At 39.5% G+C, this 141,398-nt stretch overlaps 4 protein-coding genes across 18 annotated transcripts; 2 read left to right on the top strand and 2 right to left on the bottom strand.

The window, feature by feature from the left end:
- Positions 1–12,467: 12,467 nt before the first annotated feature.
- On the bottom strand, positions 12,468–18,444 carry TUBD1 (tubulin delta 1). Of its 5 annotated transcripts, none has more exons than XM_009485054.2 (8): positions 18,242–18,444; positions 17,515–17,662; positions 16,837–17,053; positions 16,073–16,304; positions 15,085–15,249; positions 14,243–14,383; positions 13,522–13,705; positions 12,468–12,570 (listed from the first exon to the last, which is right to left on the bottom strand). In XM_009485054.2, exons 1-8 carry the CDS (start codon positions 18,426–18,428, stop codon positions 12,468–12,470), a joined length of 1,377 nt encoding a protein of 458 aa, XP_009483329.1. In that variant the 5' UTR covers positions 18,429–18,444. The 5 variants fall into 5 exon arrangements, with proteins under 5 accessions (XP_009483329.1, XP_009483331.1, XP_075575959.1 ...); XM_009485056.2 differs by having other exon boundaries at positions 18,257–18,444; XM_075719844.1 differs by lacking the exon at positions 13,522–13,705 and having other exon boundaries at positions 12,468–12,568; positions 14,225–14,383; positions 18,257–18,444.
- Positions 18,445–20,285: 1,841 nt separating this feature from the next.
- Positions 20,286–47,846, top strand: RPS6KB1 (ribosomal protein S6 kinase B1). 11 transcript variants are annotated; one of them, XR_012831547.1, is made up of 22 exons: positions 20,286–20,357; positions 23,795–23,844; positions 24,922–25,042; positions 25,405–25,473; positions 25,947–26,094; positions 26,770–26,827; positions 27,810–27,910; positions 28,855–28,945; positions 29,144–29,234; positions 29,540–29,647; positions 29,936–29,998; positions 30,828–30,905; positions 32,529–32,636; positions 33,235–33,347; positions 33,927–35,147; positions 37,692–37,753; positions 38,138–38,281; positions 38,721–38,806; positions 40,114–40,206; positions 44,647–44,712; positions 45,269–45,299; positions 47,808–47,846. XR_012831547.1 is itself a non-coding variant. In XM_075719949.1 (15 exons), the coding sequence occupies exons 1-15, from the start codon at positions 20,286–20,288 to the stop codon at positions 34,162–34,164; spliced, it is 1,509 nt and encodes a 502-aa protein (XP_075576064.1). In that variant the 3' UTR covers positions 34,165–37,503. The 11 variants fall into 11 exon arrangements, 5 of the variants coding, with proteins under 5 accessions (XP_075576064.1, XP_075576065.1, XP_075576066.1 ...); XR_012831548.1 differs by lacking the exon at positions 47,808–47,846 and adding an exon at positions 45,855–45,890; XR_012831545.1 differs by lacking the exon at positions 47,808–47,846 and having other exon boundaries at positions 45,269–45,882.
- Positions 41,663–50,249, bottom strand: RNFT1 (ring finger protein, transmembrane 1). Its single transcript, XM_075719959.1, has 9 exons — positions 50,209–50,249; positions 47,774–48,192; positions 47,372–47,448; positions 46,645–46,745; positions 45,842–45,995; positions 43,965–44,123; positions 43,053–43,118; positions 42,084–42,185; positions 41,663–41,890 (listed from the first exon to the last, which is right to left on the bottom strand). The coding sequence occupies exons 1-9, from the start codon at positions 50,211–50,213 to the stop codon at positions 41,756–41,758; spliced, it is 1,218 nt and encodes a 405-aa protein (XP_075576074.1). The 5' UTR covers positions 50,214–50,249; the 3' UTR covers positions 41,663–41,755.
- A 34,428-nt stretch (positions 50,250–84,677) lies between these two features.
- On the top strand, positions 84,678–140,017 carry MED13 (mediator complex subunit 13). Its single transcript, XM_075719746.1, has 30 exons — positions 84,678–84,762; positions 86,764–86,998; positions 96,745–96,913; positions 111,456–111,601; positions 112,702–112,899; positions 113,833–114,027; positions 115,047–115,209; positions 115,512–115,622; positions 117,664–118,347; positions 122,341–122,557; positions 123,453–123,537; positions 123,912–124,033; positions 125,287–125,377; positions 125,550–125,764; positions 126,207–126,403; positions 127,624–128,540; positions 130,004–130,171; positions 131,292–131,515; positions 132,091–132,280; positions 132,814–133,279; positions 133,950–134,169; positions 134,818–135,009; positions 135,156–135,379; positions 135,845–135,987; positions 136,211–136,369; positions 136,460–136,645; positions 136,850–136,998; positions 137,245–137,418; positions 138,617–138,717; positions 139,412–140,017. The coding sequence occupies exons 1-30, from the start codon at positions 84,697–84,699 to the stop codon at positions 139,542–139,544; spliced, it is 6,540 nt and encodes a 2,179-aa protein (XP_075575861.1). The 5' UTR covers positions 84,678–84,696; the 3' UTR covers positions 139,545–140,017.
- Positions 140,018–141,398: the final 1,381 nt, after the last annotated feature.

Genomic DNA, 141,398 nt, shown 5'->3' with positions numbered 1-141,398 from the left:
TCCCCGCTTTAGTAAGTAGATACCCATTCCACTGCTACTGGACATGTATTACTACTCTAGTCATTTTTGAACTATTGGGTTTTTAATTTTTATCCGAGGGGTAAGTAACGAGAATTAATGTGACTTTGCCAGTGCTATCAGAAGGTGGCGTATGAGCACAAAGTAGGTTAGATCTCGCTCTCGCTCAGGTTAGGTTTACCCCTGCGCTAGGTTAGGGCAGGTCTGGAGCAAGGTGTGAGGATATGTATTTCGTTCAATCCCGCCTGAATGTCCTCTTGTGTTGCCAACCGTCGTGACATCTCCATGGCTGTACCATCCTGTCGGATAGCTTATCAGACTGATGTTGACTGTTGGATCTCATGGCAACAACAGTCGGTAGGCTGTCTGACATTTTGGTATCTCTCATCTGACCGTTCGCTCATCCATCTCCAGCTGTTTTCATTGAACATCAATAGCATATAAATGTTTTTAAGTTTAGATGGCAACGAGCTCAGAAGTCATGCAGTGCAGCCAGCTACATAAGAAACAGCTTTTAAAGTTTCATCTTGGTTGTGTGTGGGGTTTGTAACATTTCTCTTGTACGCTTCATATATAACTTTAAAGAATGTTACTGAATGAATGGGGAGGCTTTTAATAGGGACTTTGCTCAGCAGAGCTGCTGACTAGATTAAATTCAAATATCTAGAAGTCCGAGTGCTGGGAGGTAGTACAAGATAGTTAAAAGCACAAAGGCCATTCATTTGCCCCTGTGGATTTTTAAAAGATGAACAGTATTTCTTAAATCTTGGCCCTGGCAGCTTTTTTCACTTTTTGGCCTAAATATTGTCTTTGAAAATAACATAGCAAAGAACTTGTTCTAATGCAATACACGTCCAGAAAAATCATAGCCCTATTTGATACTTCACTTTTTTCAGTCTACTAAAACTTTAATTTTACACTGTTGTAAGAGATGAGGTCAGCAGTTCGTAGCTGTTTGTTTCCTTTTTCCTCAGGACACTTGGATTAGGGAAACAACTGTTCACTCCTTACCCCAGTTTTAGTGGCAGCTTTTTTCCCCTCAAATCTGCCATTCACCTCAGGGACACAGGTATTTTACTTCACACAGTTCTGGTAGTGTCTTAAGGCCTTTTGTGAGAGTAAATGAAATTTATGCCATGTCGAGGGCCCTGTATGCTGTCAGATTGAAATGAGGAGACTGCGTAACAGTAAAAAAGTAAAAAAAAAAACCCTCTTCCTAGAGCTTGAGCCAATAAACGGTACCATTCCAAATGCTTTAGCAGGCTCCTCACAATTATGCCTCCTGCCTACTGAAAAATCACTAGACAAATTGAAAGCTTCCCCCCACTTTTATTTCAATCTATGTTTACAATGCCTATAGTGAGAAATATATCTATCTATTGTTCTGCAACTCTTGTTTGTATGTGTCCATTCCAATAAGCTCTGCTGCTGTTTTGAAGCTTTCTGACATTATTTAAAGAAGGGAACGGTCATTCTACTTGCTTCTACCTGCTCGGCCGCTGGGAGGTAATAAGACGTGGTAAAAGGTAACAAATAATAGAAATGAAAGTCGTGCAAACCTAATGAGATTTGCAAATGGATAGTTTTTATGTTTGCTTAAATAAACAAACAAATAACTGTTTCCCGGTGTTTATTTCAGCTGGATTGTTTCCATTTCTCTATATTGAGCTCAGTTGTTAACGCTGTGAAACTTGTTGTCCCAAGCATTCTACAGTAAGTTTCAACCTAGAAGATACACCTGCAATTGCATTTGGGGGCTTCAAAGAACGACCCAGAGCCTTTTGCGTTTCATTTGAAAACGTGTATTTTGCTCCCTTAATCCAAAGTTTCCTTTTCTTGGACATATTTTCAGTTACACATTGGAAGCAGTCAATCATCTAGTTTAAAGCGTGTTAGAGAGAAATCCAAAGTGAGCTCTGTTGCAAGAGAAACGATCCTAGCACGGATCGCTGTATTTTTAGCTGATTCTTCTTGCGGTTTAGACACTGAATAAAGTATCTTGCTTTTTTTTCTTGGAATTACTGAAAATCACACGGAAGTAACAGCCCTCATAGCAACAACTAGGGTTTGGTTAAACATCAGAGATGACTTTGAGGCGATAAAGATTGGTTTAGTCTCATTGTCTGTGGAGCAGGGCCACATCCCTGCTTTCACGAGTGCCCTGTAAATAGGGAGCAAAGCAGCAAGCCGGCCGTAGGTGCCAGCCTAATGATTCGGAGAAGCGCATCAGCGCTGCGGGCGGGCAGGACTGCAGCTGGTCCCCTCCTAATTCTCTACTTGCTTACTGCCCAGCCTGCGGATTGTGCCTCCCCAGCGCTGTCCTTTGAAGGCCGTGTGAGCTGCAGGCACGCTGGCGTGCCCCTCTCCCTGGCAGCCACGCTGCACCCCATCAGGGCAGGAATTGTGTCGATGTAAGCACAGCTCAAAAGGTCACGCTGCTCTGTGCCAGGCCCAGCCAAGAGACCGGCACGGGCCGTGTCGGATCGAATCATCCAGTTCCACGCTTCCCTCAGCTCCATCAAAACCAACAGGAAACCTCCTGCGCCCCGTCTCTGCTTGTAGTTCCTTACCTCCATCCCAATGTCACGCTGCGTTGCTTGTTAAAGCAGCTCCCTCTGAAATCACCCGGCTGCCTGCTCATGCTAAAAGATACTTGTCATTAATGCTGGAAGATGGCTTAATGCTGTTCCAGAAAGTCCTTCCCTGCTGTGCTTTTGGGTTGCATTATTTAATTTGTTAGAATCAGCCTCCCTCTCACTGCAGGCAGTGCTAATTGCAAGCACAAATACTGTGGATGTTTCCCTGATTATCAAGCACAAATATAAATATTCGTGAACAAAATTGATTGCAGATGTAAAAATGAGTGGTGATTGGGTGTGTTCCTTGGAGGTAATTCAGTTATCTTTGAAACACATGGTTAAAAAAGGCTTTGTAATCAGCAGGTAAAAGGTTGAATGTAATTATATAGAAGGTAATTGAAATTGCTTCTCTGAGATTTAAAATTCTAGGGTTTTTTCTGTAAATTTGTTTGGGGTGGGGTTTGGTTTTTTTTGGAGGAGGAGGAGGTGAAGAAGAACAAACAGTAAGTACTTTGCCCAGCCTTCTCCAGATTGCAGCACTAAGTGGAGTGCGAAAGTGGGGGAGCAGTAGCCAGGGAGGGCTTCCCGCGGGGCTGCGGCCCCTCGCGGAGCGCAGGCTGGCCCAGGTGAGGGTTTCGTTGCTGGAACCTCTTCAGGAAGCAGGGAGCGAAGCGATCGCCTTCCCTGTGAAGCACCCTGCTAGTGCGTTCAGAACTAGAGCGAGGGTAAATATTTGCATACGCTCTTACAAGCTTATTTTTAAAAGGATTATACTGAAAAACTCCTTGAGCCTGCTGTGACTTTCCTAATTCAAGTGCCTAATTGAGGGCATGAAATGCCAGCATGCATTTCTTTATCCGTTTCACTTGCTTATCGATGCATCCGCTCGGCTTTCATAAAAGGCAGCAAAACACCGTTTCGGTAGTGGCGTGAATGGGAGAGGCTGTAACAACCTGGGTCAGTTGTCACAAGAGGGCAAGGGGCTCAAATGCAGAAACCGTCATCAGAAGTCCAAAGGATGTCTGGCTGTATCGCCTTCCAGGGAAAAGCAAACGGGAGGAGGCCAGCAATCTGCGACCGGCTTCTTGGCTTGCGTCGGGAATTCAGCAAAATGGTGTTTTGGTCAAAAAAGGTTTGACTTACTGCTCTGTGCTGAATTTGAAGCGAAGAGACTGTTGAGCTGTGAAGTCATTCAGGCTATTCACTGCTAGCGATGTTCAGTTGTGGTAAAACAAATGTGCAGATGTGAACCTGTTAAATGGGCCAAGCTTTGTTTTACTTTGCCTTTGACGGTGCCCCTTATTGTGCTAGAGGGGTTTTTTTTTAATTATTATTATTCACTCATGGGATGATTCAAAGAGCATTGCCTACATTAGCATTAAATCAAAGGTCATCTTTCTTTAAACCTCATTTGACGAGCTGTTCAGATAGGGATAAGTAAGCGTGCTGCATCTTCCGTGTTTCAAGGGAGTTACTCCCAGCTTAATTGTTCTTCTGGTTTCCCAAGAAGCGCAAACGAGTTGCCCGGGCAGTGGTAATAAGGAAACTAGCTGCTGTTTCCTGATGAAAGGCAAGAGATAGGACTTGTCAGCTCAGCGTATTGTTCCCTGCACCGATAACTTCCCTGCAAACCGCGCCCTTCTCCCCACGGCCTCAGAAACTGCTTTTCTGTCCTTGTAAAAAGCGCGACTTGGCGTCTTTTCTGTGGTGGCTGCTGCGCTGTTCCTGCTCGAGGGGTCCTGCGAGGGAAGGGCTGTGTGTTTAGTACAGGTGATTTAAGGCATAATCCACCATTTGGGGGTTTTGGTGGTGGGTTTCTTTTTTAAATGCTAAAGCGACAGAGCCACGCAGGTCTGGTTCTGCCTCCTCATGAGAAGTGGTTGGAACTTCTTGTTTCCTCGTGGCCCGGGTAGTGTGTCACTTAGCAGCTTTTTGCTGTACGGAGTATTGCGCTTCTCTCAGATACCTCCGCTCTAGGCAGATTCTGTGAACTACACGGGAGTGTTCGTTAGCCTGGTTTTACACAAGATTGCGATCACAGTTGAGATTGACGACATCGATCTGCAGGGAGTCACCTCTTGCCTTACCTGGGTACCGGCTGCTCTGCGTGCCAAAAGTCCAAAGCCTTTCCACTTTGGCGGAAGGGGTCAGCCAGAGCTCCGAGCTACTTGAGCACAGGCACCGGCAGTGCCGGGTGTGCCCGGGGAGGTTAAACTCTGCCTCAAACCGTTCAACAAAGTATAAGAAATTCTTTAAGATGCGTTTCCCAAAGTTTGTTCTAGCTGCGAGCAGTGACCCTGTGGTACCTCTCTTTTCCTTCCATATTGTCAGGAAAGAAGCTGGCGGTTCTCTTGCAGAAGCTGCTGCTAACTAAACCACATAAATACTTTGAGGATGACACTTACGTGTAGAAACCATGTGAGTTTTAAGGGACTGTGTGTCTTTCCTGAGGCTGCGTCTTTCTTAGGCTCTTTCCATCTGCTGAAAAAAGCAGGTTTGTGCGCTCAGCGTTTCTTTTTCTGTCTCTGAAAGAAACTGGACCTGCATAAAGAGAAAATACACATTTAGATTTACAACATCGTACAAATCTAAGCCATGTTCACAGAATCTCTTTGTTTAGAAACCATGCTTCTCTCGGTGCCTCTGGTTTCCTGCAGCTGTTTTCTTGAGAGCTGTAATATTTAGGATATTTTCATAACAACAGGTTTCGTTTCTCTGATTCCTTGATTTTTATGTCTCACCTCAGTCCAGCTGACCTCTCGTCACGTAGTCTTATGCATCCACGTGTGTTAGGAAGACTCTAGGTGGGAAGCAGCAAGGAAGAGAGAAACTTTGAAGATGCGTGAAGCTGGTATTTAGTTATGTTCAAAGTAACGGATGCCAAAAAAGAAAAGTTTCAAAGCAGTGTTTCTACTAGATCTGCTAATGCAATGGGTGATTTTAATTCTGTTGCCTCCCTTAATTTCTATATAAATCTGTCTTAAACACTGCGGCACGCACGCAACCACCCCGTGGCAAGTGGCACCGCAGCGTTTGCGCATGAACTCCCGTTGTGATGGAGGAGCCGGTGTTTGGAAGTGAAGTGTGGAAATCTCCTGTGCTATCCTTTGGCAATGGATTTCAGCTGTGACAGAGAGGATCATTCCGATTAAGTGGATAAGGAAAATGTTTAAGTGAGTCCCAGCTTAAAACTGTCACTGACGTCTCTCCTCCCAGTCCTTGTAGCCCCGTCTGTCCCTGGTGCTTAGCGACTTTCGGACAAGTTCAGGCTGGTTGACTGGAGTTTTGTTCGGCTTGAACAGGATCCCACGTGTACTAAAGCAAGTTCAGGTTTCCTTTGTAACGTCATTGAAGAATAATCTCCCCTTTCACAGCACACATTAGGTTTGTATCTATTTTTTTATATAAGAATACTTCACTGTGAAAATACTGGTTTTGTGGAGAAGCCTGACTAAATCTTTATAGAGGAAGATAATGTGAAAACCTGAGTTAATGTCTGGGAGGGAGGGAATGGAAGCTTTTTTCTTGGGAGAAGAGTATTTAACTTTTGTTCACCAGTTGCCAAATTTATGTTTTTAACTGTTTTATCAGTTGCGTTAGGTTTCTTCACCAAAATTTGTCCTAGGAAGGAGAATGTTTACAACATCAAATAACCACAGAACTACAAGTGCTGACTAGATGACCCGGAGTCAGGTAGTACTACAGGCTGAGGTTGCCCGCCGTGGCGTAGGGAGGAAATTTCCCAGTGTTTTCTTTGCAAGTGGCAGAAATGCATGACAGCCAGCAGTCTTACATGGAAATATGTATTCTTGACTCGGTATTGTTCTGAGCCATCTGGAGAGCAGTAGCGCTGAACTATTGCCCAGCTCTCACCATACTTATTGAAGATATTATAACGAACAGCTACAGCCACCCTTGCCAACCAAGTACAGAGTCAGTATTTTATTACACCTTCAGCGTGTGGGATAAGGCTGCTTTCCATTTGGCTCCTTTGGCGGTGTTCTGCTTACACGCTCCTGTAAATGATCTATTACATATTGGAGACTGCTGGGCAAAAGTTCAAATTAAATCATGCCATCTGACCACAATTACACCATTCTCAGGCAACTGAAGTGTATTTTTGTGAGCCTTTAAATAAACATTACATTGTCCATGTAACCAAATATGTACAATAATAATTTTTGCAGAACACACCCATTTAAATGCAAATATACCATATGACATGGTATTTATTTCTCGTCACATATAACTAGTGAGACAAAAGCTCACAGCTCACTGAGGCTCAAGCAATGTTTATTCTTTTTTTATATTAACCAGTGGCTTATTTTAGTTAGTTTCTCTACTTATTGCTCTTACTTTTAAAATAGGAATCTTGGCCTAGAGAGAGTCCTCATTTTACTTATTTTTCTATCTTACGGTGTAAAACACCATACTTTTAAAAATTTGCTTTTAAGACTAGCAGAGGAGAAGGTTTCTGCAACCCAATTCAGACAGATAAGTACAGAGGCCTGTGCCTTTGGTTTATGACTCTCTTAGAAGCCCCTGTTCCGAATCTCGCAGGCTTGTATGAACCATGGGGTTAAGGTTTAGCCCTCTTCCATGATCTTTATCATGGAAGACATTTATACCTCTAAAAATTGCCTTTAAATTTCCTAAGGAGCAGAAGCAGCCTGTCCAATCTCTTATCTCGGGCTGTCTTCACCGTTTCCAGTGTGCTGCCCGTGGTTGGCAGTGACATCTGTCTGAAACAGCACCCGATTTGCAGCTGTTTGCGCGCCTGGGAAAGGGTTAAGCAGGTTCTGCTGATTCACGGAGGTAGGTGACTCATTACCCCACCCGGACAGAGGGGAAGTGGCTGGCTGGACCGAGAGGATTCATACAATGTGAAATCAGAAGGGACCATTGTGAACTTCGAGTTTGACTGAAAGAGCCGGAAAGGCTCTATAGTTAAAAATTCAGGATTATCAGCTCTACATCCAGGCGAGTTAAAGGCTGGCTGAGTGTCCAGGCTGTGCTTCTGGAGCGTGGGCAGAGGTGGGGTCGGAAGCCCAGGAGGCTTGAGGAGGAAGCCTACGCTGGAATTCGCTGCCTCGGGAAGGCTTTGTCTGGGTTGCCCTTGAAAGCAGGGGAGGAAAGGCAGCAGCTCAATTCCTTTTGGAAGTTTTTTTTTGTACCGTATCAGACCCATGAATCACATTCCCGATGACTCTCGCGCGGTTTTTAAAGTGGTGTCCAGCAAAATGCAGACTTCTCTAAAGTACACTTTGACATCTGAGAATATTTCCTTTTGGATGCTTGGTCCCTCATTTCATAATATTTATCTCTACTTAATTTATTAACAAATGCAGAAGGACATGAAGTATTCATTCAATATCCTCTTGTACTTTAATGTTCCCAGTAGTGTATAGCTGGTAGTTTGAGCGTAACTTCCTTCTTTCTTATTGCTAAAATCCTAGTTGTTGTGGAAACCACAGATTTTTTTTGCCCTTAATCTTGAGCTGTTTCAGTTTGGTAAATCCTCTGAAAAGTCCCTTAAATATTTACACTAAGATTCTATCCTTTCTGTACTGGTAGTCAGTCTAACCGTAGAAGCACCAACGTATACTTAAGTCCAAATAAATTTTATCTTTAACGATATTAGTGGCCTGTTACTATGTTTAAAGTATTTGTAACAGGTTAATTTGTGTTCCTGTTTTGTTTTTTGTGGCCAAAGAAGTTATCCCATTCATTAAATATATCTGCTATAGTTAGAGTCCTTGACTCAACTTCCAAGTGAGCTGCACCTGTCCATTACAAAAAAACAATAGCGAGATTCGACGCATTGTTCCTCGGTTTATGGACATCCTGTGGGTAGCTCGCCGAGCGCGAGCTGGGTCAAGGCCACTGATTCTGTTGTCCCTGCCTCAGTGAGCCAGTGGCTTGTGCTGACTTTGATCTGCCTCATTAATTTTAACTTCTAATGAGCTAAAGGCCCTCTTCCAGGCTCCGACTATTCTTTACATAATTAATTTTCTCAATAAAATAGAAAATGACTACTCCGCCTTCTAATGTAATTGTAGAGCATGAAAATTTGGTAATAGCTATTCACTTCCTGTCACTTACTTTGACCCTCTCCTCTCCACATCCTGGGGAAAAAAAAATAGAGGAATCCAGCCATAGATCAAAAAATGAAGGCTTAGTTTGGGAAAGGGTGTGAGAATTTCAGAACTGAGGTCAGCAGTGAAAAACACTAGCAGGAAGGTGGCTAGAGATGCCTAAAACAATTCCTGTCAATCTTTTTTCCAGAGCAATGAAAGAGATTATAACAGCTAATACAACAGTTACACTTTTGTTTTCACCTCCATACTTTTTTTTGTTTTTAGTTTCGAGGAATCTGTGTTGTCAAAATTTGGCTGATGGTTGTGATCCTCTGTTGCTGCTTTGAAAAACTTTGTTCTCCATGGAAGTAGGAGTATTTTGTGAATGAGTTCTTACAGAAGTATCCTTGTTAAGCATAACAAACCTGTTGGCCTAGCTCTGTCTTTGAGCTGCAGAATCTTTCCTTTATGCTTTCATATTTTATAACTATAAGGAAATTTTTATTTTTGCTTTGGGGGTTATACATGTTAGCTGTGTGCTGTGTTTCCTGACGTGGCCCAAATTCTGCCATCAAATATAAACAAACAAAACCCCCAAATATCCTGCTCCATTAACTAAAAGTGAAGGTCCCTTCCAACCCAAAGCATTCTATGATTCTATGACATGAGCCATAAATAATAAATGTCCTTATAAAGAATGGATAAATGGGTCTGTGTCATTTATAGGTGCAATAAGCCCCTGCTGTATTTGCTTCATGCTCAGAATTGCAAATGCATAGAGATAACGTGAGGTTATTTCTGCAATAAAGATACTTACTGATGTAGCAGTACAATAACCCATTGCTCTCTTCCTTGTTTCTGAGAGGACTTATCTGTCCTTAGCTTTTTAAAAATCTCTTTCACCTGTCCTGTGGAGCAATGAGGAAGAGTATGCATTCCTGGGACGTGGTCATTTTTTCAGACATGGAGTTACCTATTCTCATTTCTGACACTGGAAGAAGTTCTCAGTCTGCTATCTGTTGAAAACACTAGGGAAAATTATTTCTCTCTTGCTAAACATCCTGTGCCTTTTGGAGGAGGGAGGAGGGAGAACCTCACCGTACTGTCTCCTTTCCTGACCCTTTGTTCCTTGCAAATTTGAATTGCCTGTGCTGTTTATCTTAACTTATTGTGCAATCTTTCCTCCAGTTTCTTCTGTGAAAATACCCAACTTAAAGACAGTGGTTGAAAGTGACAAAAACACAACGCTAGAAAAGCCCTTTTGATCAGAACAGTTGCCCAGCTCTGAGCTGCCAGGAAGTGATTTAGTGGAAAAAAAAAAAAACAACTAAATATCACAAATAATATTTTATAACAAAAGTTATATGTAGTTTTGAACTCCCAAGCAACTCAAATCTTACTAAGCAGTTAGGGCCTGAAGTATGACTGGGTAGTTGAACTATGATTATCGTGTCTCCCCCTTTTGAGAGGGAGCTCCTAAAACAGGAATTAGAGCAGCTGAGGGAAAACAGAAAGCAAACCAGCCTGAGTTTATGGATTATGTACTGTGAGCTGCAAAAAGAATATTGGCAAAATGTTTTGTCATAAATGTCAAGTGTCTTTTTAGATGAAAAGTTATTTGGTATATTTACCTTATCTGCTTTCTCCTCTTGCCTTCCCTCTTGTGTTCCCCCGCCCATGAACGATTCTCATTCCCCTGTATATTTAATGATTTAGCTATTGCATCGAAGCACCAATATAGCTCTTAAATTACATGGGTAATTTTTCTGCATAAAGTAGGACTAGGCTCAACTCTAACGTGTGCTGACAGTTGCTCTACTACTAACAGGCAGTTGAAGCTTTCTTTTCGGGGGAGGGGAAGAAGGCATGAGAGATTAACATTGCTTGTCTATAAGCTCCCGTGACATTTATCGGAATCCTTTGTGGCTTGCACTGACACAACCATGCCAGTGCTCAGCTATTACTATGGGCGTATTTGAGCAATTGTGAACTTAGCCCCAGTACTTACTTATTTTCGGCAGATTCAGTTGTACAGTTACTTGAACCTTGTCAAGAAGTCTGTTTGCCATGCCGGGTGTCGTGTGCCAGAGTTGGTTTGAGAACAGGTGCTCTGAGGGGGGATTTTAGTGCTTCTGTACCAGGCCTGAACAAAAGTGAAGAGGTAAATGAGGCCAGGAAAGGAAATAAAGATAAGAGTAATACAGAGTATCTGCTGTGCTCTAACTGAAGCCGAGCAGAATTACAAGGTCACTTCTGCATCTACCACAGTGTTAATTTTTTAAAGATTTAAAATGTAAATCAGAATTGCTAACGGGGCACGATTTCTTTGTGGGTATCATTAGCCGTATTGTGAACATCTTTTAACATATTTAGCATCACACTATGTGTGTGCTCATCCTTTAGTTAAAAGCCCAGAGGCCTGGCATGAAACAGCGCTAAAACCTAAAGGTAAACTATGAGATTTGTCCACTTGCCAAGGGAAAAGTCCTTGAGACTGATTTTAAAATTTTTTATTCTTGGCATACCTATTTAATTATTTCCATGAGAGACCAGTGTGAGATGGGGGGAGGAACGGCAAGAATTCCTAAAGGTCTCCCTACCATTGAGTGACAAGCTAACAGAGGCAGAAGAAACCTCGGTGTCGCAACATAATCCTTAAATCTCGCGTAGTTTTTTCTAAGCGTGGGGTTTGTGCCCCCACATGCTATTGCAATCCCTCCCGCCCCGGGAGGGATTGGTGCAGCTGGGTGGCTGCAGGCTGCAGCTTCACAGGGGCTCCACCTTGTGGGCGTGGTAAAATTTGTGCAAAAAAGAGCAAATTCTACAGTCTATTATATTTATTATATTCTGTTACAGGCCCTTGCATCTGAAATCGCCCGGCAATTCTCCTCCCAAATCTGTTTAAATGAATACCAAATTAATTTAAAAAAAAACCTACTTGCTTCTAACTTCTAGGAAGAAGAGCAGGAGTTACAGTTTTGCCTAAACCTATGGTTCAGCCTGTAACAAATAGCCAAGACCTCTGATGTGCTATAGGGATTTTTTTTTTTTCCCCAGTTGGTAGGTAACACCACTTGAAAACATGGCACCATGAAATGGCCAGAAAAGGATGTAATTCATTATAATCTCTAATATAACTTGAGGATGACAGGAAAAATGAAGAACCCTTCATACCTTTTTTAAAACATGGTTCAAAACTTCTGCTTTGTCAAGGTTAAGGTCCTCAAAATAATAGAACTGAGGTCTTACTTCATTTTAAGGGCATACGTGGCAGTCTCTTGAATGAAATCAAAATGGAGTTTGGGTTAATAATTCCGATACTGTGCATTTTTATCAATATTGAAGCATTCTAGGGCAAAGTGTTATCATGAAAAATTGAAACTGGAGGATCAGGAATGCCTTACTACTGCAGTCAAGCACACAATTTTTATCACACGTTAGTTCTTGATAGTTTAGATGCTGAGAGTTTAGCCTGGAGAAAAATCCTTCTGTATAGACATTCCTTATGAAAAACACCGAAGTGCCAAAAATAATGTTCAAAGACTTAGCTACAGTACAATACAGCGAATGTATTGAAAAATAGCTATTTATTAGATATATTAAATATGAGTAATACCTGCCCATATGAATATATTCAGTTCTGATGCAGTTCTTGCTATTCTAACACACACACTGCTTACAAGACTGAAAAATAGCTACAGTCCAGCAATTTATATACTTCAGGAAGTTGATGGAAGATTTTCCAGCGCTGGGTTCTTTCAGGAAAGCTCTATTTCAGGCCATTTCAAAAAAATCAAAGGATGGTGTAACTGGAGATAACTTGTTCCAGAGCTGTGAAGCTGTCCAGGAAATCTTCCTCTTCAATTCCGAATTTAGTGTACTGGTGAATATAGGCTCTGTGTGTTGAAGTCAGAGTAGGAAAATGGATTAGACATTAGATACCAGTGAAGAATCTGACGCATGAAATCGCATTGTATAGTTGTTGTAGCAAGTTCAAATGAAGCTTGGTTGCCACCCAATAACCGTGCTGGTTAGTTTCTACTGTGCTCGCTTAAACATATTTTGTAATTCATACTCATTGATAAGTCATGACTTGTTTCTAATAGCTTTTATAACTTTGTGTATTGCTTAAGGAAACAAGATTGCAGCTAACAAAGTGATTATTAAATAAGGAAAGTAATTTATAGATTTGAGACGCAAAGCCTAAACCTGCGTGTGCAGGATAGTTTGCTTCTCATCACTGGTGTTTTTGTAACAGGTGGTTAAAACTAGGAGCTAAGCTAGTGGAAGCAGTTTTCCTCATTTGGCTTTTAACTGCAGAATTCCTGTGCTAGAAACTCATGTTTAGCAGATATCTGCTGTGACACGCAGTAACCTTGGTTTCATGACGATAGAAGTAGAATGGCAGTTATTTTCTAGATTTCTTGTTTCTACTGACAAATCAAACTAATAGCATGGGAGCCTTAGTAAACACACAAATCCCATAAATGCTTTTGAACTGACTCAGGAATTTGTTTCCTGGACTGTGCAGTATTGTCTGTACACCGTTTAGAAACTATATGATCAGTGAAAAAGTCTCTATGTGTTATTTTTAGAATGGTCACATTGGAATGCACTAAATATGTGGTCTCACTTATGCACAGAACATAAGCACTGTTCTGTGTTCCTCACCCTGCCGTCATGTTTCAAGCACAAAAATGTTTCCACTAAAGCATGGGAACCGTCTTCCTGCTTATTCACCATTACTTTACTTTGCTGAAAGAGCGAGCTGTATTTACAATGATTTTGCTAACACTGAAGATGTTGGCAGTTTTAAATGAGGTATCAGCATAATTATTTTCACTTACTTGGAAGCAAACATATTCCAAGCTTTTCGTACAACATTGTCAAGAGGTTTCAGCAGGAACTGGCTATTGCTGACCAAAGAAGCAGATTTTTCGTACTTGTTAAATGCTCTTGGTGTTTTCCACACATTAAAAGCGTCCTGGGGGTTTAGCCATGATGTATATAACGAGGGATCTCTGAAACTTCCTGTAGCAGAAATAAGACAGCCCGTTTGACAAATGTAAAGCTACAGGCTCCTACATGTTGATCTCAGTAGTCCTGTGTGACCTAATCAATGCTCAGCAGATCAATTCAGGCCTTGAAAAAAATCTGCAGTGGTCAGCCTGTTGAAAATATAACCGTTTGAAACAGATTTATCATATTATCTAGAAGCATACTCTTGTATTGCTACTTCATCTGCAAGCTATGCTCATCACTCCAGAAGCGGCTAAAGATACTTGCAGACAATATAGCCAAGAATCCTATCATATATACGGACTTCAGTCTCTTCCTCCTTCCCTGAAATGCTTCAGGAAGCACAGAAGTCTCGGATGTAAATACAACAGCCCTAAGCAATTAGACAACGTGGCCTTGGACATTAAAATGCTTCTAGAGGGAATAGTGACCTTAGTAGTCAAATAGGCGGCCTTGGGGTTTTTTTTTCACTTGCATGAGATACGGTTGCAAAGAAAACAGCGTGCAGTGAAACAAGAATCACTGAGGTACCGTGTTTTTCCTTCTTACCCAAGTCTACGCTGTGCATATCTTTTCCTCGCAGGATAACCAGGTTGGCAACGGAAGTATTGAAATGCGGCGGCTTGTTCGTGGAATGACTGGAGGGGACAGAGGAGCCTAGACACGGTGGTCGTACTTGCCAATCGATACCTATAAGATTTTGGCAAAAAAGATACAGAAGAAAGCTAATGTTTCATGAAATATGGATTCAGACTAGCTGAGGAGTCAGATAGTAACTAATGCTGTGCCCCAAGCTGAGATCATGTTAAGAGTTTGTAGCTTCTGCACATTAGTTAAGCAGTAATTACACAATTCTTAGAGAAAACCAGTGCTAACCCAGCAGTATTTGCCTGGTAGTCACTAGCCTTACCAGAGAAAACGGATACTTGTTTCTATACTTAGCAATCTGCCAGCCCATTCTTTGCATAACTGGAAGTGATGCTGGATTCCCCATGTAAATGATATGGGAGAGCTAAGCAGGATTTTTATTAGGAGAAGGTGCAGAAAGAAAAAGCATAGCGGAACTAACTATGCAAGGAATGTTCCAAATGAATCATGTCAATTAAGCGCACGGCCAAAAACTGTTTGTTTTGCGTATTTTCAGCAGTTATAATTAACCGAGATGTCTGGGAGCAAAAACGGGAGCAAGCCAGGAGCTGCTGTGGCAGCTGAGTGAATAAAGGAGCAGCTGGTTATGTAGAGGCAAATTCCTGCTGTCTGAGGGCAGCAGCTCGTTTCTGAACTGACTAAAGCTAGTCAGTGAGCTCCACAGAACAATAAGCTTCATTTCATCTGTAAAAATAAATGCTTAGAGAGTGATGGATACTGAAGATGAGTGAATGCTTTTTTACCTTCTTCCATTTTAGCATTAGCAATGAGCATCTGCCTTAAATGTTTGATGAGTCCAGGCCAACTGAACGTGCTATAAGCGAGGGAGTTTTCAGGCATCTGAGGTATGTTACGAAGACCCAACATCTTGAATTCGGGATGTGGAACTAACGTCTCCATTAAGTCTCCTGAAAGAAGAAATTAACAGCTGCTCATGTTTGACAAAAATATTGCATAGGCTAGCTAAAATAGGAGAAGAGAGTGAGGAATTTTACAAAGATCTAGCAGTTTAAGGTACGAAACAAAGGAGCACATATAAAGTTTTAATTTGACAAATATATGGACACACATCAGGCAAAGTAATGCAAACCTGCTACGTACTACCAAGTTCTACACAAGCATAGTAGTAGTTCTTATTTTACAACTTAGACTCGTCTTGCTTTATACTCTGGCTCAAAATCTCAAAGACCCTACGCACTGTGAAAGAGATTGACAGACAGATGTGAAAGTTTAATTTTACAAGCAAAATTCTGGGCAACATGGGTAACTTTCTCTAATCCCTTAAAGATACAAATGTCAGCCTGTTGCTTGTTTCTACTATGTCGTATGCTAACCTGTCTTCAGCCTAAGCAAAACACAAAACTTTCATTTTGTTTCAGTTTATACAAACTTCTAACCCAATGTGAAATGTAAAACTCGGTCCCAAATTACTGTCCGGCGCAAATTTCCTCTGAAATGTAAATAGGTACAAGGGTGTCTGTAATCACTTGAAAAAGGAGAAACAGGGTTCTTTTAGTAAAGAATGAAACCAGAAGCTGGGGTTCTGTTTTTGACTCTGCTACAAAATTGGGATCGAACTTCTAATTTAGTCTTTTGCTTCACTTTTCCTATCTTAAAACTTGGGATGTATCCGAATACTTGAGTAAGATCGAAGAACTTAAATTCATAACATGAAATGATTACAGAAATATGTGTGAGAATGCGTTAAGCAGCTATATTAGAGTTAGATACCTAACAGGTTTCTGCTATAGTGTAAGCCACTTTCTGCTGTGTAAGTGGGCTGGAAAACACTCCCCAGCTGATGTGCAATGACTTGATTTACATCCCTGAAGGATATCTGTTTAATATTCATCAGCTGAGCACAGATCTTGTGGATGACATCATTTTCATGAACAAGAAGGGCATCTGATGACTGGTACAGATGTGACAGAGTCAAAACAGAGTTGTAGTTTTGAACAATGACCTGGAAACAAACAAAAAATACAGACAAATGAAAGTCAAACAGCTTAATCTCTTTCTCCTTTATAATCCTCTGGCTACTGTCATTTCCTTGGTTATGATTTAGGAAGTGATTCACTTTCTTTGCCAAAGTGCAGAATGAGGTCAGGAACTAGCAGAGCTTTTTCACGGTAAGAGAGGAAGAAAAATCATGTTATCCCTCTCAGTTCGTACAAACATGCTAGAATAAAATCTGTCTGGGAACTGAGTATAATGCTGAGATACTATCATAACAGGAGATTTCTAGTTGGCTAATAGAGCTTCTCATGAAACTGTATTATACTTTAGCACTTACGTTATCAAGATTTTTTTTTTGTGAAATGACATGTACCAAATATTAAGCAAACACTTCATTAGATGCATTACTTTCTGTCATGTCGAACTTTTAAAAAGTAAAATGTGTCTCTTCTAGTTTATTTCAGCTGCAGGTATTTTATGTTTAAAAGTAAACAGCGATTATAAACTTGTAGAATATCTCCAGGAAATATGACATTCACCTCACCGGTGCCGTAGGGCCAGATAACATGGTTTAGTATAAATGAGGTTGGGAAAGTATCTCTTAAGCACTGGGTTACAAATGCTCCCAAGCCAGATCCTGTACCACCAGCCATGCTCATTATTGTGAAAAATCCACCAAGTCGATCACATTTCTCTGCTTCTTTTTGTACCAGATTCATTATTATTTCTTTGTGTCTAGGCCCATGAACAGAGTAACTGTTGAATAAAAGACAAAACAGCGAGACATGGCAGGTTATATCAAAATAAAAGCAGTAATGTGAAGCTATTCGTAAAGGATACTATTATTATTAGTAGTAGTAGTATTTGCATAACCTAGCACTATGTCACCCATTCTATCTGCAGTAAACAATCCTCGGCTGAGACATTTTGCAAAGCAGCTGTTTATAAATTTTGTTTATTGTTTCCTATTCTTAAATCAAATATATTCATGCTATTCTGAAGTGTTACATTTTCACCGTAAATACCAATTTCACCTTGCAAAAAGCAGTTTAGAAATTTCACTGCTATATAGATCGCTATTCTAACTTAAAAATAAATCAGGTTAATGTTACATACTCTGTACCTCGCAGAGCTGCGATAGTACTGCTCCCAGAGAGTCTAGACAGCTCATTAGCCTCTACAGTTCCCATAGTGAATCCCGAAACAATTGTTCATACCCATTTGCCCAGTTGTTCCCAGACCCTTGCTTCTGACAGAAGTGCGACCGATCATCGTATTTCCAGTAGCCAGACCTGGCAGCTATTGATAAGGTTTGGCTGATTACTTTAGGTTCCATGTCAACAAGCACAGCCCGGGCAACAGGTACTGGATAGGAAGAAAAACCAAAACTAAGAATAATGTGCCATAAGAATTTGTTTATGTAAGATGGACAGACTTGCAGCATGGCCCAAATTGTATTCCTCCCACCCACATAAGCTGAACTATTAACGGGACAGTACAGGCAGGTACAGAAAGGAGGACTCGGCAATGCCCCGGATTGCTGGAGAACCATCTATTGTTCCAAAGACAAATCTGAACTCCAGAGACCATAGATCTTTCAGGAAAGAAACCACTTAATGTGTTTGATAACACCAAATTCAGATACTCCAGGCCCTACTCCACAGTAGAATCTATTTTTATAATCAGAAAATGCAGATGTTTGGAAGGAAAGATTATGCTCAGTTTCCAGCTGTGTTACCAGCAGACTTGCTCTGTGGTCTCAGGCGCGTTACTGCGCTCATTTTGCTTCCCTGGTTGTTAGCAATGTTGTGAAGGCAGAGGGTTGTGACAGTTCTTCAAGACTGAAGGTAAAACTCGTTCTTCAACAGAAGGTAAAAGACTTTTATTACTTCTGTACTCTTATCTGTATTAGGCTGGAAACCAGACCCTCTATGGGAAACAAACACTTAAACGCTGTACCTTCCGATTCCTCCTCACTGAAAAAACGTTCTTTGCAAGCATCACGGTAGGATTCATTCTCCTTCTTGGAACACAACCCGTGTGTGCCACGGACATCACTGCAGATAGCGTTAAACACCTCATGGCCGATCTGATTACCACACTGACCAAGCTGGACTGTGACTATTGACATCCTTACTCACTTTGAATTTAAGCCTAAAAAAGAAAAGTATGCCTTTAGTTACTGTGGAAAAGAGATGGGGCAGGAAAGCTCTGACAAGTAGATTTCTGATCAGTTTTGCAATTTTTTGAGACACTCTAGTGAAAAGGCTACGCTACAACTACTGGCTATTTTTGGGGAAAAGCAGACTGTTGGCTCTTTCTCCTGAATGTCAGAGGAATGCAGATGGCAGTTTACAGGAAATCAGTCTGTTTACTGTTGCTATACATCTCAAGGGTCTGAAACCAACCACACAGCAAGCCAAGTCTTTGTTTGCTTACTTTTGCTTAGTAAGGCGGGATATAAACAAATAATTATAACTCCAACAAAGTTATTAGGCTGTAAAAGCAGAACAGGCATAAGAAAGGACCGTATGTCTTTAGAAACGTGAAGCCTGTTCAAAAATCTGATTTCCAGTCCTGTACTGCGATGGGCCTGATGCCAAAACCTGCTGAGGTGACAAAAGGATTCCCTAGAGCATTCCCCTTGCTTCCACCACAGAAAGCAAAGTTTTTGATTCAGTACCAGTATGTTTTGACATTTTTTTTTTCCCCCCACTCAGCATTTTGCAGTAGCTCTGGCTTCTCACTTTTATATGGTCTCCTTTCACAGAAACAAGGTCTTTTTTTGTTTTTATTTTTAAACTCACTTGCTTATTCTGGGCTGCTATTTTTCATTATCATCCCAGCTGTGCCGGAGCACTTCTGTAACAGCATTCTTTGGGAAACGGCCAGCGCCTGTAACGTGACCCTGCTGCATTTTGCAGGCAGGTATGTGCTATTTTTGATTCCTGTGCTTGATTTCAGCACTGCTGCCAGCCTGCACCTCACAGCCTAAGGCCAGCAACCTGTGTGTGTTACAGCAAGGCCGAGTTGTTTCTCCCAGCAGACAATAAATAAATCTGTAAATGACTTTAAGAAAAGGCTCGTCTCCAGCCCACGCGTGTGATACCGGCCCTCCCGTGCCCGCTATCGCTGTGCTCCCCGCATGTGGCTCGGAGCAGGCAGCCGTCCCTTGCGCCCTCCTCTGCAGTCACCCGTCTGCGTGGGGAGACCCACTCGGGCTCCGCCGTGCAGACGGGACGGGGCCTGGCCGACGGCCGCCCGCCCTCCGGGGCCGCCATGTTCCCGCTGCCGCCCGCCACCCTCCCCTCACGTCGCTCGGCCGCCTCGCCCCCCTTCCGGAGCCCTTCTCTTCGCCAGGCCCCTCCCGCCCGGGCCTCCCCGCCGGCACAGCCGCCCTCCCGGGGTGCCGGCCCCCGCCGGGGCAGCGCCGGCCGCCCCCAGCCCCGCTCCCCGCCGACGCCAGCCCCGCTGAGGCGCCCGGGCGCCGACGGCGCATGCGCAGCCACCTGGCGCCGCGGCCCCTTCCCCGCCGGTCCGGACCCAGACGCGCCTTCGAACCGCCCGCTTCGCGCATGCTCAGAGGGCACTCCGGGCGGGTCGGGAACAGGAGGTCGGTCCTCTGGGCTTCACGAGGGGTTCTGCGCATGCTTCTTCCCAGCGACTTCGCTGCGCTCTCTACGCACGCTCAGTGCCAGGAGCAGGGCGGGCGGGCGCGCATTGCGCATGCTCAGCTCCAGCACCGCGCCCGTCCGCCCGGCGGCGTCCCCCGCCGCGCATGCTCAGCGCGGCCCCGGCCGGCGCCGGAAGGGGTTGCGCGCCTGCGCGGCGCCCGGAGTCGGGGCGGGGGCGCAGGCGCGCTGAGGCCGGGCAGCCGGTGATGGCGGCCGTGGCGGAGTTGGGGGGTGCGGGCCCATGAGGCGGCCCAGGCCCCGGGCACCCAGCGCAGCCAGGGAGGGGCGGCGGCGCCGCGGCCTGCAGCCGCGCCATGGCGGGCGTGTTCGACATCGACCTGGACCAGCCCGAGGATGCGGGTTCGGACGAGGAGCTGGAGGAGGGGGTGAGAGGGGGGAGCCCGAGCCGGCGCGGCGCGGGGAGGGAGCGGGAGGCCGCTGCGGGGAGCGGCGCCGGGGGCAGGCCTGAGGGGAGGGAGCGGCCGGGGGGCATCCCGCCGGCGGCCGAGCGGCGCGGCCCGGCGGGGCCGCCGCGGAGGCGGGCGGGGGCCGCGCTGCGGCGGGGCGGGAGCCGGGCGAGGCGGAGCGCGGCGCCGGCCGCCGCCCTGGCCCCGCCGCAGGTGAGGCGGCCGCGACCGCGCCCTGCCCGCCCGGAGCCGGCCGCGCTGCCCCGGCAGCGGCGCCGGAGGGGGCCTCCGCGCCCGGCCCGGCCTCGGAGCGCCCGGGAGGCGGCCGGGGAGTTGCCATCGGGGCGAAGGAAGCGGCGCCGCGCCCGCAGCGGGGAGCAGGTTTTAGGCAGCCGGCGAGCCCGGCTTCCCCGCCGAGGGCGGCCGGCCAACGCTGGCTGCGGGCGGCTGCGCCAGGCTTGCGGGAGCTTTTTTCCCTTGGAAGTTTTGCCTTGGATTTCCTAGCAGAAGTGCCGCAGCGTGGTCTTTTTTTTTTTTTTCCTTTTTTTTTTTTTTTTTTTTCCCCCTCTTGTCACATGTTTTAACGTCAGTGCAGAAATGCTAATCTTTCTGGAACTGTATAAAAAGTCGTTGCTCTAGCGGCAAAATTAAAAGCAAAGCTTTAAAATGCTGCGTTAGACGTCTGTATGGATCGACGTGCATCTCCATCTCATGCTTTCATAAACGGTTCACCTTGTAATTTGTAGTTTGTCGTTTTGTAATGTTCATCTAGATGCTGTTAAGGCTTTGGGGGAATTTTATTACAAGATCTCTGTTTATATTTTTCTAGTGCTGCTGTTGCTTTTTTATATTCTTTTGTATATTAAACATTTGCTGTTGCTTAAACTGCTACTGCATTTATTTTTTGCTGTTTAAATACTAATGGCAGTCTTGGAGTCTTTGAGATAACCGGGTGCTCTGTATCACAGTTGGAATACCCACACTGCATATAAACTGTAGAGACGCTGTTTGACAGCTGAAGGCTTGAACGCTTCTCAACCTGCAGGAAAAAGCACTGTCTGTCACTTCAATAATCAATAAAGTACTTGGCTTAAAAAAAAAATGTCGCTTGCATCACACTGTTAATGTTGCCAGGAACAGGTTGTAAGGGGGATGGCAAGAAAGTTGAATTTGTTCTCACTCACGTTCAAATAATTCAGTCTCAGGGAACAATTAAAAAAACTCATTAGTGTGGATTTTAAAAAATTGCTATGACTGAAATTTTTGTGGCAGAACTGTGGACTTGAATGGACGTTGGCAACCAAATTCGTTTCTCAGGTGCCTTTTGGCAAACAGATAAAGGAGGATGAGAACTGACTTGAAATTAAAACAGAACTGAAGAGCAGGGAATAGAAGAGCAGGAAAGAAGGGGAAGTGTCAGGGAAGTGTAAGGAGAAAAATGTTTAACTGAAAGTTCTCTCTAGGCGTTGTGCATGTCTTACAGGGATCAGAAAGACGTTGCAACCGGTGCAGTTAAGATCATTAAACTGGAAGTGAGCAAGGTGTAAAGTCTGGACTGTCTTGTTTAACCTCTGTGGTGCTGGTCCCTGGTACCTCCTGAAAGGCGTAAGCCTAGTAGTAGCAAGAACAGATCGGTTGTAGTTTTGAATAGGTACAGCCATTCTAGAAAATCCGAAGAATTGTTTAAATGGAGGGTTTACTCATAAGCCACACGGTTGCTTGCATTAATTATTATGGTGAAAAAACCAGCCTTAATTTTTGTGTTTGTAATAAATGAAACAATAAGTATAGACTGAAGGACTGCTAGCCTTCCAGCCAGAATACCATTGCATTTCATGGTTTTGTGAAATGAGAAGAAATCCTGAAAACAGTGGAACGGTATCTAAAGTGAATTTTGTTGAAGTTAATACTGAGAATGAAAACCATAGTTCACAGGGGCAAGAATAGCACGTCTGAACGTTGCCAGAACCATTGGGTAACTTGAGAAGTTGTTGTAGGAACGTGATGGGTGTTTATTCTCCGTGTTTGTTGAATTTTTTAAAATTTCGTTTGTTGGCATCTAACGGTAGGGTCAAGGGCCGCTTTAGTGGGTTTTATTGTGAAACAGATGTCAGTGAGCTGGATTTCTCTAATAAATGTTATCAAGAGGACATGAGCTAGCAACTCACTGACCTGGAAGCAAACTCGAACTTTTGGACTCCGTAATGGCTTGTGGTGCTAGTAGGTGGAACCAGGAGTTAAATTCCCCTCTAGATCACCCACCAAAATAAACCAGACTCTGTAAACTTTACTGTTTAAATGGTTTGGAAGCTATTGAAAGTTTCTAATTTTCTTTGGTTAGTGTTTGCACTTATGTAATACTTAAAAATGCACTCCTTGGCTTGAGCTGCTTTTTGCAGATCTCGGTGGTTTGGTTTTTTTCCCCATTCTGATTCTCTGAATTTCACACATCACTCAATATATCGATATTCAGTCTGTAGATTCCAGGCTGTTCCCACTAACTCGCAGTTGTTATTTTACATACATATTTTTAAAAATAAAAATGCCACGGTATAGTATAAAGCTTATTAGAAGCTTGCCCATTAAATTCTATTTGCATTCACTCCAGCTGTCTGCTTGGTTTGCACTTCTTTTGCCATGTAGAGGCACAGTTATAGGGAAGTATTATCTTGCAGAAGGGATCAAGTTGAAAATTCTTTGAAGAAAATATATCTCTTCAAAATTGAGCCACATTCTTTAATGGTGACTAGTTCTGATGTTGACGTTCCGACTGTTGAAGTGATGAAGTGCATGAGCCTTCTTTAGTAATATTTGCATGCATTAATCCCTCTGAATGATTATTGGTCAGAAAAGCTATTTAACACCAGAGTAAAGCTTAATTCTTTTATTACTGTTGGGGTTTGATTATTGTCGATATAGAATAATAAAACCTTCTGAATAGATTATTTGTTCCTAGGGCGTATGAATCCCAGTTCATCTATTCACATAATCTTTACTGTTGTTCTAATTTGCATAATGCTGTAATAGGATTTAAAAATTCATATGTAAGAGCAACTGTAAAAAAAAATAAAAAAAGCAGTACCTTAACATTTTCCAAATTCACTTGGGGGGTGTGGGTGAAATTGTTACCTCTAATATTTATTGAGTAACGATGCAGTCAGGTAAAACAGTGGATCCGTGTGTCACCGTTTGAGATATGTGGAAGTATTGCAAATCTTGCACAGAATTTTGTAGCTTTCTTATCTTCTGCTGATCATTTATTATTCCTGACCTTTAGGCTTATTTAATTATATAACATAAATTATAATTATAGATGTAATTTAGGAAGTTGTAAAACACATCAGCGCATTTATCTTTAACACTGCTTTTTCTTCTTTTATTATAATTAATCTTCCTTCTACCCCTCCCATCCCCAGGGTCAATTAAGTGAGAGCATGGACCATGGAGGAGTTGGCCAATATGACCTGTAAGTTGCTGCTAGAAAATGTTCTGTACCATTCATGCCAACTACATAAAACTTCTAATTTTGTTACATTGTTAAGTTAAATAGAAAATTTTGTCATTCTTGTTCAACTTTGAGCTGTTTCTAGTTGCTTCGCTATTTCTTCACATTAAAATTTGTGAATTGTATCTTGAAATATAATAATAATAATAAAAAAAAATTCTGGCAAAACTTGCTGTTGTCTTTTAATCCTTGTTTCTCCTAACATTATCTATTGTACTTGAATAATATTTATAAGAGCAATGTAATGCATTGTGCGCAGAGCATTGTATGTTCTGTTCATTTTATAAAGGCTCCAGTTGCAGATTTGCATAGCAGCCTGAAGCAGATGAGAATTCAGAAGTTCTGATTTGAAGTTCAGGAGGCAGCTACCTTTAGCATTACTTCATTTACAGATTTCCAGATTGTTTCAGCATACCATGTTGTGAGAAGAAAGCAGCGACAGTTAAAACAGTTCAGTTACATTTACTTTCGCAGGATCAATCTGTTAGTCTTTTGCAGAACTGTAGCATAATTTGGAAGCATCATTAAATTACGGTTCAGTCGTCTTTTGTGGCATGTTCAGAGTTGTGAGACTTTTTGTTACATCTTTTTCTGCAAGGTATTTGTGTTATAGAAGTCTTACCATGACTGTTGGGGCTGCTGAATGTGATTTGAAACTTAAACACACCTTATAGCCTTGCTTTTACTTGAGGTCTTCTAGGAGTACCTAAGTCAGTTTGTGGCTTCGGTCTTTTAAATTTAATTCTGGTGTAATACAGAGATTTATTATGCATAAAAATGAAGGAATCTGAAGGAAATCTTGATGCTGTAAATCCCCAAAATTTGCAGGTGATCTTTTCTGTGCAAGTTGCAACTTACTGCTTTGCACACACCTAAATAAAATTTCCGATGCTGAGAATTCTCCAGATCTCCAAAGCAGTCAGTCAGTTATGTCAGATAGATACTGTGTGCTTTTCAGAAAGTAGTTTGCTTGCTTACTTTCATTTGATCATTTTTGAGTATCAGGTAGTCTTATATTCTTGTTTCGGTTTTATCCAGTGGCTTGGAACATTGTGAAAAATTTGAGATTTCAGAAACTAGTGTAAACAGAGGTCCAGAAAAGATCCGACCAGAGTGCTTTGAGTTACTACGCGTACTTGGCAAAGGTGGCTATGGAAAGGTAAGGAACTCTTTTCTACGGAAGTAAATGCATTACGCTGAAGGCGGTTAAAGTGCTTGCGTGCTGCCTTTGGCCAGGTCTAATCTTCCCATCCTGTTTTCTGAAAAGTTCGTTCTACCAGAAGGGAACCTCAGGGCCACCAAGGTTGGTGTCGTGGGACCGAGGTCGCTGGCAGAGCCTCACCAGCTGGCGGCAGTAGAAAATGTCCCAAACTTGTTCTGGTTCCAATCCCTAACTCTGCCCCTTCAGGCAGCGCTGCAGTTTGTAGGTGATCTCATCTCTCTTTCGCAGAACTTTGGTTTTAACTCAGGACGTCTAATGCGGTCATAATACGTGATTGCTTTTGTGTTGGTGTTGCATAGGTGTTTCAAGTACGAAAAGTAACTGGAGCAAACACCGGGAAGATATTTGCCATGAAAGTTCTTAAAAAGGTAACCCGAATGTTCACGTTTCACTGCTGTCTGGATCTAAAAAAATCTATCCCTCCCTTTAGCTGTTACAATTATCTAATTATATATCTATCTAGATATATTTATATATCTAATTATATAATATACCTAAAATTAAACTTTGTCTGCAATATATACAGTTGTTATCCCTGTACAGTTGGAATTATAATTAGTCTTTAATAAAATTGTTCTGTCTGTGTAGTTCTTAGCAGCTAATTTAAATAGCTCAGGAGGTTCCTTCCAACCTACCTTATTGTATGATTCTATGAAATAAAGAATTAAACTTCTGCAAGGAAACCTGTCATGTTATGTATATATCATGGTGAAGTTTTCTTTTTTATTATGTTGTTGAATCATACGTACTGTTGTGATTCAGTAAACTCGGAAGGGAATGAAATACAAAAGTCTGCCTCGTTTAGCATGTTGCTGTGCTCACATCTCTCTGCTTTTTGTAGGCAATGATTGTAAGGAATGCAAAGGATACAGCTCATACAAAAGCAGAGCGGAATATACTGGAGGAAGTGAAACATCCCTTCATCGTAGACTTAATTTATGCCTTTCAGACTGGTGGAAAACTCTACCTCATCCTTGAGTATCTCAGTGGTCAGTATATGAAATGCTGTTACCTGCTTCTTGCTATCTTACGTAATGGAGAATTTGGATTTCTTCCTCTGCTCATAAAAAGCCAGCTAACTATTGGCATGGTGTCTTAAAAATGTAAAAGAAGTTAGCATTAAGAATACATAGAGTAACATAAATAAACCTTCTAATGCAATAAAATAAAGATGAATGAAACATAAAATAGTTGCTTTTCATGACAGTACAGGAGAGGAAGATTTTTAATAATACCTTTTCTTCCATCAGGCTTGTAATTCCTTTATGTTACACTTAGATCCTATGTGGTCATACGGAGTACCTGAGATTTTAGTCCTTGCAGGTTCTTTGTGAAACAAGAAAGTGTTACCTTTATTTCACAGATAGAAACAGACACAGATTAGAAGCAATTTGCTCAAGTTATAACAGTAGGAAAAAACAGGGACAGAAACGCTGTTATTTTTTTTCAGCGTGCTGTTTTGATTTCTTTTGGCATTTTTTTAATTGATAGAATTCTGAGAATAACAGAATAGCAAATTGTCAGTTGTTTTTTGTGAAACAGCTTTCTGTGGAGCAGGACGGAACACCTGTTGCTTGCAGGTTTTTCTAGAAAATAGACTTTTGACTGACTCAAAATGATAGAATGCACTTTAATAGAGTATAATCTCATTTTTCTCTTGACAGGAGGAGAACTATTTATGCAGTTAGAGAGAGAAGGGATATTTATGGAAGACACAGCTTGGTAAGTGAAATGATTTTGGTAAATTAATAGGTTTGGGGTTTTTTTTCCCCAGGTGCTGAAATGGTATATTCTGACTTGAAAAACTGTAACCACTCATTCATTCCTTAGTCTAGTGAAAAGAGCAGTTAACTGGGTTTTGGGAAGACGTATGCGTTCTGTACTTACCTGTTCATGCCAGTCTTACTGCAGTGGAGGGTCCATTGCTGGTTGCTGAGTGAGGCTGTATTACACAGGGTTGTGGTAAAGGAGGTGTTTGGGGTGTTGGAGGAAAGACTCTGAAAGACTTGCTGGAAATGCAATTTTTTTTTTTTTTTTTTTTTTTTTGTTCTTGATCCACGCACAATTTTACCAGTCAGTTACAGAATTTCCAAGTCACTGTAATGGCTGTATTCTAAGGATCAGATGTGTGAAGTGATAATTATGCTAATGAAGGAGAAAAAGCCTTTTGAGTAGTGGTATTTTACATATTAACAAGCTGAAATTATCCCTTATTGATTAGGCTTCATACATCTGAATACAGTTGTATCTTCCTGCAGTGCATGCCACTAAAGCCAAAAAGCTTTGATGTATATATGGGGCTGTACTGCTATTCCGCAGATAGCGCTTTGGGTGCTGCCAGTTACGTCTTAGCTTCATTTTTTTTTTTTTTCCCTTCAACTTTGCCATTTAGATGTGGTAATACAGATTGAAGCACATTTTAACCACTAACTGCTAAATTCCGATTCCTCCAAATATATCCATGATAAGATAGCTACCGAACAGGTAAACCTAATGCTAATGGCATAATTTTGTAGTTCATCTTGCAGCCTGTATGCCTTCTGGCAAACCAACCTCAAAGGCATCATTGTTTTCTCTCATTTATTCTCTCATACGCTTCTAAGGATACTTTCAAGGAACCGTTGCTATGTACTAATAGTCTTGGTGCTTAAGATGCTTTGCATGATTGAGTATGTCTAATTTTGTGACATATGTTTCCTTTCAGCTTTTACTTGGCAGAAATCTCAATGGCACTGGGGCACTTGCATCAAAAAGGAATCATCTACCGTGATTTGAAGCCCGAAAATATCATGCTTAATCATCAAGGTAGAAATACAGTAACAGTTACGTTGCCAGTCATTTGAAAACAATCCTTTAAAGGTCACAACAATTCACTCTTACGAGAATGTCCTTAGAACAATGGCATGTTCGTTATCACTCTTGGTATAATTGAAGAATTGCCAAAGTTAATTGCTTGGCCTTAAACACAGCTTCTTTGGCTTTAAGAGGCCACAGCAAGCTCCATGTTCCATGTGTATAGGCACGGGCATTTTTTTGAATGGTTGACTTGCTATTTCTGCAGCTTTGAAATTTTTCTTCTACTGGGTCACTGTAAAGTACATCAAGATCTGTGTCTTCAGTGTAGCATCAGTGACATTTTAGTAATGGGGACAGCTGAAGATGTTAGTTAGGAAAGGCAGTTTAGGTAGGATGCCAAATCATCTGTAGCTGAAATGACTTATCTAGCGGTTGACACTTTGCGTGACAGTAGTAGCAATTCCCGAATGCACTATTACATGGACTATGTGACACCGATTAGTCTGGCAACCTGTACCATCCGGTATTTCATGTTATCTTAAACAACTTATTTACTTAGTCTAAGTCCTTGTACTGAATTCAGGGCACTTTACAATTTGTTGAAGGTTGTTCTCTGAACTTTGAAGGAAGCGGTAAAATTCGACAGCCTACTTTCTTATCTGAATAACACTCTGCAACCTTTAAATACGTTTGTCTATATGTGAATTAGTTTATCATGTTTCTCTTCACCAAGTGGCAACACTTTCTTCTGCAGGTATAATGCAGAGGTTTTATCTGTAAGTGTGATTACCTCATTCGGTTTTATAGCTGTATTGCTTTGTCAGACCATTGAAGGTATCTGGAAGTAGTTCAGAGTTATTACATATCCGTGTTAAAAATTCCTATTTTTTTAACGTTACTTATACAAATGTCAGAATTCTGGCAAGTCTTAATTTTTATGTATTTAATTTCAGGTCACGTAAAATTGACTGACTTCGGATTATGTAAAGAATCTATTCACGATGGAACAGTCACACACACGTTCTGTGGAACAATTGAATACATGTGAGCTGCATGATGAAATAGAAAAGTATTACTCTAGTCTGGGGGTAATGGCTAAATTTTGCCTTTTTTAACGGATGGTTCATATGTTCAGTCATGGAAATTTTACTTGATAAACGTGGTTTTGTTTGAAAACTAGTAGTCAGAATTAGTATTACGCTTGTTAAAATACTTTCATATTTTCGATTTTTCTGATTATAGGGCCCCTGAAATCTTGATGAGGAGTGGGCATAATCGTGCTGTGGACTGGTGGAGTTTGGGGGCATTAATGTATGACATGCTGACTGGAGCAGTAGGTGCACAGTTATAATTGCATGTATTTCTCCTCGTAGCTTTTGTAGTTACCTGTATTCTAATTCAGATGCATGTATAAATACGTATACATTTGTATATATACAAACTGCAAGTAAGAAATGTAACTAAAATACGGCTACACTTATGTTGACTACAGTCGTGAGCTGCTCTCATCCAGTTATTTGGAAGTCCCATTTGCAGTAATTTTATCTGCTTTATAAATGACTGAAGTGAGTTCTGTGTACACAAATAAGAGACCTGAACAAGTCCTGTTTTTCCTCCCATTACAATGGTGCTTTCTAGCCTCCTTTCACTGGGGAGAACAGAAAGAAAACAATTGACAAGATTCTCAAGTGTAAACTCAACTTGCCTCCCTACCTCACACAAGAAGCCAGAGATCTGCTTAAAAAGGTAGAATTTTAATGAATGTCAGTACTACGTGTGTATGTAGAAAATAGAAATACAATGATACCGCTATGGCTATTCAGTCCATGGTTGTGCTACTACTAAGAAGTCAGTCTTGTTTTTGCGTGGTGCAGAAAGCGATTTTCCTTGAAAATACAATTCTTTTCTAATGAATGCAGATTTCCTGATTGTTCTGTATCCGTTCTGCATGGTATTCGTTCAAGTGATGATTCATGTCAGAACTAGTCTAGTCATAACGGCATAACTAATTTTTCGATGTTATTTCTCCTTAAGCTGCTAAAAAGAAACGCTGCCTCACGTCTAGGAGCTGGTCCTGGAGATGCTGGAGAAGTTCAGGTAACTTTCGCTTAACTCAAGAATTCTTAAATTACCTCATTGAAAACAGCTTTGGGGGTACATCAGGGAAGGGAGAGTATGTCTGCCTTGAAGTGTAATGAGCAAAAAGGCAGCCACACGTGACAACTGAGCAAAATTTGAATGCTTTAAAGCTTAATGAAAGCAGCTGTGTACCTATTTGATAATTTGAGATTTGGCAAATAACTTTTATTCTTTAGCTCTGTCTCCAGTAGATCTTTTCTACTAGTTGCATAATGCTAATTGTACAGTCAACAATGTAAGAGCAATGATACTCTAGCAGTCTGATGAAAAACCTGCTATCCCTTGCATTTCGTGCAGCTCTTTCAAGGGAAAAGTGTCGTTAGTTTGCATTTAGTGTTGCATAGTTAAAAGGTAAGGCAGAGGCCTAGTTCTTATTGCTTCCAGCCTGACTTTTTTGTGGTGAGATTAACAATATACTGGAGAGTCCTCTTAGTTCATAGTTCTGATCATTTGTCATTAATAGTTTTGTCATTATTTTGAGATATCTAACTTTTAAAGTTGTAAAATGTAGAGGTACTTTGCACGTCAACTGACTTTTTCTAATACTTTCAAGGAAAACATGATAGGGCCATATGTTGTCTAACTTGAGGGTATGGTATCTATTTTCAGCTCTTCCAACTACTCTGATGTAGTGCTGCAGAATATATTACACTAGACACATATGGGATTTTGGAAAGACAGACAGCACAGAGAGGGTCTGAAAAGAACATGCTTATTAATTCTTAAATTTCTGTGATGTATACCCAGAAGATGGATTATGACTGTGTGCTATTGCTAACTCTTGTAGGCTCACCCGTTCTTCAGACACATTAACTGGGATGAGCTGTTGGCACGAAAGGTGGAACCTCCTTTTAAACCCTTATTGGTATGTACTCAGAATGCGTCGATATTCCTTGTATGCCTTTAGGAAAGGTCTTAATGTGGAATCTAAAACTTAGAAACGCTCACTCTTGCAAACTGGAGTGCCGTTGATTTCTGGTACTTTAAATAGTTAAATGCATCAACTTAGGTTACTGGTTCTCAGATTCATTGTTGTCAAATTAAAGAGACACTACCTGATGCGGATTTTTTTTTTTCCCCCTGAGAACTGATGCTATATCAATGTTTAAAAAAACCTCTTTCATTTAAGTCTCCACACAGTATGACGTACGGGCTGTCATGAGCATGCTGTTCTGTCTTATTACTCTGTAGTCATGGTATTTATCTGTCACTGGAGTAGGATCTTGCTTTTTTATGTGAGAAGGTGGCAAAAATCGGCTAAGAGCTAATTTATCCTGTTCAGTCTCCTGGAGGAAGAAGGTTCTGCTTCAGTTTTAATTCCTCCTGCTTCTAAGCTGTAGGTTAAACAGACTTGCAAGTGCCATTATCTCTGAATTTCTGCTTCTAAACGTTATACAGTAAGTCAGCACTTAGTCAAAACTAAGATGATAAATAGTTGCTAAACAAAAGTAAATTAAGTCACCTCATTAAGAATTTTGTATGTTTGCTTATTAATATTTACAACGCATCTTGTGCATTATAGGCAGTAATTAAAGTTTACTTCAAACCAGTGATGCGATGAATTAGCCTCTATTATCCTATCTTATATTTTGATGGTGTAGGGTGTCTGTCTTTTTTTTCCCCTTTGGGTACAATTAGCTACAGCAGCAGTGGATATTGCCACCCCGAAAGTTCCCAACTACTCAAAATCTCACTTTAAACTGACTTAGGCATCACTGATGCTGAGCATACCACAGCGTGGGGACTCCAGACCTTTTTTCCCCTCACCATTTTGAATGAAATTCAGAATGACACAAGGCTGATAATTCCAAACAAATTAACTGAAGATAGTTTGGGGTTTTTCTGTTATTAGCAAAGTTTATGAAAGTTACTTGTACAAACCAGGTGGCTTTTGAAAATGGGCTTCCATGGTTGCATGAAGGCCTGCACAAATGAATACGTGCTGCCTTTTCAGTGGCACTTATGAATGAGAGCAGGGATCCTGGAATTATGTCTGCTGTTCTTTGGCTGAATTAAACAATGTTCTTAGTCACTCATTCCAGAGCTGTCATCTGTCCCTCACATATAAACACTTCTGTATCTGCAAAAACGGGATGAAATGATGTGGCGAGCCTTCCAAAAACTAATAGTTGCAACTGTTCTATGCTGGTTGTGACGAGGGCTAAACTTGCAAGAAACTGGCATTGTATTTCTAAAAGTTTTTGTTTGTAATTTGAGATTTTTTTTTTTAAAGGCATCTTTTTAATTTGTGTTCCTTTTTGATCCATAATTTTTGCCCCTCCCCCTTGCCTTTATTTCTCAGTGTCAGTGCCCATAGTGACCTCCCACTGGCAGCGACAGGATTCCGACACCACTCCAGGGTTTTACTACAGCAGAGCTCTGCCAAAAACCTATGGAATGAACTCCACCCAGAGGCTACACTGATCACCGCTAAGCCATTTGGTTGATATCTGTAATGTAAACCCTTAACCATTTTGTTTTTGCAAAGCAATCTGAAGAGGATGTGAGCCAGTTTGATTCAAAGTTTACACGTCAGACACCTGTTGATAGCCCAGATGACTCTACTCTCAGTGAAAGTGCCAACCAGGTCTTTCTGGTAAGTGAGCTAGGGACGAGCGGGTAACTGGAGAGGTATGTTGTGTTACTTGGAAACAGTAGGGCATTTCAGGTAAATTAGTTCTATTGAATCTTACCCCCCGATACTTGGAGCAAACTATCATCATTTTAAACACACATCCTGCAACAGGTTCAAAATGTTTAAGGGCTTTGAAAATACTTGGTTTGATTAGTGCTGACGTTTTCTTTATATAGATAGAACAGCCAACAAACGTTGCTTACTTTCTGAAATGTCAGCGTTCTCATTCATAGCTGCATTATGAACCCTGGACATGGGATTGCTTTCACAGTCATGCAGAGAGAACAATGTCCATTCTGTAGACCAAAATTAATTAAATTGAGCATGCCTGTGGGAATCTGCGACCTGAGCAGAAATATCTGGGGTGTGCAGGCACACGGGTGAGGAACTCCCTGAAGTCCCGCTGTTCGCTTCAGGAAGTGAGTAGAAGTTCATATGTCTACATTTACTGTCCTTTTAATAATCTTCATTTACTATTTCATGCCAATCATAACTGCACAAGTGATGATAAATGTAAATCTTGCCTGTAAGTTACAGTGCATTCATTCCTGTTTTGCAGGGTTTTACGTACGTGGCTCCATCTGTACTTGAAAGCGTAAAAGAGAAATTTTCTTTCGAACCAAAAATTCGATCACCTCGCAGATTCATAGGTAGCCCTAGGACACCAGTCAGGTATCTTTTTTTTGTTTTTTTTTTTTTCTTTCTTTTTTTTTTTTTTTGTAATACACTTTTTGGCAAGTAGTTGAAATAGATCTGCACTAGAAATAAAAAATTGTGGTCTTTCTTCTCAGTAAGCCCATCACTTCCATTAGAAGTGCAGCATCGATCCTGTCTTACAAACCACGTTATGAGAGGCAAATCTATGGTGTTTGGCAGCACAAGAAGTACTAATTTGCTTGCTGTTCAACACTGATACAGCCTCACAGTCTGGTGACTTTGGTACACCATTCCTCTAGAACTGTTTCAGAACATCCTAAGTACTTATGTGCCGCTAAAGAATCATGTTAGTACAGAAAATGCCTTCTGCAATCATCTAGAAATATATCCTCACTACTCAAATGAGAGAATTTTACTTTACAAGAGACCGTGGTAGAAGCTAGACATGGAAACTTTGTCAAACTTCTGGAAGCGGAAGGAAGAATGATAAACGCTTCTCAATAGGCATTTGAGTTCAGCTTCCTGCAGAGTAAAGGACATACCTTGGTGCTGTGTGTATCTTCATCTCTGATTTTTATATTTCTTGTTTTAAAGCCCTGTAAAGTTTTCCCCTGGGGAATTCTGGGGAAGAGGTGCTTCTGCCAGCGCATCAAATACTCAGACACCTGTGGAATATCCAATGGAGACAAGTGGAATAGAACAAATGGATGTGACAGTCTGTGGAGAGGCCTCAGCACCACTTCCAATCCGGCAACCAAACTCTGGGCCGTATAAAAAACAAGCTTTTCCCATGATTTCCAAACGACCAGAGCACTTGCGCATGAATCTATGACAACACAATTTTTTTAAGCCTTTGAAGGTGGAAAACGAAGAACGGACATAAGCCCCCTTGAAGTTGAAATATGAGGGCTTGTATGGTTTACTTTTAAAAAGTGACAGTATCAAAGAGTCAGTCATTGCACAGAGCGACTTGGAAAGCAAAGAAAAACGGATTTTTTTTCTGTCAATCAATGGTGCATAAAAAACTTTAGAAAATGGTATTGCAGAACTCTAGGCACATCATCTAACTGATTCGCGGTGACATCTTCTCACCTTATCAAGGATTTTTCAGCTTGATAGCTTGAAACTGACAGTATTAAGGGTCAGGATGTTGCTTCAGAATCACTGGTCTAGTCGTGAATGTGTCAAGGAGGGTTAGCCCTTTCACTAGGCAAAGTATGAAATGCCTATATGCTTGCGTCTGAGGAATAATTAGCATGCAAGCTTGGTTAAGCTGTATCCTACAATGGGGTGGAATCAAAGATGAAAGATAAAATTAATTGGTGTTTCACATTCAAAACATAATGAGTTTTTTATATATATAAAAATATATATTTTTCAAATAGATTTTTTGATTCAGCTCATTATGGAAAGTATCCCAAAATTAAAAATGCAAAATAATTGGTTGCTGTGAAGAAAGTAAAGGCTCTAGTTCTGATTCTTCTCCTCGTGAAACAACAAATCAATAAGCAAATCACTCGATTACCAGCTTGGCAATGTGGGGTGGGAGAGAACTGTTTCACTTGCTTACCCAGCTGAAATACCTGTTCCTGCAAAGACAAACGGATCTAATCAAATGGCAATGCTGCTATGTTCTAGGCTTAACTGGAAGCCATGGGCTCACATACATGTCCTGCTTATTTCATCCTTGTCCTCAGCAGACATTTCACTGGGAAACATCACTTTTGTATACGCTAGTCCTTAGATGGAGACAGCTGAATACGTTCAGATTCTTACCCATATAAATGATCAGGAAAAAGTGCATCGGAATACAAGGTCAGTAGAAACATAGGAAGTACCACAGGAAACATATACAAATTCTACATAGTATAAGGAAATAAACCTTTTTGTAACCAGTGGGTAAGAATTTGAGGGTTGGGTTTGTTTTTTTTTTTTAATAAAATTTTGCTTATGGGAGTTCCCTGCCACTATACATTTCTAAATTATCAACATTTTTTTCTATGCTGGGGCAATAAATTTGCTGATTGTATGGGAAAAGTGTTAAATGGCCTTTCAGTGAATGTCTTCCACAGTGGGTCAGAACTTTAGCAACTTAATTTAGGAAACATGTTCTAAGGACACTATTTATGTTTTTGAAACTGTCACAATCTGTACAAATGACTTACAGGTACAAAGAATAAAATAAAGGTAACTTTACCTTACTTAAATACTTCCTGCCTTAAAGAAAGCATTTCCATGAACATAGCTGGTGAAAGGGTTAATATCTGCAGAGCTTTACACTAGTTAGAGTGTGTATGGTGTGTGCGTGTGTGTGTATATGATCATGCAACTGCATACAAGTCCTGTCACTTTTTGCCTGCCACACGTTGCATTATCTTTAGTCAAACTGTGCAAAGTCTACTTCTAGTGTTTCACAACAGTAGGGATTTTTTTATAGATTCTGCTTACTCTGTGTATACTGAATCTTTTTGAGCCATAGGATCCAAGCCATAAAACTCTCTAAGCATGCTGAATCCAATCAGAGTGCTGTTTTCTAAAATTTGCAAGTCAGAAGGGTTCATCAATATCTTGTTGCTATTATCAAAGAACCAACAAAAAAGATGGTTATGATTGAGCAAAAATTAGTGGTTTTTTTTTTCTTCCTGATAAGCCTTTTGTTGGAAAATTTCCTTTTTTAGTTTTATAAGGAAAATCAAGTTACCTTACAGTGGCATAAATTGTACTGGAAGGTTGCCATTTTTCATTTGGTAATACGGCCACTGGTGACTTGTTGTGAAACCGAAATCAAAGTGCTCATGTGTGTTCGTATTATGCATACTTGCAAATACGCAACACTTCAAGCAGTGCCTCTCTGTGCCACTTGTTAACATAGGTTTCCCAACATGTTTACTGGGTATAAAGGAACTTAGTTTAAAAAAAAACAAAACAAAACACTTTTTTTGAGGCAGATCTCTCTTGGTCCTAGTTAGAGCTAACAGTTGCTTTTTGGTTGGCTGGATATAATTGTCCAGTAGAATTGGTTTAATATGGCTGGCAAGAATGGCAAGAGTTGTTTGTCTGAGTTCACTGATTAATTACAGATACAATTCATCGGGTTTAAAATTAAATTTCATGGACTGTCAATGTTTCATCCCATAGATTATAAGTTTAATTCCCTACCATAACTGTGAAACTTTTGGAGTGCGACTCAGACAGCAAGCACACACTATGCAATATGGTTTATCCTGTATTTATTTGTAAAAATATCAGACATAGATCCTCTATATATATATAATAGTGTCAAAATTACTAGTCATGAACTAAGGGGAGTGGAGTTCTAGCTCCTGCCTGGCTGTTTCAGATAAGTGCAGAATGCATTGAATATTGGAGAGCTTAACAAGTGCTTTCTTTTGTTCATTTAAAAATGTCTTAAATTTTTCATTAGAGTATAGAATCTTATTTTTTTTATTTTGTACAAGCTGCGCTTTTTTAATTATAATCACTGAAAAATTCACTATAATTTGATTTTATAGAATTTTTGTAGCATTACAAAAATATAGTAAAACTGAGGTTAATACCTGTTGTGGCTAACCATATAAAAGTATTAAATCTTAAACTTGAACAAAAGTCATATTTTTTTTTTTTACTAGATGTTAAATAGGGGAATATTTTGTTCTGCAGGTCATTATCACAAAAGGTTTCTAGGTCAGCTGTGTTACCAGCAGTTTTTCTTTTCCCATTTGATGCAGAAACTATTCTGGTATATGATATTCAGAATTTCATCATTTTTCTCTGTGGGAGTGATGCATACATTTGATGCCATTCGTGTACTAAATTGTAATTTTGGGAATGCTGGAATAATTCCTACCAAGACTGTCTTAATTGTGCCATCTGACATTTGAATGTCATCCTGGTATTAGCTCATAATAAAAGATAAAAATAAATGAGTCAATTGTTCTTTTGAATATCCCTTTTTTTTTGGTCTTGCTATCTAAAAGCTGAACTGCTGGAGAACATTAATATTTGAGTCCACTCCTACTAGACGGTGGATGTTTACTTTGGGTCTATTCTCTTTTTAATATTAACTCCCAACCTGCTCTCACTGTTAATGAAAAAGTGCATCAAACATTGAGGGAGACTACTGTTGTTCTCAGGACAGATGCTTGGGGTTTGGTTGGTTTTTTTTACAATTCTGTTTCTACAGCAGGGGAGCTGCTGTTTCATTTTCCCAGCTTAGAGGGAAATCCTTTACTCTAAGGGGTAAAGGAGGAGAAGTAATTAAGAACAAGGCAAATTACTTAAATATTCTTCCTGCAGATCCTTGATGACATACTTTATGCAGTTCCTATATATGAACTTCTACAGATTGTTCTCTTCTAGATTAACTTGGCTTTGTAGCTGTCTTCAAGAAACAAACTTGAGCTGCCTTAGCAGAAATAAAGGTAATCCCTATTCTATTTTTCATCTTTCACAGTTTACTGGAACTAAATATACTCAACTGCTGAATAAGATGGATGTGAATAGCAATTAAATGCAAATTTAAACATATGCTAATCCAAGTGACCTTTTTTTTTTTTTTTTTTTTTTTTTAAGGAAGTAGGTAGGCCGTAAGTATAACTGTTGATCTTAATCACTGTCTTTTATGACAGCTTTGAAGGGAAAGGGAGGGAGGAGGAATTCCGCATAGAACTTAAAGGACCTGACAGATGCTAGTTCCGATCAGTCTGTCTTGCTGAGGGCTGGTACCTTCACCTAGGTTCTTGGGCTCTTAGTAAGTAGCTATTGATTGCCATTTGTCATCCTTTTCTCTGTTCTGTTTCCAGCAGAGTCAGACACGTGCTGGATGTCTGTGCGTCTGTGTGTGTGGAAAGCAGGGCAGCTACCCTGGCCTGACTGGGCTTGATAAGGAAGAGTTGCATCTTAATAGCATGATGCTGACAAGCGGATCAGAGAGGATGTCGTTCATGGATGTAAGTTACCCACTTTTTTCCCTCTCTCTGTAACTAAGATAAGAATGACTTGTTTGATTTATGAAGTGTAAATCTCAACTGGCTGATCAGAATATCTTTTTAGTTCTTTGTTTTTTAATAAACCGTGTTTGATAATATTACTGGGTTTGGATAATTTTCACTGGATCATAAAAGAAAAAGTCATCACAGGAAGAGGTCCTATCTCTGACCAGTATTCACCCTTATTCTAGTAAGGCATTGTTACTACTGTGTGGTAGATAATGACCAAAGGATCAGCAACAATCCAGGGTTGACTTAAAGCACTGCCACCGTGTTTTGCTGTGCTCCATAAAATGGTCTTTGTGAGTTTTACAGGCCAGATGATGCTGTCAGGTTCTTGTGTTGATTTTTTTTCTTAACCGCAAGTGTAATACTTCTAAATTAGCTTCATATTTTTTAGTAATAATGCTGGCCTTGCATACAGTACATTGAGGAATTAAGGCATCAATGACAGTATCTGTCTCAGATACTGAACTACTTGTTGAGGTAAGTAGTTTATAAATGCCTTTTGTTCTACAGCAAAAGAATATTTAGTTCAGGTTAATTTCTTTCAAATTTCCCTGCATACTTTGAATGTATATTTGTAAAGTAGCATGTTTCTTGATCTGTAACTACCTTCCTAGTTCATCTTAGGTCTGCCAGTCCAAGCTATTGGTCCTGACGGACCACTTCAGCTTCATGCTGTCACAGAATCAGAGTCTATGATTTTATGATAGAATGGCAAGCTTCCCTCTCACTGTTCCCTGCTGCATAAGCAATGGGGGCTGCTATTCACTCATCTTGGGGATAAGGCAGTAAGAAAGCATACTTGTTTGTCAGATCTTTTCCCTCGGTCTGCAGGGTGGTGGCTCTGTTTTCAGGACAACTGTTTGTACTAAGCAGCTGGTACATCTCAGAATCTGTACCTTCCCAGCTAATATTCCAGGAATGGACTAGGTGATTTAGACCTACTGTTCTAAAAAGATTTTTGAAAGTCTGTCACAGAGTATTGGAATTCTGGTGAATGGCTACCCATTACTGGTAGGCAATGAATTTAATCAATAGTCAAGTATTAGGAAGTACATTTCCTTGCTCTAACATCACGTCCAAGTCTAATGAATTTTAGTTTGTATTTTCTCTGAGAGGATTTTTTAATTAAAAAGTGACTAAGCTGTTGGCATTAGCATTTCAGGAAAAGCTAATCCCAGGTAAGTTAAACAATTTTTATGTTGCCCAGTATTTTAGAAAGGGTTGGTTATTACATCTACCCTTACAAAGCATGTATTGGGCTTAGTCACACATTTTACTCACACAAGCAAAGCTTTTTTCAAAGGTGCCATTTGTTGACTAAATTAAATACAGCACTCAGATTGTTTACACAGTACTCACACAATACTTGTATGAAGAAAAAACCTTAAAACACTCTTTAGCTAAACTCTATGTTCATGATTAAGTTTAGGAAAGTCTGAATATGACTGTGTAGCCAAGTGAGCTGCCGAAGTCTCTGTGGGCCCATCAGAGATTCAGAATCCAACCTTAAGTTCCCCCTACTCTTTTTTTGTTCCTTAACTGATTCAGTTCTTGTCCATCTCTCAAGGGAAGTTCAGCAGCAGCCTGAGTATCAGCACTGATGAAATGTAAATAACAAACAGTTCTCATCTTCTATGAACTTCAAATGCAAGCTAAGGCGTAGCTAGATCTCTCCGAGGAAACAAAGAGCAGTTTGTTCCGACTATAGCGGAGATAGAGGCACAAGCCCATTAGAGCACAGCTCTGGCTGTGGCCAAGCTCTAATTCTTCCCTGCCACCCTCAGGACTGCTCTAACACCATTCATCTGCAGATTCTCCAAACTAAGTACCTCACCTGCTGGGAAAGGCTTCCATGAGAACCAGTCTCTTCTACTGCCGTAAGTTTCCAATTACAGACTTAGAAGCTTTTGCCTCTTTTCTTTAAGCTGGAGTCTTTTTTTCCCCAGTCACTCAGATACCATGGTGGAACAATCATAGGGCACATTTACTCTGAACTGCAGTAAACTTGAAACAAAAATACAATTAGCATGCTATAGCAAAACCCAGGCTGAACATAAAATGATACCTCTTAGCTCAAATCTTCCATCTCATTAGATTTTTATTCAGAATACTGAATTCTACTAATAATACACTTTTAGCTGTACCTTTAAGGGCCCGCTCCCATCATGCCCTGTCAGCCCTATAAATCTGGCTGTGTCAGCTGCAACTTTATAGTACTAGTCACTGCCTGGCAATTTGAGTTGCTACATCATTCATCAAGTAAGTGTTTAACTTTTTAATTCTGTGTTTTCCCTAATTTAGAAGTTTCCTAATGGTATTCAGTTAAGACAAGCTCAAGTTAGCTTTGCTGTAACAGAGTAATTTGAGTGCTTTTTTTAGTCTTATCTGAATAGCAAGGTGAAAAAAGACAAGCAAGTTAAAAAAAAAAAAAAAAGGTGAGACTGTATGTAAGTTAGCTCTGTAATTAGCATAAAGACTAGTCACGAATAAGGTGGAACATTTGGAGGTTTTTTGTTTTTCGGAGACATTAGTTTAACAGGAAAAGTATACCTAGCAGTGAGCTGTTGTTATGTGCTTTCATGTAAGTTAATACTGAAACAATAATGATTCTTGTTTCTTTATTCAACATGCACCAAACAAATAGATTTAAATGCATTTATTCTCTCTGATTTTTATGCATACTACAAATTGCAAATATAGTATAAAATAGATTCTCCCCTGTAAGAAAATCTGGTTCCTGTTATGACAAAAATATAGCTTAAAGATTTGTTTTAAAAATACCAACTTTATAAAATGCTAAGTAAAAAACTAACATCAGTGGTTGGTTTATATGTTAAGCCAAAAATCCATTAGAAGTCTACAAGAACCTAAAGGGGAAATGTCTTATTCTTGTGGCTTACCTCCAGATACAGTGAGAAATAGTTGCTGTTACAGGTGCATGAATAAGCAGCTGACTTCTGTGATCTATTGGGCTAACATTAAAGGACCTTTAATGCCAAGTGTGACAAGTAGCTCTAATTCTCACTGTAGTCCAGAGTATAAAATTTGCTCATAATCTTAATAAAACTGGTAGGTTGACCTTTTGGGTTGAGTCATGTTAGAAGGATAAATACAATTTAGTACAGTCTGGAACTCTACTTAAAGTTTTAAATAAAATGTTGAATTAAGAAGCTGCTGCAAGAAGTAATGCAGCATTTTTCAAGGACTTGATTGTTTCCTACAAGAATCACAAGAGAAGCAATGCTGGCTTTTCTGCATTAATTCTGAAAACTTACTTTTCTATACTTAAGAAGGTCAAGTTAACATTTTCTGCGCTGTTTTAAATACTGGAAACTCGTTTCTTGTGCCATCTACAATTTAATCTGCAGTAAACTGAAAAACCTCAGCTTGAACAAACAAACTGTAAAACAAGTTGTTTGACATGCTTTAGAAAATCTGTAGATGCATAGATGTAGCTCCATCCTTCCACTTGTTAACATGGTCTGAAATAACAGTTCTGCAGAGTGGACACGTTTTTTCTCTATTAAACCATAAAGAGATGCATTCTTCACAAAATGTGTGCTGTAATGAAAAGAATGAGAACTTAGAGCTTCTAAGCTCTTCCATTTATAAGACGGTATATTATTTGCATAGCCTGATTTCTAAAAATAATCAGAAGACATACACTTGCTAATCTAACTTTATGTAGTTTTGTTTACCAGTTGTTTAAAATATTCTGAGGTTTGCAAAAAATAATTCTGATTGTGTGTATTACCTGACAGATAAGTAGAACAGGCTTCTGAAATTCAGCTTGGCAGATTGAACAAATATCATCCGATTCAGAACACTGTCTCTTGCTAGCTGTCACCCCATAGTGCTGTAAACGAGATATTTTCAGCAGATAATAGTTTCGGGGGGTAGGGGAGGGGCAAAACAAAACACAAAAATACCAGGACAGAAAGGAATTAGGAATAAGGGCTGCTATGTTAGGAAAACTATTAAATCCCTAATCCAACAAAATGTTGTTAAGTTTTTTAATAGTTGTCTTGGGGCCTAAAGCTTATGTGCTCCCACTTACCATGCTGTCTAGTTAGTATCTTCCCCTGATCACAATTACTGGAAAAATCTGTATCAGTTTTATTTTAACAGTGACCTCTGAGCAAAACACTGTGTCAAGTTCCAATTTGACCAAGACAGCACTTAGGAAATGAGAAGTGCTTTGTTACTCTTTTAGTTCAATGACACTGTGCTCCAAAATCTCCTATACGTTTTACTGCATGAATAGCAGACTCCAAACAATACCTCTTACTACAGAGAAAGATTATCTAGAAACTTACAATTGTAACAGAAGTTACTTGCATGTCAATTATTTTGGTAAGCTTCAATTCTCACTTATTTCAGCATAAAGCTCTGCCTGCATCCAACCAATATTTATTACAGTTAAAAAGTAGGAAGCAGGACAAAAAAGGTGTGTTATTTCACATACATTTATCTGAAGGGACATGCAGAATAGACTTTTTGGTTTTCTTTTCTGTTTTTTTTTTCCCCAGATGACAACGTAATCGCTAGTCAAGGAATTCAGACTGTGAAATGGGAGAACAAGTATACAGGGTTTACTTTAAAAAATGCAGTTGTCTATTGCTAGAACAATACCAAGTAATATAGGAATGAGGTATTTAAAAAAAAGAAGTATTTTCAGGTAAATTGGGTTTATTGTTTTGTCATAAGAGAATTCAGTACTCACTGGTCGTGTACAAAATATCCGTAAGACCTGCCTGAAGTTTCTCAATTGTCCAAAAAAGCTCAAAAGCTGAAATGGGAAAGAAAACCTGAGTTATGCTTAGTATTTTTCTCTGTGAATTAAAAAGCTTCCAAGCTTTTGTGCAGATTCCAACGCTAGAAGTCTCACTGCTAGTCTGATGTTGGCAGGAACATAAGGAAAGCTATAGCTCAGACTGACCCTATTTTAGTTGCTTAATATATAACCAAACTAAGAATTTAGCCTGAAGTTTTTTTCCCCAGTAGGTGTCTGTTCTTTAAAACAAAAATAGTGTTGAGGTTCTCAAATGAAGCACTACAGTGCAAATACACCAGCATTGTTATCATATATGCAAGTCTTTAGACTTGTAATTAAGATAGCTTAGCATTATAAAGTATTTTTCGTGTTCAAAGTCAAACTTGTACCGAGTCTGGTTACATTTGGGGCAGATGTGCTCTTTGGTGAAGTAGACAGCCAGTATGAACACTTACATTTAACTCGTTTAGCATCGCACAGGATACTCTAGCAGAGAGAAAATCTAGTTTCCTGGAAAATGCTGATTCTTTTAGCTATTAATTTTACCTTTATTTTTGCAAGCTCTCTTCCTCAACATCTGGTAACAGTCTGATCCGTGTCTGATGTGAGGGGACCTATAGTAACAGTGTTCTTTGCTATGCAACCTCAATCCATTCCTAGACCAGGTGCAGCAAAAAGATTCGGTGCCCTGAGTCAGTGTTCCTATCAGTTTTGGAAGGCTTTATCAGTTAAACTGAAGCATTGACTTGCAAGTCAGTTCAAACACAGGGGAACACTTAGAAATGTGTTAGTTTATGTGCCTCTAACCCTCCAGTGATAATTACTGCAAAATAGTTTGAGAGGAATATAAAGCTTACATACTTTTAGGATGAGGTAGAGAAGGCCCAGCAATATCCCCAGGGTCCATCCTAGTACACTGTCCAGCTCCCCATAGCCAATAAGATAACGGAACCAAACTGGTATGGGGACAAACATACGGTAATACTGGCAGAGTTCTTCTAACAGCATGTACCAGTAGCCCTAAGCAAGACATGCAAAGGAATCGCTCAAGATTTAAAACACAAAGGGTTTTTTTAAGATATAGAGAAAAGATGCATTGTTATTGTTTTGAGTAACTTCCTCTCATAATATCTTGAAACAACTAAATATGAAGCATGACAAAGAGTGAAGACCAGATGATGAGTCTCACCACAACAGCACAAATAACAATAATACCACTGATTGCTGTAGTGCAGAAAAATCAAATTAATAGGCTAAAATAGGATGGCTTTGTCAGGTGCCTACCTACTTAACAATGCTATCAGACTTAATTTCATAAGCATTAAAAAAGAAAATAAATGTTACATGAAAAAGGGAAATAAGACAAATTTGGTCACGTACATCAGCTTGTCATTAGCAGAGTTGTGTCCTGCATTGAGGATTAAAAAATGAGGGTAAGGCCCATTCTTTTATTAACAAACATAAGGTGCAAACTGTTTTCCTGTAAACATTATTTCATGCCTGTGTAAGAAGCCTTATCTTGTGATAATTAACTCCTATATAGGATGGGTTGATAAGAAAATGGTGGTGGTAGGGGGAGAAAGAAGCACAGGGTAGCTGGACTGAACAGGTAAACAGAGTTCAATGACACCCTAAAAATTACTGAATAACAACTGCAAAGCACAGGTGTCCTGCATAGAGCACTGTGTGTGTGTGCATGTATAAGTATTTAGCTTAGCTTTTACTTTATTTTCTTAAGTTTGTCTTTAAAACTAGATTCATAACAGGGAAGAAGTATTCTTTCTATAATGTACACTGGATAATGCCATGATTTGCCATTGTTAACCAGATTCTCTCTTTAATTTAGCCACAGTTTAGGTCACAGTGGGTGTAATGGAATTTTCAACAGTTATTTTTTGGATGTTGTATCACTTTAAAAAAAAAGATCTTGATTATAAACTGGTATTTGGAGAAATTGATTGTCCCTGAGAAAAACTTTGTCCTGATACGTTTGAAAATATAAAACCTACCAAAACATACTGGTCAAATACTATCATGTAAGAGCTGTACTTGTTCGTTTGTTTGGTTTTTTTTTTTGTTGTTTTTTTTTTTTTTTTTAACCAGTACTACTATTTGCTATTTTGACATAAAATTTAATTGTTTTTTGCATGTCTCACCTTGGGAAGCGGATAAAACATAAATACCCCACCAACCAATGTAAGTTTCTATAAAAATCATTAAACTTCACTGGTTTGAGGAATTAAGCTATGAATCAAATTCATTGATCTGAGACAAATATTGCTTAAGTTTATTAACAAAAAGAAAATCCAGAATTATTTTGGAGAGACAGAAAATACAGCTGTTTGCACGTGCAGATCTTAAAGTCTTCTCATGTCAGTTACTGTCGAGCATGTAAAAAATTTACTGTGCGTCAGCTGCTCTGTGCTAACAGCCTGTACACACATTCTTACATTGCAGCAAATAAAAGGTTTCTTCATCCCCCCCACTTAGAGACAGAAATAACCCATTTATCTGATGACATAATACAAGCAATTGTTTCAGATCAGACTGTAAACCTTCCTTAGCACCAAGCAGGGAAGAAGATGAAATCCACAGGGCTTTCTCACCCACAGTGTCGTGGTGGATTATATACCGACCTTTAATTAAAAAGCCTTTTCTCTGGGTAAAATGTAATAATTAGCTAATTTTACTGTAAAAGGATCTTCATAAGGTAGCAAAAACATAGCTTGTTTTCTTACCTTGGATTTAAAGGACATCATAAAAGAAGGCACCAAGAGAACAAAGCACTTGAAGCCCATGAAGAGGAATTTCAGGATAAAGTCTGTGACTCCCACAGTCCAAAGTACCTCCCAGAAGTTCATAAAATCCACAGTAGGGTTTAAAAAGATTAAGCTACAAAAAGAATTATTAGAAGTTACCGGAGCACCCTATTTAGAGGAAAGCATAACGAGAGATTATCACGGCATAATCCTTAATTAAAAAAGGTAACCTGGTTTACATAGAGGAAAAATATTTTCTAAGAAAATGAACTCTTTATTGCAAATTGACTGTTTATGATCTCTGACCTTTCAATTTTTGAACCTTCCTTTCTGTATCTTCACCACAACCCCCATCCTCTAGAGGTAGGCTTTCTTTCCCATTTTAGCGATACAGCCTTCGACTGATTTACAGCCAAGACTGTAGCTACAGAATGGTAAGGGAATAATAGGAAGCTGGAGACGTAAACTCCACAGAGCCCCAGAATGCTATATTCAGTATTCCAAAGGCAAAGTGTGAGGGTCAAAGCTAGGAATTAAACCCAGCTACATTCCTGATGGTACAGTAGTACCATTAAGTTGAGTATGGGGTCTGATCTTGCAAATTCCAACATAATGTTTTTAAGGACAGCACCTGTTCAGTTTGGCAGAAGAGGAGGACTGGAGATTAAAATGAAAGAGAAACCAATGCCACAATTAAAGAAAAACAGCAGCAGCCCAGATACAATGTTCCCACTTTATATTTGAGTAATTTATGATGTGAGTAGAGATGTTCCTCTACTTACCTGTAATACAGTGACTGAGAATGAAAGGTGTAATACAAGAGGAGAGATGATCCAGTTAGGTATACTAGTAACCAAGCACATTGCAACTTGGAGCACCGTTCCTGTAAGATAATCGTAAAGACCTATTACAGTCCTTATCTCAGTATCAGTGTCTTAAATACATCTCCAAAGCATTAAGTCTCTTGCACCTGAACAGAGTTTTACTACTAGAGGATTTTATCTTAGTGGTTTCAGGTCAAATAAAATAGGAGAACTCAATGGAAAGGTAAAGCAGTAATTTTAATGTTTTCAGCGTAACAATTTCTATGTGCATGAAGGTTTTTTCTAAAAACACAACCAAAACCCACCCCACTCTGAAGAAACAACAAATTTTCCTTTGGCATTGAACAGAGACAGCTGAAAGTTTAAACTGTCAACTGCTGTTTGAGTCCACAAATATAGTCAAGTTCTCCCATAAATTCCAAAAGGCTTTTATCAGTTGAAGTGATTTCAATATTCAAAGTCAGAGGGGGGAAAAAAATCCCCTCTTTTTAGATTCTGCAAACCTTACTTCTCTGTGAAGCTCTACAGTGTACAGTAGCATTAAGACTTTATTTTCATCTTGAAACCTTGACACCTAATATTATTAGGTAACTAAAACAGTATCTCCATTCACATTTCTTTCAAAAATTGATGGATAAAGGTCTTGGTTAACTTACAGAATTTTGTTGCATAGGGTGATACTTACTCTTAGAAAAACCTGATTTACTATGCTTTTGTTTGCATACATATAAGTTGTTAGCAGCCCAATTCCAAGAGAAATGCCTATTAGGAAAAAAGGGTCAGTTATACACAAGAAAATAAAAAAAATTACTGAACTGGGTTAAAAAAAACAGCCACTTCTAATATGTCTTTATAATTACAATTAATAGCTTGGACTATCAAGCCAAAATAATTAAGCACATTGTACATACACCAGCAAAGGAAACAGAAGCCACTGAAACGCAGTTTACTAAATCTCTCTTTCTGATGAATAAAGCAAATAAAAATAAAGCTAAAAATAAATTGAATTATATTTCAGGCACGGTTATTAGCGTATCTCTTTGGGGGGAGGGTCTGTTCCCTCAAACCTTATTTTGTTATACTCTACCAATTATATGCTGCATGATCAATTTGACACACAGAATCAAGATATACGGCAGACTTTTGTGCAGCCACTGGAAGAGGTGTCTGAGCTCTGAGAGGGAGCTGCCGCTGTGTTCCTCCGAGTCTGGAGCAGAATCATCGAGCCCCCCTGCATCGCTGTGGGCATGTCCGTGTGAGCGACTTTGGGAACCTGGCCTCGAATGCAGGGAACTCGCGCTTTCTCTGGCCTCTCCCACAGCAGAGTTTAGCTGTATGCGAACATCTCCGCTGTGATGGCATGAGCTCTCTCCTGACAACCTTGCTGCGTGGGCACTCTGAGAAGATGAAGAGTCATCACCACTCCCTTGGATGTTGTGGAGATGACTGCAATTTGGTTGCATGGTGGGATTTTTTTTCTGGTCCAGATTCTTGCTATTTTGTCTCCTAGAGTGGGATATAAAGAGTCACAGTTGAAGGAAGAACTAGGTTGGGGGGGGAGGGGGACAGGGACGGGACCCAACAAAAAACCCAACACAAAAATACAATAGACTGTACTGAGTGATTGCCTGCCTGAAGTAAAGATTCTCTTTCTGCGAGATACTGTCTTTGTTTTGAAAGCTGGCGTGCTGGGTTTGCGTGCTGTCCCCACGGGGCAGCTTTGTGTGTGCCATATTAAATTACTTCCTTTCATTCACGTGCAGATTTTCTAGCCTTTAGTGAACCTGGCTGCCTTGGTAAAATCTAAAATTGCTTCAGTGCAAATCAGAACAGCAAAAGCTGCTGAACAGGAGACCAGCACTAGCTTGTACAGAAGAGATCTTAGAAGTGCTGCATAATTTCACAAAAATAGTAACAGTAGTAGGCCAAAGAAGGAGCAAACAATGATGGGAAGGAAGCAAAGAGTACATTTACATGCATCCATAAAATGGTAAGCATTTGTTCAGGCAAGTCTAGTTGAAAGCCAGTGCATGCTCAAAATTGAGGGCCATTATGAGATTAACGAGATTATCCTGTCTGGGTAAGTGAGCAGAACCAGGTTAGCCTATTTTGTAAGAAGCATTTAAAAGAACCTGGACCATATGGTCTAGGTGAAAAAAGAAGTGCAGACAACAAGCAGTAATCTTAACAGTGGAACCACCCAAATGAGGTCTTATTTATCTTTTCCTTTGGCATCTTTCTGTTGTCTTCCTGGGCAGCTTTTCACTTCTGTGTCAGTCTTTACATGGGTCAAATAGTGTTAAATTCGACTTCTCTGGACGGGTGTGACATCAGAGTAACGACTTCGGGGAACGCTTTGAAGCTGGATTTGGCACAATACCGTGTCACTATTGAATAATATTATTGAAACACTGGAAATTTTATAATCCAATAATTCAAACTCTTTCACATTCCTCTTTGAAATGACTTTTTCCAAAGGTTAGCATCTATACACAGCTAGCTTCACTGGGGATACAAAGAGGTTGAAGCAAAATCGGGTTTGCACCACAAGAAGTTTTTAATGTATTTGCACAAACCTAGACTTCTTTAGCCTTTGAAATGGAGATTACATCAGAAGAGTGAACTGCACCGATTTAAACAATATATGAATATGGGAACTTACTACCATTTGGAAGGGCTGCTGCTGCTACTACTATATTTTTGTTGGCCAAAGATTACGTCATACTGCGATCCAGCCAAAATTCATATTCGGTAATTTTATGCACATGAATAAAGCAAATAAACTGGAGATAGTATTGACTTGTATGAGCAGTATTACTCAGTGTGCCTGTAGGATCGGGCCACGAGTGCCGTTTTTAAAAGGAGGGGAATTAAAAAAAAAAAAAATCTCATTAGCACTTTTCAGTTAGTGGCTTAGGGCCCGCTTCTGCAAAAACCGGCAGCTCGGTGTTTAAAAAAAAAAAAAAAAAAAAAACAACAAAAAAAGCGAGCGATCCCATTGTTCCAGCAACGCAGCTTGCCTTGGCACTCTGCCTAACAAACTTTCAAATAACTAAGTTATTAACGGGGATTTCACAGCGTAAGAAATCCGCACCCAGCGGACGGCTTCCAAAATTTCTTCCCCCCCGCCCCGCATGAGATAAAATGAAGGCTTCGAAAAGGCTTCTCTCCCCCGCAGCCCCCACCTCCCCCTGGCCGCTGCCCCCCCCCCCCCGCCCCTGAGGACGCTCTCCCGCCGCGGCCTCTCCCGCCGCCCCTCGCAGGGCCGCGCCGCGGCCGGGCCTCGCCGCCAGCCCCCCGCAGCGGCGGGAGGGCGCCTGCAGCGCCGAGGGGGGCCCCGCCGGCCTCCGCGGAAGCCCCGGCGCAGGGAGGGGGTGACCCCGGGGGCGCGGCCCCGCTTCCTCCCCCCCCCCCCTCCCCACCCCGCCCCGGGCTCTGAGGGGGAGCGGCCGCCGGGAGCCCCTTTCCCGCCCTCCCCCGCACAAGACCGGCGAGGCGCCAAGCCGCGGCCCGCCGCGGTACCTCATCGGGCGGCCGGCGCCTCCCGCCCGGCGCCGCTGCCCAGGCCGCGGCCGCCCGCCGCCTCCATCGCCGCCGCCGAGGCCGAGTGGGTGGGAGAGGGCGCGGCGGGGGGAGGAAGAGGAGGAGCCGTGAGGGGAGGAGGAGGAGGAAGGCCCCGAGCTGGGCGTCGCTCTGGCAACGAGCGGCCGCGGCTCGCCGAGGCCTTCGCGCCGTGAGGGGCCGTGAGGCGGCCGGGGGTCCCCTGTGGGTCCCCTGTGGGGCGGTGGGGGGACCCGCCTCGGCCCCGGGGCCAGGCCGCGGTCCGGGCCTGCCGGGCGGGGCGGGGGGGGGGGAGCAGCGGTTCCTGTTCCTTTTTATTTAAAGCCTCAATTAAAATTAACCTGGGAAGGCAATAATAACGAAGGAAATTAAGAAATCTATAACAAAATATATATGTACTGCGGTGTCATTACTTCTCGGTGGCGATTAGTGCTCACCGCAGGGAAGTCCTGCTGTCTGGAAATTGGCTTTGCCTCCTAGGAAACCTGAGGAAAATGCTGCCCTAGTTCATGCTGCTGTAGCTCTTAGGAGAAGCCTGAAATGAAATAGATACAGGGTTTTCTTTCAAAATATGGTCTTGAATAAATTAGTTTGCATCCAGAAGTGGCATCTGTTTTCCTTGGCGCAGATATTTTTCTAAAAGCGTTTAGGTATGCAGCTCACGCTGAAACTGGTGCCTAATATCTGAGCAGTTTTGAAAATCTGTGCTGTTCTGAATTGAAACAGAAATACTGTTTTAATTCCAAATTTTCAATACAGAAATGCTGTGGGGTCAGTAACCCCAGGAGAGGGAAAGGACGGGCACTTAAGATGTCAGGTCTCATGAGGTGAACAACGAAGCGTTTGGAAGAGCTAAGTGGCCTGGTGTTTAGTAACGCATGCCATCTAACCATAAACCTTCTCTTTTGTACTTGAGGAAGAAGCTGAAAACACTGGACGCATCTCTGTTTCTGTTGGAGGTAGGTTTTAAGGAGGCATCTGCAGCAATTTGGTCTACTTTTATGATGGTTTTGGAATCTGTATCTAGAATTTCTTGACTGGAAATTTCAGGCCACATATCCTCTGCATTTCACTTGGGCTGTGGCTGATGTATTGGAAGAAACCTGGGCTAGTTACGACAGATACACTGAAGTATTAAACAAACCCACAAGCGTCCTGTTCTTGTAGGTCCTCTGAACTAAGACGACCTTCTAATTTGTGTAGTACTTCTGCCTAATTATCACAACACGGCTCAGTAGCAGCACCAATGCAGATTTTGGATGCTCGGCTGGAAGTGCTCTAAGAGTTATATGGCTATATCCCCATCGTTCCAAGGATAACACAAAACTGTTGTGTTTGACTTGTGCTATGCCACATTGTTCATTCTCTTACTCTTTGCTCAGTTAGTCATTCACATAGCGTTTGGATTATGAAAGACAATATGAAAAATCTTAATTTGATTCTCAAATCAGGAAAAAGCAATTATAAATCTTTTATTTTTAAATAGTATTTTATGGTTGGAAATTATGCATGCCTTCTGTACATCGCTTGGAAGTGTGTAAATATAAAAGCCTCGTTCAGCTGTTTCTTTTTTGTAATTATAAAATGCATTAAAGTACAAATGTAGTTTTAAATCAAAGTTGTTCTCAAACTGTTTCTCATTGTTACATGCACTGGAAATGTGAAATTAATTCATGGCGGCTTATTAATCAACACTGTTTGCTCATGCAGGTCACTTGCTGATTTATCTCCGATTCATAGCTCATTAGAAGGTATGTAACTCTTCAGTGATGTTGGTATTTAACAGGTACGTTTTCATGGTGCTGTTAATGACCTCTGGATTTAGTAACTCCTGACACGAGAAAATATTTCAGAGATTATTAACATGAAATTGGAAGTCTTTTCCCATGGGTATTGCACACATTAGGTCATGTAATACCTAATAATAAATTTACCAATCTGTAGTTTGAACTGTCCTCCTAGGATGCCCATAAATTTCATACAGATAGCTGAATCAGTGTCCAGGCATGTTTTCAGGTGTGTATATATATACACAAAGATTTAAGTATCCCAGACTTTCTCATGCTCCTAGGTGTAGGCAGTACCTCCTTAATTGATGCTATCGGCAGATTTCATCAGTGTATTCCTGCTTTTCCTGTGGTTGTTAAATGCATGAGACAATATTGGAACAAACACTGATCCTTGTGGAACTCTGCCAGTGATGCCCTGGCAGCCCAATACTTACCTTTTCAACAGTCACTCTGTACTAAAAGTTGCTGAGAGATAGTTCTATACATAGAAATATTAGAAGAAGATATTTTATATCCCAGTCCTAATTCCTGAAGGAGCTCTGCAGAAGTCTTCCTGCATAGAGCAGATTAAGGGATTACAATCTTCATCTTTTGTTCCTCCTAATAAACTGTAATATCACTATTTTTCATTGGAAGGTGTGGAAGGAACTAGTCCTTTAAAATTAGATGTACAGCATATACATCTTTGGTGAAATTTGAAGGAACTGATCTCAGATACGTGGAAAGAAATTGTAGTTAATGATATGATAAAAAATTGTTTCCTTGCAAGAGTCTGTAAAATAGCAGAATGTCCTGAATATTCAAAGGCTTTACTGGTTGCCTTCATTCTACACAAAATGTTACTTGATTATAGAAGACTTTTGCAAAATTAAGAGGGTTTAGTTTAAATTGTTTGAAGGATTTGAAAGTCTTGCCAAGAGGCTCAAATGACCTTTAAAATTTGAATGCTCCCTGAGCTTTGAATGCTCAGTCTTTTTAAAACTAGCTCCTGCAATTATACAACCTTTACTTCAGTTTGAATTTCGAGCACAAGAACACAGCTCCTGTGCTCCCGTATTTAAGACACTGAAGAACAGAGACCAGTTTTTGAAAACTCATCGCTGGAGTGATGGCAGAGGAGCCTGGATGTCACTGTTGAAGTCTGATCTGTAAGCTTTGTTAAGCAAACTTGCAAAGAATTTGAACCAGATATTTTTATAATGCAATGACATCATCTTGTTCCCTGAGGTTTCCAGAAATCTTACTAGCTCTCTGTGTACAGCAGTGTGCTCGTTTCTGTTAAGTCATTCTAAACTGAGAGTAGTTCCACTGAAATGGTGTCATATAATTGTTTTAAAACTGGTGAATTAAAAGCCGGAGTCTTGGGTTTTGTGTATAGATAGAGCCTTGAATGAAAATTAGATAGCGGAGCCACAAAGGGCAGTTGTAATTTTTGCTCACTGCACAGGAGGGTGCTCAGCCTCTGTCTTTATCCGCAAGAAAGAGCGATTCCCATGGTCATTAGAATGAAGCGGAGAAGCTGTTTTCTGAACTGGTCTTTTCTTGTAGTGATATTGAAGGATCTGTTAAATGCAATTACTCAAAAAATATTCAGCTGTTAAAGAATTTTAGAAGGTGTGTGTTAATTGCTGTTGTAAGACCATTACAAAGGTATTTAGGTCAGAAGATGCACTGTAATGATCATCCGCTGTGTAAGACGTTGGTATTCTATAATGGGTGTGCTTAAAGGTGCCAGAATTTTCAATAGAATCTTTGAAGTTTCTCAAAATTATTTTTTTTTTCCAATCTAATATGTTAATCGGAATGTGTGAATCATTCTATTGAATAATGACTTCTCATGTGTATAAAAACCTACCCTGAGTGGATTTACTAGGAAGGGGTAGATAGGTTTGTTAATTTATATTTGATCTGTAGTACCTACTTATAGTTATAACCTTAATTATTATTCATTTTCCTTGGTAAATAGTAATATATTTTAGGTTCAAAAACCAAATGAATGTTCAAACGTAACCCGTAAAATGGAAATTTAATAAGAAGTTATATTGATTTATGAATTTAGGTTAGTTTGTGTTTTGTAGTGGGAAAGGGTTTTATTGGAGGCGGGCTTCCGTGGCACACTGTCAATCGGAGCAAACGCTGTTTTCCTGAAGCTGGTTCTGTTGGTGCCTCAGGCTGAGGTGTTGATTCCTGTAAGTGCTCATGTAACTGCCCTGTCCATGTTCTGATAGGGTGGCAGCCTTTAACTCACAGAAGGAAAAGAGTCTCCTTTTTGGGTTCTTTGTAATTATTAAGATTGTTTGCCATAAAAAGTTTTATTTGACTGACTATAACCTGAACAACTGGTGAGATAAACAATCTTCCAGCATTAGTTACCACTACACGTGTAAGAAAAATTTTGGTTTATGAGTGGCTGAAAATTGACCAACTTTCTGTTTATCTTTTTAGAGATCAGTTAAACAGAGGTCTTGGATGCTGTTATCTGGTCAGATTTTACTAATTGAGTTAACACATTCTTTCTGAAAATAATTTGTTAAACCTCTGTCTTGTACAAGGTCAAAAATATTCTGGCCCTCTGAATGCATATCTATTTTAGTCACTAAGGAAAAACAATTGTTTTTAAAAAGCATTACCACTGTAGACAGAGTTCCAGATATTTCCTTTCAGAACTTTCAGAATAAATACAAACATAGAAATATAGTAGGCAAAATCTTGTTTGTTGTGTTGAACGGGATTTGTCCCATTAACGTCAGCACATAAATATTTGCTTCACTTCAGTCAATATTTACCTCACTGGTCAATAAAACTTGTTTTGCACTTCACAAAGTTAATATTTACTTACTGGTTTTAGTTTGGTGACAATATATAAAATTCTCTGTTTCTAGTGATATGGAGGGCTTTTTTACTTCTATTCTGACAAAAAAGATTTTGTATTAACAGATGTGTGTTAGTTTATTAGGAAGCCTTATCCACAAATAAGATCATGTTCACCATGTAATAAGATTATCCAGATTATGCTGATAACATTTTACAAGTACAGAGAGCATAATTAAAAAAAAAAGGGTAAAATGACTAAATATATTACTGTATTTAAAAATAATTGTCTAAGACTGTAAAATAGGAATTTCACATCAGTTATTTTTTGTGCTTGTTTTGTGCCAGTCAGGTTCTTTGGTAAAGGAAAATGTACCATTATTCATTAAATGATGATTTGGTATTTTGGTTTTTTTAACATTCCTTGCATAAGATAAAATAATTAGACTGAAGGAGGACCTCAGAAACAACATGTAGATTTTTGGCTCATAGAAATGTTATTGGGAGTTGAATTTGGATAAATCACCAACATGTTGTAAGGAAATGCTTGTCATCTAGACAGAGTGCATAATTTCTTGCATATCCCAACTTCCCATGAAAGAACCATAGAACCCTACTGTGGGTTCTGGTTTTTGTGGTGTGGGTTTTTGGGAGGTTGGGTTTTTTTTTTTTAGTATTGGCATTTTGAAAATTTGTACTTCATGGTCAAATATGTTAAAGGAAGAAAAAGAAACAGGAAAAAAAAAAAGGAAAAAACTTTTAAGGTCATCTGTGGTAGTTTGCCTTTGCATGATGCTATTGCTTTCATCTCTGCTTCTCTTCAGATTTTTAATTTATCTTGAGAAGTGTTTTTGAAGAGTCTCATCTGATAGTAGGTGAGCACTGCCTGGATCCTTACTTCAGAAATCCTGGACCATGTTCGGATGCTCAGCTAGAGTCCTCGCTCACCAGTTTAGAGGTGCAATAGAAGTGAGCACTGGGTCCTTCTGGAAGCTCAGGAGCACAGTTTTGCTCCCTGTCATAAATATTCTCCAATATTTTGAAGAAATTAATCTTTTCTGCCTTAGCTCTTGTTGACCATCACTAAATGAAAGTTTCTTGTGTGCTTCCTTCATTTCCTTCCCCACCCATCCCAACTTTCTGGGGTCTCTTATTAGAGAGTGCAAAATTCTTCCTTGTTAAAACATTGGTATTCCATTCATGTTTAGATTAATAGGTGTTAATATTTTTTCTTACTAATATACTGTAAAAGCAATATATTGCTGTTAAAATTTACTAATAACCTCAACGGAATTGATTTGGTTTAACTAAAACTCAAAGCTCTTTATTGCAAGTATATTACAAATCGGTAGAGATGACCACTGTAATACAAAATGTAACACTAAAAGATTTTTTTCCAAGCCTGGGAAGCCAACATGTTCTGCTAGTTTTGATTTATAATAATGGGAGGCTCGAGCATTAATAACTATAAAAATAGCGTTAGGAGAAACTTCCCAACTCTCTGAGGACAAGATACCCCTCTTCTATGTGTTGGTGGGAAAAGCTACCGGTAGATTAGAATAAAAGCAAGCATAGCCTGATGAATAGGATTTTCGTGGGCCAGACCTACTTAGAATGAAGTTGTCTGGCATTAGCATACTTGAGGAGGCTGCCTGAAAAACAAATGGTGAGTGAAGGTGCTTAGCCTGGTCTTAAAAAATTAATAAACAAACAAATAAATAGAAAGGCTGACAGGCTTTTAAAATAATCCATTCAGAAAAGGAGCATATATTAGTGAAGATATTGGACACAGATTTTGAAATGTAAATATTGTGGCGGGAAAACAAATATCTTTATACAACTTTAATGTATTCATTCACAACAAATATCTCTCTAATATGTTTCTAGCTATTCCTAACTACTTTCTGCTACAAAGCAATCACCATAGAATCTCTACATCTGCCAGAGTTTATACAAGTGGCAGAAACTATGCCCATCATGATTTGCAAGGAGGTTTATGAATCTAGAGGCAAAGCTATATAACTTTTCCTTAATTTTATCAGAATCATAGATAAAATCAAATATGCAAAGAACAAGTAAAACATTTTGAGATATGTTGGCAGCAGTTTCCCCAAGAATTTTACTGTGCTTTCAGCAGTGCAGTCTACCGCTGCAGTAAGTTTTAGGACGTAATCCTATGAATGTATGTGATTAGCATACATAAGTGAGTAGGCTCATTAGAATCAAGGGGCTCCTTGTCTACAAAGTTATTTGCATGAGTTTGTCAGACCAAGGCCCTCTTTACCTCAACATTATACAAAAATAAAAATACTTGCTTTGCCATTAGGAAATCCTTGTGCTTATGCCCACGTATAGCTCCCTGTTTTCTGATTTCATTAATAAAAACAGTTTAGTTGGAGATGAGATATTGATGTTTGTATAATTTATGGAATTACGGTTGTTCATTACAGAATTTGATAGGATATGTATCACACAGAAACATGTGTCTATACTTTTATCATGTTTGCCCTTGTTGAAATCAGTGATAGACTTTCCATTGACCTTAACAGCAACAATCACGTGTTTTCCAGATGTTCTTGAGGCTAGTAGTACAGTATGCTATAGTAACGCAGTAGCTCATGAAAAGTGAAAAATTAGTAACTGAATTATGCAAAATGCAGAATTACTTGTTGCTGATATTATGGATATCCTGTGCCCCTAGTTACTACAAAACCTGGCGTAGACTTCAACAGCTTGGGGAAGAGGCAGCACATTTCTGAACTAAATACTGCATATGAAACTGGTATCGTTTAAACAGTTGTTGTTCATACTTCCCCATGCTTAACCATGCAAATGTTTTGGTAGTGAAAATTAGGATGCAGGTGTTAATTCAGAAGGCAAAGGTTTCTGGAATAAAATTAGAGTACTTTTCCTCCTAATTCAAGAATTATTTTTGTTTTGGAAAGCAAGCACACAGCCATTTTTCAGTTAAGTCAGACTAAGTACAGTAGTCACGCTTGTATGGTTTAGGAGGAAATGCATAGATGACCTTTAGATCCTGACAGTTGACTAGCCCATGTTTCCAAAGGTGACACTTTATTCCACGGAAGAATTTTTCCCCCATGCATTTCATATGTATATCATAGTTGGCTGTATGCTTATTTTTCAGTGGTTTAGTTATAAGTGGATATATGATAGTATGAGGTGTTCGACTTTCAGCCTGCCAGAGGCTTTGTCTGCAGCATATGGTTAGGAGATAGTGCCATCTACTTGGTGTCTGGTCAAAGGAGATAACACTGTTGTTTGTTAAGCAAGTCACATTTGTTATCTTGCTGTAATGTACACTTTTCTTGCAATGGCATACTTAAAAGTTCTGAGTAGGTAGAGAAAATTTAGTATGTTTGCACTTAATGTCACAAAACAAAACTAGTGTCTTTTTACAAAGATCTCCAATGCTGTCCCTTAGAGTGGTGATTTTATGATTTATACAATTAGAGATGAGGGTGAAGCTATTTAATTCATTTAATCTTATGGTCTGAGTCTTCAGTTGAACTAAAGTCTCTGAACTAAATCACAGCACACCCATATCCCTCAAACTGTCAAGTGAAACATCTGTTTATGATAATGATTATCTTAATTTAAGAGTGAGTTCTAGCTCACTCAGTACTTTTCTTCATTAATAGAAAGAATTAATGGAAGACTACTTACAAGAGTGCTTACTACTTGACTAAGAACTGCTTATGAAATAAAGCACTGGTGAAGGAATATTGGCATTCATCTTAGGTTCATATATAACTTCTTTCAAAAGATATTATAATGATTAAGCATGTAAGCTTGCATGATTTGAAGTCTGGCGTTGTCTTCCCTATTTTCAGTAGAAAATGACTGTCTTGTCCATCAGTTTCAGCCAGCTGTCTGACTGCTCATAGATCAAAAGTACAAACAAAAAGTTTGCTGAAGGCCATTCAGGCTCCAGCAAGTTAACAGATTCATTTTTATTGGTGTGGCAGCCAAAGCACCGAAGTTTATAAGTGAAAGTTGTAGGACTTGATTGTCTGAAGTTAGGCAAGAAACCCATAGATAAGTACCTAAATAAAAAGCCTTTTTCGAGTGATGCAGCAAGTCCTTGTAACTGGGAGGCCTGAGCATGTCTGGTGAAAAACAGGCTTCCTAATATGTGTAAATAAGGATCTGGATGTGTAACTTCAGGCATTCAAATTTGAAAAGTTTGGTCTACCACTCTGTAATTTCTGCTTGTGATGCTGGGTTCATCACACCACGCTGCTTGGGGGAGGGGGGGGGTGTTGTGTTTGTTTTGAAATCATTACAGTTACAATTTTGACAGTAGCTTCCTAGAGAAGACCAAATGGAGATGGTCTGCTGGGTGAGCAGGGGCTCTGGGCAAGGAACATGTGGTTGAGTATATACAGACCAACAAAAGATTCTCTTCAGCTCAGGGAAAGGGGAGAGAGCTGGAGAACAACAGTGTGAGGAGAGGGGGACAGATATAGGTAAATTAACCTGCAAATTAAATATGTCATAGCACTGTTAGGACTCCAGCTGTAATGTAATAGATGCCCAAAACTTTTGTGTGTGTGTGTGCATATGTGCTTTTCCAAACTTCCCAGTTGTGCATCCCATCTTCCAGAACTTCTCCGTACAGAGGATATTTCTTTGTGCCTCTTGTCAGAAAGGGCCTGTAGAATGTCTTCTGCACAGTCTTCAGTGAGGCCAGCGTTGTGTTCGGTGCTTCTGGAAAAACAACTAATTCAAGGCTTGCAGAAGAGTTGGCATGTTTGTTTAAATTTCTTAAATGCGTCACAGTGATAGCAGCTGAATAGCATTTGTCCTGTGTATGTTTCTGTGTGCAATAGAACATCATTTTTTCTTTCAAAGGATAAGAAAATACGAAACATTGCAACAAAATAGTATCTGCGAATCCTGCCCAGGGTCACTCAGATATCCATCTAACATTTTACAGTACATTCAGAGAAAGACATGAGAGCAGATAAAAGACTTTAAGCAATGAAATTATGATCAACGGAAATGTTTTATATTTTTCATTGTTTAGATCCTGATACAGTAATTGTTCTCTATCACGCATAATTGCCACAGTGTTAAAATATAATTGTAAAATGCATTACTCTCTGATCCATAATTTGAACCTTCATACAGGTCACGTATTTGTCTGCATATAGAACTATTTGTCTGTGACTATTTAACAGGTGCACATAATTCATGCCTGTTCTTTTTTAAGAAGTTCTTCTGTTGAACTTCACCGAGTTAACCGTTTTTCAGCCTCCAGTGCTGCAGTAGAAATGTACTTCCTTAAATCTCGTTTGCTTGCAGACAGAGTCTGACACAGTAGATTTAGTACAGCTGTAGTATTAACGTTCAAAACTCCCATGCTACACAGTTTTCCCACATGCTACATAAAAATGCCGTACAGTTCCTCTCTCTGGGGCTCCTCTATTAGGGCATTAACTGACTGTATGCCTCCAGTTTGGTTAATGTTTTCATTTATATATAATACAGTTTTACACACACAGCCAAATTACTATTTATTGCAAAATAAGTATGGTAAAATAATAATTTTACCCAATATTGGCTTAACATTAATTTTCAAACTGTGAAAATCAATGAAAAATAAATCTGGAAGAGGATTGGTGAAATGAAAGATGCAGACTCACGGAATAAATGAGTTGCTAGAGAATAACTTGTGCTTATATGTATCCTTAACTAGTTATAAGAAAATATAATGGAGAAAGCTTCTGCAATTATAAGGGAAGCGGCATGGATTTATATATGCTGTAATAGTGGGAAGTGGGGAAAATGCTCAAGAATCTGGGTCATTGCTTTTATTGTCTCCTATCACAATGTTAAATTTTGTTAACTTGGTTTCAGAAGGGCAGCTTTTCCGTGTTTTGGGTGTTTTTTGAGGAAGGTGTGATGGCTTCAGAATGTACCAGCGAGTTTTTGAAGGCAGGCTTGCAAGTTGTGTTTCAAAAGGTGATGGAAGGAAATGTGGATTTCTTTGAAGGCTGGAACTGTAGAGCCCCGACGGTTTGGATGTTGTTGAGTTTCTAGTCAAGACCAAAGTAGACCAAAACAGATTTCAGTCTTCAATCTTTCCTTCTGCTCGTCCCTGATAGGACTGTGTGCTTTCACAGTTGGATAGCAATTCGCCTGTACGTCATTTAATCCTTAAAGGCAATGAATGCCTTCAGTGCCCGTTTACTTTTACTGAACTTGAGAGTAGTCCGCTACACTGAACAAAGCATTTGAATTCATGCTTCAAGTTAAACAGTTTGTCTGCAAGATGTGCATTTTACAGGCTGGATTTCATTCAGGAAGATTTTTGGAAATGTAAATCATTGCGTTTATGGAGTAGATGGATTTTAGAGCCCCATGATAGGTAAATAACAACAGGAGTACAGCCTCCTCTATTTCTTTTCATGTTAAAATAAGTTCTATTATTTTGATCTTCTGAAGAAATATTTCCTAGCCTTTACCAAGCGTCCTTTTTTGGAGCCATATCAATTTTTCAGTCCTGGTTTGGAAATCGCTTCTCCCCTCTTTATTCAGTCTGCAGTGGTCCCTCCCCTCCAGAAAAATCTCAGCTTTGATTTCTTTGAAGTATTATAGGGTCGGCAGTGGAGGATGGGGAGCAGTGCAAAATTCTGGCTGGTGCCACTGCTATGTCTCCCGATGGGAATGCAGAGTCCCCCAGCCAGCAGAGCCCCGGAGGAGGAAATAGCAAAAACATTCTCCCTAAAGCGGAGAAAATAGGTGCAGGCAAATATTTTAAATTGAAGTATAATGAAATTATTGTTTACGGCCCAGCTTCTACCTTACATCCAGAATCTGTCATTTAGGTGATTGGGCCAGCAGGTGGCAAATATAATTGAATTCCAGAAAATAAATTAGGAAGTAGGCTGGGGATTGTTTGCTAAAAAGAAGACATCTACTTTACTAATTAGGAGGATTTATAGTATGCTGTACTTAAAAATAGATGATTATTGATAGCTCATCTTAATCATGGAAGTTACCTTATCGTTTCAGTTTGCTGCAGCCAACGTTGCTACAGCAGCCAGAGGTGTGATTACGCCACGCGCAGGGAAGGTAACCTCGTGCTAATCCACCGGGCACGGAGAGCAATGCCTCGGAAAGCGAGGGCAGGGGTTGTAGGCTGTGCTGCTGCAGCCCGAGCCCCTGCGTGCATTGGGTTGCATTTCTTACTGCACTGTAGGCACAGGTGTAGGAAAGCAAGAATTGTGTCTGGTTCTGTGTTAGCCATAACCAGAAACAACAGGCCCACTGCACTAGACACTGTTGCTGTCACCTGGAAACTTTATGAAAGGCTGCACAGAAACAATGTTATTAATGTAGAGAGGAGGTAGCAAAAGGTAGGGTATATTACAGCTGTCTGTGAATTAGATAGAAAGAGAAAAGAAGTTGGAATTCTTTTCAATTAATTATAAGAGAGTGTAAACATCATAGGACTATAGAAAACTAAGATGGAGATTGCTTTTGAAATTCGCATATATCTAAGTAGCAATCTAAAGGTATTTTAAGGGGAAATCAGAAGTAGATATTAAACTAAAATATTTGTCAGCGGAGACTGCTGAAGTGGAAGTTAAATCATTTTTTTTTTTTCTTTTTTTTAAGGAAGTAGTGGTGATAACGCTGGCATTTAGGTCAATATCATCTCTCATTAAAGTGTTTTAATGTTCAAAGCTCTGTCAGTTACTGGTGAGCTCATCGTGGCAGCCATGTATGGCTTACACATTTCCCTGTGTGCTTATCTAATTCATTTCTCTGTACTACACTTTGGAATAATATGAATATGAAGTATATCAGGAAAACAGAGTTGTTTTGTTCTAAGTGGAGAACTCAAGCAGAACTATTCCTCACAAAAGTAACAAACATCCAGAGTGAATTACCATGAAGGAGATTACAGCTGAGATTGTAAATATTATTTTGAGAGACTTAGATTTTGTTCTGAAAGGAAAGAGCATTAAGTGATATTTTGAAAATGTAGAAGGGGAATAATAACAAAAAAACCCCGTAAGATAAATTTGGCTTGCCTGCCTTTTTTCTATTTCATATCTAACATTCATTCTGGAGGTAGAACAGTTGCATCAAGCTGAGGCTAGTTTAGTTCTATGTGCCTGGTAAAATAGAGTTGATTCACAAGGATCTGGTCCATTCTCTTCTGTCACCTAATATTTCTGTTACTATGTCTGTACGTTATTTCAACCATCCAAATACTACTTTTTTTTTTTTAACAATTTGGAGAAAAATAAATGAAATCTTCGAAGTAAATATTTTTATATTAATTCTCATGCATTCAATTGTTCTATAGAGCTTCTTTATTGCATATATCTCCAAGTAATTCATAGTGATAAAATGCAATGCTGAAGTAAAATAGTTAATTAAAAGTTAGATTGGAAATGGATTACTTTCATTTGGTATTTCAGAGAGTGAGGAGTTAAGCTTTTCTCATGCCCAGCAACAAATAAATTAATAGACAGAGTATGAAAGCCATGCACTTCAGTGATGAGGCAAATGCTCGTTAGGAGCTATGGAATAAGGGGGTTCTTTAATACAGAAGACTCGCACTCTGCATTTGACAGAGCTGTTCTGAGCAGGGGCTTATAGTACCCCAGGAGGCTGGATTTTACTTGATTTGATAGGAACCAATAGGTCTAGAGATGTCTTGATCTATTCGCCATTCCTCAGTTGCCTCAGAAAGCACACCACTTTGTTACTGGAACTTTGCTCTGGATGCAGACTTCGCTCCTGAAAGACTAACCTGTCTCATGGACAGTCCAACTTAGTGTGAAAAACATTTTAGTTTACTTATGATTTAATTGCAAAATTATTCAGACTTTGTGTATTTTATATGTAATACAAATTTAAACTTTAATGTTTGTGCTACCTGTTTTTTGTGTGTTTGTATTTAATGCAGCTGAAGGTTATGTAAAATGGGTTAGTTTGAGTCTTTAAAGGAGCTGCCAACACGCATTTGCCAGAGTCACTTCAGCAGTGGAGGAGAGGAAGAATTCCAAACGCGTCATCCTGATTTCACAAGTCTGCAGAGATCTCCAAAGTGGACTTGCCCATCTGCGTGAGGCAGTAAATAGCGCTCTACTTTCGTACGTACAAATGCCTGCATATGTGCACTCCCTCTCTGTACACATGTAATCTGTAGATCCTTATCTGTCTAGATGCATGTGTAGGTACACTGTCTGGACTTAAGTCACTAAACACTAAGAATAATCCTGTATAAAGTATCTGAGTGTTTATACAAGTATACAAGATACAGAGAGATTTAGTTATTTTTTCGTTTTGAAATAATGGCAAATAGTAAATAATGCTTGAGCAAATAAACTTGCAGTTTAGTTTCTGTTTCAGTTCACCATGCTATTACGTGGCCCTTGAGAACTGTGGAGTAAGAATGCAATGATAAATAGGGAATGACAGTCCATCTTGTTTGCGTTAGGTGACCGGTTTCTTACTACATCGATGAAGTAGATGTCTTTATTTGCATTCAGATATAAAGATTCCTTATTCTCAAAATTAATTCAGTGTAACAAGTCAGAGTTGCAATTGTTATTAAAGGTGAGAGCTATTTTCCAGTACTCAGATGTTAATCAATATGAATTTTGATCTTAACAGCAATTACTATGCTAATTATCACTGTATAACTTTTTACATTTTTAGGAGCATTTCTTAATGATATTGGTGGGACTGCAAACTCTGCCTTCTTAAGAGTGTCAATCATCTTTTTCTCCTTTTGAGCATGTATGTGTTTAGTAGAGCCTTTGGAGGCCCTAGCTATGTAGATGGATCACCACGGTCTCTGTCCTACACTAGTGATCTACGGGCCTTATACCTTCAAGTGACCACCTCGGTGCATGCATAGGCTGAAGTCAAGCACATGTGAAGTAGCAGGGTAGAGACAACGGGTCGTGGCTCCAGCTTATGGTTAATGCAGACAGGCACAGCTGGGAGGATACCTCAAGTCTGAGACATCATATCCCACTACCGCTGTATGAAAGACCTTAGCCTGTACTAATATTTAAATGTAGCTACAAATTTGGCATTTTAGAAGGAAAACTGTTTGGAGATAATCTCTCTTAGAGTCTGCATCCACAACTACGTAAGCATATTGACAGACCTCAGCAACTAAAATCTCAGGTGAATCTATGTTTCTTGAGCCTGTTCCAGCTGTCACAGTTCCTTCCTGTAATTGAACTGTGCAGTGTACCATCCCAGGCAATAGAGCTGAAGCCAGACTTCGCATTTAACGATGCTTTCATGTTGAGAGCCCAATTAGTAACTGAATGTTGAAGAGCATGGCTTTATATAACTTACCTTTCATTGCACTGAAACTCCATGGTAGAAGTAGTGATAGTATTCAGTTCCCTAGATAGTATTTGTCCGCCTTAATCATGAAACTTTATCTTCTTTTGTTTTCCTTTTCTATTCGTTACACTTTTGTTCTTTACATTTCTGGAACAAATTAAGGCAGAGTGCTATAAATGATTGACTTCTTAATTAGATAACCATGATTTAGTTCCAGTGCATAGCTTGTAATATATATGAAACATGGGAACCAAATACTGCATAGTGCAGTAAAGCACTGGGTTAAGGGTATTATGTAGGCATAGGAAGTTGCTGTGATCCCACCACTAGAAGTCATGTTATAATGCCCGTCTTCTGCATCGCAGGAACTCCTGTTACTTTGAATGTTCCTTGCATTATGAAGTCATAGTTTAGCCTATATCCCTCTGTCACTCTCATGCTTCCTTGGTCGGTGTAACTGTAATTGCTTGCTCTGACAAACAGCATTCTAAGTCAAAATGAATGACATCTTTCTCTTGCATTTCCTTGAACATACAAGAGTGTTCTCTGTTAAAGCAGGTAATTGTATTTGTATTTACAGTAGCACCTTTGGATCTATTTAAGTAGTTGGAAATGGTTTTGTATTTTTAGTGTCCTGTATGGTTGGCAAAAACTGACAGTTGCAGTTATAATCACCCTGCATTCCCTGGCTGTAGTGCAGGTGCAGAACTTACCGCTGTCTAACCTTCCTCCAAAACAGAAAAACTATTGCATCTGAACATTACTAATTTACTAAATGTTCATAGAGAATTATATCATAATTATAGCCATTCTTCCCAAAAATCTCAGTAATTCTGTGTTCTTCCACCCTGAAGTGACAAAAGGTAGGAGAGAGGGGAAAAGGGAAAGGGTGGCTTTGGTTGCTCAGATCTTTGTTTCAAAAATAATGATGAAGAAAGCAACCCTTGTATCTGGGTTTCAAAACCAAGGCACCAGGATAGCCAGCTGCTGCTGATTTCTGAGTAACTGTAGTGAATAATGTTCAGTTCTCTGCTTTGACAGGATTTAAGCTTTGTTGTTCAATTTTGTGCATGGATCCATTGGCATCATCCTCATCGTGGGAGAGCATTTCCCCTTCTAAAGAGTTTCTGTGGAATCTTCTCCTGCAGCACACAGAAATTGTGTTGTACCTTTCAACTGGGTCCTACAAATTAAAGCCTCCTGCTGTAGCAAAACCACATTCTCTTCATTGTTGTTTCACATTGTGTACCCATGAAGGGTCCTTCTGGACTTAGTTCTAAAGGAATAATTATACTATTTAAATATTAAACATCAAAGTTCTTCTTTTATTGTTAAACCAATATTAAAGTAGGACAAAACTGACTTACGGTTTATGGCATTGCATTCCAGAATTGCTGACGTTGCAGCTGATGTCCTGTTTCAGCAATACTGGCACTGCCAGGAGGCTCAGAAATGCAGATTTTAATCAAAACCTTTATTTTGAGATACACTTCAGTTACATAAATTAATCTTTCCTTGTGAACTTCCAAGCTGCTAAAAAGGGCAAATGGCTGCAGCTTCCTTTGAAACAATTCAAAAAGCCTGGTTTTCGTCAGTATATGATTTCAGTATAATGGAATTGAAAGTTGTGTGTCTGTTCCTCACAGATTGTTATTTAATCGCTATATATTAGCTTTCATAGCCCTTTTGATATATTTAAGCTCATAAACTTCTCATTGAATAGATTGACTTTACCATTATGTTGTTACTTTTTATGAATAGAATAAATCAATATCAGATACGTTGCTTTGCACTGAATTGTTTATTTTAAGGGATGTTTAAACTTTACTGGAAGAAAATGGAAGGACTGATGCCCAGTCTTCCACTTTAAAACTCATTTGGTAACACTTTGAGATACAACCTGCCTCAACCAGCAAGTGCTATACACGTTATCCAGAGATACAAGGCTAATAAAATTTCCTAACATTCTTTGATATGTAATATATTTTGCAGTATTCCCAATATATAACATTTAAATACTTGCAAGTTGTTTTACTATTGTAATAGAAAGCTTTCATTTCGTTATTAGGGAAATATTCCAGAGTAAGACCAGTATTTTTTTTTTCCCACTGAAAATAAGAACTCTGTGTTGAAAATGTCTGTCTGATATCTCCTTGTATATATATATTTTATAAAATCTTCCATAAGACGTAGTCCTTCTAATTCAGAAATCAAATGCAAGTAGATTAATGAGAACTGCCTTCTAAAATGTAGTGCTCGGTTCTTAATATTTATAATACCCACAAACCTTGAAAACATCTGTTCTGCAGAGAAGTAGCTATTAAAATACACTTAAGCAGGAAGAGCTGTCTCTTAATTCAGAATCAGAACTTTGCATTGCAGGGGTTGCATTGCAGTTGAGCAGCCGTGATTCCAAAAAAGTGATTAACATCTTTTACTTCTTTTGATTATGAGGAAATAGTAACTTATTTCACTTTAAGGCTGTAGTCCTCCAATAATTTGTACAAACCAGCTGACTTTGTCTATGAATTTGAAGCACGGTGTTAAGAAATATTACTGGGTTCATTTTATCATTGACTGTTAGGGATGTTGTTTCTTGCTTTTTTTGTTTGTTTAATATCTGTTTATTATTATTAATCAGGCAAAGTTCCACACAGACAATTGCAAAAGTATGTATAATGGATATAAAAACTTGGGAATTCTTACATCAGCGAAATGATGTAATAACAGCCCAGGCTTTGTGCTTGATGGAGATATTTTGTTTGGATTCAGTGTTGCTTCTGCAGTCTTTTCCTCACCAATTATGTATGCATCTTTATTATTGTATTAAGTAGCTAATTAAATCTGGTCAGGTTAACCTTTCTTGGTGATTAGAAGTAGGCATCTCATCCACTGAAAAAGCTAATCATTTTGGGTGGAACATCTTGTTCTTGTTTGAATAATTATCTTTGTTTACATTCACAGAGCATTAATCACTTGAACCAGACACATTTTGGAAAAAAAGGGGGAGTGCCCGTAGCAGGTTTTCAAATGCTGTATGCGTAAGTTATAAAGGAGGATGCATTTCCCTTCATTCCTCTCTATGAGCAAAATAGGAAGACATTTTGAATTCATAATCCAGAATAAAAGCTGTGTTTTCAAAGTACACAAAGAACTGTAGTTTGTTTTCAAATAACTTTTAAAAGCAAGTCCTCTAGCAGGGTGATGAGCTGAACTGAAGTCTTGTTTCCTCAGTGAAAATTCTTCAGCAGTAGCTTCGCAATGTTTTCCTGGTAGAGTGTTTTTCATTCTTTTCCAATTATTACTGTTATTATTTTATAACTCTGTTTGTCTTTGTTCTGTGGTCTGTGCTTTTTTTGAATGCTAGTGAAAGCTTCTTGGTCATTTTCCGTGTCCTTCCCCCTCAGTTCGATATTTTCTGCCAACTCTTCTGCCCTAAAGCCTTTTTTTTTTTGTGTTTTTTTTTTTTTTTTTTTTTTTTTTCCTCCCCTCCAATGGCTAGATCTTGCCTTGGTGCAACCATTGCCTTTATTGCTCATGGGAGGAGCGTATTCCTAACAAACGCTCCATATGTTGTGGCTTCCATCATCAAGGTTGGAAAGCCCAAAAGGAGAGACTGCAAAGTGACCTTCTGGCAGTTTTTCTGTGCTCCCTCCACCTTGCATCTGAGGCTCAGGAGCTCTTCTGATTCTTCTTTGGGAAGGACTCAATAGCTCAGTCAAAAGGTGTTCATACTGAAGACTATTTTATTTTAATTATGAAATATCGTGATAGTTATAAATTATTGCTTCTCAGAAACAAAACTGTGGGATTATAGGAGATCTCTATAGAGGAGCAAGTAGGATGCTAGGAATTACTAGAAAAGAAATAGAGAAAAAACAGGAGAAACTTTTTGATACCGCTATAAACCCATCATATATCTGCACCTTGAGTACTGAGTGTCTTAAAAGGGATATGTTAAACCAGCAAAAGCTGTAGAGAAGGGCAACAAATGCAATCAAAGATATGGCAGTTACGGTGCTTGTGAACTGTATCCACGTGTTCCTTCTACAAAAGGCCTTGAAGTCATTTAAAGATGGAACTTTTATGCTATTCCTTTTCTGATTAAAAACACCTTCTGTAAGTGATTTTATGATACATATAAATATTATGGTTCTCAGTCTTCACGGTTAAAATAAGGCTTTTCTCTTTGGCAAGAGGAAGGTTATACATGCAAATTCAGATTCCTAATGCTTTTCTGCTAACTCTGCCCTTATGTTCCAACAGAATTAGGAAAAACTGTATGTTTCATATCTTCTTTTTTATCTATTTCTTTATGTATCTTCTATTCTTTGATTCTCACTTTATTCCTTGTTTCCCTATCTTTACTCTTATTTTACTTTTTTTGTGGGTACATTTGTGCTGCATTTTTTTTTTTATTTGTTTACTTCATCATGAACTTTCTCCTAAATCCTTCTGTTTTCCTCGGTTTTAGCTAGACCTGAATGTACACATTGAATCAACATTTTTCTGTCCTTCCATTTCCACTTCCTTTCCTCTTCTACTCCAGTATTTATATTTTCCCCTTTCCTCCCTAATGTTACCATTTTTTCCTCAGCATTTGTTGCTGTCTGTCTTTTCCATATACTTTCCTGTATTTTCTCGGTATGTTGTACTTTAGCTCAGAAGGAGAGACTGAACGAGGATTTGGGCCTTGAGCTTTTTCTTAATAGTGCAAAACTGGGTAGAAACTACCTTAAAATTGTGCGGGGGCAGGGTATCTCCTAACAGACCTGTGGCATGAGGATGACTGAGAGAAAATAAATTCCCATTTGGCAAATTTAACTTCTCCTCAAAATTTGGGCTCCATCCTTCCAGCTGGAAACAAGATAATATAATGGGTTGTTACAAGCTGTTAGAATTTGAGACCGAGGAGGGGGAATAGGCTGAAGTTATTCTAAGAATTGTTCCGTTCTTTGTGGGAGGCTGTTAAAATAAAGCAACAATATAAAAGATGAATTATATACAATTTAATGTAAAGCTGTTTGATGTCATTATGATATTTCTTCCTTGATTGTCTAACATTTGTGTACTTTTTAAAAGTTTTCCATTTTTTGGTTCTTTCTGAACATTATGAAAATTGTACTGAGAGGAGTAAATTCATCTGCATAAAATTGACTGCAAAGAGCAATTAGTCCTTCATTAATATGCAAATTTGGTCCAGTGCAAATTCATCTATATATGAGGCTTAAATATGCAAGTCAGTCTTGCTGTGCGAGAAGCCCAGATGCTTTTATTTACTTTGAAATTGAGGGATTTGGTTAATGATGTTGTTGACAGGAAAACTTGAATAAATTTGATGATCACCATCTTTCATATTAGACGAGGCCCACGGAAAAAAATTACCAAGTAAAATACCAATTTTATTTGGTAATTTCCTATTACCAATCTAGTAATAAAATGTAAGATACAAAGTAATAGAGTTAGATTTCCTAATGTAGTTATCCTGAGACTTAAACTGTTCCCCAAAGATAGAACCATTTTTCTTAAACTTTGTTTTTCCAGAGGGTAAAGACATCTACATAAGCTGTATGAATAACATACTGCCTAGAGATTTAATATTGGAAAGTTAGCTCTGTTGCTTGTTTCATTTGGAGAGAGTATATAAGCCTGGGAATTAAAAAGCAGGAGCTTTGGAAGTGGCCGTCGTCATCATCTTCCATTAATTATCTGTAGAGTCTTCTCAAGATTTAGTGTTGAGGCCTTTGCTATGGAGCCAGGCTGGAAGCTGTCTGAACCCACGGCCAATTATAGTGGGATCACCTAAGCTAATTAATAAACATTTTCTTAAATATCTTTAAATCTTTACAGTAACACAACTGTCTTACTACTGTCGCTCACCACGGACTGGGTCAGGGAAGCAGGATTTTTTTCTTGCCAACAAATCTAAGATGTGATACGTTTTGCCTCTTTCCTCCTCCCCTCACTTCTGTCCCAGCGTGCCATGGCTCTTTTGGCGTGTCCAGGATTTTCCTGGTTTTGTCTGTTAATGCCACAGCGACCATCACTCAGTCATGTGTGCACCATCACTCAGTCATGTGTGCACAGGGTTCCCTTTGCATTTGTCAGTCTTGTTTCAGCTGCAAGGAGAGGGTGCCACACGCTATTCCTCCTGGCATTTCTTCCTTTTTCTTTCTCTGTAGTTCTCTCAGGCCTAAATTTAGCTTTGGCTTAAGCAACCTGGTCTTTGACTTCAATCATGCACACTTTTTCCTGGACTAAATCTGGCTTTCTGTCTTCCCTGTGTGGGACATTGACACTTTTAAAATAACAGAGAAATGTAGTTTAAATGGACTGAACTCTATGGCAATTTATAAAGCTCTAGTTGTAACTACCCGGGGACAAGTTAATCGATTATGCCATTTGATTCCTCTGACTTCTTGGCACAGCTGTTTGGGATATAAATCCTCACGGTGGTGAACAGTTAGTTTCCAAATCCTTAATGTGCTGTACGAGGCAAAAAGTTTATAGAACGATGTTAAGGAAAGAAAAAATGTAATGAGACACTAAAATTGATGTGCTTGCTCACCACATGGTGTGGTCTTGCAGGTGAGTCCAAAAGCAGGAAAACAGAGACAGAACTGAGTATTTGGGGGGAGCAGGGGAGGGGTCTGTTAGTCTTGTAAAGGCTCTGGTTATCCTACAAAGGAATGTGTCCTTTCTTACCATCACAGTAAGGCATTGACAGCTGTCAGAAGGCATCGTATAGAGGGTATATTTGCAGTACTTAATAGTTTAGGAGGTGACAAATTGCTTAAAAGGTGAAACTTAAAAAACACAGCATCTTCTGACATGTAAATAAGCTTTGCGTTTGAGAACACATAGTAGCTGGACTATGTATTGTTCAGTACCGTATACAGCAATCTTGGCTTTCTGATCTAGCTCCCAAAAGAAGGAAAATACTAATTTTTAAATAAATAAAAAATAGGCATCTCGGCGCAACCTGAGGTTTTCTCCTATCAACTATATAATCTTTATACTCTAGATTAATAAGCACTTCAGCCTTGGAGTTTATTAGTCCAAAATATATTTATTACCTCATAAATTCAGCCCCCCTCCAGTTATCATATAATTAAACTCCAGTACTGTGCATGCTATCTTTGGGGATGTATTAATAATGAAATTATCTTGTGAAACAGTAACTACACACTTTGTGCATTCTTTTTCATACTTTTTTTTCAGAGTCTATGTGATGAGTGGGGTGCGCAGTGCTCCATTGTTTTGAGCTCCTCCAAACTCTGTAAGTATCCCATGATAAGCAGATTTTTTTTTTCTTTTTAGTAAAAGAAGGATAAAAGTTTGTGCATTTTTGTACTTGGGAAAGGGAAGAACCAATACCACTAGGCTAGGAACAGTTATGAAATGTGACTGTGCAAGTAATTTTAGCTCATGTTTTCTCCTCACTCTTTGAGGAGATTACTCACAGGAATAAAACCTACTTACGGGATCTTTTTTGTAAGGCAGTTCTTACTGCAGTTGCCAAAAAGTGAAGAGTACCACTTTATTTGCAAGAGAATATTCATTTATGGGACTTCAGTGGTGATGTAGATTTGAAAAAAGGCGAATAGTCTTAAAGCCTTCCTCAGGAGAGAGATTTACTTACAGTTTTTTTCAGTGGTAAGTGTACTTACTATATTCTAATTTATATATGTATTGGTTTTATCTGTGCTTGTGCTTTATTAAGGTTGTCCTCCCATCTTCTCGTAATACACTGGATGATTGTGTACTGACAAGATTTCTTTTGCTCATTTTTCTTTTCACTTACTACAGAATAAGGCATTCTGAATCCTGGTTAGTGTGCACTTCCCCTACAATGACAGAGGCACAAGAAGCAAAACAGTTTGCACATACCTTCTGTGTATTTTTTAAAGTAGTTTATCTCTCTAGTTCAAGTACATCTGTTAGGCAATAATATGAGCATGTGATTCCTGTTGACATAGGCTCCTGCTCTACCTGACAGAAGTGGCGTTTTATTCTCTGTTGTGCTTCCAGATGCTGTAATCTAGGAGTTTGTGTTTTCAGTTTCCGTATGTCTGTGGAATGTCCTGCTCTCTGGCTGCTGCTGTTGTCTTGTCATTTGTACTGCCTTTTGGTCGTTTCAGGGCAATGACTGTGGCTATGCAGGGTATCTGCGTTTTGAGAAAGGGCACTTCCCATCAGTTTCTTCACTGAATCTTCTAGGTCTTTCCTGCATGAGAAGTGTTTTGCCTTCTCCCTAGTTTTCTGCTCTACAAGGTCTGCCGCTTCATTGGCATTACATTGCAAAGTTACACTTTTGTGAAACATGCTAATATTCAGACCGTATCCACTACTTAACGAACATCAGTCAATCTTCCAGAAAGTTACTTATTTAAAGATGACCTTTTTTGACTAAGTGTGCTAGAGCTTTTGATATGTGGACAAATAGAACCCAGTTTTATAGCGGTCAGATCACAGGATTCTAATTTTTTTTTTTTTTTTAATATGATATTAAGTAGTGGTCATTCACTTCATACAAAGGGATTTGATTCAACTTCCAGCTAGAACCCTATCTTTGCTCCTACATTGCAGTTGCAACTTAATGGCTTACTTGCATTTTGCAGTCATTCAGGGGTCAAGTTTTGAAGTCTTCCACATTTGGACTCTGTTTCACTGTAGAATCCCACAAGACTTCTGGAAACAGAAAGGCTGATTATGTTTGAAAGCAGATAGCATTTGTAGTACCTAATGCCTTCTAAACCTGGTTGGTTTTGAGTCTCTAAGTAGTAAGAGTGAGTCAAATCTTTAGCTGCCTGAGCATATGAAAACTTAGGACTTAGGAGAAACAATGGACATCTTATTAAGCCATTGTTATAGTACTTTCCCTTCGCACCTAGTGATGGGTAGTCAGTCCTTTCTGAGACAAATATGAGCGAATTAGCCAACAAAGACAATAACATAGGTACAGTTACTAGTTTCCAGCTTGTTAGTGTAAAGCTTTACTTTCACACTCTGTTGTATATATGACTTCCAGGAGGTTGCAAAACAAGTCACAAAAGATACTCTGATTTCTGTGTTTCCGATACATTCTAGTAAGATACTATGTGCTTTATCCAGTAATTTTCATATGCAAGCACGGCGGTTTAGATTGAACTGTTTACATGGATGAGTGTTATTCTTTGAAAATAAAGAAGGCATGACAAGCTTCTGTATTTTTGTGAATAGATTTTTGTAAACTATGAAATAAAATGTAATTATTGTATGAAACACATATATTACAAAATCTCTAATTACTTTATCAGCCTCATGTAAAGGAATTTACCTTGACATTTTGACATTTATTTAGAGACTGAAGAGTCATGTGCTCATTCTCTTAGTAAAAATGGTGCCTGATGCTACTTGGCCAGATGAAAAAAAAGCATTCTTAATATTGTATTAAATAGCAAACATCTGCAAAGAACAATTACATTTATGAGATATTGCTCAAACATGCTTTTTTTTTTTTTTATTGCTCGGGATTTATTACTGGTGCGTCCACAAAACTGCAGAATGGTTAAAGGTTGTGTCTTGCCTATGCTGTCACACTAAATTGTTTGTCGCTGGTGTCTAATCTGCAAACTTTAAAATTAGACACATTCTAATATTTTCCCTCATGTGAATAAATTCACTACAGAATACTCCCTGAGAAGGAGATGCTTGTTGTCAAGCAGTTATATCAGATGAAACATACAGAAGGGTAATATTATAGTCTGAAAATATTTTACCTACTTTACAGGCATAAAATCTGAAGATGAATTCTAGGAACTTAGGGAAGGGAAAAGATAGTTTTTGGGGTTTCTTAATATTTTTCTTCCTTCTTGCCCTGTGTATTTTGCAGTAATTGTTTTGAGTCTGTAAGTTCTCAGCTTATGAAAAACTTTATGGCTGAAGGTATGAAGAAGACAACATTAAAGCTTTTGCCCACTTATAGCAATTAGTCTGGAGACAAACGCGACTCAGAAGACAAATGTTATGAGCTACCTGTAAGTTCTGGTTCACAAAACAGTTAAGGAGCCAGAGATACTTCTGAACTTGCAAATGAAATTTATTCTCAGTGTAATGGTTGAGCTCATTATCTGCTGCTCTTTGTAAAGGAAGGAATGAAATGCCCATATATTTTATATATAACAGCTGACATGTTTTCTGCATTCCTGTGTTTGCCTAAAAAGTCATGGATAATCAACTTAACTTGATGTGCAAAATATAATGCATGGCTGAATTCTGATACATATCACTTGCCATGTCCGTGCTGTTATGAGAGGCAAAAACTTCCAGAAAAGAAACAGCAATGAAAATCTGCCTGATAATTTTCTCATCAGTTTTGCTCCAAGGACATATCTGTAGGTGGATTCTACAGGCAGGTTTGGTTTTTTTTTTTCCCCCTGAATGGCTGGTTCTGTATGTGTCACTTATTTTCTCACAGTCTTTCTTGCTGTATTAGAAATCAAACATACCTTATCACTTCAGCTGTTCAGTCCTTTTAATTTTAACTAGGAAAAGCTAACCTGCAACATTTACTTTTCAGAGTTTTTTTATTATTTAAATGTATGTTTTAAAATAATTTTTAAAAATCCCTACATGTATTACAAGTAACTCCCCTTGTTACTACTGTTGTGAAGCAGAACAGGCAGGAACCAGCAGCATAGACAGATGTGACTGTAACAGAGGTTAGCGTTTTATAAGTAATAGCCTGGGTGTAATGAGACTTATGGTCTTAATTAATTCTTAGAAAGTTTTTAACACGCTAAAGTAAATAAGTTTAAAATCTAATTTACTTGTCCTAACTGTATCAGTTTACTTTTTGCTTTGCTTATTTTGGATGACAAAAACCGAGTCAATTTTTCTTAGATTTTAGAGACTTTCTCACAGAATAGAGTATCTATAGTTCTAGCAAAAAGGGACATTTGTATGGGTAAAAAGGATGAGTGATAATCCTGATTGGGTGGGGGAAAAAAAAAAAAATCAGTCTGTGAGGTTAGATTTAGTTCTATGTTAGTCTATTCCTTCCTTGGAAATCTGTACTTTTGCCAGAATATCCATCAGCATTATGTAGATTGACAAAATTTGTTCATAGTATTTCAGATAGTCGGTGTGTCCTCTTGCTGGAAATAAACAGCTGGATATTTTCTGTCATAATGTGACCAATCCACCTCTGTTGTTGTCATTTTAATTGCTGTGGCTCTTTTTTTAAGTCCTCTACAGAAGGTCTTTGTAGTGACAAGCAAACAGTTTACGCTTCATAAGCAAACATAAAGAATGCTGCTGCTAATTGGAGAGGGAGTAATGCAGTTATGATTCCATCAACATTTAAGTTACATTGTTAAAGGACACATTTTGGTTGTGTTTATGTTGCCACATAAAATTTTACTTAGTGTGAATTTGGTGGGGAAGATGTTATAACAGAAAAGACTAATTCTAGGATTAGGGGGAAGGGAGGGAGGGATGGAAGTTAAATTTTTCTAACCCACATATACAGTATTAAAGATCAGCATTTTATTACTCTCTTTGTTTATTATAACTCTTAATTGCTGGCTTGTGGAATAGCTTGTCTATGAAAATGGAAAGACTCTGTCACAGCCTCAGAAAAGCTCACTTTACCCTGCCCTGAAGAACTGTAGCTACAGTGTTTCATGTTGAAGAGGACTCTTCGAAAATCGTGAGTTTCCCAAAGGAAATTCAGTAATCTAGTCTTTTGGGGTCGTGTGTCGTCCTGTGTCCGTCCCCGCACCGCCCCCCCCCAGATATTCCACATGTAGACCTCCCAGCTCCTAAATGTCTGAAGGACCTTGTTTTAAACCTTCCTTTTCTCATAAATTACATTTCCATGGAATACTTGGCTGTGGATTAATAGTTTTACAGTTACGTGCCCGAAGTTGATTCCTTTTCATGCTAATTTATTTTTTTTTCTACTTACATCTTTTTTCTCAGGTGACAAAACATTTGGAGCCTCATTTTGAATAGTCTTGGGAGGGCCAAAGGTGCTTCCTTTTCCAGTTCACTGGCTAGCTTGTCGGGTTTTGGAGGATACAATATTTTAGCATCTAAACAGGGAAATCACAGCTATTTACATGAGAATAATCATAGAGATGACAGGGCTTCCCTGTCACTCTCTGTGTAATTGCTGAAGACATTCCAAGCCACTCTAACGAAGTGTACTGTCTGCCAGTCATTATGCTCTTCTTGGAAGACCATCTGTTGCACTTCAAATATGTAAAGGTCTGCTATCATTTATTGCACCAAACAAATCGCTTTCTTTGTCTGACATGCTGTAACTCGTGAACGTGGACTAAAGGTAGCTTCAGTTGCGAAGTGCAGGATATTCTCTTTTGTTGCACTATAAATGAAAGGTACTCATTCATCTCGAATTTCAGAAGACAAACATACTGATTAAACTAATTTCAATGCTTTTGAATAATTCAATTTATTTGGCGACAAATTGTTAACAGCAGCAACAAAAAAATCCCTGAAATAGATTTTCTCTTAACTCAGCCAGAAGCACATTGTAAGATTTTTGCTTCTGGTGAATGAACCTTTCCATTGTAGTGGTAGCCAGATTTGAGACGTACTGATATTTGAATTTAAATTATCTTATTTTTCCGAAATCCTTTAATTAGTTTATTTTTCCTCTGAAACTAGTAGTTCAAAGCAACTTTCAGTGGTAAAAAGTAGAGTCAGCAGCTAGAAATGCGAGAACCTTTCTTCTGATGAGCAGGCATCCTTTACAAGGATGTAATACTTGGTTATACAGTCTTTATTTATATGAGTTAACTGGGATCCTTTCCATGAATAAAAGGTGCAAGATCAGGCATTAAACGATGATTTGTTTTGGTTTTCCTGCTGCAGATTTAAAGAGTATGCACAGTCATTCATCTCAGATTGGAGAAAATAAGCATGGCATTTTCACAGCAGAAAAGTTCTGTTCAGAGATTTCCAAGCAGAGAAATACATAACAATCTCTGTCTGATCAGGGAGTGGTCCTATCTTTTTCTCTTTCGCTTCTCCTTACCGCATAGCAGCTAATGTTCTGGTCAGAAGTAATAATATGTTAGATCTTGAATGTCAGTAGCCCCAGAGATTCTGACAAGACTATTCATGTGCATTCATACGTCTTAACCAAAGCTGACACTAAAGAGAGCAAGAATTCTCATATTCCTCTTTTATTGCTGTGCATTAAACTCAAATCTTCTCTTAGAGACCTCTGCTAAAAATGACATATTCACCATTTGAAAAAAGCATTCTCGCAAAATCTAAACAAAGGAGCTGAACATCAATATGGCACAGAGCAGGGTCTCCTGTGAAAACAGTGCAAATCTAAATTATGTTTTACACCACAATTACAGACACCTTACAAATGCTGTAAGATAAATACTAGTGGGAAATAAACAGCCCCCCTAATCTTATCTCCTGTGGGGGCTTTGCTGTTGTCACTTTTAATTAAAAAGTAAGTGGTCTTCTAATTTCTTGAAACTATATGGCATGCCCTTATAGGCATACTTGGATTCCAGTAACCTGAGCTAGTTGTTTTCTGAGGAACAGACACCGTGTAAAAATTCTGCTATACCTTTTACTTGGGATGTATTTACATACATACTCGTAGTATGGTGTACAGTACGTGTTTGGGTAACTTTGCAGTGATCTGATCATATTGTTAAAGCCGGATAGACATTTCTTTACAGCAATGATATTTTTAGTCTTTTTAAAATTGTTTGGTAGTAGTAACTAATGCAAACTAGGTGGCTCTGGGCATCTAGCCATTTTTAGGTAGTTTAATTTGTTAAAGATCATCTTTCTTCCCACCCAAATCCCCTCGAAACCATTTGGAGAAGAGAACTGTTGAACAGTTGCCAATAGTAAGTCCTGCTGAGACCTCTGTATCCTCCTGATAGAACTGTTGGTGCCAACTGGAGACTGACTGGCATGAGTTTGAACTCTATGCTACGTGATATATTTGCTTCACGTGGCCCAATTACAATAATTACCACCTCTGTAGCTGAAGCCTAAGCATTGAGTCTGCACTACATACCTCAGGTTGTTGGCAATATGTGCCATCCTATAATCTCCATTTTCTTTGAACTAATTCAGTAGAAAATAAATACTTTGAAAAATTAGGAGAGTGCCTGAATGGAAAGCAAATGCTAAACAATGTCATCGTTTTTCATGTTGCTATTGTTCTTAAGCTGCATTTCTTTCTTTTTAGTCTTCTAAAAGGTAGCATCTTCTTTTAAGTTCGTCTACAGAGATTCACTAGGAGATGCTATAGTCCATTGACTTTTTATATTCAACAGTGGAGTATCTTCCAATGTGAACAAAAAAGCAATATAAAGTCCTACTTTTTGTTTTGATGCTTTTCAAAATATCATTATTCCTGTCAAAATAAATACTTTTGACTAAAGAGGAAAATCACTTATCCCTTACTACTTTTGGCTAGATGTTTCAAGGTGGCTATGTGAGCGTGTAAGGATATAATTCCGGGACGAGTGCCTAGCGTTAACCGCCCAGTTCCTAACAATTCCACTGGTTTAAATCTGATGCAATGGGGATCATGTCGCCCCCACCCCCACTACCATTGTCTTTCCAAAAGACTAGTTAATTTTTAAATTGGATCAGTAGCATTTTTTTTAACTGCTGAAGTTTGTATTACAGAAAGATGAAGCTAAGATTGAGCAGAAACTTGCTTGACTATCTTTCCTAATATGAATGCACTGCACAGTGTATATACTAAAATTTATATTAAAATTTCTTCATGCAGTTTCCCTCTAGGGAGAGGAAGAGGGAAGGAAAAGGCTACATGTGACAGATGCTAATTATGCAGCTTAATGCACTTCTGGAAGTTGCAGAGATGAGAACTATATAAGAACCTATCTAAAAAATAGAAGCATGTTTTCAATAGCATTTTTTCCACAATGGTTTTGTTTTGTTTGGGTTTTTTTTTTTATCTGCCTCATCCCCATTTTTAAGGAGGTTTTATTTCCCAAATAGCATGTACAGTATGCAAAGGGCAGCGATGTCTCAGGTCCAAAATTTGCCAAAGGTGGATATGACTGTTACCCTGTGCATCTTACTGCTATTCAGTGCTGTACATGTAACTGGGAAAGCTGGTGGCTTGTAGGTTCTGGAATTCGGAGATGAGGCAGGAAGGGAATGACTCTTAAAAAAATCTCTAGTTGATGTGTTAGTTTTCATTCCTCTTTTGTCAATAGTTTATTAATTCTTTATCCTGTATTTATGTTTACTGGAAAAATTATGTTCTGCACTTGACTGTGCTGGGATCCTATATAAGTGTCTATTGTGACTAATATGTAGGTACTAATGAACTGGATCTCAAAATGTGTTTTACGAGTAAGTAAACCAAGACACAGAAGCTGGGTTCCTCAAAACTGTGAAGTGAATCAATGCCAAAACCAGTGTTAGACGCTAGATTAAGCCTCTCTACCCCACGTTGAGCCGTGCTGTTTCAGGCAAAAGAAGTGGATTTGCAGCTAGTGAAAATTTGGTGTCGTTCTGAAATCAGTGTGGAAATGCAAGAGTACGTTGCTGTGCATCAGGTCCATGCGGAGTCATCGTACTGGATTTCCGTTCTCTCTCCGAAATCCCGGTTTTACCAAAGGATACTTTTTCCTCTTAGAGGGAAAACCATACCAGCTCTTGCCTACTAATGCCAAATGCTGCTTTCTTTTATTTCCTTCAAAGCACTGGATTTCTCCTTCGGGAGGTGTGACTTAATAGCATCTCTCCGCGCAGTAAGATAATCGCTCTAACGAGCAAAGCGGCGCGTTGAAACTTTGGAGGGCCTTCGCGTGCCCCTCGGCACCCACTGCAGCGTGGAGCAGCGGGTTCTGAGCGCCGGCGCAGAGTGAATCCTCCTCGCACCGCGGTCCTCGTCTGCAGTCACCGCGGAGAAAACCATCTGTTCCACTTGGAAAGGGTTTGGTTCCACATGCCCTCCCCCCGCATCCCAGCTCCGTCCCCAGCTGCCATGCTGCGATGAGCGGCGAGGGAATGAATCTCCTGCGTTAAAAATACTCTGGTTCTATTTAGATAAAAAGAAGACTCTTGCTTGCCTACACTGACATACAAAAATAGTCTTAGTGTGAGTAAATCTTCAAAGTTTCTCTTGGTGAAAATATCTAGCCTCACTTTTTTTTTTTTTTTAACTTATCATATAAATTTATTTATAGAGTGTCCTTCTTTCCTCCTACTCTATCAAGACATTTGCAGAAGGTTGCCGCTCGTCTTGTGCGTGAGTCCTGAAATAATTTGCAGGGCCTTTGAAACATCATCATGTTGCATAGTTGTGATGCAATGTGCTGCTGTTGCATGAACGTATCGTATTTTAATGTGAATGTCACGTTAGCCGAGACATTCGAGTCTTCCTTTTACTTTAGGCACTTTACACGGGTTTGTGTTTCCACTTTAACTTTGCAGTCAAAAAATTCGGTATATAGTAACTTAAAATTCGACATTCTGTGTGCAAGCCATCGCATAGAAAATGAATATGTAATACGAGAGGATTAACGAGATGCATATACTTTCCAAATATCTCTTAAAAATAGCTTTCACTGTCACTGTAGCATCTTAATTCTGAATAATCTCACAGTCCTTCTGCAAATCTGTGTGTATAGTAACAGAGAAACCACCTACTTCAGCCCCACGAACTGCACAATATGTATACATGGAAAAAAATTGAATTTTGGAGTACGGTTCTGCTCCAGCAGACGCTACGTCCGTGGGACTAGTGCAAGCATTAATGCTCGCATTAAATATTAACGCCAGCTTTCCGAATGCTTGCGTATCTTTTTAAAGAGGCTCCGGGATCCTTAGCATGGACTTTGCTCCCCGGTGCAAAGCACCAGCACGGTGTTGAGCACAAACCTCGGGAAGCCTCTGCCAAGGGGTGGAACTTGCGGGAGGGGGGCCCGGGCCAGCGTTTCCTTCGCCGGTGGGGCAGCCCGTGCCCGGACTTTGGCCCCAGGCTGACCGGCAGTGGCGGACGCCCGAGGAACGCCTTCCCCTACACCCCCGATTTGGTGCCCAAGGGGGCCGGGAGCCGCGGGGGGCGGCCGGCGGGCTGCGGGGCCCTGCGGGACTCGAACCCGCGGCCTCGGGTGCCGCGGCGCCAGGGCCCGCCGCGGCCGCTAGATGGCGGCCTCCCAACGAGGACGGCGGGCGGCTCTCACGCGCCTGGCGGCCGCGCGGCGCCGCTGCAGCCTCCTTCCCCCAGCGGCGGCCATCGCGGTGCGGGCCCACGTGACGGCGCGCCGGCCAATGAGAGCGCGGCAGGGGGGCCCCGACTCTCGTCCCTGTGGCCGCCATTAAAGAAAAAGGGGCTCGGAATTAAACGGGAGAAGAATCCCCCCTCCCCCTCCCCGCTCCGGCCGCGACGCGACATGGGGGAGACGCGCTGAGGGGGAGCCGGCTGACCAGGATGCCGCGGCCGGGCAGCCGCCGACAGAGGCACCGCTGAGGAGAAGCGAGGAGAAGACCCGCCGGCGGGGGCTTCGGGGCACCGACTCCGCCAGCAGCAGCAGCAGCAGCAGCGGCGGCGGCGGCCGCCGCGTCCCTCTGTCTCGGCGCACGGCGGCGGCGGGGCCGGGAATTGTGGGGCTCCGACCCCCTTCCCCCGCGGCCCTTCCGGCTGAGGAGAGCCCGGGGCTCGGCCGCCGCCTCCCCGCCCTCCCGAGGAGACCTCGGGGAGGGGGCCCTCCGCCCACTGCCCCCGCGGGGACGCCGCAGCGGGGCGGCGCGGAGCCTTCCCGCGGCAGCCGCCGGCCCTCCCGGAGCCCCCTCACCTGAGGAGAGCGGGGGCCCCCGCCCCGCCGGGGGGGTCTCGGGGCTCGCTCCCCCCCCGTCCGCAGAAGAGACCGCTCCGCTCGAAGACGATCATTTTATATTTTTCTCCCCTTTCCCCTCCCCCCTTTTTTTTTTAATTTTTTTCTCTTTATTTTTTTAAGGCACCAGCCTCGCAGCTGGGCTGGTCCCTCCCCGGCTGACTTCCCCCCCCCCCCCCCCCCCCCCCCGCACGGAGGGGTCTTGCGGGGTTTGGCGCGGTGGAGGGGGCCCTCCCTGCCCCGGATCCCCCCCCTTCTCCGGCTCTCGGCGGTAACTTGGCGGGGTCCGGGCTCCCCTGAAGAGACCCGCCCAGCCGTGTGGACTTTGTGGGGCTCCCTCGGCCCCGGAGGACAGCTGGGGGGGGCCGAGCCTCCCTGAAGACACTCTGCGATTTACCCCTTCCTCCTCCCCCGAAAAGACTGGGGATCGGCCTCTGGGAGACTCCTCCATCCTTCCCCGAAGAGACTTCGAGGGTCGCCCGCAATTTCCTCCTTCCACCCCTCTCCCCCTCCCTCCTTTCCCCACGGAAGGATTTTTACCCAACGGAGGATATTTTGGTTTCGCCCTCTCTGCGAAGAGTATTTCTTTTTGGGGAGGGGGGGGTTTCCACAGGGGAATTTAATCCCCCGCTGGGCTGCCGAGGAGACTTTTTGCGGCCTTTCTCGCTCAAGGAATACCTTCCCCCCTCTCCTGCCCCCGCAGATGCTTTTTTGGGGTACACCCCAGGAAATTTTTCTTGTCTTGCCTTTACGAATTCTTCAGACTCGCCTTGCTTCTGGCCCCTGAAGTTTGTTTTTATGATTTTTAAATTTTAATTTATTTGGAATATTTTTGGAGCAGGGGAGAAGAGTCTGACCCCCCCACACCCTGTTGCCCTCGGACTCCGAAGAGACGAGCCTGGATTTTTCTCTCTCCCACAGCCAATCCTTCCCAGTCATTCCACGATTTGCCCCTTTCTCGTCTGATGACTAAAGAAACAGGAGGAAGAGGAGGGAGGTTTCTGGATTAATTGCCCCCACTGGATTATTTATTTTTTCCTACTTCTCTTGCTTGGCATCTGAGAAGAGAGGAAGGAGGGATGTCAGCCGATTTTTACCCCTAGCCCCCCTGGATTAATTACCCCATTTTTAGTCTTGTTGGATCAATTACCCCTTCACCTTACCTCCTCTCCCTCCCCTCCTTATGTGAATGAGAAGACAAGAGGAACAGGGAGGATTTTGATCTTAATCTCCCCGTCGTTGGATTACTTACCACCTCCCTCTTTCTGTTCTCCCCTTCCACCGTGGCTTTACCCCCCTCTTCCCCCGTTTGATAGCCAGAAGAAGAGAAAACGTTCCGAGTTTCTCTTTAAAAAAAAAAAAAAATTTTTTTTAAATTTTTTTTAATATATTTTTTTACCCCCCTCTCCGATACCACTGTCCTCCCGGGTTATTTATCCTGCCACTATTTCGCGTGCGTGTGTGTTTCTGTCCGTAAATCCCTTATTTAATTGTATTATTATTTGTGCGTGTGCCTGGCTCCCCCCTCCCCCTTTCCCTCTCGCTGTCTGTCTCTCCCTCTCTCCCTCTCTGTCTGTCTCTTTCTTTCTTGTCGGAGGCTGTGGGATAATGGCGTGTGGGTTGTGGCTGTGAGGATGAGTTCCTGCTTCGTGCCGAACGGGGCCAGCCTGGAGGATTGCCATTCCAACCTCTTCTGCCTGGTAAGCCTCGGCCGCCGGCAGGCACACGCACGATAGCGGCAGAGTGGGGGAGAGAGGAGCTTTGGGGGCGGGGAGGAAGGGGTAGTGGAAGCAAAGCAGCCATTTTTAGCATAGCTTCTGTTGGATGAGTCCTCGGAGTAGGCCCTGCCTGGAGCCAGCCAACTCTCCCATGCCCCTCTGGTTCCCCCTCCATCGCTGTCTGTCTCGCCTTGCCCCTCCCTCCGCTTTCTTCCTGGATAGTATCCTCCCCGCAGCTGGCCTTTTCCTTCGCTTTCCTCGCCTCCAACTTTTCCGCCTTTCTCCCTATCTTCCCATCTCTTGCTTCTGAACGTTTGATTTCTCGCAGGAGGTAAGGAGATCTGCTGCTCCTCCTCCTCCTTCTTCCAGCCCCACGTCTCGGGGAACTTTCTCTTTTCTCTCCCCACTCCTGACATCCCAGACAAATCTGAGCCTACTCCCCCCCCCCCCCCGCCCCAACCCGCTTCGTCCCTGCTTTTTAAAGTGAATCTCTTCCTGCTTGTTTTGATTCTGGAGGTCTGCTTTTGCTGATGTGCTCCCTGTGAAGCGGTGGTACCTTATGTTTTGTTGTGCACCATTTTGTAGTCTTTCTAAACCCAAGTATGAAATCCTTCAAATTGCTGATTTTTTTGGTAGCTCCGAAAGTAAATTTGATTTAACTGGACTGTGATGCAGTTTTTGGTGGCTGTGCTGAGCTGTTTCATCTGCTTTTTAGTGCAAATTAGCTAATCTTAGCTGACTGCCTGATATTTATTATTCTAGAGACTGTTATAAGTAAAAGCCTGTGCCAAGCTGTGGTGCTAATGTTTTTTGGACGGAGGGGAATCTGGACAGCCTGAACGTGTCTGCAGCCTGCATCAGGCCTGCAGCTCCATATTAGTGCATTTTAAAATCCTAAAGTCTTTCTAAAGTATCAACTGTTGCAGACTCCCTACCTTTCGTCTAAATCGCTTCTCCTTCTGAAGGTGGGAAGGCTGCCATGTTAGGTTTAAATGTTGCAGTAATCTTTGGTGTGTTGTCATGTTGGGAAGAAAAAAAATGAGTGACTTCTTAGCAAATGCCAGCCTACCTTGTTCTCCCTTCTCAAAGAGAACCCAGGGGCAATGCCTCCCCTAATGTGCCTTAAGGTGACCGTCCTCCTGTGAAAAAACTTAGCGCTAAAACTTGGTATGGTATTACATTGTAGATAATCCAGGAATTGTCTGTTTCCCATTACATATAGCAGTAACTCTTTCACTTTATAAAGTCAAATGAATTTTTGCCTAGAAGGGGATTTAGTGGATCATAATCAATGTGAACGCAAGTCTGATATACATAATTGAATGATAAAAACAGGATTTAAGTTCTTAAACTGTGGTGTGAGAAATGAAAAGTGCGGTAGGTCTTGGTAAAACAAGTGTACTTGAGAGGCTTCCTGTGTGAGATATAGAGAATTTTTTACAATGGAGAAACTTGTGAAATTTTCCAAAGTAGTAGATGACTGGAAGAAGGTATGCTTGAGTTTGATTTACTCTATTACTTTATGTATTAGCTTACTATATTTGCTTCGAGTAATCTTGGATTGAAAAGGTAGCGTGTGCCATAAGCAAAAAGAATGACGTTCTTCACTAAGGCAATTGTTTAGTAGATTAGACAGTTGCAGCCTGCAAATAGTCACATTATTCACTCATCTTTCACTTTTTTATTTTAAATCAAATCTGACTTTTCTCTCTGTAATCTTAAAGCTGCAGTGAAAATGAACAGCTCTTGCTTTCCTGCAGTTATTAAAGGAGATTTTAAAACAGGGTGCCTGATTATTTCCAGTTTATCTTCTAAGGTACACAAAACTTACAAGTATGGTTTCTGTTCAATTTTGTTGGATTAATCCCTCCTTTTTTCCTTCCACCCGCCTCTTCCTGTGCCATCATCTTGTTACAGCAGGATGTTTCTGTTGGGGATGTACCTATCCCAGTGTCTGACAGTTGTTTCTTTTCCTTCCCTTAGGCTGATCTAACTGGGATTAAATGGAAGCGATATGTATGGCAGGGTCCAACATCTGCCCCAATTCTCTTTCCGGTCACGGAAGAGGACCCTATTTTGAGCAGCTTCAGTCGCTGTCTGAAGGCGGATGTACTCAGTGTTTGGCGCCGAGACCAGAGGCCTGGACGCAGGGAGCTGTGGATATTTTGGTGGGGTGATGACCCCAACTTTGCTGACCTTATTCATCATGATCTCTCAGGTAGGAGGAAATGAATACCTTCTTTTGGACAGTGAAAGGATGCCGTTACTCAGGGCTGTCTTCTGCCAGCCTTTTGAAAATCTGTACTAGATGAACTGTTGTCTATAGACAAGATAAATTTATTGCTACAATCTGCACCTTTTGAGTTTATGGTGGTCGCGGAAAGAGCTCTCAGAAAAGCCAAATTATTACAGCAGCGCAGGGATCAAACAGGTACTGTCTCTGTTTAGGTTGTCTTGGGCTGCTGGATTTTCAAGAAACAAGTTTTTGCTCCTCACTTGTTTCTTTTGAAAAAAGCAAAAAACCCAAGCCTATGAATTTTGGCAGCTTCTTCACAAGAAAGCTGTGCCTAAAGCTGTGCCTGTGATTCAGAAGTGATGTCTTAAACATGTTTTGATAAGATCCTTTTTGTTGGGCAATTAGAACTTTCAAATTCAAATAGTAAACCCCATTTTATTATGTAATAAGAATTGTAGAGGTCTGGGCCACTCTTGAACCGTATGGAGCTGTTTTGATTGGAAATCAAATCATCGGTTAGAAGCCCTCAGAAGAAGGCATCTGAAACTAGCCTGCTGTTTTCATGCAAGAATCTCTAAACCTTGTATTTTTATGATTTCTCTTTCCCCCTTTCCCAGTGCTCCGAACCTGTACCTGCTTTCAAACTTAAACTTCTGAAAGACTGACAATATTTATATTTCTCCGTAATGTTGTACTTATTTGACACCTTATTTTGAAAATGTTTACTTCTTGATCTCAATTCCCAAAGTAGATGGCTTTCCAGTTGCTTATCAGTAAGGTAAAAAAGTTAGGTTTTTAAGTGATCTGTGTAAGTCTAGTGGTGAGACTACGCTCATTCTAGAAAAAAGAAAAGTCACATCACTCCAATTTCCTTTCAAATAATGTACAGTATTCAGATTACTGAAGTGTAAAATGAGACCAAGGTTTGGTGACCTGGTAACCAGAAGTTGTTAATGCTGTCTGCGTTTGTGGATAGCTGAAGAACAAATACGAGTTTGAAGTGCCACTGAGGAAGTTGACTTGAAACAGTTTAATAATGGGTGGAATTTTCATACAAAAACAATATGGTCTGAAAAACAATTGACGCACTAAAATGATGTTTATGTCTTTGAATAATTGACTTCAAAGATTGAGATGTTGCTCTTATTCCCATCTGTCCTGGAACTAAGAACTTTGCATTTTAAAGGGCACTTACATTGTAGGTTGCTTGATATTTTAGTGCATTTAAGGCTTCCTTATTTTGCCCTGTGAATAACCTCAGTCTTGACCTGCAGGGAACATCCTTTGTATGACTGGGATGTAACTTAGACTAAATGCTATTTTTAGCCTGGGCCTGCCCTGAGCAAAGACCAACACTTGTGCAAAAGTTATGCTGTTGGCCGGTGGGATTAAATTGAGACAAATATGTTACATTATTTTTTGAGTGGAAGATCGAATAAAAGTTAAGCTGTTTGGAGAGTGCATTTCTGCACTACCTGGCCATCAAAATTATTTGTCTGAGCAACTTTCTTTGCATTCTCTCTTGAATCTATCTACTAGTGATTTAGTGTAGAGGTACGTTGTAAAAATAGCGGTGTTTTGTAGCTGAACTTTTAGATCAGCATGTAGTTATGCTTTTACGGAATTACACTTTTGCACAGGTAGATAAGCATGTATCATCCTAGGCACTTACCGACTCTTAACCCCTCTTAGGGTATAAGGGTGAGACAGTGGAAGATCGGAGTCTCCCAGCCATGTCTTTGCACTTGTTCTGGGTATTTTCTTTGTTCAGGTCACCTGTGGATGTCTGCACTTCGGTAGAGAGGCTATTCTACACGTCTTGCTGTTGGATGTTTTTCTACATAAATGCTTATCGCTCATGAGACTGTTACCTATGCCTATGTGTAGCTGTATCTGACGTCTTGGTTTTTGCAGGCATGTTTTTGTCTCCTTTTAATTAAAAGGAGGCATTATAATCTCTTAGAGTGTGTTAGTCTGCTTGGCTCTTCTGACCAGAAGTTGATAAAGATATTAATCAGCTAGATTGTGGAAGAGATGGCTGAGGAGTGCCTGCACCTGCACTTTTTCTCTTTCCCGTTGCACAAAATCTTAATGTGAACCTCATACAAGAAAGAATTATGGCTGAACCCAAACAATGTTATCTGACCTTTGTCATAGACCTAATGGATTTTTTTCATTGGTGGACAATTTCTCCTGGTAATTCACGTTGCCCTGTTCTCCCAGTGATTGCTTGTTACATTTTCAATGGGAAAGATAAATTACTTCCTCGTAGAGGCTTGTTGCCTGCAAAATTGGTTGGAAATTGTTTGCTGCTGAAGGTTAAGGTGCTGCCTCATTTAGAACTTTTCTACTCAGTAGGTGAAGAATTGTCCTGAAGAACGGGGCGAGGGAGGAAGAGAGGGGCTCAGAGCAGTCTTGCTGCTGCTAGCATGTCCTTTATTGCCTCTGGGGAAGCGGGCGTTGAATGAGCTGTAGGTAGAAATATGCCAGGGCAGTGTTGTTAACTCTTGGTTTTGGTTTCCTTTGGTATGAAACTATGCCTGTTAAGGAGAGGTCAGTATTTTGACAGTTTTTGACTTTTTTGGTGATTTGTAGTTTCAATGAACAATGGACATTCATTGTCTGGAACGCATCTTGGTTATCAACCCTCGAGGATTTGAAATACGGCAGCCTTCAAGAATCCTTTTGTCCCCTACAGAGTGCCTTCCCAAGATCACTTCAAGAGGGGGTGTGCTGTTTTGTGGGTGTACATCTACGCATATCAGAATAAAAAAAATAAATTATCTCTCTCTCTCCCCAGCCTGTACATTCTAGAAGTTCACTCTTTGCCCTGGAGTTATGTCTGAATGCCAGCTACTGGCTATATCTGAATTCTTTTATCAAGCCTTGGATAACTGTCTTGTTGATGGTCAGGGTTTGTTGTTGCCTGGGGGCATGTCAAAAGGAGACTTGTTCAGAGATGCTGATTGATCAGTAATATTGACTGCACTCAAATCTCCCCCCCCCCCCCCCCCCCTTCCCTTGGAAGCTACTTACTGTATGTAATACCAAAAAATGATAAGTCTATTTCTACCCCAGCATGGATGGAGGCAGCCAGAAGTTAGTGAAATGTTATTTTATCCTCTAACAACCTCAAAGGTTATGTTTTTGTTGTGGCAGTGAGGCTTGATTATAGTAATTCCTGCAACTCAAACCTTAAAGTAGGACAGCTCTTCAAATTTCAGAAGGCAACGGTCTCTCACTGGTCTGATCAGGAGTTATTTTATCAGATAGGTTCTTTCTTGTTTTAAAGAGGCTACCTGTATACTTGGATTTTTTTAAATTGGCAGTAGATGGTTTCAAACCTGAGAACAGTTGGGTATGAATTATGTACAAGACATAGTCCCAAGGAAATGGTTACAATTTGATTGATGCTTGGATAGGGGAATGCTTCTGTATGCCTTTGACCTTCAAATTGCATCTTACAGCTCACCCTTTAAAAGATGCATCTTTTTTTGTTCTGGTGTCTATTAAATCTTGTTAATTTACTTTAAAAATTAGAGTTTTCCTCGTACCTGTCATATATCAAGCTAATCAGTTTTTGTTTGCTGAGCAGTCTTCCTTGTGCTTCTGCAAGGCATAAATGTATAAAAATAATGCTAGTCTTAGCTCCTTGCTGGGCTTGTAGGAGAGCTTTAAAGAAAAAGGAGAAAGGTCTGTATACTGATGCTTGTCTGTTGATACTGTATGGTAAAAACAGCAACAGTCGTGGCAGCGAAGACTTGTATGTGTTGAGTAGTTCTCAATATATGTGCATTATAGATCAAATCCTGGTCTCCAAACAAATCTGTGAATTGGTTGATTTGTGCTGATGTCAGCACTGAATGTCTCATTACTTTTAATACAGTGGAAACCAGAGTATGAGCCAGTTATCATACCGAGGGTTCTGCAAAAAAGCCTGCCAGCTGCAAGTAGTTGGCAAAGTGAGCTTTGAAAATAGTTCAGCTACTGGCTTGCTTTTTTTTTTTTTTAAAAAAAAATAACATTTGCTTCCTAAGACCATTTAACTTCTACTGGAAAAAAAAGGATGCTTTCTTAAAAATTTTGCACCTAATGTCAGTGAGCTTAAGTAACTTGCCTGTGGCGGATATGTATGTTCCTGTGTACGTAATAAGAAGGCATTATGAATGTTCCTTGCTGCGTGGTCCATTGGTGCTCTAGCATTTCTTCAGTCCTCCATGTTAGAGATGTGTCCACTTAAGTAAGACTCCTTCAGTAATTTTTGCATAACACTTACCAGCAGTTTTTGTAAAACTTCTGTGACTTGGTGCGAGTACCAGGTCAAATATGATGTTTAACTTTTTTTTTTCCTTTTTTTTCCTGACCAACATCCGAGATATCTGTGGAGTAAGGTGAAAAATACTTTGTCACAGTAAATGAGGATTTTGCATCATGTTATGTTGGTTGTACATACAATGTCACACGCATAATGCACCTGTATAAATAAGAACACTGACTCCATGGGCACTAAGGGTAAGATTTAACAATATAAATAAAATGTATCTGCATATGGAATTACTCAAAGACGGTGTGGAGGAGGATGTTGGAACATTCAGCTAGAAAGTTTTTCAGTTTTTCTTTTCTTGCGGCCATGCAGACCAGACCAGCCAAACTTACACCCAACAAACAGTGAAAGCAAGCTGTTACCTTGTTATCCTTATAATGCAGCAGAGCTACACACTTACAAAAAGGTCATACATTTAAATTTGTAATATAAAAGTATTTTATTTTTTTCTGCTGGATAGAGGAGGCATAAAACCTATATATGTGATGCTGGTAAAGGGCTAGCACTACAAAAACTGACTTGTAATGGTGCTGAATGTTTTGAGTATGGTATTTTGGACAGTAGGTTGTGTTTGGCTTGCTTCTCAGTTGATTAAATTTTCCAACTAGTTTGGATATCTAGAGTCTTATATCTAGCCTCTTTACAGTGAATGTAGATAACAGATAAAACTCTACTAGAAACAAATTTAAGTTGTCTTGCTTGGATTGTTAAGTTGGTAATTTTGAATTGTAGTCAGTCCCTTTTTTCACACAAAATCTGTTGCTTTGCACTTATAAGGGATGTAGGCCCTCAATTATTTTTCAGTAGGTTAACTGGATAATTCTTGCTATGAGATTAAATAAAATTGGTCAAAGTATTTGAATTTAAAACCCTGTTTTTTAAATAGAAAACTTTACTTGAAGTGTTTCCATCGTATTATTACAATATTGGATACAACAGCAATTTCACACTACTTTGCTTATTATACTTCCCTTGTAATCTGATGTTTATATAGGGAGTTTTCATTGTATAAATCCGTTTTGCATCAGCCTATTTCTATAACTGGCATGCTGTCAAATGATGACAGAAAAGAGGCCTAGGAAGGTAAGTAATACTTCTAAAAGATGCATCTCAGTCATGATACTAAGGAATGGATTTTTCCTCTGTGTAATTGAAGTAACTGGGGGGGGGATTGCAGTCCAAAGTGGAGGCTAGACTGTGGTTTGTTTCTTTGCATAGTTTATTTTAGAGGTTCATTGAGCATTAGGAAGATATTTTTAATGGTATGGTAAGCATATTCAGCCTTTCCAAGAGTTGATGCTTACTGGTGTTTTGCTGATGTGGCCAAATATATGTTGAAAGGAAGAAGGAGGAAAGTCCACATTCTTTAAAAGTGTTCTTGAAAATGTAATTTTTAATACTGTGTATTTATCTGTTGTAATATAACTCAAGAAATTCAAAATTAGCATTCTTGCAAAAAGCATACATTTAGCAAAGATATGTTTATCTGTTAGCAACCCTTGACTAAGAAATTGAAAAATTTATAATAATAATTTAATAATTGGTACAAATGAACTTTATTGTTGCAGGTTAACTGTATGAAGAATGTAAAGTAGAACATAAAAGTACTGAAAGCAAATAGCCTCCTACAGCTGTTTCATTAAAATTGGATGGTGGTACTATCAAGGAGGTGTTGACTGAGAAAAATTTTTTATTATGTGTAGTATGAAAATTGCTTTTCCCTGGACGTTGTTTCCAATAATTCTTCATTTCCTGATAATTTTTAGCTTCTTTTAAGGGGAACTCTCTGCTTCATATGTGGCATAAAGAGGGAGGGAACAAAATAAGTTATTGTGGGATGACATGTATATATATTTGTTTAATGAATTGACAGAAAAGTATGTAACAGAAGAGTTTAGTGGTTTGAACAGCTAAGAGGACTAATCAAAAACAAAATATTTGTAACCTTCAGGTTGCCAGAGCACTTTTGTGGATAACACTCGTCTGAAGTGAAATTGTGGCTTAACACCTTCTTAAAATGAGTCAGCAACTTATTTTGGTTTATTATCACTATCAGATTGAACATTTTAAGTTATTGCATTTAAGAAAGATTAGGAGACAAAAGTGCCTCTTCTTCTCCCTCTCTTTTTAAAACTGGTTTACTTCGTACAATTTCTGTTAAGTGGGAGGATTTTTCTCATGTTGAGAAACAACAATTTGAATGAAGAAGAAAAATAGCTGGGAGATGTGAGCAGATGTCATATTTCTCTCCTTCCATCCGCCACTCTAAAAAAGGGGGAGGGGGGAATGACTAAATAGACTTCAAAAAGACACAGAAGACTTACTGCTATTTTTTTGCATGAATTTGAATAATGTTCTGAAATGAGGGTATCTTTAACTGTCATCTTATTTAACCTTCCCTTTCTATAGCAAGATGTGCTTCAGTTTGAACAGGTGGTCTTATTTTGGGTACCAGCCGTTCTTCCTGATCAGTAGGCATGCTTACAGCATGCTGTCTTTTTAAATATTAGAGTTTTAATTGTAATTTCCATCTAATGCCTGACACTTTCCCCACATAATATGCTCATCTAAGAGCTCTCTGTTTCAGCAATAAACTAAGACAGCTAGGAGAGCTCTTAAGAATTACAATCTTGTGGCAAGTTCTTGCATGTAAACTTTTGTTCATAACTTGGTTGTCAGCGTGACTATTAATGTTAAATGAAATACCTAACACTTTGTAGTGTCTTCAGAAAATTGAAACCTCTCCTTTGTGTCCATAGTATGACTATGAAAATACAAGCTTTGAATTATACTTCAGTATCTTTGCGATTTCAGTGTCTTTCTTCTCATTGATACACTAATATGTCAAAACAAAATTAGGCATAAAGGCTGGAAATAGCTCTTTCTATTTCCTCTTATAATAGATAATTGATGCAGGGGATGTTCTCAGAATGATTTTTTAAATTACGAGCGCCATATAGGAACCAACTATTTAACCTTTGAAATGGTGAGGAGTTTATTGTGCAGTTAAAGTCCAATATCATTAAGCTTTGTAGTTAATGTTTGCTCTATTGAGCTGCTTGTTTGCCACCAGTTGAGCCGTATGTGCTGAACAGCAAAGCTGCCCGGAGGATCGGCCTGCTCGCTTGCGTGTGTCTACAGACCTCCCAGCTGGGGGAAAATGCGTCCTCTTGGCACAAAGGTTTTACACCCTTTGACTTTGGACCTTTGTTGCTTTTTGTTACAAGCTTCTTGTACGATGTTTCTTTAGTGAGTTACTATATCGTCTTTTAGCTTTATGGTTTTTAAAAACAAGTTTTTGCTGAACTTCAAAACTGGAATGGGGTGATGGGGTGGGAAAGTCACGGTGAGGTCTCTTATTTAGGAGATGTGGTTTCTTGCTTTTCCTTGTCTTTACCAGAAAATTATTTCATGTAATGATTCATTTGTAATGGTGTGCACCTCTTCATTTATAAATGATGGGCAGGGCTGTTTATTCTTCTTCTGTCCCTCAGAGAAGGATACCGGGAGTAATTTTCTTTAACTCACAGTACCAATCTCGAGTGGAAACGTACTTTCGTTTGTGTGGCATCTAGCAATATACAAATATGGCCACCACCTTCTGGTTGCAATAGTATCTTGAAATTCCTTTCTCTGTCATCTTTGTCTTAAGGATTGTTTATTGTAATAATCTGTAAGTTTGTTTTTGTAAATAAAACTCTTAGGTGTCTGGTTTTCTACATGCTCTCTAATTTAAGGATATTGAGACTTTAATTAATACTTTTGCAACCTTTTAAGCTTGTAAGTGGCTTCCAGATAAAGGTGAAGGGGCTTATTTCAAAGGGAGATTTAAAATGCAAGGACTCTGCTATATTACTGAGGTTTTCTGACCATCGAGCAAACCCGCGGAAAGCTATTTGAACCAAAATCCTCTGTGAAGGAGAGGCGAACAGAGAGGTTGCTATTGTAAGACCTGTTGCACAAAAGTAAATCTGAACCCGAGCCTCACTTCTTGGAGGTGTGCAGAGAAGGCGTGAGGGGCGATGAATGTGAGAGATGAGTAACCTGTTCTAACTTTGAATTCCTGAGCTGGGGTTGGAGCCGGTGACCTCCGCAGGTCCCTTTCAACCTAAATTATTCCAGGACTATCCAGAGACTGAAGTAAAAATATGTCTCCTTATCTGTCAGACAATCTTCTATTGTCTGCTGCTACCTGGAGTATAAAAGCAATGGCATTAGAAGGATAACTATGCTAGGTTAGTCCAAGGAGACCAGGAGCAGATCCTTAGGGATATATGTAAAACACGATATACAAGGAATTGTAGGCATAAAGATAAGACCTGACTGCTGGTAATTTAAGGGCAAGATCTCAAGTTTTCTTGTATTATCCCCCATACTAGTGTGTTGCTGGGAATGATTGATATCACAGAGAGATACTACAGGATCTTGCAAATGTCCCTCATTTTCCTTGTGTAATGTAATTATAATGTCATTGTAATTCTTTGGACTAGTGCATGTACTTCTAGGGCCCGTAAACTACGTTCAAACACTGGTTATATGCCAGAGTGGTTGAAGGGATTACAGCTTCTTGTAATGAATCTTGCTTTCCGATTTGGCAAATCAACTTGGCTCGTGTATAAGTTGGATTCCATGACTGTGCCTCATTTGTGGGGCACGTAAGATCTCGGCATTTCACTTCAGAATCCTATCAGTATGAACTGGGCTTTGTCTTTCTGCTTGCTGTTTTCCTCTTCCATTCTATGTATACATCAGAAGGCAGGACTAGCCTGCTTAAATATCTTTCTTTTTTTATTTTGAATTAAAGAGAAAAATTGCAGTTGTGAGAATCTTCTGGGGAGAATCAGGTTGCTCCTACCCGTTTTCTGAATTTGGGTATTTTTTTTTTTTCCCCTCTTCCTCTAGCAAATTGATGAATGTTAAGGGTCAGTTGACCAATGATATTTGTGCCCAGCTTTCCTCAGTCAATGGTAGCTAAAGACACTAGGATATATTAAAAGTTTGGCTTTGGGCAATTTGTTTTTAAGTGTAAGTGTCAGCTAACTCTTCAGGGTAAGTAATTCAGGGTACTCAAAACATGACCCACCTTGTGGACAGATCAGTATACGGTGATCTTAGAGGCTGAAATATGTAAGGTACTGGTGCTAGTTGTTTCCTTTTGTGTACAAATAGCTGTTGAATCTTTTTTTCTTGTGGGAGATGAGATATTTTTATAGCTGATTGCTTTTAGCAGTTATACTATTATAAAGTGAGCAGAGTTATTAACTGGATGTTACAGGCTTTTTTGGTTGCATGTTATGCTGTGAATGTCTTAAAAGCTTGTGGGGGTGAAAAAGATATTGTGATATGTGCATGAAATAATAGGATGGAATTCAGTGCTAATTTATTTTTTCCCTTTGCCTTACAGAAGAGGAAGATGGTGTTTGGGAGAATGGACTTTCTTACGAATGTCGCACTCTACTTTTCAAAGCCGTTCACAACCTGTTGGAGAGGTGTTTAATGAATCGGAATTTTGTACGCATTGGGAAATGGTTTGTGAAGCCTTATGAGAAAGATGAAAAACCTATAAACAAAAGGTAGGATGTTTTATTTTGCTTTATTAAAGAAGTTGTAGGGTTTATTTAAGCTTCATGGTAGAAGAAACGTTTAATTAAGAGAACTCTGTTTATGGTTTATTTGGGAACCTGGATCTCTGCTCTTTCTTGTTTTTCTGCCTTTTTGGAGTTCTTTAAAACTTCCTTATGACAAAAGGAAGTAATACTAAAGGTAGTAGGCAGTCTCTTCTGTACTGGTACTCGTATACAGACCATGAATAATAGGGATGTTGGAAAAGAAGCTAGCGCCTTCTGAAAAGGAAGAAAAGGATAACTGTGTGAAGAGATCCCTGCTCTGGACTTGCCAGTATAGTGACTGGGACTAATTTTGATTTTAAATACTAAGAAAGACTCATTCTTTGAGCAAGCGGGATCTAGAGAGCTATTTGCAGGCACCATATGAGCCACATGAGGTGTGGATAAATTGCATCTTCTGGGAGATGTTGAGAAGAGAGTTTGAAATGTCAGCTCCTGGTCAGAAAGAAGGTTGTGTCTGGGAACAGTGATGTTAAAAGAATCCATGTGGCCTCCACATTGAGGGGGAGGAGGGCGAGAGGAGAATTTTTGATCTAAATTGGAAGGACTTCTTCTCATGGTTCTAACGTGGTTTGACACGGTCTATGTTGCCTAGCAATAATAATGAAATGAATAAAAACTAGGTTAGCTGGAACAAGTTTAATCGCTGTTCCCAAATCAGCTTTTAAAATCCAAAGTAATTTAAAGCTTAGATGATGGTTTTTTTTTCTGGGGGTTTTTGCATGGTGGTGTTCTTTTTTTTCTTTTCTTTTGTGTGTGTGTGTATGTATGTATGTGTTAAATCTTGCATGCAGGAAATTTTGAGATCAGTGGCTTTGCTTTATGGGTGTGGAGTTGGCCATTGTTGGCATCTTCTGCAATAAATTTAAACTTGAAAGGAAATTAGAGCTGTTTTGGAGCAAAAGAAGCAGAAGCACATGTTTGTGTGTGTTTCTATTAGTAGTTGTGAACTGCTGCTTTTAATTTATGTATAAACTTGTCCTTTAGTTCTAGGCATCTCTTTCTCCACCCTGGTCAGGGCAAATGTTTCCTCTCTGGGGTGTCCTTGTCCATCCATTTCTTCTGTGTGTTGTTGCTATAAATCAATAGTAAAGAGTTTACTTTTAACTGTTTAGGCCAATATTGTCTTGGCACAGTCTGGACTTTCCTCATTTGAGGAACTGGTTTTCCAAATTGCCATTTGAAACTAGCATTAGTTATATCATGGCATCTCTTACAGTAATTCTATAAAGCTCTCTGCAGCAGCTGGAAAAGCTGATGAAAGCTTTTAAAATAAAATAGCAGTGTTTGTTTAATTTGGAGACTGATTCTTCTTCTAAGAAGGTCAGAAGGTCAGCGTGCTTGATGAAGATGACTGAAGGAATTGTGTGCTTACCCACACAACTTCATCGTAAGTAGTCCAGAACTACTGGAAAAATATGTAGAAAGATTTACACAGATCGGTGTAAAACAATTTCTTTGCAGAGAAATCTCAATTTTTTTGTAGCAGGTAGCTCAGTACCATGTGATATTCCAAGTACTGGCTTTTATGAAATGAAGTGAGGGGAATGGTTAACAGATGTGCACACCCTTGCCATATTTGGCTCATCCCTTCTAGGAGTAACTGTAACTTGGATAATCTATATTCTCTGGAAAGTTAAGCTGTTCAGAGGCAGGCCTCTGCTGCTCCCAGCAACTTCCTGTGGGAGAAAGCCAAACGATTGAAATAGGTGCTTTGTGATACCACCTCTGTAGCTAGAAAGTGTGTTACTCTGTGATTGAGGAGGAAGTGTCAGGTGGAATGGTTTAAGTGGGTTTTGGTCTCTTGTATAAATTGGAATACTCTTCTAGTCAAAAGGGACGTTTCTCTCTTACCAAATGCTAAGCGTGACACTGCAGCAAAGCGTGAGGCCCGAACAGAACATAGAAGGACTTGCGGCCTGCCTAGAAAATGCTCTGAATGTTGCACCCAGGGTGCTAATGTGTTTCTTACCAGACAACTGGTATTAAGGCTTACGTTTTGTTACCTCTAGCCAACTTTAGCATACTTTTCCTTCCTCAGAATCCATTTAGTCAACAAGACCTATACTAGGTTTATCTTTTTTTGTAGGTGTGGCTGACAAAGACCAAAACAAACCACCATCAACCCCTCCCCAAAGCCATTCTTCTCTTCATGATTATGAATGCACATGTCTTAAGAATCAGAACAGTTTTGAAACTGTATTTTTGTCTTTTGGGCATTTTCAACATCTTTCAAGTAACAGGAATAGTAATATTCATAATGATAGTCTCAAAAGCATGTCATACTAGCTACTTGATGTAGGAAGAAAAGAGTCTTTTTCAGAAGACTTTCTGTTTATTCCTCTGTTAGAAATAGGTATACCTCCCCAAAAAGTAGTGCTGCTCCTGTGTAGAAGTGGCCACAGGTGAATGTGGCAGGTATTGCATCTGTCACAGGGAATAAAGCCTTTCTGTTCAGGAAGGTTGTAATTACTTCTCTATATTGCTTGTGTTGATTAAATGTGTATCTCGTTCTTAAGGAAGAAAAAAGTTACCCATGATGGTGTTGGTATATTTTTATTCATCCTTTCCTTCTTAGAAAACACTGAATAGTGGGAGAAGTACAGGAAGAAACTGCATGCACCCCAAAATAGGAAGGTTTTGCCCCCCTCTCTGGTATCCCTGCATGAGTGTCGTCTCACTTTGTTTCCAGCCTTGTTACTGTTATCTTAGTGCCTCCTTCCATGCCATATTGTTATGTATGCTTTGCTTTCTTTGGGACTGTTCTTTGCATTAACATTCAGAAACCCTGAGGTAGAATTCATGTGCTTGTATAATTTAAAGGCACTTAGTATACTGAGGATATGAAGTCTGCTAGCAGTCTGCTTCAGATCATAGTTTATACTACCCTGCGCTTTGGGGATTGGCTGGCACTATACAGACTTGTTCTCGGTGTATTATAACTACAGATTTCGATAAGGTTGGTTGTTCTTGCTGGCAATCTTTGGCTTCAAAGACTTTGATTAGAGACTGAGTAGTCAGTGCTGTTGACGGTGGAGGTAACTTCTTAACGTGCTTTCTGGAGCTGTGGTTGAGCAATGGGCAGAACTTTAGTTCCGCTTTCTCACTTTCTTTCTCTTTGAAGGATGCATGGACAGAGCTATTTCTTTCATTCAAAGCTGATCCCATCTGTTTTTTTTCCTGAGTTCTGTTTGAAAGCATGTGGTTCCAGAATATGTGAGATTTTCTGTTATCTGGTCTCCCAACAATGGAAGTCGGTTGTGGTGCATTTTTCGTGTGTTGTGTGGTAGTGCAACAGACGTAAGGCTGTGATTTCTAATAGGTGTTTGGCTGTGATGACAGATCCTCAGGCAGCCATGGCTTCCTGTCCGTTGCCCTGTTATTCTTCCTCCTTGTATAAGGTTATATTAAAAAAAAAAAAAGTCGATTTCATCATTGTGTTGCGTACATCTTAATTTTAAGAGGGCAGCCCTTAATGTTCATAAACTGATGCCACTGTGGCATGTGAATAGATGACCAAGAAAATAAGAATGAGATTGTTTTAAGTGTTCACTGTTTAGTTATATTTAATGATGTGACTCCTAAAACAAACAAACAAACTTATTAAACTAACCTCACGTTAGGGTTTAATACCTCTTAAAAATTTTGCTATGGAAAAAATAAAAACCTCAGATATTTGCATTGTGCAGTCACATGCTGCATGTAGACAAGGCTGCAAGGTAATAACCATGACCTGCTCTTCCCTCCCTCCCCCTACTTCTCCCAAGTCTAAAACCAGCATTGAGAAAAGTGAGACAGTCATGTATTTGGTGAAATTTGATCTGTTAGAACAAGTCACGATTACCATGCCTGAGGAAACTGTCTGAGGTTTTCAAGTATGCTAGTTCCATTTCTGTTTATAGATAGGGCAGGAATGGAGTAGCTAACTCCCTACAGTGCGTGTGCTGGGTTTTTTGTTGTTGCTCGTTTGTAAGTAGGCAGTTTTCAGTTTCAGGAATGGGTGATGGGGGTCAGCACAAGAACAACAGTAGAATAAAAAACTAAAGGGAAGGTTTTGCTAATGGTCTTAGTTGTAACCAAACAGGAAAAAAAAAATCATTGCCTCAGTATTTGTCACAACCTGTTTCAATCACTTAAAGCAAGGTAGACTGCAGAAGCTCAATAATGTGGTTTAAATGACTGCATATTAAATTACAGAGTTTGACAAACAGGACTGTCTTTCTCTTTTCTCCTTTCCAACCTATTGTGTTATTGCCACGTTCAGAAATCTGGTTGTGTACGCTTTAATCAAAAATCTGCTCTATAAATGTATGAGACGGAGATTGTGATCTGCTGCATTCAATTGTCTGTCTACCTTTTCTGGTTAGACTGCTCAAGTAGCAGCCTTTGGATGAGACTCTTCCTCTTGCCAACTGGGTGCTAAAATAGTAGTGTATACCTGGAATAAATATGATTAGGAAACTTGTCAGATTAAACACTATTTCAGATACAATTCCGTAATGAAGATTAAGTCTGACACTCCTAAAGAAACAAACGTATGAAGTGCTTACATGGAGGATATCTGCTGAAGTTTTGGTAATAAGTGCAACTTGCTAAACTTTAACACCATTGAAATACCAGTAAGCAAATAATTGAGTAATCCTGGTTTTGTGGGAGGATCTGATAGACAACTGAAAATCTAGAATACTAAAAGCTACTATATTACTTGTATGGTTGCTTTCCCCCCACCCTCTTGTAAATAGGAAATAATATAACCAATTGCAGTGGGTGGCAAACCAGAACTTGTGTCTGACGAGTTCACTTAAAAAACAAAACAAAAAGAACACCCAAAAAACCCACCACACACCCAAAACAAACAAACAAAAAACCCTCCAAAACAAAAACCCACTTGGAAAATCATAAGTGATAAGCTTATCATAGCTTACAAAATGAAACTTGCTGCACAGGTTTCGCAGGTAATGCTGTTTAATGTTAGTATGGGTACAGGATTTCATAATGCCAGCCCACCGTTCTTTTATTTTTTCATGGAAAAATTATTTTTATCTATCTGATGTAAATAATAAGTATATGATTTCATGGAAAATGACTGCTGAAAAATACTCTAGATATAAATTTGATTTTGTTAGAAGCCTTTGTACATGTAGTTATCTTGATTCGAAGGTGTGCTTATCATAGTTCTGAACATGTGTATTTTTTTCCTCTCTGCCTCATCTTGCCGGGAGGAAGAGGTGAAACTAGCCACAATGGATGTGCTTCCTGAGTTTGGCGCAAGTGTGTTGGCAGATCTGCAATCTTGAATGGCCACGGCTGTAGTGTGTGTGGGGCTCATGGTTTTTTTTTCAGTTGGGCCATGGAAATGGTCTTGCTGCCTACTTCAGAAATGTTTGTATTGATAATGTGACAGCCCTTACTCTGAAGGAGATCAGCCATTGTCTGTTCAGTCTTTGCTGCCCTTAAGACGAAGGCAGTGCTATGCTTTTGGCCCTGAGCCCACATTTCTGCCTTATCCCCCTGTTTGGCTACCTTTTTCCTATTTCCCGTGGGGTCCTCTTTCAATAGGAATGGAGTCATTTGCTTCTTGATCCCTTTAGAGTGATGCTGTGAATTATTAAGGAACAGAATGAGGAGATTCTGGTTGCTAAAGCTCAAAAATTTCTTCATACTTGAGACAGTTAACTATACAATAGCAACATGTAGCCACAGGTTTTGCGTTCATTTCTGTATATTTAATTTGAAACCTTAATAGCTGAAACTACGAGGCTCTTCCTTGATACTGTTGGAATATTTTCTGTTAAGTCTGCTCAACTCTTTTTGCAGTGTAAATTTCCTCCCTATGTTAATCTTTAAATCAAACAATGTCAACATTTTTTTTACAACAGCTCTAATGAGGCTGTTCTGGCATCATGTACCGGCAGGAGAGCAGGTGATGTTTTTCCTTTTACTGTAGACAGCTGGAATTGAGAGCTGCTGTAAGTAGGACAGTGCAGGATAAACAGCAGGAGCTGAGAGCATTGATCACATGATTGTCTCTTTGGAATATTGGGTTGCTACAGAGACTACAAGCAGACAAATTTAGCACTTTACATCACAAAGCAGTTTTCTCTTTATTTAGCTTAAGTTACAGTGGTACTTGGTTCATCAGGAAAAATGAAGAAATGATATGGCTCTTGGTTTTTAGCTTTCAACAATAAATCTGTGCTCTTCTTGTTCACTGAACAATAAGATAATACAGAAACGATACAGATACTTCAGATTTTATTAAATGAAATTTTTATAATGCGTTTCAGTTTTGAACTTTGACACTGGCTTAACAAGATGTTTGTAAATGTTTTGGAATGGGAGAGAGCAATACATTGAAAGCTGTTACACTGTCTTTGAAATAGAGTACTGTCTAGCTATTATCCGTTTCCCAAATATGTTCTGGATTCTTATTCTTTATAGCACACGTATATTTCATTGTGGAAGCTCAAGTTCAGATAATTGAGATTTGCGTCCTCCATAATTAAAGGATGCTAACATATAAGACGACAAGTTTATTAGTCTCATTTAAGTTCTGAAATGCAGGAACATGAGCAAACTCTTTTTGTAGTATTGCTTATAATCGTTCTATCTGGAGAAATACACAGTTTTTTATGTAAGTCTGTGTGTATATATGTAAACTCCTAGTTGCATTCTGAAAAAATCAGTTTTGCTTCTTTGTTAGATGTCATGCTATAGTTTTAGTAGTGTACAAGAATAAAATCCTTTTTTTCTTGTTTTTATTGGGATGAAGCTAAGCTTGTTAATAATGAAGTTAATTTTAAAACATGGCAGTCTTTAGGTGGATATGACTTATTCTGGAATACAGGTCACTTGCTACATTTGTATTTGTTTTAGTGCGCATAACTTGGTTATGGAATAAATAAATGTTTTTAACTCGCAGGTCTAACTAAAATCAAAACATCTTCAGCTATGTGAAAAATATTTTGGAAAGCCTTTTGACAGTAGTCATTAATGATGTGCTTTGAACTGGAAGGGTTTTTTCTACTTTGCTATTAGCTATGTTTTTTGCTTTGTGTTATCATCAAAATCAGCTTTCTGCTATATTTACCTTCATGACCATAGGGAGTTACTCAGAGATGCTTAGAAAAATGTCTGCTGTTCCATCTTTTTGTCAGTAGCTAGAGAAGCGTCTGTATTTTGAGATCTTATTACTTCATGTTAAGATACAGAATATGTAACTTGCTAGAAAACGTAGATGTGCATTTGTTTAGATTTCTTTGAGCTTTCACATTAAGGATGTTAATGCCACTGTGTCTGCCTGAAGTGCAGACCTTGTGATGGGGCTGATACAAACCCTGATGTTATAGGGGAACTCCTAGCCAAGGGCAAGAAGGGCATGTTTGTGAATTGATTAATGATGATTCAAACTCTTATCATAAAAAGTTGTACTGCAACGTAATGGGTATGTATGATAGCATGTCCTTCCTAGAGAACTAGGAACTGATTTCTCTTATCCTCTATTTCTCTCAGCCCCCAGCGCTTAAAAAGCAAACCAATCCCCTCAAAAATAACTAAAACAAAACCAAAGGCGGCTCCTGAAGTATTTAATAATTGAAACAATTTGTGTACTTGCCTTGTGGTTTGTTTTTTTTTCCTTTTTCTTTTTCTTTCTTTCTCTTTCATTTCTTAAATCAAGAAAACTCAAATGTTTTTCCTGGCAATTATTTTTGGTGCTGTGTTAATATAACAGTCTGATTTCAGTATTTTACTTATTTAAGATTTTGCTTATTACAGCAAATGCATACTTAATTTCCTGCTCCTTTCTAGTCGGAATTAAGATTGTGGAGTTTTGTAATTCAGGATTATGGATGGTGAGTGGAAACTGAAGATGCCATGTTTAAAATAAGACGGGTGGCTGAAGCAGCATAGGGGTGAAGGTGGCTGCACAGGAAGCTTCTTTTCATTAGCGCCTTGCGGTGTTATGGCTATACCTGGAAGATGTGTATAGTCACAAAGAACTATTCTGAACAAGCACTTACAAAGGAAAGGTGGTAGATGGGTTGTCTTGAGGGAGTTGCTTCTGTTTTTCTTCTGTTAGCTCAGAAAGCCTCAAGTGGCTTGGCAGCTTCACTCTTTCTTCTCCATGATGAAAAGCCCTAGAGGGTTGCCTGACAAAGAACAAAGCGTAGAGCGTAATGTGTTGTGGAATAGAGGACGAGGTAGTGCAGTGGAATAGAGGACGATGTAGCGCGTGTTGCGCATGTGGTCAGGTGTGTAATTCCTCAAGACTTACTCTTTGGCAGGCATGTTTTGTTTTCTAACCTATGCTGCTTGCTGTAGTCTCTCAACCTGGTTAAAGGAAAGAGAAAAAAACAGCAGACAAGTAACTGAATATGAAGGGTCTTAGGGCTTCATGGCACGCGTGTGTCACCTTAAAACTCTTTCCTATTTAAATTTGTATTTCCAAAAGAACCTATTTAATTGTGAGAGTGTGTTCTCCAGCCCAAGAATTTACTATAGAAGGCAACTACCACCTTAAAAAGGAACTTCTTAGATACTTTAAATTTATTTAAGTGGCATACCGAAATAGCCTGTAGTGAAGAATAACTATTTGGAGATGCTTCTATTTGGGCAGCAATGATGCATCAGTTGGAACTCTCAGCTCTATGGCTGCTGATGATAATTGTTGTCAGCCAGTCATGATATATTGATTCTTGGTCAAAACGCCCTGAAGGATTCTGGGTGCTGGCCAGTATGTACCAATTTTTGGCAAACATTGCGTAACAGTCTGAAATAATGATGCATATTAATTAGAGACTTAAAACTGTAGCTGATGTGTTTGTGCTCCTAAACAAGGTGTGTTCTACCCCACTGAAAGGGAAATGGTGGAATCCTAATTGTGACGGCTATTAGATCTGGACAGTAATTTTACTTTGCAAGGTCAGTTTTCCTCATCTAGGAGATGGCAGTAGAAAATACATAGTTTATAAGGATATGGGAAATACTTTGGGAGGGTTAGCAGTGCTTTGACTTGGTAAGCCACTCTTGATTCAACTCAAGTAAGACAGTCTAGGAACATATGAAATGGTAATTATTTAAAAAACCAAAATTCTCTCTTTCAGTTGGATCATTTGGATGCTTTTTTTGAATTTACTGTTAAATGTGCTATAGGGTTTTTTAGTTGGAGACTTGCTTGTTGCTTCTGATGCCGTTGCAGTCTCCTTGCCTTTCAGCCGTAGTGTGGTGCTGATTTGAAGTATGCAATCTAGTGAAGTGTGGATTAGTGAGGTTCTAATGCAGCTAATGTTTGTGAAGCACTTTGAAGATATAAAGCTCTACGTAAGTACTAACGTGGAGGAAAAAACAGACCTAATTACCTTTTTATCAAGGAGATGTTTTCAGATTTGCTAATGGAGATGTAGAAACCTCATGTATATGTTAATTTTAGTGTGCTTTCCCCTCCTTCCCTGCAATTTCTCTTACAAAGGTAGAAGTAGAAATTGTATTGAAATCTTCCACAGCAGTTTCTGTTTCTTTCACATCGAATCATAAACCTTTGTCTCAGAAATGAAAACATCTTTGTTTTGTATGATCTGAGTGAAGAGGGAGCACAGGGGAATCAAAAATGTTGTTTATAGAAATGCCTCTTAATGGAGCATAGGTGAGGACTGAAGGTTGCTTAAAATAGCATTACTTCCAAAGAGCCTCTTCCTACCCTCCCCCGCCCTTTTTTTTTTTTCTTTCCTTTTTTAAAGTTGCTTTCAGTATCGGAACTCATTCTGACTGAGTTCTGGTGTGTTCAGGTCAAAATTCATAAAGAACGCTCATTCTGATGACACTACATAACATTCAGAGATCAGTTAGAAGCTGGATTATTGATATTTAAATTCTGAGATTAGGACTTTAATTAGAAATATTAATAGAATAACTTCATATTCAGGGTCAGTTGAGAAAATGAGATTTTTGGTAGAACTAGGATTTTGTTTTCAGAATTTTTTGTTAGAATTCTATCCTCTGCTTTTAAGACTTATGTATGCACATTCAACAATACCTGATCCTAATTGTAAAAGTACAAAAAAAAAAAAGGGGGGGGGAATCAATAGTAGCTTTAAGATAAGTTGTGGGGTTTTTTGTTTTGTTTTTCTGTATCTGCACCTTAAGGACTTCACTGCTGCTCTCTGCATGCAGGACGAGTTCTGAGTGTTGAGGTATAGGGGTTTGGTGTTTTTTTTTTTTTATATTTCAGTCATGAGGTGCTCTGCACAAATTATCTAGTGATCTGAGCTAGTTTTAAAATGTCTGCAAATAAAAGCATAGGATGAACTCTGCATTAGCAGGCAGGAAACCACCAGCTTGCTTTCTGTTATTGTGTCCTTGACTGAATTGTAAAGGTAATTTGCCTGTTTACCCCAAAGTGATAAGTAGGTAAATTTTTTGCTTGATTAGGATTTTTAGCTGTGAGGTGAGTTATTGAGAATAGGAGATAAAGACTTAAAGAAATGGTGGAGAGAGATATCTCTCTCTCTCCCCCCTGTATATGTATTTTTTATTTTTATTTATTTATTTTTAATAGGTTATAGGAAGGTTTGAGACGGTTCCTCCTAAGCTGAAGTTGAGGTGGCATTGTGTACTAGCAATCAGTCTCTGGAAAATTAAGGAATTGGAGAATGTACAAATGTATTAATTTAAAAAAAAAAAAAAAAAAGCATGAACATAGAGTTTCTTGCTAAGTCCATGTGAAGGTGTATGTAGGGGCATCCAGTAACTTAGAGCTCTGGTTCTTTGTTTTCCTTCCTCCTTTTCTCTACTCCCCTGCAAAGAGCTTCAGTATGGTTTTGATTTTTTTTTTAATTAGGATTCTTCATTGTATTTCTTGTGATTATTTCACACGCACTGATGTTTCCCAAAGTTTTGTAACCTAACAGAAGCGATGATGTTAAATGCAAAGAAACAGTTTCTGAGCATGACTAGCGAGGAAGAAAGTTAATGTTATGTTTGAGTACATAAAGTGGTAGTTTTACCTTTCATGTTAACCTGTAGTTTAAGGACGACTCATGTTTTCAGGTGATACTGTGTGTAGCATGTGGAAATCTGTATCCCTTAGCTTGAGCTTAAGGACAGCAGTGGTTTTTGCTATGTATTTCTACTATGAAACAACATTACCCTATTGTGCATAAAATTACTTTCCTGCACCTCTGAAAGTACTGCAACAAAACCCCCAGGTGGTGTGCATCATTTTGCTGTTTAACACTGAAATTTATAACCAGAATTAGTGAAAATTTTAGTACGTTTGGATTTTCTAGAATGAATTGTACCATAGCAGATTCGCTTTCCCAGCGGTACAAGCAGGGCGCTTGCGGCTTGCATGCCAAAGCTGGTTGAATGATGTCAGTGGCAACAATGGCTGCTCTCTTACTTTATTATTTTGTTGGAAACCTCTCCCCTGCTGAGTGGGGGAGAAAAGAGTTCTAATTTGGGGGGGGGGGGGGGGGGGGGGGGGTTGTTTGTTTGTTTGTGTTTGTTTGGATTTTTTTTGCGCGATGACCTTGAATTTCCCTCGCTACTTCTTAGGACCAGTTTTGCAGTGTAATGAATTGAAATGCTTCTGTTATCATGCTGATGCTTCTCTTTGTCTTGGTTTATTTGAATTCCATCAGATTATGCTACAATTGTCTGCCCTTTATCTGTGTAATAATGTGGTGTTTACAAGAGACATAGCTTAATTGCATTTAAAGTGTATTTAAAGAATATGTGCTTTTATTTTTAAACTTTGCCTCACAATACTAAGCTTCTAAATAGTTAATCTGTCACTCGGAGCCAAGAACACCATCCACTCTTTCACCTTAAACCATCCAATATGACTTTAAAATAAAATTAAATTTGAAAATCGGTCTTCAACTATTTGCATAAGGATTAAAGTTTAATCAGATTTCCATATAGGAATTTAGTGGTGTTTGCTAACCATGTGACTTCATTTGAACTTGAAATCATCAACAAGATGCTGAGCTCCATCGTCACTGCATTTTGGAAACTAACTTTACTGGGATTCCTGAGCAGTATGTTACTTCACCCGCAGGGAGTATTCTGCCCGGAGTTGGATTACCGAAGCAGTTGTGCTGAGTACTTGTCAATGAATAGTGATAATTCACTCCTCTGGATCCTGGCTTTTTTTTTTGTTCCTGAAACACAATTAAAATGGAGCAGCAGATCAGCATACCGACACAGACTTGACACACCTTGAAAACTCTTACGCTTCAGTCGCGGCCAGCCGCTTACAGGAGTTCCTCATTGAGTTCGCTTCATGGCCTGCTTTAAGTTACTGTCATAAAAAAATGTGCTGCGCTTCCTGTTCCTCCTTGAACCGTTTGTGGGTTCTCTCATTCTTAAAGGTCCCTAATTTTAAATCTCCTGGTAGGCAAAGTCATGTACTTAACACTAGCCTTCTTTCTTTGTGGTGACTACCCGGTGGCTGCTCTTTGAGTCTTTGGGGTAAGACTCAGCGAACCAATTTCTCTCTGTTTTCGTAGATTGAATGGACTGTGCCAATTCCAGAAACTTTTTTTTTTTTACCCTTGCTGTTTACTGTCCCACCATCTATCCGGGTGGAGGAAAGATACATCTTGGAAATTACACTAAGGATGTATCTGTAACTGCACCTGTGGAGGTTGCATTTTAATAGGGTTGCTCTGGTGCTCGGAGTTTGTCAGTTCTTTGCGCCCTGCAGCTCTGTTTGGATCTCTTTCAGGAATGCAAAACTTGCTTTGCGTTCTCATGCTGTAGACTACGAAATGCAAGCACTTCATGAGGTTGGAGAGCGTGCACGCAATCCTGGGTGTTAGTTGATGGGGTCTAATTTTATTTTGGGGGGAAAGAGTGGTGTTGCATTCATACAGTCTTTTTAGGCCACAGTAGTTCAGGAGTGTGTTTTCCATTTGACCTCGCAAAAAATGGACTAGTATCCGTTATTTTGGCCAACTTAATTTAGCCTGTTTCCCTTGACTTGGTTTGGTGGGTGTTTTTTTTTTTTTTTTTCCTTTTTTTCCTGAGACTGAGCAGGTGCTTGATGCTACCCTCCTTACAGAGAAGGATTTATTTTCTGTTCAGTAGTTTATGAAGTACTTTTAAGGTTCTCCTTGACTTTCATTCTTCTATTACTAAGATGGTGGATCTAATTTAATGTCCAATGTGAATAGCATCTTCTTGCTTTTAAACATCTGTTCTTTTCCTATGGGAGTGTATTAGTCTGGCAGACACTTGAGATAACTTGTAGCTGATATAACTGAAAATTGCTGTGCCTGTACAACTTCTTTAAAGAAGGAAAAAAAAAAAAAGCTTTTTCAGATGGAACTGGCTATGAAGACGTACTGCTTCCGCAACGTCCTGGCAGGGATCTGCTTTTTTTGCCTTCCTGCTCTATTCCTGCCCTTTAATTAAAACTGGTAGAATATATTTCACATAAACCACTGAATTGAGTTGGATGCAACATAGAATATTTTGATAGTTCTACTTGTAGGGGTTTATCTATATTTTTTGTAACAAAACAACAGCTAACTGAGCTGCAAAAATTGGGAAGTCTCTAAAACATGATCTTGGGAGGTAGAAGATTTTATGGAGTTGCTAACTAGTAACTATGTACAGCACGGTGAAAATAGCATTTAATTCGGAGTTATATGAAGGAGACGTGTTTATTATTGGGGTGTTCTTTTGCTGTACAAGACTTTTTTTTTTTTTTAAACACTAAGAGAAGCTATCAGTGAAGCATCTGATATTAAACATTGATACTTGCTTTAATGACTTTATCAATGACTTAAACTTTGGTTTGGGTTGGTTTTTTTTTTTTGATTGTATCTTCCCTTTTGTGTGTAGGCATGGGATTTAATTTTTAGTTACTTGGTTGGCTTCAGGAGCATGAAGATAAGATTCAATTTGAAAAAAACAAAACAAAACCAACACTTCTCAAAGCTGTTGCCATTCTTCTTCCTGCTTTTAAATAAGTGCCTTGTTGGCTAATATTAAATATAAATCTTAAAATATAAATTCTGCTTAGTGGATCTGTGACAGGAGAACCTAGATATAGCCTCATTAAAATTAATATGTGTTCATAAATATTTTTATGGAATTTAAATAAATATGTAAGATATAAAAGTATTCAGTTATAGTTTTCTTTGTCTTGCAAAAAATTGCATTTGAAATTTCCTCCAGACCTCAAAATATAAAGTGTCAATCTAAAGAAATTGAAAAGTTAGTGTCTGTTGTTTTCGAACTGATTGATCTTTGGTTTTGCCTCTAATGCTGGAATACTTTGTAAATGGTCTAAGGGAACATGTATTTAGTATTTTCTTGCTGCTTAGATAGAAGGGATTTTTTATTACTTCATTAATGAATATTTTGGGAGGAAACGCCTTCAAGCTAGTGAGAAAGCTGTCAACTTATTTTAAGTTCTATACTTAGGAATTTTTTTTCTCTCCCTTCCACGCCTGCACCCTCCCAACTTCTCTTTCCCCAGTGAACACTTGTCCTGCTCATTCACCTTCTTCTTACATGGAGATAGCAATGTTTGCACCAGTGTGGAAATCAGCCAGCATCAACCTGTGTACCTGCTTAGTGAAGAACACCTCACTCTCGCCCAGCAGTCTAACAGCCCTTTTCAAGGTAGGTTTTGCCGGTCAGTAGTGAGTATTAAACTGAATCAATCCTTTGAGTTGCTCAGAACGAGGACTTCTGGCAAAGACTGGAAGCGGGAGCAGAGGCGTTACCTGTTTTGTATCGATTACGCGCTCTCCCCGAATGTCCCCTGTCTTGACATAGTCAGAAGCCAGTTGGTGTGTCTCGGCTCTTCTGCAGGTGGATGATTTCCATATTCATCTCTTGGCACGTAGCCAAATAATTTGTCTTCATGATGCAATAAACTTAATTTCCAATGACCGTCCTATTGGTGACTTAAATTTGCTTTTTCAACAAGCTTTATAACCCCCCATGTATCTTCATCGACCCGTCTTTTAGAAATCCATTTCTGACTCAACGTACTTAACCTATTCACTCCCCCTACCCCTTTTTTATTTGGCTCTTCCTTGCCTGTAAATTCCTTTGGTTCCACCAGCAGATGCAGGCTATGGTCTCGAAGACAAAGGAGTGATGGGGCCTGAGTCTGGTTAGTGGGCTGTTTGATCATTCCCTGTCTTAGACACACTTGTGTTGGCTACAGAAATCAGTTCTCCTGCATGACCACACACCGCCCTTGTTTATTAATGCTCAGTGTCCAAACTTGCTTATTTTGAATGCAATTTAACAGCAGCTGTGCCTTCCTAATATGGACAAGACTAAACATGAAACAGATTACTTCCCTGTATGTACGTTGTTGTTGTAACTGTACCAAGCAGAATGAAAGGATGAGGAAACACCTTAACTCTGTCAGAATTTGAAATAGTGTTTCTTTATCCCACATGTGTGTTCAATACTCCTTGCTAGCCAAGATGAAAACTTGCTTGTTGCTTGTTTAAATAGATTAAATTGTGACTGTTATTGCGGTACCTTGATTCTTGCAATGTGTTTAACAATGTATACGTTTAACAATGTGTACCTATTACCAAAAACGTGGGCAGTATAGTAAAATGTGGTTGGGGTGCATTTTGACTTACTGATGGTAAGTTGTTTATTTGGTGTGGCTGAAATAACAGTAATGCTATTTCAGTGGGAAAGGGTGAATTTTGGTTAGACATAATCTCCAACGTATTTTTATTTATCTTTTTTAGTTATTCTAAGTCCGTTCGGATTAAATGGCACACTCACAGGGCAGTCATTCAAGCTTTCTGATTCATCGACAAAAAAGCTTATTGGTGAATGGAAACAATTCTATCCTGTCACATCTAACTTGAAGGAGGGATCTGAGGAAAAACAAGAAGAAATGGATTGGGAGGATGATTCTTTAGCTGCTGTTGAAGTCCTTGTTGGTGAGTGCTCTGATTACCTTTCAGTTACTGAAATAAACTGGCCGGTTAGGTCTGCAAAATTCGGAATGCAAAATGACCCCATTTTATTCTTTTTGCAACTATTTGCAACTGCTGTTGGTCTTCTGTTTTTCTGTTTAATGCTCAGGCCTGTGTAAAATGAGTTGCTCCTTAAAGTGGGTTTTGCAGACATATTAGTAGGAGGTGTTTTTCTTCATGTGCCCGGAGAAGCAAGATTGTTTTTAAAAAAATAAATAAAGAAGATAGTCAAAAAACCCTAGACTATCACTCTTGACATCCGAGATGCATCAAAAGCATGTACTGTTTCAGATTCTGTGCAAATTCAAATGGAACAGACGTGCCTTTCAGCGATGTCTTCAAAACCATGATCCTGGAGAACTTGATGTACTCAGGCACTGCATTTATCTGCTGCTGTTCCTAAAATCTAAGCCCCTGGGACGCAGTAGTTTGTTCCTCTGCTGTGGGCTATTGACCTTTGATTTGCCAACTAATGTAATCATTTCTCTGTAATGAGTGTTACAAGCTTCTATTGCAGTGATGGCTGGAGACCCTGATGATGATGGGGAGTGGAACATTGTCAGTTTTAGGTGATACTAAAAAGTATGTTCTCAGTATCTCTCTCGGTCTTCCTTATAAAACAAAATGATAGAAGCAAGCAGTAGCATGTAGATGGCAGGGCTGTGTCTGCCTGTATATACAAAGCCCTTTTTATTCATTCACCCAAATCTTCTGTATAAAGCAAACCATAAAGTAATGATGAGGGTGAAAACAGACTTTTTGTCTGAGGATAATGCTTTAGTAGGTAGAAAGGGTAGATAAACTTATGAGTGACTGGTGAAACGATCCATTTGTTGACGATTTTAAATGTAAGTTTTTGGCAAACAACTGTAAAATCGACTTGCTCTTTTTTTTTAGCTGGTGTGCGAATGGTATACCCAGCATGCTTCGTTCTAGTTCCTCAGACAGACATCCCTGCTCCTAGTACTGTAGGGGCATCTCACTGTTCAACTACTTGCTTGGGTGTCCACCAAGTGCCTGCTTCCACAAGAGATCCTGCCATGTCTTCAGTAACTCTGACTCCACCGACATCCCCAGAGGAAGTTCAAACAGGTATAATAAAATTAGCTTCTGCATGTGGGAAACGTTTTTGATGGCTCCTCCTTTAAATCTGGCAGTGTTTGGAAAGGATTCAGATGTTCTCTGTACAACTGACTTGTTACCAAAAATCACATTTTGTCAGTCATAAGTCTGTTGTAGTAAAACGAATTTTTATTGTTCAGTTGTGGGCAAAATTAACTTGAAAGCTTTTGTAAGTTGCTGAAATGAGGACTGCTTTTGTACGTGTTGTTGTTATCCAGTACTTTAAATTTCTGTGGTCAAGTTTTTGGTTTTGTTTTTGTGGGTTTTGTTCTCCCCCCCTCCCCCTCCCCAACCCCTCCCGTGTGTTTGTGTGCATGTATGCACTCTGGCATAGCTTTATAAACCTCATTGTGCGTCTCAGTCGTTAGTGAGCCAGGTGATGTTTTCAGCCTCTTTCACAGTCCAAGGAAGATTTTGTAGTTAAGTTTCCAGTAAGGCTATGTGCCCTCTGAACTGTGTGTGAGTAGTGGTTATGGTAAACTACTTTAAGTCAAAGTGGGTAAGGCTCACTGGTAGTTTCAGGTGGTTTTACATACAGTGGCTTTACATACAGTTGTTCTTGTGCAGAAGAGGTTTTGTTTGTTTTTTTCCCCCAAGGTCTTCTGTTACCTTAGTTTGACCTTTTTTTTTTTTTTTTTTCCCTTTTTTTAAAAATAATACTGTTAAATTTGCTAACAGGTAGCTTTGCTCAAGTTACTTTCTTTTTCAGGTCTATAATTTCTTGGAAGATAAAGAATAGCCAGCCCAGTTATACCATAAACATATATGGTGCTTTTTGCCCCTCCGCTCCACCCCCCTCAAGAGCGGGAACCATGTTATAATAATCAGCTACTCTACCTAAATTTTCTGTTTGTTTTTATTTCCTAACATTGAGTTAAGAAGATACTTTTCTTCCTAAGATGTTCCTGTGGTGGTTGAATTGGAGTAATAGTGGTTGTGAGTGTATCGCCTCATTGCCTGAAACTATTTCCTCTGGTGCTTCTTTTCAGTTGATGCTCAATCTGCCCAGAAATGGGTGAAGTTTTCTTCAGTTTCTGATGGATTTATCTCTGACAGTACTAGCCATCATGGCGGCAAAATACCTAGAAAGCTAGCCAATCAGGTGGTGGACAGAGTTTGGCAAGAATGCAATATGAACAGAGCACAGAACAAGTACGTACTCACTTTGTGAAGCTAAAAAGACCCCTAAAGTCGTATGTTCGTTGTAGACGGTAGTTCTGTTACAGATGCTGCGACTGCTAGTAGAAGGTGCTTTACTCTTAGTGATAAAACATTTTTAAGAAGTTAATTTGTTCCTAACTAGTAGTTTGTTTAGTCCTGTTTAATATGTTAGTAAAAGACTATTTATAATTTCTTTGCTGAATCCTGTGTCACAAAACTGCTCTTGAGGTTTGACAGAAGATGAGGAAAGAACATACGTTGATCCAAATAACTCTCCCGATATTGAATCATAGGAGGAAGTATTCTGCTACATCAAATGGTTTGTGTGATGAAGAGACAGCTGACAAGGTAGCATCCTGGGATTTTGTTGAAGCCACGCAGAGGACAAATTGCAATTGTTCAAGGTATGGTACTTGGCAAACTCGTGGTCCAACAACATACGTTGAGATTGAAACGCTCAGGAGAGGGCCTGTCATTACTCCTTTAGGAATAATTAAGCAGTAGCTGCTTGTAGGAAAGCTGTAACAAAACTTGTATCTCATATCCTAAATGTCATTGCAGGTCTTAAAACTGCCCAATAAGATAATGCAGAGGTTTTATTCAAGTGAATCATCTGAGCGGACCTACTGGCAGTTCAGTGACAGTTCCTGAGTCTTGGGCTGGAATTCCTTAGGCCTCTATATGGGTAGAAACTGTCTCATGGGCACCCTTCTCAGGCTGCAATGGAAAGGGAATGCCTCCCTATATAAGAATGAAGAATCTGTTCTAGAGGGCTGTGACATTAGCCGTGAAGAGAGAAAGCTGTTAATCAACATCAAGATGATTGTAGCACTGTGTCATGATGAATATGAAAAAGAAACCCAAACCTGCTTTACTTCTTGGGAAGTGTGGCATTCTATGGGTGGTTGTCTATAAAACTGCTTTTCTGTGAGTTGATTGCCAGTATGTGGTTTTTATGTTAGCTGGGGAAAAAATGGGATCAAAACATAGGGGGAAAGCCTGAATTTAACTATCAGGTTTTTGTAATGACTTTTGTTTTGAAACTGTGCAATGACACAGACTGTTAATAGGGGTGTTTATTTTAAACAGAAACATGAATTTCAGTGAATTGTCAATTTCTGTACTTATGGCAGCATACTATTTTTTAGGTGACTGAAGTGTGGCAAAGGTTTAAACACTTTTTCTGATTTAAATGTTACACTGATTACCTTGCAATGAATATGGGAATCTTTAAAAAAAAAAAAAAAAAAAAGTCTGGAGGATGTAACATTTTGAAAGAAATGCATTTTTTTTCCCTCCTTTTATTGAAATGGCTGGTTTAAGTTGTGTGGAAGTTCTTGTGTCCTGAGAAGAGCTGGGAGATGGAGGAGGATTAAATATTCTGTTAAAAGAGAATGTAGATGTGATGGCACTAGTTAAGAGAAAACAATCAATTAACTGTGATGTGCGTATCGGAAATATGCGGTTGCCTAAACAGAAATTGTGGACTTAAAACCCCTTATTGTTCTCCGTATTTTGAATTCTAAGCAGTGAAAAACATGTGTATGTATGAGAGTTTAAAGTAAAACCAGATTTTGATACCTCTTACCTTTTATTCCTGCCTAATCCTGTTTTGTTTTGTTTTGTTTTTTTTTTAAATACAAGTTGCATGCTTCTTCACTTCCCTAATGGAAGAGTGGCAAAGAATACCCAGGCACTAAGGATATACATGCAGCTCAATAGCTTAATTGTAAACGTTTCACTCCAGGCTTCAGTATCTCACGTCTCTCATTCTGTCAGATGATCTAGAAAGTTGGCATCTTGAACTTCAAGATAAAATGTTTAAGCTCAAGTGCATTTATACTGGAAAAAACCTGACTGTATTAATGAAGTCGAGACATTGAGTTTTTCTTTTTTCCACGCTTGCTAAATTTGTAGGTAAATAGCTACAAAAGCTTTGCAATAGCTTTTGTAGGACTGAGCTTGGCTTCTAGATTCTTGATGTTAATTTTCCACTCCTTAACCCATAGAGACTTGGACAGCACTACTGGTTGGTATTGATGCTTGAATTCCAGAAGTCATTCACTAATTCATATGTTGTTCTACTGATTCATCAGTGTTGGCAGAAGTTAAAAGCGACGAAGTGTTCATGTGACTATTTATTTCTATTAAAAGCAGTTATAAAATACTGTCTTCAGTTATGAGGATTATGCGTGTGTTTGGCTGATAGGACAGCTTTTCCAGTTTTTTTTAAATGGTATTCTAAAATCTTGCAATGCTGCTCAAGTCATTCAAATTAAGTTATGGTCAGAAAGAGGCAGCTTCACTTCAGAACGGTATCAGTTTCAGACTTCCATAATCGTCTGTTTAATGGCTTAGAAGTGGGTTCTTATCTAGTGAAAAAGAACACGATAGACATGTTTGAAAGTTTAATTTGAAGTATTTTCCCCTATATTAATTCTGCAGGCACAAAAATCTCAAACCAAGAAATTCAGGTCAACAGGGGCAGGCACCACCTGTGGGCCAACAACAGCAAGCAGCTCCAAAGCACAAGACAAATGAGAAGCAAGACAAAGGGGATAAGCCACAGAAACGCCCTTTGACTCCTTTTCATCATCGTGTATCTATCAGTGATGATGTTGCCATGGAGGCAGATTCAGCAAGTCAGAGGCTTGTGATGACTGCACCAGACAGTCAAGTGAGATTTTCAAATATCCGAACTAATGATGTAGCAAAGACTCCTCAGATGCATAATGCTGAAATGGCAAATTCACCTCAGCCACCACCACTTAGTCCTCACCCATGTGATGTAGTTGATGAAGGGGTAGCTAAAGCTCCTTCTACTCCTCAGAGTCAACACTTCTACCAGATGCCAACACCAGACCCCTTGGTTCCCACAAAAACAATGGAAGACAGACTCGATGGCTTGTCTCAGCCTTTTCCAGCTCCATTTCCTGAAGTTATAGAGCCTACAATGTATGTTGGTACTGCAGTGAATTTGGAGGAAGATGAAGCTGATACTACTTGGAAGTATTACAAAGTTCCAAAGAAAAAGGATGTGGAATTCTTACCACCTCAGCTTCCAAATGATAAGTTGAGAGACGATCCAGTAATACCTGCTGGACAGGAAAACGTAACATCAGTTACAGAGTAAGTAGTGCTTAATACTATAGTAACAACGTGAGAAAGTGAGTAAACTGAAAGGCCAAAGGCAGTAGTTTCTTGTTATAAGCAGGCTTGCCACTAAAGCATAATGTTGTGCTCATCAGCTCGAGCAGTAATGCTGAGTGTGTGAGCATAACTATCTGTGCTGTCCGTATACGAGAAGATAATAATTGTGAAATGGGCGTACGAAGCACAGTCAAGTATGTAATAAGAATTTCCAGCTTTTTCTCATTAGAACTCTGAGTTAGCAGATGGCAATGTAGTTTATTTTTCTACTGTAAAATTGATCTGTAGCAAAATTATGCATAATTAAAGCTCCCCCCCCAATAACTTTCTCATTTTAATATTTGCTTTCTTCATTATTTGAAGAAAGCATGGATGGTCTCGGCTGCAGACTTGGCCTATTAAAGATAAATTTTCTTTTACCTCAGTTCTGCTCTTGTCTTTTTTCAGAAGAGCTGGTATTTAAATGGCTGATTCCAACAATGAGGAAGCTAATCTTGTTTTCTGGAAGATACTAGCTCTAATGTAGGCTGCAACTGCTTTCCAATATCAGGAATTTATCTTTGGAATAAGTAACATAAACTGACGTTCTTGCACATGGTGCATTCTGTCTGTGTTGTTGTTCAAAAGGCTTAAGGATTTGAGATTATCGTTCAAAGAAAACAAGTGACTGGTGTGTCTACTGTTACTGCCCTCGGACCTCAGATCACATGGGAAGCCTTCGTTCATTAGGCAAAGCTTGTCTGACTTGAAGAAATACTGAGACAGTCAGACTAGATCCTTGTTAGAACCTCAGCCTTTGAGCTCCAGGAAGTTTATTTAAGAACATTTATTATTTTGTTTTATTTTAACATAAGCTAATACTGTCTTGAAATAAAGTATGTGTAGTCCATGAGTATTTAAAAAAAAGGTTTTGTTGAATAAATAGAATTTAATTCTGAAAGCTAGTGTTATCCCGCACCAGGTTTTAAAATGTTCTACTCTGCCGCTGTCTGTTTTAATCAGGATAAAGGAATTGGTCACTTTTTTGATACTGCCTAAGTTTTGATAAATTCTGGAGCTTTGACGTAATGGAGGAAAGAATAACGCTAGTGGTTTAAGTGTTAAAACTTACGTTTGAGCTCTGTTTTACTGCTGAATGAATCAACGTGGATTTTCTTTACCAGTTAAAGCAAAACTAAAATCTCCAAAAAAAGACCACCACCACTAAAAAAAAACCCCAAACCACCACTAAACAAAAAAAATATCCCATAAGAACAAAAAACTTGAAACACAACCACTTGGCCTTCTGGCTTGTGTCTCCTTTGCTGTTGTAGTGTGTGAGAAATTCTTCCCGTCACCCATCTTTTCCAGCACTTCCATGTGAGGACATGCTGCAGGAAAAGGATGGTAATAGGAAGCAACGGGTGCTGACAGGGCTGTTTAATAGCAGTGTAAATTTAACATGATTGGGACCTGGATGCAGAGGTGACAAACTTTGGCTTAGGGTTGTGATTGATGGATAAAAAAAAATGCATCCTGAATGCACCTAGAGTTGCCTCTGCCAACTCTCTTGCTGTTGATTATTTTTGGTCCAAAATTATTTTGTTCCTGTTTAGGTGAAAGGAGACTCTTAATGTGATCAGTATCAAATTAGTGAGGGGTTTTTTTTTTTTTCTTTTTTTTAGTGAGTTAGTGTACTTAATCTGTGGTAGAAGAGTTGAAGCAGCTACTCACAAGACTGAAATATTATGTTTTGCTTTTCGGTTTTATTGCTGGCAGCAGAAAGCCACTGATGGCAGTCACATTGATTTTGCTGCGTAGGAAAGCTGTGAGAAGAAGTAAATATGCTGTAGCTGTTGGTCTGTTCTCGTACACATTTTCTTAGCCATATCTTTTGTGTTCACTGTTTAAGAGTTTACATTAGCTAGTGCATGTCTCTGCTCTTTCAAGATGTGCATTTATAGGATTTTTTAGTGCTTTTTTGGCCTTGAATTCATTTCAGCCAACCTGACAGAGAAAGAGATGCTCTACTTCAGAATTCTCTTTTTCTGTTCAAGACATGGTCTCTCCTTGTATGGCTTCTAGTTTGAGTTAACAACTTAGTGAACATTCTCCCCCTTGCCCCCCAACTATCCGGCTATTAACTTCTCTTCCTCTTTGGTGGTCAGAAATACTGGAAACTACTCCTTGCTTTCGCTATGTATTTTTCCTGGTGTTTAATTCCTTGTTCCTAGAAAGTCGTTCCTCCTCCCCCCCCCCCCCCCCCCCCCCCCCGATGGTAATTTTCGCAGGATTTAGAAAAGAGGAAATCCTCAACTCCATCGAGTGCTACTCCAGACATAAAGGCCAATGGTGCTTGACGCACAGCCACACCATTGCGCTGTTGTCTGGGGCGGTTGTGCTGTGGTGGTCATGTCTAATGCAAGGTTTTATTGAGCGTGGAAGACCAGCGTGGATGGATTTGACAATGTTGTTGGCTGTGAGGTGTTTCATTGGAAAGCTTATTTCTAGGGGGTCTTCTGACAAATTAAAACTGTTTCTGTGTCCTTTTGCATACCGCATAGTTCACAGGGATGTAGAGGGCAGCGAGGAGGACCCTGAGGAATCACTGTGTGTGTTTTTGTGCACGGTATTTCAAGGTGTTTGAATTGTTCTATACCATGCTTTTCTTTTTTCTGGTGTCTCAGAGGAGAAATGTAAGCCTATCTTACCCTAAACTCCAGATCAGTGCCTGCATCTAGGCTGTCAAAAACAAGCCCTACTAACTGTGAGACACATTAGTTTCTTATGGGATAGCATTTCCTTTTGGATAGAGGCTTGAGAAGGGAAACAACAGATATGTTGAAACCTGTGTTTGAACTTGAAGTACTCCTCTGTAATTTTCATCCTTGCAATGTCCCTTTTTCATTTCATGCGGGAGACTTCTGTAAATGCTTCTCACTGGTCATTCTGTTCCTGTTTGGGAGGAAGAGGTCTCAGAGCAAGAAGAAATTGTGTACCTCCATCAGTCTGACGCTCCTGAATTACTTGTCTTGTTTGAAGGAATACCTTCCTCACATGGTGCCTCTTGTACACTGGGATACATAAAATGAAGCTTGTTTAGGGGCAGAAGATAGAGGGGCATATGTATAGCTGATAATCATAACATAGTTTTCTACTTGCCAATATCTCTTTTTGCTGGTGCAACGTTATATCTGTGAAACTAATTATCCTGATATAAAAACTTAATTTCTGTGTGCTTACCAACTGCATTTTTGGCTCCAAATGTTAAGAAAAGAAAAATGCTGACAAAGGCAAATGGGTTTTTATTATTCTCATTAGTAAAATAGATATTGGTGTGTTGCAAGCTTCATTTGTATTGATATAAGTGATATAAATGACTACTAAACATAGTGGCATTTGTGTGCTTCAGTAGTGGTAATTGCTTGGGCTCTTTTGGATAGCCAGGCTTTGTGTACAACAAAGTGTTGGCCTGTTTGTGTTAGACACAGCCGGGTATTGGGAGGGTTGGCATACTTTCTACTTTTAAATTAATTAAATGGTCAGGAATTAGATTCTTAAAATATGGAAGATTCAGGTTTAATCACTTCATTCTGATCATTTGTTTGAACGTGGATGGGGAATGGCAATGAGTAATTTTTTTAACCTGGTGAGTTTCTTTTAGTGGGTATAGATAGTTTAATAAATTTGTACTTTACAATAAATGACAGCTATGACCTGGGATAAATTACTAATCTGTATCTGAATTGACAGTGCTTGAGGAGAGATGGGCAGAATGAATCACACTGCTGTGTCTGACGTGTGTAAGAAGGTTACGTTAAATGACTAATGATACAATCTTTTTCCCAAAAAGTTTTCTGAAGCTGGGGTGGAAAGGAAGAAAGTGGGAAGGGAAGATGAAGTTGTTCTTGTAAAGGCTGTGTGATAGCAAAAATATTTCCACATAATAAATGATAAATAATATTTTGTTGTTGTTGTTTTTCTTCTGTTCAGATTAATGGTGCAATGTAGGAAACCTTTAAAGGTTTCAGATGAACTGGTGCAACAGTATCAGAGTAAAAACCAATATCTAGCAGCAGTAGCGACAGAAGCTGACCAGGAACCCGAAATCGATCCTTATGCCTTTGTTGATGGTGATGTGGAATTCTTATTTCCTGATAGTAAAAAAGACAGGCAGAACATTGAGAGGGAAGCCGGGAAGAAACACAAGGTGAGTAAAGGACTGAGGATACAAATCAGTGATGAGATTTAAACAAATTGCTTTAGTCACTGAATAGAATTTAAATCCTTCTCTGTGTGTTTAGAAGTACATTAGAAAAAATTGTATTCTAGCAGAAATGATCAATGAAATTAAGCAGCATGTCTCTACACCTAAACATTTTTTGGCACACTGGTGGTGCTATTGCATTAGAGTTTATGGCTTATACTGGGAGAATGCTACTGGATCGGAACAAAAATCAGTCTGGCTCAGTAGCCTTTCTGTAGAAATGGGTGACAGAAGGTGCTTGGGGAAGAGAGGAAGAACAAGGCAAGTGATTTGTTCATGTGTGGAAAGGTTTGGCGGTAGGTGAGGTGAACTCTGACTAGTTGCCTTTTTTTTTTTTTCTTTAGCGAGCCAGTACCAACTATATGAAGCTTCTACTTAAAACAAAGTATGCCCTCCAAAAAAGGAGAGAATATAGTTGCATTGGGAGCTTGTATATGAAATAAATTTGCTCTTTAGGACTAGCTGTGTGTGTATGCACTTCTGGTATCGAGAGTTTCATACAATAACTAGTACATTCAATGCGTATCACTTGATATCAAGTGTTTTTCAATAAAGCGTTGTAGCAAGAATCCACAGCTTGCTTTTTAAATTTATCCCTAACACAAAACCTAAGATTTACATTCTTATCTGTGTGTTGCTAGCATGTTGTCTGTATTCCAAGCTCCCTTCTCCCTGAGCAAGTACCACTAACCAGACCCCCAGACTACACCTCGCTGAGCTAGAAGGCTAATGAGAACCTGATACTTCCGATACGTACAAGAATTCCCATAGGGAGATAAAATGCCCCCTACCTCCCCAAGTAATTAAAGCTAACTTTTCTACCTTTTTTTTTTAATAGGCTGAGGATGGGACATCTAGTGTTACAGTTCTGTCCCATGAAGGAGAGGATGCTATGTCTCTATTTAGTCCTTCTGTCAAGCAAGGTAAAGAGGCTCCCCCCTCCCCCTTTTAATTGTGCTGTGTTAATGATGTCTTGAATAGTCAACAGATTCTAATAGGCTACTAAGTTTTTACTTTATGGTTTGTATTTCCCTGTCCCTTCAGAACTAGGAATCTGCTTGGAACACGTGTTCTTTGCTGCACCTTGCAAATAAATGTTGCTTGTAAAATCCAAATGTTATAAAATTGAAGGGGCCTCACTGATGTGTAAGATAGTTGAATGGAACTGAGAACATACTTCACCCCTGCTCTTCCCCCTCCACCCCCAGCTGTGGAAATAGCTCTTAAGATGTCTTTTTTTTTTTTAAAGAATATATATTGCCAATGTTCTTGCAATTTTTTTTTTTTTTCTTTATAGATGCCCAACGTATTGCTGCTCATGCTCGCACTGCATCAACTAGCCTGTTCCATGAAACAGACTTGGTGGTCTCTTATACTGACCTTGACAATCTCTTCAATTCTGATGAAGATGAACTAACAGTAAGTGATGTGCAAAAGTAATGGCAGCTGCTAAACAAAAAACTGCAAGGAACAAGTATGTCTCTTTTGTTTTTGGGTTGGTGTGGTGGGGTTTTTTTGGTTGGTGTCGGTTTTGTTTGTTGGGTTGGTTTTGGTTTTTTTTTTTTTTTTTTTCCTTGGCATTTGTAGGAGGGGTTGCAAAACATGCATATAAGCAAGTGCCGTGGCTCCTCTGTAGCAGATGTACTGTTCTGGTTGACTCATACAATCATGTTTTTGATACAAACAAGCTTTTGATTATGCATCCTTACTATCCAGACAGTATATGCTTCTTGAATATACCTTTAGTTATAATTTTACAGACTCGGCAGTGGTACAAGTGCTCTTTTGCTATGGTCTAGGTTCTGTTTAACTAGTCAATAAAGGTAATACTGAAAGAAAACAAAACTTTTGAAAGAGAAGAGGCATTTAAACACGTGGACATTCTGCCAAATAAGCTGCTTCATTGCAGCAGCTATTATCTTGGAACAGTTCTCTTGCAGTCTCTAATGGCTCTGAATCCATTATCTTTCTAGTTTCTATTTCCATACCGTTTGTAATCGGTTGTCTTTTCTGAACTGTACTCTGCTCCATGCTAAATCCCCTTACCCAGACAAAATGCCCATCAACTTTAATGGGAGCTGTAGCTGAGTAAGGGCTGAAGGATCTTAATAGCCATCAAAGGTCATCATTATATAAAGCAAGTGTATTTGCTCTTAAACATGAAGACTCTTATTTTCTATAGACTTTAGTACTGTCTAAACATTGTAAAATATCTCTCTTGTTCTTTTAATTTCAACAGCTTTTCTTCCCTGTACCTCTTGTTCCAGGATTTGTGTTTCTCTGTCTTTTCTATTCCTGTTCATGTGGTAACATCAGTAATGTTAGCATGGCTTTGGGAGTGTGTATGTTTTTTCTGATAGATTGTGGGCAGCCCTATTTAGCTTTTTTTAATATGTCTGCTAACAGGCTGAGAGTTATTTTATAACTGGGCTTTCATTTTAATAGCATCATGATTTGATGGGAGAGCATTCTCTGAGTTACAAGTATTGAGGGAGGACAAGTGTAACCCCAACTACTAGCATTGGGCTTCTGATTTATTTTAATTTTTCTAAATATTATACGAAGTCTCAGCTTTGTATGTCCACTGCACATGAAATTTCCTGTTAGCAGAAAATATGAACATGTGTTCATGTCTGAAGTGATTTTATTACGACACTTCTTTTCTTTCTTAGCCTGGATCTAAAAGAACAGTGAATGGCGCTGATGACAAATCCAACTGCAAAGAGGCAAAAGCAGGAAATCTAGACCCACTGTCATGCATAAGTAAGCTTTATTTGTTTTTTTGTAAATAGTATACTAGCTCTAAACATTTGATCGCTAATATGTTGTGGGAATTTGGAAACATACGCTTCATTTGCCCTACTGAATTTTTAAGACAAAGGAAATACTTCAAAATGTATTCATGCTCTAAAGCCTACTTCTAATCTGAAATTAGGCACTGCAGATCTCCATAAAATGTATCCAACTCCACCTTCATTGGAACAGCATATTATGGGATTTTCTCCAATGAACATGAATAATAAGGAATATGGCAGTATGGACACTACACTTGGAGGAACAGTACTCGAAGGGAATAGCTCTAGTGTGGGAGCTCAGTTCAGAATTGAAGTAGATGAGGGTTTCTGCAGCCCCAAACCTGCTGAAATAAAGGTAGGTAGTGCCGATAGTCCTGATAAATGTTTCTAACGATTATTGTTCAGTTTATTACTTAATCCTGAATAGGAGCTGTGGGAAATTAAGCACAATTTGTAACTTGTGCCCTGCATTATACTGGGGTAGGTAATGCACTTTCTAATAAGTAGTATATAGTATTTTACTACTTAAGCTTCAAGAAAGAGTAATGCATAATTAGCCATTAGTAAGCTGATGGAATGCATTTCAGTAATTGTAGTCCATTGTTTTGTGTTGGCATATTGCTTTTGGGAGAACCACGGGCGTGAATGATGTGTGTATAAATCTGCCTTTCTCTTTCACAGCTATATCAGGATTAAATATTAAAGAACTACTGCTTGAATTTAGTCACCTTTTTTTGAGAAGCATTTTAATTGCTGAAGTTACCTAATTTACATGCTTTACCATGTCTAACTTCTAGGATTATTCTTATGTTTATAAACCTGAGAATTGTCAAGCTTTAGTGGGATGTTCCATGTTTGCACCACTGAAGACGCTTCCCAGCCAGTGTCTTCCTCCCATCAAACTGCCAGAAGAATGCATTTATCGCCAGAGTTGGACTGTGGGAAAGTTGGATTTACTTCCTCCAGGACCTGCCATGCCATTCATCAAAGATGGGTATGGCCTGTGCCGCAAGTGTTTAAGCTTTGTAAGGGCATCAGTTATCCACACTAGAGGAAGCACCGCTAACTTTTTTTTTTTGTAAACCTGTAATGAGAAATATTTGTAAAGCCACACTATGTTTATACAACTGACAAGAGCCTTTAAAAAAATCCTTATGATTAAACCGTAGTGCAAGAGACTGTCCTCTCAAATAGCTTCTTAACTGTGCATACATTTTATTCGTTGTCTCATTTAAAGGTTTCTTGGGGAAGCTTAATGGTGCAAGTCCAGTTTTAATAAGTAATGAAGATGGTAACAATCAAGATAAATGTAAACTTGGGACTTGTTTTTGCGGTGGTGTTGTAGGTACTGTAAGGGCTTAGTAGGTGGTGCTTCTGTTTCTTAAATTATTTTCTTAAATAGCAGTAATCTCAGCTGTATTGGGACTAGGAAAACATTTCCTTTGATTGGAAGCTATGCCCAGTGTGACGTTGCCTGATAACAGCAGTATTGCAGTAGGCATGTCTGTAATCTGCATTTGGTAGCAATGGTTTTGTTGGCAATTCTTCTTGAAGAACAGATTTATTCCTCTTTCTCTTCTGCATTAGTAGCCGGTATAAATACATAGCCTCCTTGTGGCCTAATCAATTTATTGATAAAATTACATGAGTATTAAATCTTGGAGTAAATACTGACATTGCTGTTAGGGTCATTCATAAGCAATATGTTTCCAGGTCACATTAGCCTTACAGGTTTTTGGAGATACTCAGCCGCTTAGGAAAGAAAATGTTAAATATTTGCGGGTGATACTTTTCCTCGTGGGTCCAGCTGAATCTGCTGTTGATAGACCTGGTATATTTTCTTAGTGTGTGTCAACACAATGTGTAAATAAAACATGAACAAAAAAGGTGTCCTTTAGACTCCATACAGCCATACAATTTATAATTTATTCTGACCACACTCGTTTCCTGGAAGCTTTGTGCAAAGGAAAAGACGAAAGGAGGCGGGGAAAGATTCTTTAACATTGCTGTCAGCAGGAGTCCTGCAAAGTCATTTAGAACAAATGCTCTTGAAGTTCCTTAGGGAATGAAAATCTTGCTGTGGATTATGGAAGACTAGTTTAAAAAAAGCAGATATTAATTAGGAAGGTCCTTCTTTAGAAATTTGAGACTTAAACTTCAAAACCAGTGTGTTGTGTACTTAAAGTATTTCCTTCTTCTTGTGGCTGCTATTAGTGATGGAAGCACTATGGATCAAGAGTATGGCCCTGCATACACACCGCAAACTCATACGCCATTTGGGATGCCACCAAGTAGCGCACCTCCCAGTAACAGTGGAGCTGGAATTCTCCCTTCTCCTTCCACCCCTCGTTTCCCAACTCCTAGAACACCAAGGACTCCTCGAACACCTCGTGGAGCTGGTGGACCTGCAAGTGCACAGGGTTCAGTCAAATATGAGAACTCTGATTTATACTCACCAGCTTCCACACCATCGACATGTAGACCGCTTAATTCTGTTGAACCTGCAACTGTGCCTTCCATTCCAGAGGCACACAGTCTTTATGTGAATCTCATCCTCTCAGAGTCTGTAATGAATCTCTTCAAAGACTGTAACTTTGACAGCTGCTGCATATGTGTTTGCAATATGAACATCAAAGGTGCTGATGTTGGAGTTTACATTCCTGATCCAACGCAAGAGGCCCAGTATAGGTGTACCTGTGGTTTCAGTGCTGTTATGAATAGAAAATTTGGCAACAGTTCTGGACTGTTTCTTGAAGATGAACTGGATATCCTAGGACGTAATACAGAGTGCGGCAAAGAAGCAGAAAAACGCTTTGAAGCTCTCAGAGCTACTTCTGTTGAACATGGCAGTGGAGGACTGAAAGAACCTGAGAAACTGCCCGATGAGTTAATACTGTTGCTGCAGGATCAATGCACCAACTTGTTCTCGCCGTTTGGAGCAGCAGATCAAGATTCCATTCCTAAAGTTGGTGCAGTTAGCAACCTGGTACGTGTAGAAGAAAGGGATTGTTGCAATGACTGCTACTTAGCCTTGGAACATGGACGGCAGTTCATGGACAATATGTCAGGAGGGAAAGTTGATGAAGCACTTGTGAAAACTACTTGCTTGCACCACTGGTCAAAAAGAAACGGTAAATACTGAAAACAGCTTATTTTCTACTTATCCACCTATGAATTTTTTTCTAAGGGTTTGTTATTTGTGTTTTTCCTTTGTGAATATTGGATGCTTAAGACTGATTTTCCACCTGCATGCTTGCATAAACTCTATTTTAACGGTGTTCAGCATAACCATTCCTTTTACATTCTTCGCTGGTACTGTACACCAAGCAGAGTGTAGGCCTTGGCTGCCATCAGCTGTAAATTCCTAACATAAATTTGAAGTGTAATGTAAGACCACAATAACTGTCCACAACACTTTATGAGGCTTATTCTTTTAAAGGAGCTTTTGGTGACTGCATCTACAGAGGCTCTGTGGAATGAGTGTACATAGGAAGTGTAGGTGGTTCAAATGGTGACTGTATTGTCAAGGCTACTGTGATAAACCTTGTTTAATTCTATGATGCAGTTGGCTTCCCCCGCTTCTTTAAGGGGGGGCAGTAGTTTGATGGCATGTGTGGCAAATAAAGCATTATTGTAGCCTTCACGCTATGTTGGATCTGCCAGAGATCCTTGGATTTTTCCTTCTAGGGCCTGACAAATGATACACTGTCTCATGGAATACCCTTTATTCTGTGTATTTGCATACTTCTCCTCTCAATCATAGTCTTTTCAAGTAGCAATTCTAGCAGGGTGAACAGTGAAATATGAAACTTTGATGGCAGTTAGCTGCGATTCATAGTTGTTAATGATGAGGAGGAGGGCTAACAGTAAAACACAGCTAGGATTCTGTGTGTCGGTGGGGGATTGAGTTTAAAAGCCTGGGCTATAGATAAATCACTGTTCTCAGGCACCCAGGAGAAGACTCAGTGTTACTGTGACCTTGGTATTTAGGATAAGAAGACTTAAAGATACTTTCAAATGGAAGGCTATGAAATTATAGCCATACCAAATTTTGTGTCAGTTTTTTATTCTTAAACGCTGTACATTAAATGGCGTAGTGGTGGCAAGCTGATGAAGTGGGCTGTGACTGTTTGAGGCTTCCCTCAACTTCTGTGAAGTGAGCACTGGGTGGCAGTCTGCCTAACCCTTCTTTATTTGGAGGGAAAATCCTCTAGTTTAAGGGTTGTACAACTTGTTTGTGTGTTGGTGTTTTTGGTTTGGGTTGTGGTTTTTTGTTTTTTTTTTTAATTTTAGGGTTTTTCCCCTCAGTTTAAATCATAAGATGGTAAGGCTTTCAAGGGAAAAAAACTCTACAGGAAACAAAAAAAAAAAAAAAGAAATTCCGTTGGTGTTTTTTATAAAAGAAAGAAGAGGGAGAACTCTAAATATGTGTGCTTAAGTTTTTATATCGTGGACTTTGGGCGGCCTGCATGTGCATTTCAGAAGAGAGTGCCTTTCTTTAAAATCAAGGTGGTTTTGGATTCTGGGTTGTTTGTGGAGGACTTTCTTCTACCCTGTTGTTGCCGTAGGCCTTGACAATTTTTTGTCCTTTCAGTTGTGGATGTGAGCATGCAGTGTTCCCAGGACATCCTTCGTATGCTCCTCTCGCTCCAGCCAGTTCTTCAGGATGCAATTCAGAAAAAGCGAACGGTCCGGTCGTGGGGTGTGCAAGGCCCCCTCACATGGCAACAGTTTCACAAAATGGCTGGCAGAGGCTCTTACGGTAAACTGCTGTGTGGACTCCTGTCTGTTAATCTCTACTTGATCCGGCCACCAAACCTCAGTGTCTGGATGCTGTTCAGCCTATTGGAATTCTAAACAGCATTTGACCTTTCTTTAAACTAACAAGAGCTATTAGACAGGGGAGAATTCTTCTCTTTAGAAAAACAGAAAATATTTATATTCCTTAAAACAGTAAATGAATTCAAGATACGTGTACTTAAAATTAACAGCTTCAGTCGCACTGTTTATATACAGCTGACACTTCTCCAAGTGAGGGACTGAAATTGCAAAGATGGATTTAATGTTGAAAACAGTAATTGCTCTGGGTTTTTTTTTGTTTGTGTTTTTTTTTTTTTTTTAAACACTCAAAAGAATTACTCCACTTTAATTACTCTAAAAATAGCATAGTTAAAATACTAGCTTTGAAATGCTTGAAAAAGTGTGCTTTATTGCTCAGTAGTTTCAGAACTATGTTGAAGATCTGAGGTTATCCAGTGTGTTGTCTATGATAAATATTTGGAGTGGCCAACACGTGATGCACATTTACAGATACAAGGTAAATTCTGTGCACTCAAGATTTAAACTGACTTCATTAGCATATGAGATTGATTTACCACTATGTAGAAGAGTGACCTTTCACCAGCAGATCTTTTGTAGCTATATTTAGAACATGGTAATTATACATTTAGGGTACATGTAAATGCATGTTTTTAAGTTCTTTTTTCCTTCTGTGGTCCTTTACATATCTGCTTAGACTATTTACATTTCTTCCCCCTCTTTTTGATCACTCTGTTGGGAAGGCTTCCTGGACACTAAAGATCTGTTCCTGATTGTCTATATACTGATAGAAATATTGAACAACTGTGGAACTTCTTCTTGAGGCACTGAGAGATTACAATTAAAAGTAATTAGGTGATGCTTTTTTGCAGAGGGTTGGATCATACATGCAGGTTTTTCATTTGTATTTGTTAAAATGAGAACTATTGCATTTATAATCAGTGCTACTTCCTGTTAGATGCTGGGAAGGCTAGTGTTTTTTCTGTTCATGTTTCCTAGAAGCAGGGTGTTAATTTTAAGCTTTCCGCTTAATATATTGGAAAATGCGTGTCTTGCTTTTCCAGGAACTGATGAGTCCCCGGAACCACTGCCAATCCCAACATTTTTGTTGGGATACGATTATGATTTTCTGGTGCTGTCTCCATTTGCTTTGCCGTATTGGGAGAGGCTGATGCTGGAACCTTATGGATCTCAAAGAGATGTTGCTTATGTCGTGGTGTGCCCCGAGAATGAGGCTCTGCTGAATGGAGCAAAAAGCTTCTTTAGGGATCTGACTGCAATATATGAGGTACATTATTTATGGCAGTTAGCAGCGAAATGGATTTTTGAAAGACTGTTTCTAATACATACTCATAACTGCTTATCAGGCTTGTCTCAGACGATGTAAACGCTTGCGCAGAATGCTGTCTCGGAAAGCTGCTAGAAAGGATTTTAGGAACGGGCACTTGGAAGATAAGGGTTGTTCATGCTGCTCACCATTCCTTTTAGTAATAGCTGTTTGGAGAGTTTTTATCTGATAAACGCCACTCAGTGGTAAAACTGTGTATTACAACTTTAATTGTTTTAGCTATGTTTAATTAATTAATTAAATGCATGTATTACTTGGATTGTGATTAAGATTAGAGTAGATGATATATCGACCTGTTTTTCTTGCATTTAAGAAAACCTGAAAATAAACCATAAAATCACTACTAAATATTTCGTACTGGTGTAGTATTCTAGAATTAAGTATTACTTTGGAATAGCATAACTAAACTATGAGTTCTCTGCCATTATATATATATGCTCCTTTGTGTGATATTTAACAGTTTTTAAAACTTACAAGTTCCTTATCTTGCATCTTCTATTTTACCTTCTTTGCAGTCATGCAGGCTTGGTCAGCACAGACCTATCTGTAAGTTACTGCCTGATGGGATCATGAGAGTTGGACCTACTGCTTCAAAGAAACTTTCTGAGAAGTTGGTCACAGAATGGTTCTCACAGACAGCTAATGCCAACAATGAAGCATTTTCCAAACTCAAACTATATGCCCAAGTTTGCAGATATGAGCTGGGTATGAAATTTTTTTTTAGTGTTGCTTATTTCATACAATTACCACTTACTCCATTCCAGTGGAGAAGAAGAAATAATTGCGTTTATTCATTGAGTCTTACTGTTTGTTGCAGTTTTCTGGTTTTAAGCTTGGGGGGGCGGGGGGGAGGGTATCCAACCAATCCAGCCTCCCCCATATATTTAGATACATCCTAAAAGGGCTTCTTATCGTCTAGCAGTATCTTTAGGGAACGGCAGCGTTGCTGCCTGACACGGACTTCGGTTGTCTTTTTGTGTTGGTGACTTAAGTTCTGAAGCAATGATTTCTAGCAATTCAACATGGCTTAAAAAAAGTTATTTTTAAAATAAATTTCTGGATTTTTCTGAAGGACTCTTATGAGAATACTAGAATCTGAAAATTTAATACAGGTAGTTTAATTTGAGAGGTAAAATGTATGCTAAAGGTTTGCTCTCTGTTTTGTTAATAAACTTACATAGATGAAGTATGCTTAAAACCAGCTGCAATATAAAATTTATGCTTTTTTCTGGTTTTAGGTCCTTATCTTGCTTCTCAGCCTTTGGACAATTCTTTACTTTCCCAAACAAACCTGGTCCCTCCCTCCAGCCAGCCGGCCTCTGCTCTGCCCCCGGTACCAGCTAATACTGGAAATCCTAACACTCCGTCGTCCGCTTCTGCGGCTCCAACCAGTAGTACTATGACAGCAACATCAAACAGTGCCATGTCTTCTGCAGCTACTACAGCTAATTCAACGTTGACTACCACTGCCCCATCATCCTCTTCTGCCAACATAGGCAGTGGGATACCAACAAGCAAGCCTTCTTCATTTCCGCCTTTTAGCAGTATGAACAATACCACTTCTGCCTCCCTGCCCGCTCAGGCTGCAACAGTCCAAAATGGGCAAACAGGAGGACAGCAGCAACAGCCAACACTGCAAACAGCAGGGATGTCTGGAGATACTACTTCAGCGCCTGCACAGCCCCATCCAGAGGTTTCTGAAAGGTAATGAACTGCAGTGTCAAGCCTGCTTTGGAAAAAAAAAAAGAAAACAAGCCCTTAGCTCAACTAACGCAACCTATTAATGCTGCTCTCGTCCCCTCAGTAAAAATCTTGTATTTCTTTTCTAGTCACCAGGCTGCTTTTTAGGGAGAATGAGTTCATTCATGGTGGAGCTGAACTTTTTGGTTCCAGTCTTAGCTGCAGTTCTAATTACATCTCAGTGTCTGCTGTGGTACAAAAATAAACTCTTTGTCGTCTTTGTTTTCTAAAGAGAAAAAATTCACCAACTACTCACTTCAATATTTTAAAGGGGGGCGAGAGGGGAATAGATAACTGGCACCATCTTAAAGTTCTACTTTCTGTTATCAAAGTTATAGCAGTAAAGACAGCTCTTGCTGAGACTGACCTTGTAGGTATTCTGGTTCCCCAACTGAAGCGACAGAACTATGTGCTGTTGAGCTTCTGTAATAAAGAAGGCTAAAGAAAAGACAAGCGATCCTGAGTTGCTGATAAGCTCACCTACAAAAATGAAAGAAAAAGACTGTGTTTTACACCACAGTTGACTCAAAGGTCTTTTGGATTAATATTTGACAATTTGATCTTAGTTTTAAGGTAAAAATAAAACATTAGAAAACTCAGCTTTTTGTAACTGGTTTCAAAATTTCCTTTCCAGCACTATGGATCGTGATAAAGTTGGAGTCCCTACAGATGGAGATTCACATGCTATCACCTATCCACCTGCAATTGTAGTTTACATAATTGATCCTTTTACATATGAAAAAAAGGATGAGAACAGTAACTCATCTAGTTTGTGGACACTTGGACTTCTGCGCTGCTTTTTAGAGATGGTTCAGGTTCTTCCTCCCAACATCAAGAACATAATTTCTGTGCAGGTGAGCCAGCATTTATAGAAGTGTGCTGAACAAAGTATCTTTTGGCTTTGGCTGTATTTTGGAGGCGGTAACGCCCTCAAGGTGAAAGTTTCATTTGCTTTGTAAACGTTACTTACAGTTCTACAGCTGTTAAATCATTACGATTATAGTTTTTAGGGCAGTTTGGGTGTTAGTAATGAAAGCCAAATCCTCTAGCAGATTCCCAATTCATCCATCTTAGCTCCGAGGAAATGTAGTGGCCCACTCCAATAATGAGTGAAGTATGGGAAAGCTGCTTGTCCCATCACTGGAATCTGTGCTGCCAGCCTGACCCTGCTGGGCTTTAGACAGTGCTCCTTCCTGATAGACATCCAACTGTAATGCTGTCAGCAGCTGCAAAACTAGTTAAGAGGGCCTCTTTTTGGAGGAATAATTAAGATTCTCTTCTAAACAAATTCTTTTTTTCTCTGAAGAAAATTTCAATGAGAGTAATTGCTTGAAGTCCCACATAGCTTTGGAAGAAGTGGCAGGAGATATCCAAGAATCAGAGAAATTTGATTGCAAAGTAAAATTCTAAAAGCAGCATACCCAAATACTATCTCAAAAGCCTTTTAATCTAATGATGAGAGAGTAATTTTTTTTTTTTTCCCCCTCTGTAATCTGTTCTAGATTGTCCCATGTCAGTACCTTCTACAACCTGTGAAACACGAAGACCGGCAGATTTACACTCAGCATTTAAAATCTTTGGCATTTTCAGCTTTTACTCAGTGTCGGAGACCTCTTCCAACTTCCACCAACGTGAAAACGTTAACTGGCTTTGGCCCAGGTTTAGCCATGGAAACTGCTCTTAAGAGCCCTGATGTGAGTGTTAATGTGGTTGTGTAAATATGCAGATCAGAGAAATGTCCCTGTTTATTAAATCACTGGCATCTTTCACATTAACTAACTAGAGTTCTTAGGAATAATTGCTTCCCAAAAGTTCATTGTCTGTTCTGTCATCTTTATAGAGACCTGAGTGTATTCGACTATACACCCCTCCTTTCATACTGGCTCCTGTAAAGGACAAGCAAACAGAACTAGGAGAAACTTTTGGAGAAGCTGGCCAGAAGTATAATGTACTTTTTGTAGGCTACTGTTTGTCTCATGATCAAAGATGGCTTCTTGCATCCTGCACAGACCTCTATGGAGAACAGTTAGAAACTTGCATAATTAATATTGATGTACCAAACAGGTAAGAACGAAACTGTTAAATTAATTTTTAGCAGGTATGTCTTCTTTCATTCCCCTGAAGAATTAGTTTGTTTATGATGCTGTAAGAATAACTCACATTTGTAGACTCCCTATATTGCAAAACTAGCTAAAGCAAATGGATATTTTCCATATTATATGCATATTGTTTTGAGTTAAACTTCTAGAATAATATTATTTGGTTTCATGTGATTCTTGAGTGGTTTTGTATGTGCGTTCATACTCCCACACGCACACACGCTTACTGGCTTTTGATGCCAGTGTTAGAATGTGATTAATTAAGTAAAAAAAACAAAACAAACCGAAGTTGCAATTGATGTACTCCAATACTAACGTTCTTGGGTCCTGTGAATGTTCAGGTTACTACAAATAAGAAGTTCCAAACGCAGCAATAAGAACTTGTTGCAGATGGATTCTAGCTTTGTTTTCCCTTCTTTCTTAATTCTAGAGCTCGCAGGAAAAAGGGCTCTGCCCGCAGACTTGGTCTTCAGAAACTCTGGGAATGGTGCTTGGGACTTGTGCAGATGAGCTCTTTGCCGTGGAGAGTTGTAATAGGCCGTTTAGGAAGAATAGGACATGGGGAATTAAAAGGTAATGTTAGCATTTTTAGAGTCTAAAACTTGATTTGAAGCTTTCATTTTTTCAGTAATATACAGTGTCTGTCCCTGTTTCTGGAAGAAAACCTGAATAATTTTAGAGTTCCTTTGTGTATTTGAAACTTAACAGACATGAAGCTTGCACCGCATGCTATTAAATATGTATTCTGCAGCAAGCACCGTTCTTCTAGACAAACGTATATCCTTTATATCCTCAGACTGGAGTTGTTTGCTGAGTCGCCGAAACCTTCAGTCCCTTAGTAAGAGACTAAAAGACATGTGCAGAATGTGTGGTATCTCTGCTGCAGACTCTCCCAGCATTCTCAGTGCTTGTTTGGTAGCAATGGAACCACAGGGGTCCTTCATTATCATGCCAGGTATTTGAGAAACTCTCTCTTTCTCTTTTTTGGCAAGGGAACAGTTCGGGTTTTGCTAAACTAAGGAAATACTTGGTTTCTCTTCCAAAGATTCTGTATCGACCGGCTCTGTATTTGGACGGAGCACCACTTTAAATATGCAGACGTCTCAGCTGAATACCCCACAGGACACATCATGCACTCATATACTTGTGTTTCCCACATCTGCATCTGTGCAAGTAGCATCGTCAACTTATACCACTGAAAACTTGGATCTGGCCTTTAACACAAACAATGGTTAGTAAATTGGATTTATTCTTGTTTTAAAAACAAACCAACCAAAAAAAAACCCCTGTCGTCACTCCCCCTATAATAAGAATAAGATTGTTTATTCTAATGAACCACAAAATTTATGTGGAAAATCACTCGATTTCAGAATGTGTTGTCATATCCTGTACATAGGGAAACTATAGAAATTCACTGGTCTTGTTCTTTTTCAAGATGGAGCAGATGGAATGGGAATCTTTGACTTGTTAGACACTGGAGATGATCTTGATCCTGATATTATAAATATTCTTCCTGCATCCCCTACTGGATCCCCTGTACATTCTCCAGGGTCCCACTACCCCCACGGAGGTGATATGGGCAAGGTAACTATTAGAGTAAATACAGAGTTGTGCATGTGTGTTTTAGTTTGTTTTTCTCCATCTGCTAATTTCCTTTTGTGGAATGAAAGGTTCCTATGAAATGTTTTGAATCAGTTGGATACTGGATTGTCTTTGCAAGGTTCATGTAATGCTTGGATACTTCAAAATGCTTTGTGTCTGGAAAGCTAGAGATAATTTCTATTAAGTTTGTGCTCTCCTAATATTAAACCATTGCCTGTTGTTTTGCAGGGTCAAGGTACAGATCGATTGCTTTCCACAGAATCTCATGATGAAGTAACAAATATACTGCAACAGCCATTGGCCCTTGGTTATTTTGTGTCAACTGCCAAAGCAGGTCCCTTGCCTGACTGGTTTTGGTCGGCGTGTCCTCAAGCACAAAATCAGTGTCCCTTGTTTCTTAAGGTACTGTAACTTCAGCAGGCTGTAGAGCTGTCTTCCAGGACAGTCTGTCATAGAAAATTGTGCAGTGTGGAGGGATCTGAATTTGCGAACTGCTATGTTTAAAGCAAAGTTGGTGCACGTCTCTTGGAATGTGTCTGCTTTTGCTTCAAGAAAGGTGGAGTTTTAAATTTTTGAGCTCTGGCTTTTTAGGTTCACCTTTTTTAAGGGAAGAAGAATGATTAATGGAAGTAGCAAATGTTCTGAAGGGTTCTGCTCTTCTGATGGTTTCTTTGCCGTAGTCTGGACTCCTTTCTGTTTCTGGCTTTGTGCTATGGCATTTTGTAAGAATAGGTTGAGTTTCTAGACAGATCTCTGGTTAATGTTTGAGTCCCGTGGGGACTGATGGTAGAGAGGGAAGTAAGCAAGTGTAATGTAATATCTCATTTACACTGGGTAAAAGAAAAATAAGAAATAAATCTCCTTATGTATTGTAGAAAGCGTAAAAGCTACGTTTTCCATGTCGGCTGTTGCCAAGTGATAGTCATTGTATCATTTGTCTGGATATTGTCTGATCTCCTTGTCTTTTTATGGCACAATCAAGACATACTCGGCACATTTAAGGCTATACATTAGTATACAGAGAAACTTTCTGTATTAACATTATTCATTTTTTACTTAAATTAGCATCTCTAATACTGTGCTTTATTTCCTAATGATACAGATCTATCTTCTTCAACCTTATTTGTGTCTGGATTAGCAGTTCCTCTTGGCCTAAGCTCAGCTGTGGCTTTGGTATAAGACATTCTTTTGAATAGAGGATTTATTGTTTACCCTAAGCAGCTCTATATATGCAATATAAATAGACCAGTCTTATGGAAAGCAACCGAACTTCCAAGTCCGCATATTACTAGACATCTTGGGCCACTTGAGTTGCTTTTTTTAATAAGCACTTAATGTAGGCAAAGGGATTTAAAAAAAAAAAAATTCTTAAGGTATATGACACTACTAGCACTGGGCTTTTAGGAGAGATCTGAGTGCAGTTCCTTTATATTCTGATAATTCCTGAACTTGTTGATGGCCTTAAGGATAAGATTTGTTTTGGCTTGTGTGTCGGGGAGTAGAAGGTGACTGCAAGGTACAGGTCAACAGTACAGAGGGAAGAAAATACGCCGTAGCTGAAATCAGGCAGTAACTGCTGGCATCTTCCTTCCTTCCTTAGGCCTCTTTGCACCTCCACGTGCCTTCAGTGCAATCAGACGAGCTACTCCACAGTAAACACTCCCATCCACTTGATTCTAATCAAACTTCTGATGTGCTCAGGTATTTATCACTTGCAAAAATAGTGTGTTTCATTTTTAATACTGCTGCAGCGAAGCTATGTATTTGTTTGGGTTTTGTGCGGCTTGTTTTTTCTTTGTGCTGCTGATATGCTTAGTACATTGCAGATACAATATAAATTGCTGTGCTTTGAGTGATTAAAAGATGGCTTTATCACAGAACAGTGCAATTAAAACAAACATCTTTAAGCCCTTCTTTAACTAATCAGTGTTGATTACAACTGAAAATATTTGAAAGACAATGAATTCCTCAAGCTAGAAGAGAGTTTGAGGTGTAACACAGATGATGGTGCATAAATGGGTGGGAGATAGTTACAGTTAAGCCACACTCTTGCATGGCAATCTTGTGGGAATACTGAAACGCTGAAGTACAGGAGTCTAGAGAGACTCATGTAAACATAGGACACTTGTTGAGAAAAGAGCAGATTTTTTTCATCTTTTTTTAATATGTGAACCTCTTGACATTAATTAAGGATAGACAATTAAATGACGGTTTTCCACTGAAAGAAAGTTCAGCTTTGAACCGCTTGTAATAATTCTGAAGGCATGTTATTTCAGAACGTTGGCAAACCTCTTTATGCTTTTAATACCGAAGAAAGTGGATTATATTAAATTAGGATTGTGAAACACTGGTGAGAAAAATCTGTTGGCTTGATGGCAGCTTGTTTGCTTTTCAGGTTTGTTCTGGAACAGTACAATGCACTCTCCTGGCTAACCTGTGATCCTGCAACCCAGGACAGACGGTCATGTCTCCCAATTCATTTTGTGGTGCTGAATCAGTTGTATAACTTTATCATGAATATGCTGTGATCTTCATCTGAATTTTGCAAGACAAAAATGAGGAAAAGGGATATTTCACTGCAGGACTAAGTTATAATTCTTCTCAGTGCAAGTTGTTTGTGATGGGGTATGAATCTTGTTACTTCCAGCAAATATTGTTCTGACTTGTGAGACTGTCTTTGAGTCATCGACTATGGGGGACGCTTTAGAATGATGATCAGAAAGTGTATTATAACATTTTTAGTAGCAAAATTAACCATTTTTCCCCGACCACAGTATTTGTGAAGAGTAATGAGCCATAGTACCCAGTCATGGTTAATGAATATTAAAAGCATGGAGATGAGAAGAAACATGAGGAACAATAAGTTTCAACCTATGGCTTTGGAACATCAAGATGTTCTTGTATTGGATTATAGTACCTAGTATTCAAAAATGCCTGCATCTCTTATTTATTGTAAGTTTTTAAATGTATAAATTGTCTTATATTTCTTAACCTCTTTTATAAAAATTTTCCTAGAAGGTTTATACTGCCTTCTTGCTTTAAAGCAATTGGTCTAAAATATATGTAATCGTCTTAATTAAAAGTTGCAGTAGGTTGCTTTTAGAGTATTATTTTTTTGTAAGGGGTGGGTGGGGACAGTAAATTTGTATTGTCTTGATGTACAGTTTAATGGGGATAGAGGGGTTAATGTCCATACCATTGTGTGTGGGGGATTTACAGCTAAGCTGTAGTTGCAGAGTACATGTACAGTAATGAAGTTCACTGTGTTTATATAAATTGAAAAGGTACCGGGTCTTACAGCATTTTATATCACACCTTTACAGAGTAACAATGGCAATATATAAGTGATATTGTAGGTGGTTTAACTTGTAGTGAGAATAAAATGAATAAACTCTTCAGCTGAAGTTTGTGTTATGGTTCAGGGCTGTGGCTAGATTTTCAGATCTATTTCCAGTCTATACAAGTTTTAATATTACAAGAATATCTCTTGTGCATCGTTGTTACCTAGATATTCTTGGCACTGTGGTGACTGCATTATTTTCTTCCACATTTGCGATAAACCATTAATCTGATGCGGAACACACAGAAAACTCTGACCTTATCCAGAGTCTCCTGTAAGGCTGAAATTTAGCCCAGCTCTAGCCATCTTACAAATGCAAAAATAGTCAATCTTGACTTTAAGATTGGTGTGTGTTTAACTAAAATGTGGTGTATATAGATTCTCAGTGAATTCTGGTATTCAGATTTATTCCACTAGGAAAAAAACAGCACGAAACCCTGAATATTTTCCTTTTTAATGTATTTTTGGCACTGTGGTGAAGGTCCCAAGTATCGGTGTATGGCCTTCCCCATATCCCCTTTTCAGGCTCTGGCTGGGGCATGTGCCAAGGAGGCTTAGCCCTCCCTAAGGAAGGGACTGACAAATCCACAAGGCTTTCCTAAACGTCTCCCTCTATCTACAGTCACCGTTTTTCCTCAGTAGTTTCCTTCCTTTCTCCTAGCACATGCCAAATGTCTGATGCTGCTCTAAAATAGCCCCTACGGGTGCCGAAGAGCAACCACATCTGCTTTTTCTGGGTTCCTCACCTGACTGCCGGATTAAAAACTTAACTCCCGCAGTGCTCACGTGAGCCTGTTGCGATAACCCGTGTCCTGGGTCTTAAATACTGTCCATCTTGCTGGTTTAAACCTTTAAAGGAGCAAGTCCTAAGATCCATTTGTGCACCCGCTGTTAATATCCTACAAGGAAGAATTCGCTTGCATTTACAAAACTTACTGTGTTAATGAAAATCATGTTTCGTAAAGGCAAAATACCTGCCTGAGATCATTTTTCATAGAAACAGTCTCACTGAATCATGTATATACAATATTAGCAACTTTTT

This window comes from Pelecanus crispus, chromosome 12 (assembly GCF_030463565.1).
Source record: "Pelecanus crispus isolate bPelCri1 chromosome 12, bPelCri1.pri, whole genome shotgun sequence".
Lineage (NCBI taxonomy): Eukaryota > Metazoa > Chordata > Aves > Pelecaniformes > Pelecanidae > Pelecanus > Pelecanus crispus.
The sequence above is the reverse complement of the archived record's forward strand: the minus strand, read 5'-3'. Positions and strand labels throughout refer to the sequence as shown.

Coding starts and splice junctions, on each gene's coding strand:
- TUBD1 (XM_009485054.2), bottom strand. CDS start 18,428: ATGTCAATAGTCACAGTCCAGCTTGGTCAGTGTGGTAATCAGATCGGC. Junction 17,663..18,241: donor GGAAGGTACAGCGTTTAAGT/GTTTGTTTCCCA, acceptor CTTCCTATCCAG/TACCTGTTGCCCGGGCTGTG. Junction 12,571..13,521: donor TGGAATATGTTTGCTTCCAA/GTAAGTGAAAAT, acceptor TTCAACACACAG/AGCCTATATTCACCAGTACA.
- RPS6KB1 (XM_075719949.1), top strand. CDS start 20,286: ATGGCGGGCGTGTTCGACATCGACCTGGACCAGCCCGAGGATGCGGGT. Junction 27,911..28,854: donor TATCATGCTTAATCATCAAG/GTAGAAATACAG, acceptor ATTTAATTTCAG/GTCACGTAAAATTGACTGAC. Junction 29,648..29,935: donor CCAGAGATCTGCTTAAAAAG/GTAGAATTTTAA, acceptor TTTCTCCTTAAG/CTGCTAAAAAGAAACGCTGC.
- RNFT1 (XM_075719959.1), bottom strand. Junction 47,449..47,773: donor GATCATGCAGCATATAATTG/GTAGAGTATAAC, acceptor TTTTCCTAATAG/GCATTTCTCTTGGAATTGGG. Junction 41,891..42,083: donor CTGTTCTACTTATCTGTCAG/GTAATACACACA, acceptor TTTTCATTACAG/CACACATTTTGTGAAGAATG.
- MED13 (XM_075719746.1), top strand. CDS start 84,697: ATGAGTTCCTGCTTCGTGCCGAACGGGGCCAGCCTGGAGGATTGCCAT. Junction 115,623..117,663: donor ACAAATTGCAATTGTTCAAG/GTATGGTACTTG, acceptor TTAATTCTGCAG/GCACAAAAATCTCAAACCAA. Junction 132,281..132,813: donor AGTTTGCAGATATGAGCTGG/GTATGAAATTTT, acceptor TTCTGGTTTTAG/GTCCTTATCTTGCTTCTCAG.